Below are 144179 nucleotides of genomic sequence, written 5' to 3'. Positions count from 1 at the left end.
GTGGCAATGTTCAAAGTTGCTTTTATTAGGGAAACCTGTTATTCCTCTGTTTTCTCAAAGTATCTATATAATATGCCGGAGAAGGGATGGAGACCATGTTGAGAGCCAACCCAATAGCAGACATTGCTAAATGCATGTCCTCCCCACTGAAATCATGCCCCTATGGGATGGGGGTCTGGGGTGTCGGCCTTTATTTTTCTGTTTAGGTAAAACTCATGAGTGATCAGGCGATCTGTTTTTTTATTTTATTATTTATATTTGTTTTCATTGATTTTTCTGTTTATACTCCATGGTATATCCAGCAAATTCTAATTGCTCTTTATCTCTTTTAAAATCTATTCTCTAGGCGAGAGACCATTCCCTTGTAATTGGCAAGACTGCAACAAACGTTTTGCAAGATCTGACGAGCTGGCCCGACACTACCGAACACACACTGGAGAGAAGAGGTTTGCATGTCCACTGTGTGAGAAGAGGTTTATGAGGAGTGACCACTTGATGAAACATGCCAGAAGACATGCTGAGTTTCATCCGAGCATGATCAAGAGACCAGGTAGCGCAGCAAGTTCGTTAGCCAGTGAGGGAAGCCATTCCCCCTGCTCCAGTCCTGCACATTCCCCTTGAAGAACTCCAGCTCAAAGACACTAACGTGAGAAGCTCTTGAAGACATCCTGGAGACAACCATGGGGTGGTGTCCGGATCGACAGCTTTTAGATGCTGGGATCAGTATCTAAGGAGTCTTTGGATAAGAATTTCATCAGGGTAGACAGTCGTTTGTTGTGTGACCAAAGTCTTATCACCCTGCTGAGCCATACAAAAGGGACTTGATAAACCACAACATGCCAGCATGATACTTCTTTGATATGCAGTTGCTACAAGTTTTTGATAACTTTGATGAGTATGAAACATGTGATGTGTGGTCTATCTATTTATCTATGATATTATGATGCACACTAATATATATATATATTTATACATTTACTCATCCGTCGTAGTTTGTATTCTTATTTATGCTAGCCAGTAGCCAAGTCGATAACCTATACACATGATACAGATTTTGAATTCTAAACTTTGTTCAAATATTTGAACTGGTCAAGGATTTTATATTTGTACATTGTAGTTTGAGTACATGTACATGGTGCAAATAGTCTATTTGCAAGTAATATTGATATCATTTTGGGACATTCATCCCAGAACAAGAAATGCGATTTTACAATCTTCTGTAGTGGTGCTATCCTATTATACAAAGGAATGGGTTTCATGGGAAGAAGAATTATTTGCAATGCAGTATTCAAAGTTGACAGAATTAGCAAGGCAATAATTTAAGATTTTTTTTTTGTAAAGAGGCAGAGTTTTGAAATTATTCACAGAAGCTTGGTTGGCAGGACATTAATTCCTTCATTATGGCTTTTTTTTTTCGGTTTTTTTTTACACTTTAACGTAAAAAAAAATGGCTGCAAAATTGTTCACCTTAAAGTCAATGTAAGTCATCCAGACCTGGTCATCAAATTTATCTTTACCTATCGATGGTCCGTTTTTAGAGATATATGTTATGGCCTGTAATTCCTTATAATGTTATGTAAGGCTCTAAAAAGATGTATTCACAAAGTGATTTTTCGCAATTGAGGCACAGCAATGTATAACTTATGCCAAAGCAAAAAAAAAAAAACGAATTTAACGCTTGCACATGCTCCGATTGTATTGTTACTACATGTACTTATATACATCGCTTTTGGTTACAGGCCAGCACTTTTATGCGAATCCATCGAGAAATATTTTATGCAATTTTCCGAAATTTTTGAATTTTTTCTTTGTCGTTGTAGATAATCTTAGAGCTTGGATAGAAATCTATTATTATCATTTAAAACAAAATCATACAATAGTACTGAATAGTCATGAAATATGTTTACTTGCATATTATAACTTCATTTTTTATTGTTAGTAAATATTCTGTAGAGATATATATTGCTTATAGTGCCTAAGGGAACAGTGACTAGACAGAACAAAGTCATAAATGCATTTTATATTTACATGTACACTATTAGAAATGACAGTTGCTAATTTTGCAACGTTGCTTGAGGGATACCCGACATGTTTTGCACTTCTGACAAACACTGCTTGTTTTCCAACTTTCTTTCCAGTATTTTCTCTCTTTCTCCATGAAAGATCTTTCCAATATTGCTTGCTTCTTCCTTTATGATATACATAGAATCTTTTGTGATATATATCTATGCTCACCGTTTTGTGTTTTACTTTGACTTGTTAAACAATGCATTGAAGGGGTAGTGTGGTGGGTGTATTTATCTATTTAAATGTTTTTTGCCAGGACATTGTTCATAGTCATATTTATTGTTATGCATCGATCAGTATTTAGCCATTTTGATGAGAGATTTAGATAATGATCGCTGGAAAATAAGATGCCAAAAAGAGAAAGGGATGTGTTCCCTTTCCTTTTTTCAATCGCTCGGAGAATTATTTCATTTTCCTAGATTCAAACGGTTCATTATCAAGATGTTCAAAAGAAAATCGAGGCTGAAATCATATAACTAAGAAGACGTTTATTTCTGACTGGAAGTTTCATAAATGAAATCATTGATGTTATTTTTGTAATTAATTAAAGATGCATCCTGATTTACATTCATTTCTATTACATGGATTTTATTTATGTGGCAAATTGTCACAAAGAACGGCTATGAACTTAAATAATCTTATTTTCCAACGATACATATATTTTTTGTGCAAGTGAGATAATCATTAATCACTTTGTTTATACATGTGATATATATTTATTTTTTAAGTCGTATCTTGCAGTGACGTACATTTAACCGTTCGTTTTCTATTTTGTTTTGTTTTGCTTGCTTTAAAGGTCAAGTCCACCCCAGAAAAATTATGATTTGAATAAATAGAGAAAAATCAAACTAGCAAAACGCTAGAAATTTTCATCAAAATCGGATGTAAAATAAGAAAGTTATAACATTTAAAGTTTCTCTTATTTTTTTTACAAAACAGTTATACGCACGTCTCAGTGACATACAAATGAGACAGTCGATGATGTCCATCACTTACTATTTCTTTTTTTTTTATTGTTTGAATTATACAATATTTCATTTTTTACAGATCTGACAGTAAGGACCAACTTGACTGAACAATATAGTATTAAACAATGCTAATTCCACATGTTCAGGGAGGAATTAATCTGTGTTTCACTTGACAATGAGGAGAAAAAAATCGAATATTTCATATAATAAAATACAAAAGAAATAGTGAGTGGATGACGTCATTGGTCTCCTCATTTGCATACTTACCAGGATGTGCATATAACTGTTTTGTGAAATTAAGCGAAACTTTAAAATATCATACGAGTAACTTATTTTAACATCCGATTTTGATGAAATTTTCAGTGTTACGCTTGTTTGATTCTCTTTTTATTCAAATCAACTTAAGGTTGGGATGGACTTGTCCTTTAAATATTCTAGACAAAATCGCTGAGCGAGTTTTGGGCTAGAAAAGGGCATACTATCTTATGATGCCGTGTTTATTTGTTAAAGAGTAGTGGAAGTGGAGAATGTTTCATATTCGTGTTGTCTCGGAGAACGGGATATTGATTGGTGCCAAATATTTGAAACGGGATGCAAAATTGTTTTGCAAGTAGATGGAGCTGTAAGAAAAACTGCATATCACTATGAAAAGCTATTGCATAAGAAGAGGCGTAGGGAATTATTGATATCATAGTGATATTGAACAGTCTTTGCGTCTTTAAATTTCGCAGAATGTTACGTTCGTGTTTGTTTGTTTTTACAAATGGCTCACGCTTCACGAGAATTTCAGTGAAGAAAAGTTGCTTTCGGAGTTGAACAATCATTCAGGGATTTACGGGACGCGCGAGGTATCGGACTGGGTAGTTACCAACGACAGAGGGCAGTATTTGACCAAATACGTTTTTGTCATAAACATGTTTCTAAAATTTTAACTATATCGTGTCCGATTGTTGTCAAATTACAGAGCTTTAAAAAGTGATAGAAAACATGTTTAGTGGCCAGATTTGTACCAACCACACCTTATTGCTTTAATGTACAATATTTTGAAGTCTATTTTGTTTGAATGACAATTTTTTGTTTCTTTTTGTATTGTCATTCGATAATATACGATTAAGGCTTATAATAACAGTACTCAGTTTTCAAATAGATATATAATTTCAGATCTACGCGTTTATATCTCATCAATAGTAGAGTGTCATATATGAATTAAACAAATGAATTTTTAGTATTTGGTCTATAAACAGACCCTTGGTGTCTTGAACAATAAACCTTCATGTAACGAGTTGTGTTACAGCAAAATATGACATCTTGCTTGGTATAAAGAAAGGCAGTATGCAAGAGTCGGTCTTATGGTACACGAAATCAATTTGTTACAAATCGTATACCTTTATTTTGCTGTGCCAAAGTCCGAAAGGGTCAACGGTATGTTGTGACAAACACAATAATTAAGTTGGGTTGAGAGATGAACTGATCAGTTTTTGCGTGGTGGAAATAATGAGATGGATGTATGACATGTAAGACGAACTGTTATGCAACACCATTACAATAAATCCACACAAACCTTGTGAAACAAATACCTCATAAGATGCTATAAATAAATTTCAAATAGAGAGTTCTATGGACCTCGTATACTTGTAGTGGCTGGGATCAATAACTTTATGCGTTATTTGAAATCTTTAACTAGAATTGATTTTTTTGTAATAAAAAGATAAGCATGTATATGGATGGCGCAGGAAGCAGATTTTATGTATGCGAAAAGAGTGTTGTTATGCTGCACCGGTATTAGGAGGAAGTTTAAAGAAGATGAATAAACTTTGAAAAGTCGGTTTTACATTTCATAAGAAATACTTAATCTGTTCGTTTGGTTTATTTTGTGTGATATTTGGATGTGTAATTGTATGCCGGGGATGGATGTGATTCCGCGTGAGTGACGAGACGCCTGGGCAAATGTTGCAGGTGGCTAACTTCTGTATTTCATACCCGTTAGACTTGATATTATAGAGAGATTCAAGGAGAGTTTACTCTCCAGAAAAACAAATGAAAATTAGAGAAAAGGGGCACAATTGTGAGGAGGGGTGAATGAGGTGGTAACAAAACATGTGTTTTGATATACGCACCCCGAGAGATCATAGAGGGGGGGGGGGATGGGGGAATAAAGAAGAAAGTGAGAAGTAACAAAACATGTGTTTTGATATACGCACCCCGAGAGATCATAGAGGGGGGGGGATGGGGGAATAAAGAAGAAAGTGAGAAGTAACAAAACATGTGTTTTGATATACGCACCCGGAGAGATCATAGAGAGGGAGGGGGGGGGGTGGGAGATGGGGAAATACAGAAGAAAGTGAGAAGAGCTGCGAGGAAATGGGAGGATGTGAGTGGGAAACACGATGGGCCAACCCGGGTGAATGGAGCAATTATATTATGATTACTCATAATGGTAATTGAAACAACTTAATATATATTCTGACTCTATTTTGGCTGTTGCAAAAGTCGCACCAATGAATTCCACTGCAGACCGTTCAAAGCTAAATAGTATTTCCAATTATTATCATCGGTCGGTTTGGAGTTTGTGTTTGTTGGTATGACTGTTACATTAAAGGGGAAGTTCACACTGACAGCAGAAAATAATAATAAAAAATATGGCCTTATTGGTGAAGGTTTGAGGAAAATCCACCAAAGATTACGAAAGTTAGTAGAATTCTAATATTTTTAAATCTTTAAAGGATTTTCCTCAAACCTTCACCAATATTTTTTAATTATTTGTTTCTGCAATTTTTACAAGAAGCTTTCCGTCAGGGTGAACTTCCCCTTTAAAAGTTATTCGATTTTATTTGTGACGTCACATGTGAGCAGCTGATCTCATGTCTCGTGAATTTAAAATAATCAATGAAATGTCAATTTCTCAACCAAAAAAAATGAAAATGGGTTTTCTTGTTCCTTTCCTATATCAACAGACAAATTATTTCTCACCCGATCCTGAAAGAAGAACATTGTTTAGTCCATCATGAACCATTCAAAATAACATGGGGCAGCTGCTCGTATATCACGTCACAAGTTAACCCCCCAAAAAATCTTATAACTGTTAATCTTTTATTTTCCTCAAACCTTCAACAATATTTTTTTACTATTTTTTTTGCCATTTTTATAATAAACTTTTCGTCAGGGAGAAATTCCCCTTTAAGCATGATCTTATTACGGAGAACCAAATGGAAAATGAATCCCGCAAAATATGTTTGAATTATCAACATTTTTCAAATAAAAATCATATCGATATATTATTTTCAGTGAATTCAACTTTCACTGATAAATCTCATTCAAGAAGTAACTGTTAAACAAAATGAAATTCTGGATACAACAATTCAAACAGAAATCGGCTAAATTTGTTTATAATACATAATTTTTATATTTTCTTTATAATACATATATTTTGTTTATAATACATACATTTTGTTTATAATATTTATGTTTTATTCATTGATGCTGATTGAACAAGATGTCCTTTTTGTATTCACTTGTTTAACGGTTTCATGAAAAACATGTACACATATTGAGAAATTCTATTGCTTCTGATTATTTTACCCTCTTAAAAATGAATGGGGAAAACGCATACCTGTGAAACAGTGTATTACTGCAACCGACTGGTTGTCATGAATCTATTATCATGTTATGTCAGTTTATGTCACAACTTGTATATCAATCATCTCAAAGTTTCAAATATACAATAAGGCATGTACTTTTTATCCAATTGCTTTATTAAAAAAATATTGTTGAGCTGACACATAAAGCTGAGTTACTGGCATAAAACTGATTACTACAACTATAAATCGCCAACAGAATGCGATACAAATTTCTCGTCGTTCGCAAGATAAGCGGGGGTATAATGCGGTGGCATATAATATGCCCAAAAGCAAATATTGAAAATTGCAAATCCAATTGGGAAAAGCCATCTACAAAACAAATCGATCAGGTGCGTTTCTCCTGGGAGGGCGCGACAGTGGTCCAATATTGATGCCTCTTGACCCCGCTTGTCAGAGGTATCCTTCCCTTGCACCGACACATCTAAACGACTCGTCGGCCTCGATGTCGTCTGCAACGGGGTTTGTGGTTTGTTGTCGAGAGATGGCGCTGTTGCTATTGTTCGTAATTCACCGGTTGTTGCATCTCGCCGTATGAGCTGATTTTGTGAAGGTGTTGGATGAGACGACGAAATGTTATAGAGTGATCCATGGTTAACCTCCGATATATTCTCTTGAATTGGAGGATCCTGAAATGATAATCATGGTAACGATGATTATTAAAAAAATGGAATTGGATCGCAACTCAAATCATGAACAAACTGGTGGATTACGTCCACCATAACTTCAAGAATTAAGTTCCTATACAGTCATGGCAACGATAGCCCATCGAGATCATTTATTGATATGTTGGTTGATTGATTGATTGGTTGGTTGGTTGATTGATTGATTGATTGATTGATTGATTGATTGATGGATGGATTGATTGATTGATTGATTGATGGATGGATGGATGGAAGGATTGATTGATTGATTGATTGAGATTGATTGATTGATTGATTGATTGGTGGATAGATTGATGTATGGATAGATGGATGGATTGATCTGAATGATGGATTGATTAAAAGATGGATAGATAGCATTGGTCATGTTGGTAGAACGTTGATTGTAAATGGATTGAGAATATAATTCATAATTCATCTTCAAAAGATGTTCATAGAGGCTGGATAGACAGAGGAATCGACAGAATTAATATTGACAGACCAAAGAATGAAAGAATGAATTAATTCATTTACTGACTGACCAACTGATCAGCAGATTCGTCAACACAGTTAAAACAATGATCAATCAAACATGAATGACATTTGTTCATAAAGGCTGGATAGACAGATGAATCGATAAAATTAATTGACAGACCAAAGAATGAAAGAATGAATTAATTCATTTACTGACTGACCAACTGATCAGCAGATTCGTTAACACAGTTAAAACAATGATCAATCAAACATGAATGACGTTTGTTCATAAAGGCTGGATAGACAGATGAATCGATAAAATTAATTGACAGACCAAAGAATGAAAGAATGAATTAATTAATTTACTGACTGACCAATTGATCAGCAGATTCGTCAACACAGTTAAAACAATGATCAATCAAACATGAATGACGTTTGTTCATAAAGGGTGGATAGACAGATGAATCGATAAAATTAATTGACAGACCAAAGAATGAAAGAATGAATGAATTCATTTACTGACTGACCAATTGATCAGCAGATTCGTCAACACAGTTAAAACAATGATCAATCAAACATGAATGACGTTTGTTCATAAAGGCTGGACAGACAGATGAATCGATAAAATTAATTGACAGACCAAAGAATGAAAGAATGAATTAATTAATTTACTGACTGACCAATTGATCAGCAGATTCGTCAACACAGTTAAAACAATGATCAATCAAACATGAATGACGTTTGTTCATAAAGGCTGGATAGACAGATGAATCGACAGAATTAATATTGACAGACCAAAGAATTAATGAATTAATGAATGAATAAATACATTTATTAATTAATTTGCTGACTGACCAACTGATCAACAGATTCGTCAAACAGTTAAAAGTGTATTAATCAAACATCAAACACTTCATCCATCACCATCATTATTCATCAAAGTATTGATTGATTGATTGATTGACAACGAATTTATTCTGACCTGTTTTGGTATGATAGCTAGGACTCTCTGTTTGGTCTTCTTCGGAGAAAGAGAAAGATGATGAACCAAAGCGTATTCGAGGAGGGAACCGATGACGAAAAGAAGACACGATGTATACCATACATCAATCGCCTGTAGAATAAAATCAAGAATAATATAATAATTACAGGCAGGTAATAGTGCTGGAGCCCGTTTCATAAAGGACTTGCAACTGTTGTAACTTTGCCATTGTGGCATCTACCATGGTAACCCTGACGACCTTGACGACGTGCATAACTATTTTCACAAAATATTGCTAAACTTTGAAATTCAATAACTTTGTTATTTGTTATCCGATTTTGATGAAATTTTCATCATTTTGCTCCATGAAGTTTACTCTTTTTATTCAAATATAAATATACTCAGCCCGGAGCATCCCTTTAAGCTAGTGAGGGGATGCGTTTAAAAAGTCAAAAGTACTTGTACTCGTGAAACTGGTCTTAAACAGCAGTTAAATTAAGATGGTGTGGTGTCATTAAAATGGTCCCAACCTAACGTAACATTGTCTTCATGGTCTTGATAATGAATGGGGTCTAAGAATGGGTCTATTGATCCATGTTAAAACTTCAAACTTTGAATTCATAAATAATTATGATAGAGGTAGTCACTTCACTGTCAGTGATAGTGGGAGCCCCTCTCCTGTTTTCCTTTCAACCTGTTCCTCTTCCCTCCTACGTTTCTCCTCGTTTCACCCTACTGCTCCACATCCCCGTCCTCTTCTTTCTCCTGATCCTCCTCCATTCCTCTTCCACTTCTCTTTATCTTTGTATATCATTTATCTTAAGGCTTAACTGATTTTGATAAATTACATGCCGAACCGGGGGAAGGGGTAACAGTGTTTCTCCGATACAGTCCCCCTTTCCCTCTTCTCATTCCCGCCTACAAATGCTACATACCTTGAGATATGATACGGGCGGTATATCGAGCCTGACACCGTTGGTCTTGGAGATGACGGAGAGGATGATGGTGACACCGAGACCTACCCTAGCTGGAGAGGCTCGTACATCGATCCAGAAGGTTACCCATGATACCATTACCAAGGCGATACTCGGGATGAATGCTTGCAGCATGTAATAACCCAGGGTACGCTCCATGGTAAACTGGGCTCGGATACAGGAGAATATCCCTATCCGGTATTCAGAGAGAAAATGATTACAATAGAAAAAAGGCAGACCTGATGATGATGGAGATGATGGTGATGATGGTGATGATGATGATGATGATCATTATGATCATGATGATCATGATGATGATGATGAGGAAGGTAGTGGTGGTATGGAGGTGGTGATAATGACGACGGCGATGATGATGATTATGATGATGTTAAATACGATGATGATGATGATGGTGATGATGGTGATGATAGTGATGATGGTGATGATGGTGATGATGGTGATGATGGTGATGATGATGATCATGATGATCATGATGATCATGATGAGGAAGGTAGTGGTGGTATGGAGGTGGTGATAATGACGACGACGACGATGATGATGATGTTAAATACGATGATGATGATGGTGATGATAGTGATGATGGTGATGGTGATGACGATATAATGATGATGTTGACGTGATGATGAATATGTTGATGATGATGATGAGGGAGGTAGTGGTGATATGGAGGTGGTGATAATGACGACGACGATGATGATGATGATGATGGTGATGATGATGATGTTAAATACGATGATGATGATGGTAATGATGGTGATGATGATGATGGTGGTGATGATGATGATGATGATGGTGATGATGATGATGTTGTTCATGATGATTATGGTGGTGACGATATAATGATGATGTTGACGTGATGATGAATATGATGATGATGATGATGGTTACGGTGATACATCATTAGAATGTTGTTACAACGAAAGGCAAAGGGATTGTCACCTTATCAGTCCTGACGGAGACGATTATTGAAAAGGTAAGTCCATAATAAATTGTTATGAAGGCTTTGTTTGGTCCGGTGGTATTAGGTTTACATTGTGATAGAATCGAGTAAGTTGCCGAAAATCGATGAGCGCCATCTACCGTCTATTAAATTATAGTTGACAAAGACTGCCAAAAATCAAACAACACACGATAAGATTACTAACCATTATAATGCTGTTCAGTACAATCGAAGAAATCTACACCAGTCAAAACATACTGGGGTAATTTCAAATGGTCACTGTGAAATTCCATCTTCTGATCACCCCACATGAAGACCAAAAAATTCGTCGTTAGACCAACTGAAAGAAAGAAATATTCATCTTTTGTTGTAGAGTGGAAAATTGAAAACACATGGATATGAGACCAAACAATGCGCTATATAACACGCTCATGGGAGAAACATTTACCTTACAAATCGATAAATTATTCGTTAAAAATGTGTAAGATGATTGCGTATGCATGTTAGGCCCTATTTGGTTCAATTTAACAGATGGGCCGCAGAACGCGGGTTTGAATGGGGCCTGAGTCGAAATTGGGGGGTGTCCAAGAAAAAAAAAAAAAACAACAACACGACAATCAGATGGTAGTTTTTACATTTTTATACACTTTTTAATGTGAGGGCTGAAGCCCCAGCCCCCCTTGATTCAGCGGCCTCTAACACATTATCTGTTAACTTCACATACTGTATAGGTACATGTAGTAGGGAATAACTTTAAAAGAGTTTGTGGTAGGCCTATACTCACAGCTTTGTAGATCCAGGTTGCATTTTTGATAATCCATTGGAAAACGATGAAAATCCATATTGCATGATAACTTGAGAGATAATCTGTATATACAAAAAAATGTAAATAGGACCAAACGTGTTTTTTTTACTAGAACTACGATACTTCATTGTAAGCATGCATGTCATGTTAAACATTTCACATGTAATTTTTCCGAAATACGATATTTGTAGTGATAGCGTAAAGAGAAATGGTCAGCACAGTCGAGAAAAAAGGCAATATGAAAAGGCGGAAGATAATTCAAAGAACGTACGGTATACTATATATACAACACCCACGTTTTTTTTCATAATTCAAACTTACTTTTTGAGTCGCCATTCCCCTCTGTAGATACAGGCTCGAACTTAGAATGGGTGCCCCCAAGCCCCCAAATAAAAAAAAATAGGGTCCTGTGATATAATGTGACCTCTTTGGCACTGATAATTTGAGTAAGCCTTGACTAAGTGTCAGGGGCCGCGGAAATACTAGGGGGGGCTTCAGCCCCCCCCCCACTTTTTTCCAAAACCGTGTACAGAAACGTAAAAATTACCTTATGATTGTGATTTTTGCATGGTCAGCCCCCCCCCCCTTTGGCTCAGCCCCCTACTTTTGGCTCAGCCCCCCCCCCCCCCACTTTAAAAACTGTTCCGCGGTCCCTGAGTGAGGCAATAATTAATTTATTTTTACTATTTTTTTTTTGGGGGGGGGTGGCCTTAATGTTTCTTAAATGTCTTTTGTTATTTGACCTTAACAATACCTTTGTGAGAAAGTGATGTTCCCTTCCGGGTCAATTGTGACCAACTGGTTTTGGTGTGAGATGTGATGCAGAAGTGTTTCTTTAGCGTTACCGATGATGAGATTCGGATGCCATAGTTTGTCAACCAGATACGCCGAGGGGGGTAGGGTCAAAGTTCGATTGAAGGTCAACCGGGGGTCATACCATCTCTGGTGAATGGTTGCTGTGATCGTGTAGTCCTGACATAGGAAGACGATTGTAAAAATTAAAAGCCATGTCTAATCCAGCATCAACTTCATTTAAATATATAGACTAACAGCATAACCAATGATAACAATGAAAATGCTATCAAAATCGGATTTGAAATAAGAAAATCGTGTAATTTCAAACATTATTTTTGCCCTTGGTTTCACCTATGTATTTATTTATTCTGAAAATGTGTGTCCTTTATGCTACAATGTCACTGGTTTTGCTGCAACGTCTCATATCATAGAATCATAATTAAGCTTATAACGACTAATCATTTAAGTTTGTTAGACCATCGACCATGTCGACGTTCAAAATGCTGAATTGGTTAATGACACCTTTGCTTAATTATCGTTTGCTTTTTACCGAATACAATGAAATATCAATATGACCATGTAATCTTGTTATAGTTGTTGATTATAGTTTCATTTTACATGTATATACTTTCCAGGTGAGGAGGTTCGCGGTATATGTTTTCTTTTGTGTGCCTTACTTTATAGTATTAATGATTTGAAGTGCAATAAATTCTTTATCAATTTATCAATATTTGTACATTTCAACCACCAGGCATAAATGAGGAAGGCGGGAGGAAGGTCGGTTACTAGTCAAAAGCTTGTAAAAATTAAATCACTAGGCATACCCGTTGGGTCCAAATAAACTTGGGCTTTCTTCTCCCATGAGTGATAAACGTCAAATTCAGTATCCTGCTTAAAAAGTTTTACCTGTGGAATATTATACATGCCTGTGTGGGCGTGGTTTTGGGTGTGTATGTGTGTCCTTGTTGTACATTTTGTGACAGTGGATGTATTTCGTGGGCGTTGTGGATGATGTTGTGGATGATGTGGGTTCAATGGATGTGTAAGGTTGCGGGTATTTCAAAGGATATAGTCCTACTTGGCGAGGAGGAGGTGTACTGGTTACCCATCAACAAACCAAGCAGAATTCACGTAGGGTCCTATCCCGGGCGCGGGAAGGGCAGGGGGAGGGGGCTTGATCCCGAGGGGGGGGGGTATATGCTTTGTACACTCCTATCCTATGCCTCAGAGATTACTTAGTATATCCCGGAGTTTATCTCGATCTGCTTTTGATTGGCCTTCATTATTAACAACTCGTTAAAAGAAAGATGTTGATTGTCATGCTTATATTTCTATCGATGTGTAAATACGTCGGCCTTGTTTACGGAATTATTTGAAATAGTATAGAATGGTTCATTTTCCAATGCAAGATTATTTTTTTCCTCTTCTCGAAGTTCTAATATACCCCAACGGCCCAGAACGTCTCCTCATCGCACACATCGGAGGCCGAACGCGGTCTATCAGCCATCATCTCTTTACAAATCGTACGCGCGGATCCCCAGACAGCGTTATGAATGGGAGGGCTATTATCTCACGATCTAGAGGGTAAGATATATAATTTCATGTTTAATTTGATACCTTATGTACTAACCAAAATAGTGTTTCAAATCAGTAGCTAAGTTTATCCAGCTGGATGAAGATTGACCGAACGTCGCTGTATAGGGCCTACCACAATCATAGCTCGCGAGAACGTTTACCAGTCACGGTATACTACACAGCCAAGATATCTCGGTAGACGTATACAAAGAATTTTCCCCTGGACGTATACTACTGTACTGTGTGCTGGCTTCATGCCGCTGTAAACACGGGAGTATTGTAGCCATTTGGCCCATTTCGAGCTAGGAAGATTAGGGAAAGCAGGAAATTAGGTGTTTGGCATGCTGGTCACATAATATGGAAAAGTGTAGGAAAACTAAATGCTGTATTTACCAGTACGGTGTCTGCATAGCTCGTGAATGGTAATTCAGATGACTGTGAAGTGTGAGGACCCGCAATCAATGCAATATCATTCCGTAATAATAAACTTGCAAGGCAGTCTACCTAGATACCAGTCCTCTGCCTTATATCATGCCTCATATCTTCTTTATCGTGCGTGTCTTGATATTCCCTCCCAAAATATCTAAGACTATAACTATAAGCTCATAATCCCTCCTATATAAAATTTTGGATAGTTTTGATAGCATCTATTGATAACTAAATATGAAGATACATGAATTGCCATAATTATTATATGAATTGAACAGAGAAAAGAAAATCCGATTATATTGATTTGTTATCAGATTTTGATGAACTTAACAGCAAATTGCCTCGTGAATTTTACTTTTTTTTTATTAAGATTACTATATTCACCCCGGAGTACTCCTTTAGTTTCAGGGCCGTTGTGGAAAGCAGCTCTGAAACTGACATTAATCAATAATTTGAACATGACAATCCCTGATTCCTTATATTTTTCTAATTTGGATGATTGGCCCTTCACTTTTTCATCATGATACATTTCCTTTATTGTATATTATTTCGATTTTTCCTAATATAGGGCATTGATGTTTTATATCCATAAATATATATAGCCATATGCAATATTTACCAGTACATGCTTATGGTGTGTCGTTGCGTCTTTATATGAGAAAGTGATATACGATCCATGCATGAATTTTGTGAGCTCTTACATCATGCATATAGGTGAATATACTGTATATATTTTTCTGCGACGATCTGCGTTCTCTTATTATGCAGGTAGTTTTGTCACAATTACTGGTATAACAAATGTATCTCAAATGTTTCAGTAAAGGCGCTAGCCCCAGACCTAATTGATTCCAAGAAACGTGTATTCATAATTAATACACATTATAGCTCCACGAAGTGTCATCATGAAAATCAAAATATATCCCGAATTAGTATGTTTCCTTGAAAGATAAATTGGAAGGTTTTTGTATAATATTATTGTTTATGTTCATTCAAAATGTGATTTTGCGATATAGGATTAGGAATCATATTTGAATTTTCTCAATAAATGGGATACTCTTCTCGTTTTCCAAAATATGAACCTGTATTCCCATTACCCGATTATATTATAGTGATGAAAAATGTCAGGTCGCAGTTCCGAAATTCGCATAATATTTCGGAACATGCAACCATCAACATGCAATACTTAAAATCGCTGTAACTTTGAAGTTTTGTATTCATTTTTTTTTTATAAACGTTTTAATTTTGCTTGGTTGATAATCGTTTGAACTTTCAACTTAACTTCTATTTTGATAGAAGAAAGGGTGGGTAAGTACGAATCGAGGTTAATGTACAGTATTGACAAAATAAAAATTAAATGAAAATTTTTGTTTGCTGTTGCATTTAGTGGAATGAAAGGCGCCGGGAGGGGCTGCTTATGACAAACCTTTGTGAAGATTTCAGGGTTGGAAATTTCCAGGGAAATTCTCGCCCAGGCGGGCAATACTGGGCAAAACTTACAGAACCTGGACAGTATTTTAAGGGATGGTCCGGGCTGAAAATATTTATATCTTAATACATAGAGTAGAATTCACTGGGCAAAATGCAAAAAATTTCATCAAAATCGAATAATAAATAATAAAGTTATTAAAGTTTAAAATTTAGCAGTGTATTGTGAAAACAGTTGTCATGAATATTCATAAAGTGGGCTGATGATGTCACATCTCCACTTTCCGTTTTCTTATGTTATTACATAAAATCATAATTTTTTCATTATTTCATACTTGTGTGAATAATTTTTCTCCCTTATAATGAAATAAGTTGCAGCAATAAATATCTAGTGCACTAAATCAGTTGTCAATCCAATTTTTCTAGTTCTTGGAGGAAAAAAATCGAATAAACTTAATTTCACATAATAAAATACAAAAGAACAAGTGGAGATGTGACATCATCAGCCCACCTAATGAATATTCATGACGACTGTTTTCACAAAATATTGCTAAAATTTAAAATTCAATAACTTTGTTATTTGTTATCCGATTTTGATGAAATTTTTGGCATTTTGCTCAGTGAATTCTACTCTATTTATTAAGCTATACATACTTTCAGCCTGGACCATCCCTTTAAGATGTATAGGAAGGTACATAGGAATCTTCGAATACCCACGAGAAACACCTGTGCAATACCTGAAAATATTCCAGAAGTATATTCCTATATAGTATTTCCCTGCATTTCCAACTATTATTAAAATTTCCAACTATTATTAAAACTAAGTTCCAACTATTAAAAACATTATCGAGACGGTATTTACCGGCATACAGTATTTCCTTCTCCGACCAACCCTGCGATACATGCAAGGAATGAACGGGGTTCTTGGGCTGTTTCATATTCACTAATTTGTTGCAATTAAGCCTCGGACTATAGTTTTTGCGATGAACGTAAAGGCGTTTGAGTGGTTTCTTTAATAGGCCTTTACCATTTTGTTTAAGGGGGAATCCAGCCCCAATTAAAAACTTGTTTTTATAAGAAAAGGAAAAATCAGACAAGTTGATAGGTGAAAGTTTGAACAATATTGGACAAACAACAAGAAAGTTATGATTTTTTAAAAGTTGTAAATATTGGTAATCACTATACCCATGGAGACTTCGAAGTGGCTGCATATGGGATGTCATAGTGATGTAAGGCAAGGACTACTCTTCCATGTACTCCAATACATATTATGGCTAAATTGTCATTTTCCCCAAAAGTTTTATTTCAAATTATATTTTTCTTTCATGAGGACATAAAACAATACACTACCTGGATTATATTTAGATTACTGCCCCAGGGGAATGGGTACTTAGGAGAAAACCACAAATCTCTGATAATAAAGTACATGGCCTATGGGGAAGTTGGCCTTGCCCCTTGTCATAATTTACTTACCCAGTTGCCAATTTGAAATCTACATACTATTAGTGATTTCAATTTAAAAGCAGCTATAACTTTCTTATTGCTTGTCCGATTTCTTTCAAACTTTCGCCATTCTGTTTAATTTATTTTTGTCCTTCCCAACACAACATGTTATGGCTAAGGCTGGATTCCCCTTTAAGAACAACAGTGTAAAGATCAGAAAACAAATCATTGAAACGAGAGAACATGTAATCAAACTCGCTCGTCCTCATCCGTTGGTATACTAATGTCAATACGACATATTATGATTTTATTGCTTCCTACATTTACATTAATATGGACTTTGAAAATGATATAATTGGGACGATCTGTCACCAAAAAATACCGAATCACGTCCCTAATAATTTGATAATCAGAGTCAGACAATGATAAAGTAATGATACAAGGAGTCAAGGACCAAGGGTATATAACGATTATCAATTACTGGCCTTATGCTCTTGAGCAATAGGCATATCATCTTATAATTGCTCCACGCATATCCACTGAGATGATAATGAGAATAATAACAGCAATAATAATATAATTCTATATACATGTATAATACACATATATATAATCGGTCATATCTCATATTTTCGTCTAGTCTACTTTAGTCCTTACCAGATTTTTCTCATCGATGCCATCTAAGCTTGCTAGGAAAACGTCGATGTATATGTTAACTGGATCTCCTATATATCAAAACAAACAAAGCAACTTTTTATTTATCTATTGTTATCCAGCAAATATAGTCATGATGATAGAAGTCTGTCTAATAGCTCCATGATAGAAGTATAGTAAGTCAAATAATGACGATGATGATGAATAAATGATCGCAAGAATTGTACTATACTGTATATTGTTTGCTCTAATTAACTAGTTAGAACTATTTTTTGTGTAAATATTCTTTACATGTATATAATTCCTAACAATATTATTGAACTGGAAGTACCGAAATCGATTTCTTATGTGTTTATTGATTTTTTAAATTTGTTTTTTAACCTTGTTTTCTTGGGTTTTTTTTTCTCAACAAAATTCGCCGGCGACAATATTTCAGTCTTAAATAGCATTAACAGGGTTGCCAGTCATGGAAAATCCTTGAAAATTTGTGGTCATGGAAAATCAGGTAAAAGTCCGAGAATTTTGAAAATTTGTGAAAAGTCATGGAAAGGGGATTTTGGTCATGGAAAAGTCATGGAACTGCATTTACCTCTTGGCTATGGCAGCTTTCCAGTTTGTTGTGTCTCGCAACTCTCATACTCTGTGTGATCATACTCTGCTATTATAATTGGTGTTCATGAGGGGAGGTGGAGGGCGGAGGCCATCATAACGTTTCTGATTTTGGAAACCGTGCCAGAAAGGAAGTCATGGAAAGCAGCAATTTAGTCATGGAAAAGACACGGAAAAGTCATGGAATTCTGTTTTCAAATTTCTGTGGGAAACCCTGTGTTTAAGTGACTGTTGTCAGTAAAAAACAAAAATAATCACCCATTTATGAAATGTGTTGACATTAATTTTTGGTATGGCATACTCTTACATAATAATGATAATAAGGTAGCCACGACAGCTCTTATGAACTGTTCACCAAGCGGGTCCTGTAGAATGTTATTATTACCCTTCTCCATTCTAATACGCCGAATCCCATGACTCTGCCGGGGATCGAACCCACAACCTTCAGTTCTTGAGGCAGACTCTACCACTATCATAATTTTGCGTATATTTCATAACCGCAAATTTGGTAACAAAAGTTGCGCGAGGCTTGAAAGTAAAAAGTCAGCTACCGGCGCGGTAAAAAAAAAAAAAAAAAAAAACTCGCGGCGAATTTATCGCGAAAAATGTCGAGAGGGGGACCATAATAGTCCCAGTGACTATTATGGTTAAAGGACAATTCCATCAAACAAAAAGTTGATTTGAATAAAAGAGAAAAATCAAACAAGCATAACAATGAAAATTTCATCAAATCGGTTGTAAAATAAGAAATTTATGACATTTTTTCAAGTTTAAATTAATTTCACAAAAAAGTTATATGATGAACATGCAAATTAGGGGATTGATGACGTCATCTCCAGATCCACTCACTTAATTTTACTATATGAAATATTCTAATTTTCTCTTCATTGAATCATTGTCATGAAAAAAAAAAGTTTTATTCCTCCCTGAACATGTGGATTACCATTGTATTAACATTTTGTGGCTCAGTCAAGTTGGTCCTTAAATTGTTAAATCTGTAAAATTGAAATATTGTATAATTCAAAGAATAAAAACAAAAGAAATGGTGAGTGAGGGACATAATTTACTCTGTTATTTGCATATTCCTTTCATAATACTATTTTGTGAAAAATAAGCCAAACTTTGAAATAATTTTATTATTTTACATCCAATTTTGATGAAATTTCAGCATTATGTTTGTTCAATTTTTCTATATTGATTTACATCAACATTTAGATCAATATTTCCCGAGGTAGCCTTGATCTTTAATATAAATTACGAACATAGACAAATTGAACTTTTAAAGTCAAAGCCTTCAAAACATAACCACCAGATCATTTTGTAATCTTACACTCTATGTGATTTTAAACAAACGGAATCTATGGGGTGAAATTTATTCCCATTGATATTAAATTTGTCAGAATATACCACGTCACAAGAAAATAGTATTTTACTAAGTTTTTTTTTAAGGCGGTCCTGCCTCTTTTTCAAGAAAGATTAAAAAAATCATTAATAAACAAAATAAATAACAGCAAAAATCACCATTTGATCTGATTTGTCATGCCGTGTCATTATTTCCCCATTACCACATTTCCGATGCAAAATGTTTCGAAAAGGGGTGTTCATTTTTAATTCCTGGAAATGTAGACTTTTGTTCTATTTGTTTTATTTGAGTAATTTTGTTTGATATCTTTAAAACCACACTGTGCTATGTCTTCCGTTTTATGACGTTTATATGAGGATATCATAAAACTCGCTGCCTTGACAATTAAATAACATGCAAATCGAGAAATCAAAATAACATGGTGAGACAATATGATTATAGAAACATAGGTCTACATTTATAATTCAAAAGAGGAAAGATTGCAAAGTTTATTTGAAATATCAGAACTTGGGATGTGTGTAGTTCGTCAAATAATTTTGAAATACCAATTATCAGCCTATCAGGTAATCAGAACTCATCTAATATTAGGCCTACCAGCCAATTCAATTTTATGATGTTACTAATGTCAGTGATCTGCTATACCTCTTTTTTTCCAATAATGGGGGAGGGGCAATTCTCTTCTGCAGCGCTTGGAATCGTCCTCGCCATCTTTGTAATTTTGTTCTTAATGTGTTCTTTCTATCATTTTGGTCTTTGCCTATCTATGTCTGTTTTACACGCATTAAATGAGATCTTGAATTGGGTTTTGGATAAAATTTCTGATTGTTGATATTTATATTTTTTCAATTACTAGGGTGGATGGGGTCGTGTTTATATCAAATTGGTCTGTTTTTACCATTACGTATAGACACCGACTTCTAACATGAACATCCCTAGAATATCTTGCCCTCACATCTAGTTTCTCCAACCTGGGTCCACTGTGTTTCTCTTGTCAATGTCAATGTTTCCTATTTTTTAAATATGGATCCCACAAAAACATGATGTAAATACTAGCATCAAAATGTGATTCCAGAGTAGGCCAGATATCATTACATATCAGTATTGACACGATTGTTTAACACACAATGAAAATATGCTATCTAAATATAGCTGCAGTATGGACATTCTAGAGGGTGTAGAAGTTGCGAAATATTCTTATTGGGTATTAGAGAAGAAATAGTATTAATTATTGATTACGCCAATTTGATTGTACTTGATTTATTGTTTCATATTCCACGAAAATACATCGTTAGCAAATAGCAAATGAGAAAATAATACATTCACCTTTTTTTTAGTAATTCAGAATTACGTGAAATATGAGAAACCTATTAAAATGCATTGCTTGTAAATATAGGTTCCAAGAAAAAAAATTACTGATTAAAAATTCCTATTGCAATGAAGAAATACACCAATTCACCCTTTTGGTGTGTTCTCTGGTGCTGTATATTGTCTTTTTCCCTACAAGTTTCACTATCATAGTGAGACAGTGGGAGCTGTGAACTCATTTAGCAGGTCGTCTCGCCCCCCCCCAAAAAAAAAAATGGACCAAAAAGTCACGAAATCGTCGCCTATAGATTCAGTCAATGATCTGTATTCGAGCCCTGGACCACATCTTTTGGATGATTAATCGAAGAAATAATACTATACACACATTTCTTTTTTATTTTAGATGTCCGACTGTTATGGATGATCAGAAATTTTGTTGGTCATATTGTTGCCGTCGCGGGTAATCGCAAACTGACAATTACCAATCTGGGAATTCCCTTGGTCAATTCAAGATCATAGTTGCATTTGCATTTTGTTCAAAAGACAGGTCAATACCCAGTGGAGTAATGAGTTCTTTAAAAATAAAATAAAACAAATAATGATGGGCAGACCATAGCCTATACAAAAAAATCAAATTTTCATTATATCGTAAACTTTACATTTACGGACCTATGTCATTGTTGTTCTTGTTATACGAACACCATTCTTTCAACTGTTAATATGTTCATACTGCAATAATAATGATACCATTGCTGCCATAACGCATTAACTGCGTTTATTGAAATGTTTGCTCATGGGGAGGGGCGTTACCCCCTGGAGCCCTCTTTGTCGTATTTGCATGACATCATGTTGACAATATCGTGTTTGGGATTTGGTTAGGGGAAATCCCTTTTCTTTTCCCAGTCCGCTGGCTTTTTCAAAGTCGAACATAGCGGAAGATTTATTGTGAAAATCAAAATGCGTACCCTGGATGTTGATAGTCTTCAATAAGGCTCGGAATTTCCTATTTCAAGTTCATATTTGTTTTTATTTGTTGCAAAGAAAATCAAAGGTTGAGTTTTAGTAAATACTTGTCGTCCCCATGGCTATTATTGGTGCCCCTGTCCTTTCAATGTTCTTATATGTGTGCCACTCCATTTCGATGTGATACCGAGGGACATTGAATGATGACATCAAAGTTCACAAAGATTAATGAAAATTATTGCCTCTCTAAAGCTAAAATATAGAGAAAATGTAAAGGAAGATAGAAAAAATAGAAGACAAGAGCAATTATCAAATCAAAGTGCCTCACTTTTAATGTAATAAAAAGAATATTTCAATGTGTGATATAATTTTACGGTTATATATTTTCATTTCATTTTTTCATCCCTATAATATCTCACCGCCGTTTAAATCAAACATCTCCTCCCCCCTCTCTCCCTCTCGGAAAGGAGGTTGCAATCCCACATAGGGCCTATGCATATTCGACGTATCACTGAAAATGTGGGGAATAATTATGAGCGTGTGTACTTCAGTTGTATACTAGTATTCTCTATTACGATTTTGTTTATGTCCGATTCATGGATTTCAAATTATCAAGTAAACACAAATTGATAGCAACTCACGGTGCTGAATTGAACGTTAAATTGATATTTTTGCAGCAAATAACATCATCTATATTCCTAGTGCTTCCAGATATAGATTATCATTTGTTTTAATATTAATATCATTTATGTATTTGTATAAATATTATGAATATATATATATATATATATATCATATATCATATGTATTTTTATATATATCCCATTATGATAAATACAGTAAATACATCATTTTGTCATTGACTAGTTAGGCCCTTGATAATAACCAGGGAAATACATTTGATGAAAAATATTCTCAAACTACATGTTTCTTTCTACATTATGATGTAACGTACTGCTGCTGCGGTCCATAGGGAGGAAGGGGGGGGGGGGGACGTCCCTCTCACATAGGCTGCTGTACGAAATTTTATTTCGATGGGTCCCACCCCCACGGGATCGCGTCTACTCGTTTGCTATTATTGACTCATCGATCTTTCTTTTACATAATCTACCTTAAAAGAAAATGAAACCCTTGAAGCAAGATAGCTTGAGCAACAACAGAAAAATCAACGAAACAGATAAACGAAAGTTTGTGAAAAATTGAATAAATAATAAGAAAGTTATGAGAATTTGAAGTATAGATTATTATTGTAATGTAGATCCTCCCATTGGCAATGCGACAAAGATGTGTGATGTCACATGTGACCAATTTTCCCCTTACATATATTTCATTTAAACTGCCTCTTTTTATCAAATCTATCAGTAGATCATGTATTCTTTATATAGGAGGGCATGTAATGGAGATTTCAAAAAAATACATTATGGATAAAGTATTTGTATTACCTTAAGAAAGAGCAGAAATAGACATTTTCGGGGTATTTAATAGTCCATCAATGGGAAAGTTGTTCACATGTGACATCACAAATATTTGTCGCATTGGGAGGATCACCGTAGCGTTAGTGATCGCAATATTCAAATGCTCATAACTTTATCATTATTTGTCCGATTTTCCTCAAACTTGCTTTGATCTTATTCTTTGATTTGTCTGTTTCCACTAAAACCAACTTGTTCCAAAGGTTTCATTCCCCTTGTAGATATCGGATACCTATAATATCTGAATGATTTGAAAAATGTATAACACAAATTATTCCCGATCATAAATCATACTCGCAGTTACTGTCCATAGCTTTCTACAAAGACTATGCATCATAATAATGCACCATACATGCTCATATATCTATTCATTCCTGGAAGGCTGGGATTTCCAGTGCACGGGAAATTTTGCCGCCAGCTTTCAGCATTTCACATCGACAAATTGAAACAGATTCCATCCATGTAAAACTGATGGGTTATAGTGAGATTGTGCATGCAGGCGCAAACGAACCCGTCTAATTTGAAATCAGAGGGAGGTTGGGATTGGGGGCAATATGTGACAGGGGAACATGCTCCAAAGGGGTAACTTCCGCTATATACCGTCGTGTGTTACGATCTTATAAGCGAATCGTTCTTATCGTCCTGTTGCGGTCCCTCAGAGACACCTACTGGTGTTTCTAGATCTATGTTATATGCTGATTATTGTATTATATTCTAAGATGTGGCCTTTTTTCTTCTTTATAGTGAGTTATATTGCCCTGCATTTTCTCATTAAAGGGAAGTGTCCTGGGCCTATATTGTATTCCTTTAATGTGCAGATTTGCAAATAAAGTGATATATAACAAGAAAACGGTAGCAAAGGCTTACTGAAAACATCACATACCACCCTTTTCTCGAAACGATATGAACTATGTAATCAAATCTTCTTCTTTTTTCATAATAAAAGGCATTAATTGTTTTTATATGTTATTTAGCCAAGATTCCTTGTATAAAATAACCGCGAAGAGCAATTATTCCAACGAGAGAGGAGGCGCGCGCAATTGGTGAAGGTGCATGTGAATATAATTTTATACGTTACTCTCTGTCATTATTCTTGTTGATGACTTTAAAAAAAGGTTGACACGTCATCAAAACCGACATCTCTCTATAATCGATGTGACTTTCATTTCGAATGTGAAGAGGGACTTGGCACTGGCCCAGGGCTTGGGTTTTCCCAACTCCACTGCATTGGGAAACTTTGACCCCCGAGCGGAGTATCTTTCCTTTCTCTTCAGACGACTGAGTGTATCTCAAATTATTTTCCTTTTTTGGTGTTGGATGGGAGTGATGAAACGCTCCGCACAAAGATAGTAAATAAGATGTAAGATAGTGATTAAGAATGTTCGGCTTAGCATCGTTGTGTCTATAATCTAATCAATAAGTGGTCAAGTATAACCCGGATTCGCGTTTGAAACTGGAGAGTGAATAGAATATTGTGAACATTGTGAGCTCCAATCACTGGAATCCTGAGATTCATCATTTGATTTTTACTCTTGGAATTATTAAGAAACAGATGGATTTTCATGATGCATGCATCTTGTAAGATCGACTGAAGGTAGGGTGTATTTCTTTCCGAAAAACAGTAAATGTTGAATGAAATTCCTTTTTATTCAATCATTAATTTATTTTGTCTTATCACAATCATGGCCCTGGGAAGAGAGGGTGTTGGGGGTGCTGAAGCAGACCCCAATTTTTTTTTCTGAGACTGCTGCGTATGTTAAACATTGCATGCAGCACCCCCTGCATGAAATCAGATTGGTATGCTAACATGTATAGATATTCGACGCAAATCACCTTAATTTTGTAACGAAAATTTTATTCATTCGCTCCATTCGTATTATTAATCGGATTATATCTCGAGTCTTATTCGTGAGAAGAGGGGGTACATATTTCAGGAATCATCTTGAAAGGAATTAAATGAAAAATAGAAAAATGTTTAGTTTAATCTATTATCGAAAAGAAAAGAATACCTTCCCCCATCTATTTACTTTATTTTTTTTTCTTCTGAATTCATTTATTATTCTATATCTCCAATCACATCTTGGTATGATTATGAGGAGAAAGCCCAAAGAATGTTGAAGCTTTCTTACATCGGCATTATTAACCCCAAAACAATGCCTGTCGCCACTTATTAATTATTCTATTACCCTTTGAAACTTGAATTTTAACTGATTTTTGTAATCATTATTCATTTTTTGTGAATATCTGACACTTTCGAATTTAATCACTTGAATGTACATGCAACAAAGACTATAAAGTCTTGTTTGATTTTGAAATAAAAAAAGTACAAAATATTTGTTTACTCCTTGTAACTAGTGAATCCCTTATACTGTCCATGGGGGTTCGGGTCGGGAAGTTAAAGGAAAATAAATTGATATGATTTCAAACAATAGTTTTTTTTTCAATCTTCCTGGGTTTTTTTTAATGAGGCGGTTATTTCTGCTGAAATACATTTTCTATATACAAAGTCAACCACAATCTTATTGTAAATGGTGCTTGCTTTCAAACTTTGAAAATATTTTAAAATAGTTGCATTTTATCTTTTTTTTTTGTTCTCTGAGATATACTTGTTAACATTAGCATACAAGGCTGTGGTATAAGAGGATAGTAGGAAATCCAATCAAACGCTTGAATTTTTCAACACCATTATTTGGTTTGACATAACTTTTTGAAAGCGTATAACCTTTTTCTTCTAATTGAGCAGACCTCAAAATCCAATTAAGTATATTTCCAATGAATGTTTATATAGGCCTAAATAAATAAAATTGCAAAATCTGGAATCGGATAATACTTCTTACCATGCTTCGTTTGATATCATTCTTGAAAAGACAAAACAGCATGCAGTTTTATTTTATTGATGATATCAGTCTGAATATAATATGAATATGTTGTATTTGCGTGGATATATGCAGTATCGAACACTACTGAAGGGGTTTTATAAAGAACTATGATATATCAGATTTCATATTGACTGTTACTTTGATTTGAAAAAAAAAATGAAAAAAAATGTTAAAAATAATCTGGTCTCTTTGTATAATATCACTTTAATATTTGAAAACAGCATAATGCCCATGTTTACCAAAAAGCTCCTGGAATTTCAAAATGAACAGGTAACAAAGTGACGTTTTGTAGTTTTGAAATTTCGCCCATTTAACATTAGAATATCCACAATATTTTACTTTATTGTCCTCCATTATATCAGAAGTTGTCTTTTTGGTGCACTTCTGTTCAAATTTATTGATTCAGTTTAGCGATGGGGCTCCTCGTGTATTTATATTTGTTAAAAACTTTGGTAAATCGGAGCAATAAAATTCAATGAATGAATTCATTGGGCGTTCAGACAAAATATGTTTTCTCTTTATTTATTCGGGGGCATTCAACGAATAAAAGTAATGAAGCACTAGTTTTGACGTGTGGATAATTCAAAGTTGAATGACGTAACATGCGTGGGCAAATAATATGTTTCTCTTTCTGGTTGTGGTTTTAATCATTATTTCATTATATTTCAAAGTTATTATTATCAGAGGGCACTCCATGTAATGTACTGGATGTGTTCAATATGATATGCAATTTCTTAAATTCATTACATTACTATTTTTAACACTTATAAATATTTGTTTTGATATTTGTCAAACACGAGAGTTATCAACCCTCGGCCATCGGAATGTATATTGAAGATGAATAGATACCCCATTTAAAAGAAGTATTAAATGTCCAATTTAGGTAGATTTAGCATGGTTACTTGCAAGTTGACAAGATGTTTACTAGGTTGTTAACGAAAAGTAAAGAAAACACGGGTGTTTTATGCCAACATCATATTTTTTTTCATTATGCATGTGAAAGAGGCAATCAAAGAATATTTCAAATTTTCAGAAATCTCTTGTTCGATTTCAAATTTTTATTAAAGCTTAATACAACATGACATATATCAATGTTTTGGATTGATCGGGGATGTGGCAAAGTGAAAAAAATATCAAAAATTTTCGGCACCAAATTATAATACATAATTTTGAGCTCCGAAAAATTGACAATTTCGTTCGTATTTTGATGCCAAGTTTAATGATTTATAGGGTTTTGCAATGCTTTTTAAAACATTATATTTGCATTCTATTATTATAAATGATTAAAGTAGTAACAAAATTATGTGGGGGCTAACCGATGTGTTTGCCTTCCCCTAATATCTTCATTGGGGCGATCATCCCCCTACCCCCCCCCCTGATTCCATGCTAATACCGATAACCATTATTTAAAAAAAATCCTACAGCTTTTAGAGGTTCCCGTCATTAGGAATAATACATTTCAATTATGTACAAAATTGAAATAAAAATCAGTGGAGGGTAAAATAAAATAGCAAGTTGATATCATTGCGTTTTCTTTCATAAACGCCTTCACCATGCAGGCATGTCGATGCCATAACCATAATATGAAATTCAAAATCATATTAAGTGGGATTAATAATTAAGTCAATTCATACCTGAAAAAATACAATAATCTGTCCCGTTCAATTTTTGCAAACTGAATGTTGAACGTGGTTTCCTTTGCTGCCTATGTAAGATAACCATGACATAATCGTAACTATCCGTTTAATTAAAAAAAAAACTTTACCCTTTGCTATCAAAGAAATTGGATTTGGCAACGTGGTGAATAAAGCGTGATGTTTGTTTCAGCTTGATTTTGTGACGATGCTTCTTGTTACTCCAGGTAGCGTCATTGATGATAGTTTATTCCATAATTTTCGCAGTTTTCTTCAAGTTTGTTCAATAATTTTTCAAGTTTTTATTCCGATAATGTGGCCAGTATATAAGCATGATATTATTTTCATATTTTGCTACAAAAGGGCTCTATCCGAATTCTTATTACTGTTTATTTATATTTTGTTATTGCTTTTTTGCGAGCCTGACACGTCCGCGCTAATGAAAAAAAAAATGAATGTGATACATTCACTTTTGATAGCAATACCTCCAGTCCTAAATTGATCAAGATGTCCCATATTATTTACCCACCATGCTATAGGTTTGATCAAGGCTGCAGAGTTTATCTAGATGCCCACTATAAAAAGTCATCTGATGCTCTGTACCAGTGGCGTAATGGGCAAAAATGTTAATATATATATATATATATTATAGTATATTATACAAAATTTATATTAAAAAGAGTTGCGAGCAAGCGAGCAAAAAAATTGACATCTTTATTACAAAACTCCAACTTTGGGATAGATTTTAACATGATATTCAGAAAATATTATATTATTTCACCTTCTCTCTTTACTTTCCTCCCCCCCCCCTTGGTCGTGAAAATTGTAGGGGGATGGCAAGCACCCCAAGGCCCCACCCACCCCCAGTATGCCACTGCTCTTTACAACATTCGACAAAGATTAATTTTCAAAGAATACAAACAAAAATACTTTGAACCCTTCTGAACATTCTTGTTTCCTAAAGATTGAGTGTCAATCTTAAATATACAAAAATTTGCTCTGTCTTTTATCAATTACTGTAGTAGTAGTAAAAGATGAAGGGAGAGAAGAAGAAGAAGATACAAGAAGGCCAACTAGCCTCCTCCCCCTCCATTATAATACCAAGGGGCTGCCCCTCCTTAGTATAGGTATATACCAAGACAAACGATACAGCATAGAAGCTCGTGGAGCTCATGATATTAGAGTACCCAGGCTTGAGAATCACAGCCTACGCCACAACGAATCTTGCTGATACAATCAAGAAGTCGTGTTTCTGAAGTATAGACTGCTATTTTTCGATTATACCAGAGGAAATCCTGAGTTTGGTTTGACCCAATCACCCTTACTTTTCGTATATCATATACTGGTGTGGAGAATTGAAGGGGGGGGGGCTACTGCCCACATTAAAACACTCGTAGTGGTATTTTCATCAAGATCACGGTGCATTTAAACATTATTTTTCATTTGATTCCGACTGTTCAGATTGAACTTTTTACTCGTAAAAATTTCAATGAATGTTATGTCTTATTATTTCCTCGTTCGTTAATTTCCCAAAATAATGCACGTTTTGTAAACCTCGCCTAAAATGTATAACTGCTTATGCCACATACCATCTGTAATAAAGATACGTAGGTGATTATTTGCTCCCTTTATTGTGTCTATTGACTATTGGAAATTTGAAATGGTTGTTAGGATCTCTGTACTTTGTTATTCTTCGGTTCTTTATTTTGAAAGTCCTCGCGTCTAAAATCTAACCACTTTCTTCTTTCTTGTAAAAATAAAATATTCTTAATGAGTATGACTCATTAAGAATATTTTATTTTTACAAGAAAGTGGTTAGATTTTAGACGCGAGGAAGCGGAATGGGAAGCGGGGTGCTAGGGGTGCTGAAGCAACCCCTTGAAATCAGGTTGGTATGCTGAAATGTAAAAATTTGACCCAAATCTCCTTCATTTTGGGAACGAAAACCCTTTTCATTTTTTTTTGCTTGTCAAATATTTTTTTTGAACAAAATCTTCATTTGAAGTGAATGTTTTTAATTCTTGTATTTTTTTCGTTCAAAAATCACCTTCATTTTGGAGTGAACCCCCTTTTTTCGTTTACTTTTTAACAAATCAACACTCAGATGATATTTGAAGGTTTACATAATGGTGGTATAAGCAATCGCGGAAGAGTTTTACGGTACACCCAGTCCTGGAGGCACTAAGATAAGAAAAGTGGATAGAAATGAAGATGAAATGGAAAGGCGAAAAAGTGGAGATTTGAAAGAAGAGTATTCTTTTTAAAATGAGATTACTCCTTAAAAGGACTGTAAACCAGAAGGAGTGGAAAGCTGAGAAGTAGGCAGGCTTAGCATGCAGGAGAGTAGACTCGACGTTTCGGGCAGATTGACTGTCCATCTTCATTCCCCGTAAACCTCTTCTGCGAAACCAACACTTCCTCTTTAAAAATCATGCACTTACCCCTGCAATGAGGCCATTCGTAGAGTTACGAACGGCACACGATGTATTACGTCGACGTTACGAACGGCGGGAATACAGAAAGTCAGTGAGTGTTTCATATCAAAGCTGGCCGAAAGTCACGAACGAGTTTATGAGCGACTTGACGATGTATTGCCTGTGAGAGGAACGAATTTACTGTTTAAGAAACGATGAACTTCCTGCTAATAATAATCTCTACAAGATTGTGGAAAACATTGTACTGCGCATTTACAAAGTGTTTTTATTAATCAATTATAACTAAGCAAGTGTCAACCCGAAGTGGTGTGATATTAGGGTCGCGGTCGTAGTCATGCGTATAACTTTAATATCGTAGGCCTTCTGCTTCATGACCATAGGCCTACCCAAGCAAAATTGGTTTCTCATTATTTTTAGTTTCATTTGAAATAAGGAAACCTTGTAACCTTTTCTTACTATAAACGTGCAATTTAATTGCGAAAGTCCCCTTGGCCTTGGCCCAGGCTTATGTAATCTATCCTCAGACATTGGCACTTTAAATTCAGATCGTTTGGGACGTCGTTCGTAATTTTACGGTCGTATTATAATCACATAATTTTAGTGCCCAATTAACGCAATTATTATACACGTCTTTTCATACATACAGAAGCAACAGGATGCGTGGTAAATCGGTGGTGTGGGACCACTTCAACTGCGAGGATGAAGAGGGACAAGCAACCTCACCAACCGGTGGCAAGTGCCGTCCTGCTGCCTACTGCAGCTACTGCAATCTCAAGTACACCTTCCCGAATGCCACCAAGATGATGCGACACTTGCTGAAGTGTTCCCTTTGCCCGGATGCCACCAAGCGTGAGTTGGAGCAGAGCGGGTTTGGTGAATACCGGATCGATCACAACGGCAGCTCCATGAACAATTCACATGACGATGATCTGCATGCGGCACCTCCCTCTATGGTTCGACAGATGATTCATCCAGTCTATGTGGAGAACGAGAGTCCAACGCCAGGGACGTCGGCATTGTCGCCGCACACGGGACTCCTAGTCGTTCCCAATCCGCAACATCGGAACGACCACCATGAGATTAGGACTGGCCGTCTGAGCGGAGATTCTAATAGGATGGAAGACCAGGAGCAGGTGTCGCCGACAGACAGGGCTCTTGCAAGAGCGATATTCTCCTCAGACGTTTCGCTAGATATTGTAGAGAATGTTCATTGGCTAGAGCTGTTTCGCCATCTTCAACCGACCTATGCCTTACCGTCCAAAGAAGCTCTCACTGGGAGACTGCTCGATGATGAATACATGGTGACATTCGATAGGATATCAACCGAAATCAGCAAAGCAAGGTTCGCTGCTGTGTTGGTGCAAAGTAATCACGTTAATAGCACGGTTGACCACCACTCGGAAAGACAGAGCAGGCTTTACATAACCACACCAAAGCCTTTGTTTGTTGGATGCATGGAAGCTGAACAACAGCAGAACTCTTCTGTCATTGCCGAAGTAATTTCGGGCGTCATCGCCAAAACAGGCCCGGGCCAGGTGCTCCTTGTCACCACAGACTTAACCAAAAACTTCCGCGGTGCCTGGCCAATTATTACATCACAGTTTCCAATAATAACCACGGCAGGTTGCCCGATTGAAGGACTTCGAATGATACCCAAAACCATATTGGCGCAGGACACGATACGTGGTATGGTAAAGCGGTCCTTCAAATTGTATGAGCTCTGGAATCGGCTTGTGCAGAACAATGAAGCACTCAAATGCATTCAGTTACCTTATTCATCTCCGGACAAAAACGGAACCATGGATGTCAGAGAGATCATGAGTGCTCTAGAAAAGTTAAGAGGGTGCAGAGATAAACTGGAAGAAGGCGTTCGTTCAAAAACAGTGTCTACTGACTCAGAAACCAAAGACATACTTCTTGATGAGTCTTTCTGGGACATCGTAAATCTCAGTGTTCAGATGTGGGACATTATCCATGTCTGTATATCCAAACTGGAAGAAGAAACAGCGCGGCTGTCGGACGTTGTCGTGGAAACCATGAGGGCCGACAAATTGCTGGCAGAGGCTCTTGGGGACTCATGCTTAGAAGCTAAAGAGAAGGGACCCATTCTCCAGCAGTCATATGAAGTTCAACGGAACTGTTGGACCCACCTTCATTATGCCGCCTGCCTTGTAGATCCGAGATACTGTGGGAAATGCTTGCCCGAGACCGCCACCAACGATGCCATTCAGTACATTGTAGAGTTAGCCAAGAACCTTGGACAAGACGCTGGTCGCGTTCTTGCAAGCCTGGCTGAGTTCCGTGCAAAGGAAGGACGTCTTTGGTCGCAGGAGTACGTCTGGGAAGCTTCCTCGCATGTGGCCCCGGCGACATGGTGGAAGGGGATCTGCGATACGCAACCGCTCTCCCAGATCGCCTCAGGGATTCTCAGTCTAGCTGTGACCACGTCGACTACGGAGACATCTTCGTATCGCCGCGAGGAGAACTTAACATCTGATCAGGCGCAGAAAGTCATGTTTGTTCGCGCCAATAGTAAATTAGTGATGACGACCCCTAATAATCCCGATATGATCATGGTACCAGGTGGATATTAGATCTTGACCATCTTACAAATCTTCAAAGACGAGTTACCTTTTCGATTATTATACTGAATGGCATCGTTAGTTTTTCCGTCTTGATATTTTGCCCCTCTATCGTTATTTTATAGAGGTAGGGTTAGGGGCAGGTTTTTATGTCATTTGCCCACTTCTTCTTGTTTGAACTGTGCAAAGGATTGGATTTGTGGATAATTGAATTTCCTGGTACCTTTGTAGTTATTCTTTCAAGAGTCAATTATGAACTTATAAGCTATCGGTGATATTACACTGTGACCATTTCCACTGACACCAAAAAGACAAGCAACAAATTCCCAAATCCCATGTTGTCCGAAAATCAACGAATGTTCATAATCTCCTTACTCAAAACCGTTTGATACGGTCAACGAACCCCGTATGAAAGTTTTTATACAATTTATTGCTATACATAAAAATCGTTCGTACGGCGTTCGTAAAGGTATTTGTGACCATAGCATTAACTAGAAAAAAAAAATCAGCATTGTCAGAAATTTGTGTGAACTAAACTATACGCCAAACGATTTTTAAGAACAAACAGACTTGTGTTTCATACGAACACTTGCTAAATTTCATGTTGTAGGCGATGTTTTCTCCGTTACTGGTAGTTTTGTGGTTTCCTTTTTTTTTTTCGCTAAGTCTTACTTATTGTGGAAAATACTTTTACAATTTTCTGGTCACCCACCCCCGAAATGGACTTGTTTCGATAAGTTATTCACATATTTCCTGGGTGTATTTAAAATTGGTCAAAGTCGCACGCATCAATAAAATCCTAATTGGAATATAACAGATTTATGCTTCAACTTCAACTGGGTCATCTGAATTCTTGAATTATGTAACTAAATTTTAAAAGAAGACCATATTGCCTTTGTAACATGTCTGTTTACGAGGAATGTAGACAGTTAAGAAGTTTATCGAGGAAATGTTTTTCTGTTCTGCTTTGTGTTTTCCAGATATTTAACTACACTCTTATGTACTCAGAATTGTTTTCTTTATTTTCATTAAGAGAAAACTCCACAGAAACACCATTGTATTTGCAAACGTGAGATATATTTTACATAAGTAAATTATATTCCGGAAAAAATAATGTACCGTAATAAAAGAGGTATGACCGAGTGTGTTATTTCTCTTGCGCTTGAATTTGTTAAACAAGTTTACTGTTTAATCTACCTGTTTGTTTTTATTTGTGTGTGATAAAAAAAAACGATAATACATTTGAAAACAGTTAGATGACGATGACAGTCACGCAAATTTAGCATGGGTCCCGTCTCACAAAGAATTTGCAGTTGACTCAAATCGAAAAAATTAAGGGTGATTTTCAAATCATGTTTTGAAAGGGCTGGTACATTAATATTGATCTCAATTGGCGTTTGATTTTTTTATCCATCGAAACGATAGGCTACTCTGTTTTGCGATGTGACCCATATCAATTGGGTGCCCATACTGCCCAAATCATGGTGTGAAGAGTTTCTAAGATCACAATGTCACAAATAGTATGTAGATGTTATGATAGTGATGAATCATTTATATTCCAATGACCTGGATTGTGGTCAAAAGTTTGATCCGCCGATCAAGTCAAATTGGGTCTCAAGACTGGTCATTCTGAACGCAAACCCAATGCTGACTATACTGTGCAATTGGTTTTCCTAAGTCTGGTAATAGTAAGTCTGGACATCATTTGATTATGATGATTATGATAGATATGGGTGCTGCCACATCAGTCCAATGATTTTTTTTATCGAGCAGAGTTGAGGATACGTCTCTAATATTTTCCCTATTTAACATCTTCAAACCCTTTTCTTAACACTGTTTGCTTTCTCTCTATTATTGTATTGACTTGTCAATAGGGAATTTTTGCTCGGCGACGTCCGGCGGGTTCAGTGACACAGTAAATGTAGTGAAAATACCTGTCAAAATGACAAATAACAGCTGGGAGTTCGTTGTCGAAAATTGGCAAACCGGAACAGCAATTTCCTTCTAAAGTTTCGGAGCTGACGAATAATTGCAGATATGTCGTTTGTCCAAGATAAAACTGCTGTTTTGATTCATCAATGTTTGACAAAGACCTCTTGGTTGTTCTTTGTCGTGAAGGATGTTTGCCAATACATTTTCACTGTTCGTGAATCCTCCGTATGCTGTGGCGCGAAAATTCCCTAATGTCACGTGTGTTAGGCCCTGACAGAGAGATGAGTTTTCGGTATAATGCGTCGAACATAAATGAATGAAAAGGCGTCAGCTTCGTTTGCTGTACATGTATAGTTATGATGATTTTAATAAAATTTACTTCAATATGAATAATATGTGAGATATTTAGTATGTTTTCGCTGTCCCGTATATGTTTTTTTTATAATTCGCCTTTTCATTTTAAGAGAAAAACGAATCTTGATCTCTAACACTTACCTGTTGATCCAGCGGACAATTTCCGACCCTCCTAAATTTTTATGGAAAACTACCCAAATTGGAAAAAAAATATCTTCCCACATGTCTGTGTCCCCAAAGCGTAATTACGAAACAATTAAAAAATAATAATAAGCACATGTATTTTATATATATATTTTTTTTTTGGGGGGGGATGAGGAAAAAATAAAAACTTAAATTGAACTGAAAAGTTAATTCTATTGAACACGTCATTGATTTGAATAGAAATGATAGCAGGTGTTTTTTTAAGAGAAAATGTGTCTTTAAAAAAAATTTCCCTCATTTTTTGTTTGTTAATAAAATAAAGACAAAATAATCTGAAATTTCTTTCTGTAACATTTTTACATATCATAGATCAAAATATTGCCTACTGTCAACATATCATCATCTGCATCATCATCGTCGTCTTCTTCATCATAAAATACATGTATATCAGAAATGAAATAACTAGCGTAACATTTCTGCCCACATTTCAGTATAAATTCATGGATTTCGTCAAGGAAGTAAATGTGGATCGATAATTACAAACTCGTCCAGTAAGATATTCTTGTCATTCATTTCTCATGTACTTTCCTAATAAACGTTAATTTGAGAATAATACACGAAAAAGAAAAAGAAACCACAATCTGTCCCTGCCACGGACCATTCCATTGTGGTGATCTCTATTGATACAGAATTCATTTTAAAAATAGGGCTTATTTTCATTATTTTTTGGCGTGATTAAAGGCATTCGGAGAGGTGGCGAGTTATTTTGTAATTTCAGCGCTAAAGATATTATTTTTGGCCTAAACAACTCCTTGATTTCTAAAGTATTGAAAGATGATACGTGAACATAGATCCGGGAGAAGGAGGATTGTATTCATTTGATACTTGCTGAGCTCATATAGAACAGGACGAGGCCTATTTTTGAAACACAGTTAATGAATATTCTATAGCGCCTTTTCTACATACGATTATTTAATTGTATATTTTACCGAAAAAGGAAGACAAGTAGAAGGGGGGGGGGTAGGAAGTGCGAGAGACAGAGAGAAGGATTCGGGGGTATTGTAGTTGGCCCGTTTGAAGAAAAGATACTAAAAGCGCAAGTGGCTATACCGTGGGCGTTGTATATAGGTAAAACACTTTGACTATAATTAGTTCATGGTGTTATGCTGCTGCTGCTGATTATTACCACGAAATCTACATTTATTTTTATTATCATTATTGTTATTGTTATAATAATTTTTATCATTATTATTATAAGGATGATGATAATGATGTTATTGATGATGATAATGATGATGATGATGATAATAATAATTATTAATAATATTTTGTTTACCCAGTGTAGCCACTTCAGTTAGGAAACTGCTCTACCAGCGGCCCCTACATAACATAATAATGTTATTATCACCAAGGAGCTTCCAAAGCTCCATGTTATTACCCTTCTCCAAACTAAATGCTGGACGCCTAGCAAGAAGGCAGAAGAAAGTCTTTGGTATGACCCGGCCGAGGATCGAACCCACGCCCTCCCGTTCATGCGGCGGGCGCTCTACCACTGAGCTACCATGCCCGGTTATGATGATGATGATGATTTTTTTTTCTTTTCCTCTTCTTGAGGTATTTTATTTCATAATATCAAATAATGATGATGAAGATTATTATTATTATTTATGTTATTACTAATATCACTATCGTCATCATCTCTATCATTTATATTGTTTAATAACTTGCCGTTCACATATGGTGGAACTCTTGAATCGTATCCATCAATCAGCTCATCAAAAAGTAACGAGATTAGTCTCTCTTCGGAATCTTTAGGTGTGGAATCGGTGGATCTGTTTTAAAAAAAAAATCGGACAGGAAGATCTCTAGTATGCCAGCAGCTTGGCAAACTATTTCAAATGCATTGCATACATTGTTAGAATTAAAGCATTGAAGATTATAGAAGTTTTAAGTAACGTCTTTTTCTCAGCGGCAGTTTCAAGGATTGACCAAAGGGAGGGGGATCGGGTGCAAGAGAGCAGGATGCCCATTTTTTCTTCCCAAATTATGTGACATGTTACAAAAATGTCATTCCAATTACTTTTTTTTCCAAAAACGTTCTTCACGTAATAAAAGGACGAAAACTGTGGGTGGGTGCATGTTGGAGAAGAAAACCCACATACGAGTTTCGAGTATGAATAACATTATGTGGGGGTGGGGGGGGTAGACAATATTATATAAATTCAAAGAAAAAGGTTTGTTTGAACTTTGGAAGAAACATAGTTTGAATCCCAAAGCCGAATGGACATTTAATGTCCTAATTACAAAATAAAACGGTTACTTCTGATCATGAAAGGATAATTGAATGGAAACAACCTGAATATCAGAACGGATCTGGGCGTCTGGTCTATCTTCATCATTCTAATGAGGCGTTGTTCAATTCCAAACCAACCATAAGTCCCAAAATTAGGCATAAATCGATCTTTGATTTAACCCAAAATCTGCTGTTTGCAACAAAACCTTTAACAGGGGCTTCAGGCCGCAGCTCCCTATCCATTAACATGATTATTCTACGACTTACTCCGTTATCTTGGAGTGCAAAATCCCGATGATTAGAATAGTACAACCACGAAAGAGTGCATAGGCCATCATGGCGTCTCAGATCAGTGTAGGAGCAGTGATAGCCTTGGGCTGTGGGGGGGGGGGGGGTAGTACGAGAAAAAAGAGCCTAGTGTGTAATATGAGATTGACCATAGACACAATACGTTTGTCATAATGACTCTAAACAAATAATTGAAAAATAAGGATTAAAAGAACATCATGAGGTTCATGACCATAATTATTAGAAGTACTGGGGCAGGGGCCACCCAAATACTTTAATTTGTAGGGATAAATAGCTTGGAAATAGAGGACTGGCTTTTGAGTTTTTCCCCCCTTTTTTTAAATTCATAATACAAATAAATCACCCATGGGTACTTTTCCGTCTATAAAAACCTCCTGCATGCCACTATACCCTGGATAATGACAGCAAAGGGTGTCTTTTATGCCTCTTTCAGCAAGCAAATACGCTATCTTCCAAATGTAAAGAAAGAGTATTCATTTGCTATTCCCGTTTGCGTTATAGTAACAAGACCATCTTACTTGAATTTAATTATACTTTGGTTTTAATAGAGTATATTTTTGTAATACAAAGAAATTTCAGAAGAAAACTTAGAAAAATAAGAATACGATAAAAAAGTGATAACAAGACCTCATGAATTAAACTATATACAATTATATACAATGTACATCAATGTGCACAGTGTTATTGGTTTTGAAATCCGGTTAAAACAATATATACCTAGTACTACATGACACATCCGGGAGCAAAGACATTCTAAGTAACATTGCCATTATTGTCTACTTACTATATCAATCACGTCACTATGGCAACGACAACATTAATTTCATTCAAGGTTGAAGGACCCTAGTGCTTCAGCGTGTTCAATGTTCATGGAATAGAAAGTGTTCAGGTGAGTGGATGGAGGATCGATGCATGGAGCATCATTCTGTTGACCTGGGAAAATAAATCTAAACGTGATTCCTGATTTAAAAGGATACAATGAAAAAGATTCGGGTGAAATTGACGTAGAAAATACAACCAAAACACACTTTCATTCCTCTACGTTTCGTTTTGATTTCCAATAACGATGTCTAGATGTAAACCAGATAGGATCAAAATGCATTTCTTGGTAAGTAACTGCTAAATACCCTAATTTCAAGCTCAAATTCAAATCAAGTATATGTATACATGACAGGTGACGGGATACGTGACTATACCAAGAAAAACTACTTTTAGTCAAATTTTGTTCTTCACCAGCCCCCCCCCCCTCCCCTAGTCTGCTATGCAGACTCTGAATGGCTCGTATGGTGGGATCTCGCGCGCAGCGCGCTGCTGCAAACAAAAGGGCGAGCGAAGCCACAATCTGCAGCCAAAGTAGACCTAGTCTGCTATGCAGACTCGTTGAATTAGATGTGGTATACACACTGCAGATGTGGGTCTACATTTGTAGACTACCCCGCCCCCACCCCGACAAAAAATGAAACGTGGGCTTCTCGAGAGTGATATATAGGTGCCATGAGCCTAATTACATCAGGAGGGCTAAATATATTCGTTCGACCCAACCCATTCGAATTTTTAATTTGATATTGCTGATTGACAAAAGGGTATGAATATGATTCAAAATCTAACACTGATTCTAGAAATGGTAACTACTGAACTTCCTTTGCCCAAATTGGGAAGATATATCAATGATTTGGAACTATTTTTTGACTGGCGGAAGAATTTGGGCTATTTTACTGTTTCAGTTGATAAATTTGATCCCATCGTAGTTATCTTCATAAATGGCGATTTATTTTTAAAATGAGCTGGCTACGATACCCTTCTCTGGTCAGATATGGAATGTCAGATATTATATCCTATCAAAAGGTAGTAAACATTTGACCCTCTAATTTCACATTTATTTTTTATGCCATTTTTCTATAAGACCTCACTTGGTAACGTGATTATGCCATCTACGTCAAACTATTCAGTAACCAGCCAGATCCAAAGGCGATGAGCGGAGCGATTTTATTTCTTTTGATCGATATTGGTACAGAGTAACATTAAAAAAATTATATTCATTGTCAGTACTTGATGGATGTAAGTCTCCACTCTAAAGGATAATAATAAAGGACTAATAACCCTATTAGTATTGAGTATATTCCCCCATTTCCATAAGACCGTAGAATACTGGATAATATGAATTAATGACTTTGGTTTAAATTTATAATCATGTTCTCCTGCAACTGTACAGTATGAATATATTTATGTATATTTCATTCTGGGTTTTTATTTGAATAAAATATAATACAATTTACTCTATACTATTGGGCCCGTATTCTGAAGTCAGGTTTAACTAAGACCATTGTCTAACTCTGTGATAAAATTATGGGAAGCCAAAAGTGTCAACATTTTTATTAAGTTGTATGTTTCTTATGTTTACTATGCTCTTTCCTGATTCATCGATGGTAAAGACAATCATCTATTTATACTTCCTAGATAATTATGAATGATTTGAGAGCCAAATGAGCTGAAATATGATATCTCTACTGTTAGTGATTTATGTACCAATTGGCTATCCATACTTAAACCACAACTTTAAACCTAAGTTTAAATTAAACCCGACTTCAGAATACGGGCCTTGGTCTCTAGATCGAGGTGAGAAGAAAATGTTATTTTCTTCGAAGACGAATTTTATAGTACTTCGTAAATAATACATGCCATTGAAATCCACTTCTATTCTTTCCTTTCTACCCTGGCTTTTATTTTCCATCTTCAATGACGATAATGGTGGCGATGAAATTATGATGATATGGTGATGGCCGTGATGATGATAACTAACACGACGGCAAGGCCGTGCGCAAACTTGTAGGGGGCATGAGTGCGTAAAAGGTTTGAAAACATAAGCTTATAACATAGGTTTTTTTCTTCTTCTGAAGGGTGAAATGGAACGATATGGTAGAGTAATAGAATATTAATAAAAAGATGATGATAAAAATGGAGGAAACATCTTCTGAACAAGATATAAAAAAGACAATAGTCGAGAAGATGATAAGAGAAATAAAGAAGATGGGAGGAAAAGAAGTCAGAGATAGGAAACGAAGAGGAAAACGATGGGAGTAATTAATATATCAAATTGCCCTACCAAGCACTATAAAAACACAACTTGCGCTTCTTATAATATACATTAGGTTAAGCAAGTAGCTCGTCCAACACACACGAAAACAATGATGAGTAATGACTAATAATAATCTTCTCTTCCACATTTGCAATCTGGAAAAAGGCGATGTCAATATCGACCACTGCAGTTTCTTGGCCAAATTGATACCTTTTGTCTAGAGTAGATCGAAGCAATTACACGCGATCTCGTCTTACGTAAGACTTACGTATAACATTGGTGGTACAGTGAGTCTATAATTGATGTGGTTTCATACACCAATTAAACACTTAAAAGTAGTATATTTCATTTAGTTCATATCGATTGATTTGGCAAGTATGTCGTTCTACGACTCTCTGGTCACACCTTCCAGGGGCGGATCTCGGGGCGCATCTAGCTTTTTCCCCCTTTTTTACACTGGCCAAAAAAGGGTTTCACTACAAATACTACAAAATGAAGGTCAATTTGGCCCCGAAAATTTTTAAAAGCATAAAAATCCAAAATGTAGGTCATTACTTTTTTTTATTTTGCATCCCAAAGGGGAGGGTTTAAACCCCTAACCCCCCCCTCGTAGATCCGCCATTGACGTCCACTTCAATTCTTTCAATTTCTCTTGTGTTCCCATCTACCAATCTACCATTTCTGTTCCTTGCCAACCCCTCCAACTATCATCCATGCTAAAGCAAAATTAGATCTAATTGGCTTTAATAAATTTCAAAGGGAAAGTCCGCTCTGACATTCCTCATAGCAGCATTGAAATGAGATAAGAGATATTTCCGAAATAATCTAAAGCAAACTCCACCCAAACAAGGTATATTTTAGATTAGGGCCTATAAATCAGCAAATCACTGAAAATTTCCAAAAAACATCTGACGAAAATTAAGAAATTTCATATTGTGCTGATTTTACAAAACATTAAATGAATTTAGACTGCAAATTAAAAATACATCCGGGGGGGGGGGGGCACTCAGTATATAATTTTTGTCTCGCCCGCGGCACATGCCTACCACTTTTTTGGTTGAGTACCCCCCCCCCAATACATCAAATGAACTCAATGAAATGTGGCTGCAAGAAACGGTATCCCCCCGACACGCAAGATCTCAGCCATGACCAACTACCCGATATCATTACAGACCAGTTCGTAGTTACTTCATGGACAATTTTGGTCAAATGACCTTTCATTTCTTTCACTATGATAGGCAGATTTCAAAGCAAGATATTACTTAAGCTTGCCTTACATAGCAGGATGAAGAAATTGAATAGACCAGGTGACTAGAATAGCACACCAATGAACACTTTATGAAGGTATTTGTTGCATTCCCACTTTGAATGCATATCATAGCATGTTGCACAATGTACTTGGCAAACTATGAAATACCATGTCGTTCGTGGACGCATTGTTGTTTTTTTGTGGATGTAAATGAAAAGCACAATTCAAAAGAATATATGAATAATCAAGACATCAAAGTTGGTGCTTATCTCATTAGATTTTAAACCACCATGTCACTTCAGTACAAATGACCTTCCTCTGATCATGCGTAGAATCTTTTGATCATGCGCAGAAAGGAACTACGAACTGGCTTAATCGTAGATCGGCAACCTTAGATGTGTAGTTGTTATTACTTCATTGCAATTCGTTGTGTTGCTATGGTTACTACTTCTGTCTAAAAACCTTTTCCAAATTACGTTCTACCCGGCATGACTGCACGGTTTACATTTATTAGCATAGTATCATCGTAATAAAGCCACAGAAAAAAAACTATTCAAGATATCTGTATTTGGATAAAACTGGAGAAGAGGTAAAATTATACTGAAAGTGACAATCAACCTTTCCAGGGGTACTCCGGCTGAAAATATTTATATTTTAATAAATGAAATGAAATTCACAGAACAATGAGCTGAAATTTTCATTAAAATCTGATTAAAAATAGCGAAATTATTGAACTTCAGAGTTAAGCAATATATTGTGTAAACAGTTTTATGCACGTCGTCATGAATATTCATTAGGTCATGTAGGTGGGCTGATGATGTCACATCCCCACTTTCCTTTTCTTATGTTATTACATGAAAAATCATAAATTTTTCAAATCATGTTTGAATATGTCTCCGTTGTACTGAAATAAGTTGCAGCAATGACTATCTAAAGCACTCAATCAGTTGTCATTCCATTTCTTTTTTTTTGGGGGGGGGGGTTCTTGAAGGAAAAAATGTGAGTGAACGTAATTTCATATAATAAAATACAAAAGAACAAGTGGGGATATGACATCATCAGCTTGCTCATGGAATATTCATGAAGACATGTCTATAAGTGACCGGAATAACGCAAATATTTAAAATGCCATGACTTTTTATTCCTTGTCCAATTTCGATAACATGTTTATTGTTCTATTCGTCTGATTTTTCGTTATCTGTAATTCAAATAATATTTTTTCAATCTGGGGTACCCCTTTAATTCGTGGCGTCAGTTGGACAACATTGCATGTATTAAAAATATAACTCTTTGTTCTCAACGCCTTGGAAAATTTATACAGATATTTTTGAATATCATGCAGTGCTGCTTTTCTGACCAATTCTCTAACCATCTATCTATCTATCTATCGATCGATCTATCTATCTATATATCTATATTTCTTTTTATGATTTTAGAATAAAAATAAACAAACATCATATTATTTTATTTTGCTTCGATCCACATACATGTAAAGTTTCATTCCGCCTGTCATTTGCACTGAACACTCCTTGCAAACATTTCCCTGAAGCATGACAAGGCAATGTCATTGACATGTTTTCATGATCATCACCAACCACTCCAATCATTCTAATGTTCAATTCAATTCAATTCATTTATTTTCCATTAAAAACTCAATCAAAATAAATACATACAAAATTCATAAATAAAAATCGGAAGGACCCCAAGAAAAGCATAGCTTGCGAGGATGGGATATGTGAGATGCTGTTAACAGTAACATCAAATTACTCACTGTATCTGTGGAAATCACCAATCACCAATCGCCAATCACCAATCGCCCATCAGCATAGGAAATGGTACATGTAAGACACTCACATTCACATAATATTCTGACATAGATCCACATGAAAACAACTTTTTTTTTTTTTTTTTTTTTTTTTTTATGTTTTTATTGTTTTCATAAATAATCAATTACAGGAAATCACAATATTTACATAATTAGACATGATCGTAAACAAACAAACAAAAATAAAACAACAAAATTGATAAAGAAAAAAGAAAAAAAGTGACAAGTAACATAATCCAGAACAAACTAAAACAATTAGAGTCTGAACACATACGTACAATCATTATATCAGGTAATGAGCCGTGGCAAAATATAAACCTGTACTTACGGGGTATAAAAAAATGCAACGTGTTTTACAAGTGAACTTCTTCAAAGCTCAAATCTCCATTTTTTTAAATGTAAAGCGAGCTTGTTTTTTTTTTTGGCCATATAGTATTCAGTTTCCCTTTGAGATTTGATGAAATTCTTAAAGAATTCAACATTTGGAGTATCACCACTAAATTTACAAATATATATGTAATATTTCACAATCAATAAAATGTAAGTTACAAACTTATCAGTTATTATACCGAACAGTTTTTCAAAACAACTTGTCATTGCCCTTCTTATCTTCTCTTTCCATTACATGAAGACAGGCTTTACCACCCCCTCCCCCCGTTTCATTTCATCACTTTCATTATCCCTCTCTCTCTCTTTATCTATCTCTATCTGTCTGTCTGTCTGTCTGTCTATCTATCTATATATCCCCAATGTCCCCAATTAATATTCAAATTCACCGTGGAATCTTATGCAGACTTGACCATTATACCTCTATCATGATCATAGTTCATAATCTCAGAATGATTTCCTTTTCATTTCATCATACGCATACAAAACCAGTCGGGAGTGCGTTCATCAAATATAATTATTTGTCCGACAAGTTGACCCGGATAAGAGAACTTTCCTTGATTTTGATTGGTTGAGAAGCAAAGTTCCTATGGTTACTGTCGAATGAAACATCAGACAAGTTCTTCGTGAAACCCACCCCATGGTCAGCGTGATCATCAATATCATTTCAAAATAATGATATTGTCAATTAGACAAATTACAAGCCATTGTACTCAAACTATCAACCCTGTATATAGCCCATTAAAGTAATTGACACAGTACGTGTCCATTGTAAACAAGTGACACTATGGGCTACTTGGATGAATTAGAAACGCTGTCGTATCTTGGTTCCTATCTTATAATTTTTCATTTTGTATCATCACAGAAAGCAAGCTTGCTCGGGACTCTTCACATTTTACGAAATATTTTTGAAATATTGAAGAAGTGAACAGTGAAAGAGGACTTATTTTATGAATAAATATTTCTGGAAGAATTTGGATAGCCCAAATACGCCACAGGAAGAATTCGCTGAGTGATATATGAACAAGACATCAAGTCTTGGAATATACAATAATTATTACTGTGCATTCAAGTTCATAAAGTTTATTTCCACTCTTACATAAAATATATCAAAGACATCATTACAGTAGGCAATCACAAAACATCAGAATACAAAACAACATAGTACAATTAAAAGAAATATACACGAAAGAACATCAAAAGAATCACAAATGTGTATTCAACATGAAACCTCACCCCGTACAAAAGTATTATATCATTATTTATAGTATTATACATAGAATATAGCATCACTAGGAGTGATCACCGACACGATGATTTTTCAAGTAGTGGGAGAAAAGAGAGAGAAGAGTGAGAACAAGCTGAAGAAAAGTAAAAAAATAATAATAATAAATAAAAAAAGAAGAAGACAGAAAAATATGCAGCCCTACATGTACATTACCCTATAATTCAATCGAGTAAAAAATATCACGTGACTTGATCGTCGTCTTGAGCGCCCCCCCCCCCCCCCCCCCCATCAAACCAGCCTGACGTACACCGACCCTGGTTTACACGGTACTGAGGAAATCAACATACCTTCATATTAAGAAAGACTACATCTAAGCTGGATACATGTGAGATTTCATCCATTTCTTACATCTTTCACAAGAGGTTTCAGAACTGAGAATAAATGGAGTTTATTCCAATCTCTTGCTGCATGCAGCTCCTATATATGGTTGCATGCCCTATTGGGGCCAACATGGCTAATCGAAAGAGATCTTTACTTGAACGGCAAGTTTTCTCTTAGTCATGAGTCATGGTTATTCACCTTAAGCATGTTAAGTTCACCCTTAATATAGTACCAGTACATGATCATGAAATTAATACGTAAAACCAGAGAATCTTATATAATATCCTTTCTTTAACTGGTATAGTCGATGTAATAGAATAGCTCATCAGTGTGTACGGTCAACTCTATAACACGCTACTCGCTTTTGCAGACCTTCGCTGTAGCCTTCTGAATAATAATCTAACACTTCCTAAATCTAATCCTGATTGTATTTCATTGCCAGAACGTTTTCAAAATATCTTTGTGACTAAAGTAAAAGAAATTTCTGATGAATTGACTGATGTGTATGTTGAGCGGTTGCAACTCCTAAATACCCTTGCAGCAATTGCCCTGAGCAATTGTGGTTTCTCGTTGAAAGTATCAAACGACATCCACTCTTCCTTTAGATATAGGGATATATGAAACCATTCTTGTATACTGCTCGATTTTTCTTCAGCATTCGATACAATTAAACATGAAGTATTATTGCAGAGGTTGAAACTTAGGTTTGGCATTACGGGTCTTGCTTATAAGTGGTTTGAATCATATTTGACTCAAAGAAATCAGATAGTAGTAATAAACGGGTTAGAGTCTTCAGTTCACGAGCCTTATATAGGCGTACCCCAAGGTTCAATGGTAGGTCCGTTGTTATTTACCATGTTCTTATCTCCTCTATATTATGATGTGATTAGGTATAATGGATTATCTGGGATGTTTTATGCTGATGATACGTAAGTATTATGTTCAGACCAAGTTTTATGGAGAACGGTCCTTTGCCCACGCTGCCCCTTCACTTTGGAATACCACCCCATCATAATTATATAAAGAACTCTTCTCCTCCCAAGTTTAAATCCACTTTGAAAACATACTTATTAAAAAAAAACTTCTAAATTAGTTAGTGCCACGATTGCCAGCAAATTTATCATTTTTCTTTGCCTCTTCTGTCTCCTGCAAAAGCGCATAGGGACGCATTTGACAGTGATATGCGCGATATAAGCATGTTGGTATTATTATTATTATGATGATGATGATGCATTTGACAGTGATATGCGCGATATAAGCATGTTGGTATTATTATCATGATGATTATGATGATGATGATGATGATGATGCATTTGACAGTGATATGCGCTATTATCATGCTGGTATTATTATTATTATCATTATTATGATTATGATGATGATCATGATCATAATGGTAATAGTAATAAATATAATAACAATAGTAATAGAATATGCGACTTCTATGATCACTCTGCACTGCTGGATATATAAGACAATTAATATACCGATATATGATATTATTGATATGCCTCAAATAGTTTGAAGGGATCAAGTTTCATATTGATGACTGTGACCTTGGCCATGTTAACTAGCACATGACGGTGGATACAGGCGAAGCCCGGATTTGGACAAGATATGCTGAACATCATTATCCATATAGCTATTACAGTAATAGCTCTATGGTGTTAATAATGAAAATGGAATCGTGCTACGCTCACATTAGCCCATCATACATTCAAGCGAAGCGACAATCAGGGACGGGAAATACATTGTATGATCAAAGAGGCGTCACATATTGTACTGAAGAAGAGTCATATAGAGGAACAACATCATACAATAGCTACCATCATCTGTCATCTTGATGATGACAATGCAAAGTATACAGTTGGCAATCTTATCATGCCTAGCTTCAAAGTGATAAATAGGATTCGAACCTCGAGTTAAAAGATGAAATTGTTATGAAAACGTCACGAGATTTATAATTATAAAATCATGAGCATTATCGTCATCGCAACAATCCTTTTCGTCTTTTCCTTCTTCTCCCTCTTATCTTTTTTAACTCCTCTTCTTCTTCTTCTTCTTCCCCTCCTCCTCCTCCTTCTTCTTCTTCTCCTTCTTCTTCTTTTTCTTCTTCTTCTTCTTCTTCTCCTTCTTCTTCCCTTCCTCCTCCTCCTCCTCCTTCTTCTTCTTCTCCTTCTTCTTCTTTTTCTTCTTCTTCTTCTTCTTCTCCTTCTTCTTCCCTTCCTCCTCCTCCTCCTCCTTCTTCTTCTTCTCCTTCTTCTTCCCTTCCTCCTCCTCCTCCTCCTTCTTCTTCTTCTCCTCTTCCTTCTCTTACTCCTTCTGTTATTCCACACTCTATGTTCCATTTGTTTTTCCATAATCAAAATGTTTATTGAACACCATATTGAATGGATAATGTTGCGCTAAAATCCGATGTTATTATTCTTATTAAATTAATTTTATCACCCTGCATTACATTTCCCACCATAGTGAAAGTACCATCACAACCTGATCACAACCACCAGAGCAACACGCATACACCCTTCATCTAAATGACAGATACAATTAGAACTGATGTCAAATTAATTCACACACCTAAAATGTAGTATTATCTGATAATTGTAGTATATATGAATAAAAGTCTCAATAAAACTTTTGCAAGGTAGACTTCTGTGCGTTTGAGCAATATTAAATGAATGAATATCAACAAATTATATAAAGCATAGTACAGAAAATATAAAATATGAATTCACTCTAAATTTCAAGTATTTAGCATAAATCCATAGCGGCTGTGAACATGGTGAATAGTAAGTAGACGAATCTATTAGATCAAGATCCGTTAAATTTATTCACAGACGCAATTGGGTTAATCAAATCTTAAAAATATAGGACCTATAGGAGAAAATGTCGGTTTCAATACAATCAAGTGAAAACAAGAGAATGCACATTGTTCGATACCATGACGATAAAATACGTTTACACTTACCATATTACTGACTTCCAATTGAAAGTTTCAACACGACCACTTCACAAGCAGATGCACACCAACTATGCATTATTTTGATCATACTAACATGACTTTTATCATGTTTATCAGGTGAGCAATTATTGCTTCCATTTGACGGTGCATCATCGGCGGCGGATGGAGAATGCTTGCTCCTAGACAATATATCAGCCCAGTGGCGGATCAAGTTGGGGGCACGTCCAACCTGTGCCCCCTTTTGAGAGCCATAAAAATTAATTGCGATGGAAAATGTCATGCATACGCAAGTGGAGACCTTTTTTCTTCTTTGCTATATCCTCGTCAATTTTTTCGTGACAGAAACCACTTTAATTCGGGAGTGAAGACACTTTTTTTGGCTTGACAATTATTTTTTTGAACAAAAATGCCCTCCCCTTTTGACGAATTCTGGATCTGCCCCTGTACCAGCCAAAGATCATATATAATTTCGATTGTCCTTCAGGATCGGTAAGTCAATAGTAGCCGGGAAGATGGAGCAGAGCAATCGATAGCATAAAAATTGCAGATGTGATTTAATCATTATTTGCGATTGCTCTTAACGATCAAATGATATTGATTTTCATGTTTTGTTTGTTAATTTCAATGATACGGGTATATATCTCACTGACACCATTAACGTGATGGCTATGGATTTATTGAAGTTGCATGATATAATGTGAGAAAGTGGGTCACAGAATTGTTTCCCCTCCCTCCCCTTATTTCTGCGATTGTCTCCCTCTTTCTCATTCTTTTCTCTCTCTGTCTCTCCTTCTCCTGGCTGGCACCCCACGAACCGAACGGTCTCTTTCTCTGTTTTTTCCTCCCCTCCCCCACTTTCTCTCTCTCTTTATACCCTCTCCAATTCTCCCTCCCTTCCCATATATCTCACTGTATCTTACTCCAACTTTCTCTTCCACGTACTCTGTCCTTTACTCATTATTCCCGGCCGCCCCCCCCCCCCATCTTCCCGACTGCTTCCTCGCCAATATCACATGCAAATACACCTGATGTGAGATTACCATTCGATACCAGCATATCCAGGAGTTAACATCATCATTACCCATCATCATTTAGCCGAGGCATCATCTCCAATTAAAACAATGGGAGCACTTTATGATCATAGGGTAGTTCAAGAGGGCTCAAGAACACAGTGAATGTATTAAAAATACCCGTCAAATGACAAAGAACAGCTTAAAGATCTTTGTCGAAATTTGGTGAGACGAGTTTTCGGAGCTGACGAGCAATAATTTGTTAATACAGTACGTCGTTTGTCCAGAGTCAAGGACGAAACCGATGTTTTCATTCACCAATATATTCGACAAAGACTTGTCTTTGTCATGAAGGGCATTTGACAATACATTGTCTCTGTTCTTAAACCTTCCGTACGTTACGTATAGCGCAAACTCCGCACTGTAAAAACTGCGGTGTTAAAACTGACACCAGTTGGTGTTAATAGAGGACCACACCCTGAGGTGTTAAAATTACAACCTACAGATTAAACAGAACACCAAAGAGTGTAAATGTAACAACCAAAGGTGTTGTAATAACACCTATAGGTGTAAAACTAACACCACCAATTTAACACTGGTGTAAAATAACTGGTGTGGTCCTCCATGTACACCGGTTAACACCACAGTTTTTGCTGTGCGTAAGTACTTCCAAGACCACTACCTTGTTTATTACCAAGGCCATTTTGTAAAATCACTTAGGATAATCATAAAGGTAACCTTGCATTCTTGCAACTACCATTGGCCTAATTAAACCTTGATACTGATCGAGCTCCGTTTTCATGGAAATCACCAAGTTCGTTATATTAGACGGTTCCCACGTCCCCCATCGTCCCTGTCAGTGACCCTTTCACTTGATCAAACTGATTTTTTTATAAGGTATATTAATTATCGAGACTGCAAATGCAAAACTCTCAAAATTTACAGGTGATTAGCTAGATTCATATGGAGATTGATTTTCATGGCCCATTTATCTTACCTTCTCCCAGGTGATCTGCATCGGGGGGGGGGGGGTAAGATAATGTATAAATTATTGTAGACAGTGGACTTCTTTGTGCAAGCTCTTCGACTTATTCCAAACTTGAAATCATCTGACCATCACCATCACCCCGGGGGGGGGGGCACTCAGTATATAACGCATAGTGGGTATGTGCCGCGGAGGGGACCCCCATTTTTACACTCAAATTTCCGTTCCAAGGCATAGCATTTTTGTCATATTGAGACAGAGAACAAAGAAAGCCGCTCCAAAGCATACAGCCAACATCTCCTCCCCATCATCAGCTGCAGTAGCAGTACAGCAGTAACATCACTCTTCGCCATCAAAACCGACAAAAACTGCCATCGTCGTCATCATCATTCTCATCATCATCATCATCGATCATCATCATCATCATCAAAGAGAAGAAAAGAAATTAGCAATAAAGAGGGGCACTCTTACAATCCATTTCTCTAAATGGGAAAACTTAAATATTAGACCATTTATTGGAGCCCAGAGCCAGTTCTCCACCAGATAGGGGATGGGGGTGTTTTAGGGGGGGGGGGGGTAGGGTCCAGGGCTGAGTTTGTTGTTGAGATTGAATTTATTTGAGTGAAGAGGCCGAGGCGATGGGTTTAAAAAAATATGCTGATGGCTTCAATTCGTTTTTGTGTATTTGGAAAATCTCTTTTTTATGTTTTTATTTGACACTGAAAAAAATTCAATATGTTGAATTTATTGTAGAAGTTTATTCTTAATGCATATTATTATCATCAATGTTATTTATAATTATGTATTGAAAGATGTCTGACATTGTGTTTTATTGTAACATTCAAGAAAAAAAATGATGTTAAATTTATGAGTTGTCAAGGTATTTATCCATTTGTAAAGACATCAAACTTCTATTTGATATATATATTTTATTTTGTATATGAATGGAAGTTGTCAATAAAAACTACTTAATACAAAAAAATCATCATCATCACAAAAGCGTCAACAGAGCCATTATCATCAGAGATGATCATTCATGATGATCATCACCATCGTCAACTCCATTATAATTCATCACCATCTCCACCATCGCCATAGCAATCATCCACCATCCATCATCACTGTCACACCATCCTATTAGATGTCATTAAAGAATCGCTACCACTATTTACAAATTAATTACCTTTATAATCCCATCACGTTACCAACAAGAGATACTATGTTTAATCTACTATTCATGAACATAAAAAAGACAACCAAGCGTTGTCTCGCATGCATATTGCAGTCATGAAGAGACTGCATGTCAAAACTATGCTATATGACTTAGATGGACCTCTGTTACGAGTTTGGCGATCCCACCTCGAAGCTATAGAAAGTTATTGTGTGTACAACACAGCACAGTGCCAGTCATGGAAAGTTCATTGACCTTTGACCTTAATCAAATTCAACTCACATTCGAACTTGACCTGCACCTTCAAGAGATGGACCTCTTGTATGAATTTGGCAATCCTACCTCGAAGATATAAAAAGTTATTATGTGTACAACACAGCACAGTGCCAGTCATGGAAAGTTCATTGACCTTTGACCTTATTCAAATTCGGGTCACATTTGAACTTGACCTGCACCTTCAAGAGATGGACCTCTGTTATGAATTTGGCGATCTCACCTCGAAGCTATAGAAAGTTATTGTGTGTACAACACAGCACAGTGCCAATCATGGAAAGTTCATTGACCTTTGACCTTATTCAAATTCAACTAACATTTGAACTTGACCTGCACCTTCAAAAGATGGACCTCTTGTATGAATTTGGCAATCCTACCTCGAAGATATAGAAAGTTATTGTGTGCACAGCACAGCACAGTGCCAGTCATGGAAAGTTCATTGACCTTTGACCTTATTCAAATTCGGGTCACATTTGAACTTGACCTGCACCTTCAAGAGCTGGACCTGTTATGAATTTGGCGATCTCACCTCGAAGCTATAGAAAGTTATTGAGTGTACAACACAGCACAGTGCCAGTCATGGAAAGTTCATTGACCTTTGACCTTATTTAAATTCAACTCATATTCGAACTTGACCTGTACCTTCAAGAGATGGACCTCTGTTATGAATTTGGCGATCTCACCTCGAAGCTATAGAAAGTTATTGTGTGTACAACACAGCACAGTGCCAGTCATGGAAAGTTCATTGACCTTTGACCTTATTCAAATTCGACTCATATTCGAACTTGACCTGTGCCTTCAGGAGATGGACCTCCGGTATGAATTGGGTGATCCCACCTCAAAGATATAGAAAGTTATTATGTGTACAACACAGCACGGTGCCAGTCATGGAAAGTTCATTGACCTTTGACCTTATTCAAATTCGACTCATATTCGAACTTGACCTGTGCCTTCAGGAGATGGACCTCTGGTATGAATTTGGTTATCCCACCTCGAAGCTATAGAAAGTTATTGGGTGTACAACACAATTGTTGACGACGACAACGCCGGAAATAGTGTTACCTGTCTCGCTCCGCTACGCAGGCGAGACAAAAAAATCATGAGAAACCATGAAAATGTAGGAGCATTGTTATAAATTTATTGATATCAAATATTTTTGGATCTGGTTCATAAGACATTATTTCAATAACAGTTAATACTGGACATACAATCGGTTATAAAATCAATTAAATTAATGCTACAACATAATCAAGGGTTAGAGTTTTAACTATTGCATAGTGCCATGGATCAACATCTTTATTTTTTCAAACTTGGAAAAAAAATCTAAAAACATAATTCAATCTATTGTTTTAAGAAGCCATTCCCAAGATTCAACACAATTTTGGATACCTCTTTCATGAAATGAATTTATTCCTAACTAAATACTCATAATGCTATACAACCGTGGAAGAAATGGACACATTACATGGGAGAAGTATCAAAATCTGACCACAGCATTGATGCACACCACACATACTGGGATTTTTAAAGTGTAAGTCTGCTTCACTCTTAAAGCTTTGTGAAATGCCCCAAGTAAATACTACTTTCAGAGCAAAAACATCACAAATCCATCAAATAGTTGAGATAATTTGATATCTTCTTTTTCAGACAAGGGCTCATGTTTCTTATCTGAATTTAACATGAACCATCCAGGACTGAAGTATGGGTTACCAGATGTAAGCTCATATCTGTTGATGCCTGGTAAAATTATTATTTTAAAACTACTTAAAAACACCAAGTAATAATGCCTCAACCCAAGAGTGCAGTAAATGTAACAAGCTTTACAGCATAAATGTTTTTTTAAATAATAAAGGGTATATATCAATAAATTACCGATTTGAAATATAGGGTTTGACCTATGTTCACAACAATATTAATATCATTTTCATAAGCAGTTTCAATGTTATTCATTATGAAATTCGTAAAAGGATATACAATCACTAATATAGATAAGTAAAAATGAATTCTAGAAGTACAATATACATTATTTTGATTTATGACTCCTTTATACATCAAACATATAAGCATTTTGTTCAAAAATTCACATCAAATATTTACATAGACAACATACATGTACATTTATATCTAGCATTACATTGCACTTAACACTGCTTTAACACACTTGTTGTGTTCATAAATAGTTTTTATTTCTTAGAAGTATAACATCTTACAGGCACCGATAGAGAATACATTAAGCATGACATTCATATTACCTTGGGGAGGGGGGGGGGGGGGGTGGTCACACAGTCTCATCTGTATTTCTCAAGAGAAAGAAGGAGGTAACTTTCATCATTTATTTTTTGTGTGCGAATCAAATTGGATAACAGAGAAGAAAAGCATGATACGCAAGAATTTAAGCAATCATCAAAACTTACAAAGATCATTAAAGAATATTTAAAATGAAAGAATTTATATCCTCCTATACCTGTTATAAATAAAATGATGAAACACTCATTGATAACAAAAAGTAAAAAATAAAATTAGGGAATACCGCTTTCTTCTTTTTAGGTGGTACATGTTCCGTCATGAATAGTTAATATAACTACATCAGTGTGAAAATCTACTTCCAATGAAAACTTGTGAAAATAGCATAAGTACAAATAATATTTTGAAAAATATTTTGTACTCTAATAATAATAATAATCCACTTTTATATAGCGCTTAATACATCGGAACGACGTGCTTTACAGATATATCATTACCCCGGTCATCAGATTCAATCAGTCATTCCCTCACACAATGTGTGCACATCCTCCACTCCCTGGTGTGTATTCCAGTCAGTCGCCAGTGAGGCGCACACAGTACTGGACAAGCTGCAATGACTTTCACATCCTACTGGGTACCCATTTAGCACCTGGGTTGAGAGTGGCAAAGTGTGGATTAACGCCTTGCCAAAAGACGCCAGACCGCGGTGTGATTCAAACACACGACCCTCTGTTTACAAGGCGAGAGTCAGAACCACTGGCTCCTCCACAATAAATAAGTAGATAATAAATCGCAACAAAACAAAGGCTTAAATTGATTTTTTTTTATTAAACTAAAATGATTCATACTATGACTACCATTTCATCCCTACAACTATTCAATAAATTATGGTGGGTACAAAATAAACATAATGAATTATATTCAAAGTTTTAGAAAAATTCTTAGTATAAGTAAAAGAAAATATGTTATGATTAAATTTGGAAAGTAAAGTGACAAAAAACAATAAGCATTCCTGCTTATTTGATCATCAATTCAACTAAATTTTTGAATTTTTTTTTTTTTTGAAGTTAATTCTAAAGAGACACCTATTCGATTTACATCTAACTTGATATTGTGTAGAAAATAATTTAGCTTTCAAATCAGAGAGATGATTAAATGATGTTTTACTTTAATTTTGTATTAGTCAAGATAATAAAACAAAATAATTTTCCAGTTTACCTATACTGTACTTTATCGCTTAGCATTTAAATATCAGGATGAAGTGTTCAGATTAAGCATGTGATATAGAGTATAACATCTCCATGAAACATTTCAGTGATTCAACATTGTACACTGTACATCAGGCCATCTATCACAAATTTCTGAACACATTTAAAGGCACACAGACTATGTATGTAAATATGACATAGAAGATCCAACAGCTCTATGTAATTTAAGAAAATATTTGTGCATAATGTATATATTGAACAAAAGTGAAGAATTTACCACACCAAAAGTGATAAGGAATGGATAACTGATTAGTAAATTATTCTTCAAATACTCAATAACAAAACATGATTCCCTGAAAAGCTCCTATTAGAGTAATGGAATGAAAAGATGGAATAATGAGGAATAATCAACGAGATTGTCGCATATGACTGATTTCAAGTGGAAAAGAAAACATCATTGGAGAAACAGGATGTGGTCAAATTACAGAAGCAAATAGATCGATTTCATCTTGTTTTATCTTATATGTATGGGAGGGGATGGGGGGGGGGTTCACATAAGGTGGTGCTGCACCAGCCCGGGATTGCTCAATCTCAAGATTTTAGCCCCATCAGCCCTCTTTGCAATTAATCGCGAGATTCAAGAAATCCCAACTCCACCAGTGCAAGAAGGGCAATTCGTGCTCGAGCTAGGCATCGATGCATTGTGGTCTGACGCCGTGAATAAATAATCCAGAGTCGAAATCTTGAGTGCGTCTGCACCTGCGAATTAGCGGGATAATTTGTAAATAGCGGGATAATTTGTAAATAGCGCACTATTCTGCAAATAATCCTAAGTTGACTTAGGATTGCTATCTCGAGATTAATCAAGCGAACTATTGCGATGATTGCGTCTCCATTACAAATAATCTCGAGATTGTTCAGATCGGGATAATTTGCCGGATCACAAATAGCGGGATTATTTGAAAACTCGGGCTGGTGCAGACGGCCCTTTAATCAATTTGCATGGTCTCAAATATACATCGTTTACGTTTGTTAACATGAAGGGGGAAAAATGGCACAAACACGCTCTGGGAGCTCGAAGATATGTAAATTGACTATGAGTGAATATTAGAAAAACAATGCACGTAAGCGCGTGCATGCAGGGCCAAATAATGAACGATGTGCTAGAAGAGTCAATGGATATACCGCACTGAGGTCTGCAGGACCGAGTGCGGTATATCCATTTGGCGAGTCAAGCAGAGTTCATTATTTAGGTCCTCTATGCACAAGAATGCGTGCATTGTTTGTTTTATACAATCCCCCCTCCCCCATGTTTCTGAGTTGCCCCGAATGGTATATTTGATCTAAATTCTAGATAATTCCAGACCTCGCACTATCCTGCACTCTGACGCCAGAGTGCAGGATAGTGCATTTTGGATGCCATAGTGCAAATCGCTGAATATCATTTAATCGGATTTGGACCAATCAGATTACAGAACATTCTTGGGAGTTGTATAATACAGGTATATGACGACAAATGTTCACACTAATGGCGCAGGGGTGCCACATGTGTTTCTAAGAATCACTCCCAACACACTCTATCCTGCTTTGGACACACCCCCATACCTGTAGTGATGACGTCAGATTTAGCAATATTCCGCAATAGACAAATACTGCAATTTGTTAATTTTCCTTCACAAAATGAATCATGCAATACTTTATCAGTATCAAATTTCTGATTGTTTTCCCTAACATGAGGCTATCACTAAGGACTTAAACCAATTATAAAAAGGGCAGATATATACTTCATTCAACATAATATACACATAGTTATTTCATTCATGGAATCCTTTAAGTTCAAGAAAGAGACAGTTTGAAAATGAAATTTCGATTCAATCACCTCCACTTATATAAAGATGAAGCTTTAAAGAAAAATCATCTTATCATATTAAAAAGTATCAGTTCAAGCAGTTAACAATGGAAAATAAAAAGGAAAATTCCTTTCCAACACAATAGATTTTCAAAAAGCATATTATGTACAAGTATATAAACTATTATTTCATATAAATTACAAGATTTCTGCTATAACACAACAAGAAATTAAAAAAAGCAAACTATAATAAATCTATAAAAAATTCCAGATTGAGGTAAATGTATGAGAAATGAGTAAAAATATTCAAGTTGATATTCTACAGAAAAACAGACAGTAAATTTGGCAATAATATGAGGGAAATAGTTTGTATTATTGTGAAAGTGCTTGGTAACACACTTTGGTGTAGAATAGACATGTATATATAGCTGTCTACATAAAGAGAATGCCTGTTGGCTTCGAACAGGTGATATGGTAAAGCTAAGGGGAAAAACAAGAAATGACAAAATGGCAGCCAGCTGCTAGACAAACTCACACACAATCAAAACAAAACTAAAAATAAACAGCCAACAGCGAGAAAAAAAAAACCCCACATTTATGCAACAGATTTCCTGGCTTGTTCCATCAGTGACATATTTAAAGAGAGAAAGATATCATTATAAATCATGTCAAATAAACCTGCATGACATGATGCCAGATAATTCATGTACGTCAAAATAATAGAATGTTTGACCCTCATGAAAAATAAAGGGGAAAACTTCTATTTCTCCCCAATATTCACCTCTAAACTCTCCTCTCCTAATGAAACAGGACACACTTCAGTAGTCTCCTATTTCTTTTCAGATATCTTTTCAGATAAAGAAGATAGAACCACCCAAATACAATGAACACATGTGTAATCCATGGACCCTAAAAAAAAACAATAGTGAGCACTGTTTTATAGCAATGGAACACATAAAAATACTCAATGAATTTTCTTCTTCTTGTTAAAGACAACAGCCTCTCTTTAAAGGTAAATGCTAGTTTTGGTAACGATATCAAAATGAGTTCGTACAGAATCCAATGAAATGACCACCAAAGTGTCTGTTTGTATAAATAAAACGCATGTGCCAAAGGATTCTGGAAGAAATTGTGTAATTGCCGAGAAATCAGCAAATAAGCACAGGATTCGGGTAGAGCGTCGGGCCGGACGCTCAAAGCAATAATTATACACAGTCCCACGTGCGCTTATCTGTGTTGGGGAAGTTCAGTCTGAACATTTTTCAGCGTAGATTTCAAGATTTCACAAAGTTCAGTTTATGTAACTGTACCAGATCTAGATCCTCGATGATATACTGACAATTAAGCCTGGTTTTACAGACTTTCTCATGAAATCAGTGTTTACTGCAACTACTGGAATTTCTCTTTAATGACACAGCCACACAGTTATATTTTCATGATATTAAACATACTTTAGCAGCTTGACTTGTCACTATGCTCACATTTCAGTATGATGGATAGCTAGCTCTTCTTGATGCATTCAAAATTTAATTACAAAACTAAATTGGGTCACATCACCAGCATGTACCTAATTCCTAAAGCCTAACATTGATAGTAACATGCCCTTTTCATTTCAATTTCCTACACCGTTCAAAGAAACAAAATAAATATGTGTTGGATTTCTTCTGCATGTAAATGATATCTGTGGTCTTTCAGACATACCCACACAGTGATGGAGGTTTTCATGTTAATTCATATCACTACAGTGGAGTCAAGGACACATATCCATTAGTCACTAAAAGTGCAGATCTTTGCAATATTTCAACAAATCATTTAAGGATTACCATATTGACAAAAGCAATGTATTGTAATCTTTCCAATTCGTTTCATTGATTGTATTTGTATTGTCTCTTCCCCTTTTATCTTCCTACTTCAATACAACCCAACCTTGTCCAAAATTAAGATATTTGTATATGGAATACTAGCAGGTGGCATATACAGTATTTGTGATTTTGGACTTGTATAAATTTGTGGAATGACCTGAAAATTTTCAAGAAATCGAAACTGTTTCAGTCAATTTGGAATGTAGACTTCATCACATGAGGAACTTTCTTTGCAAAAAGGGATTAGATTCAAAAGTTTATCCATACTTCAGATCGATATTGACTGCTTGATTTCACAAGGCCTCTATGATGAAGAGAAATTTTATTTTTGTACTGCTCTCACAAATCCGACCAATGCTATAAATAAGGAAGGAAAACAGCCGAGAACCTGTTATTTCCAACAAACTACTTCATATCGTCAAAATGGGTCTATAGCCTTTTTGCCAATAACCACTTCAAACAAATTTTCACATGACGTTGACCACGCTTGAAAGATAAAGGTTATATGCATAGCAGTCTGGCAGAGATGGCTTGAATGAAGCCATTCAAGGTTATAAAACAAAGAAAGCATCTTTCAATTTTAAAGTTTTCAGGCAATTGTTTGCATTTGCTTATTATCTCCCCTTTTTAAGGAAAATTAATTTTCACTAGTTTGAGTACATGTAGAGCGATTTTATATTTTCATGTGTATGTAATTCATTCACAAAATATGTCATGTGTCTAGGTAGTGATTTTTAATACCCGGATATTCTTTGGTTATATTTGGATTAGAGAACAATTTATTCTTAGTGAAAACATGACAGTGTATGGCATTATTAATATAATAGCTTTTGTCTTCATAAACCACAGTGAAATATACCCCTTACCCCATGATGTGGAGGGGGGGGGGTGCATAATGTATCCCCCTCCCATCTCGCAAGGGAGAGGGCTCTCATAAAACAAATCTATTCAATTTATGATTCTCTTGAATACCTTAAAGGCTTTGGTTTGCAAGACTTGCCATTGATAATTATCTCTGTAAAACTTGTTGCATTTCTTCATTTGATCATATTCGTAAATATTGAAAAAAAAAGCTACATTATCTAAGCTTCACAATAAAATATTCATTACTACACAAACATTAAAAGCCTCTACATATCATTATGTAAAATATCTATGCAAATGGTAGCAATTTGCAAAAAAAAATAAATAAATAAAATTTTCTCAACAGCAAATATTTCTTACAAGCTTGACCTACATGTACAACGAGAAATTTTAGCTGACACTTCATCCACATACCTTTATCATAAAAACATTACAAGACTCTCATGTTAAAACAGAGCAAATATTTTGGTATTAAAGTTACATTACCTATGGTATTCAAATAGAGGATAAAAAGACATACACATGATCTTGATAAACTCATACTTGGTAAAAAGCCACACGAGCAAATTTGGTCCAGGAATACACAGAAATACATTTAAAACCTCTATAAAAGCAAAATGTAGTCAAACATTAATAGCAATGCAACTTGGCAAGTTTTCATGAACAATGTGATATAATGAAAGTGGAATGGTTTGTTGCAATAGCCATATACATTAATGTATCATAGATCTTGACCCGTCTGCCTTTTTCCTCTGCATCACTCTTCATATTTCGCAAGACCCTAACCCAGAAACCGAGACCAGAATGAGATCTTTCCCCATCCTTTCAAACTCTTGCAACATCCGCGTTTGGAAATTCCCTGAATTTAGCTCACACAGTTAAATTCCTGATGAGTTGTGCTCCCATTCTAAACTGACCGCCCATCTTTTTGAAAATCATGCCATGACTGATAAGTATGGTAAATGATGTTATGATTGGTTCAAATGATGCTTCATATATTTTCAACCATCATCATACTCTTCTTGACTGCAATTGGAGGCTTTCATGGTCAACATCCGGCTTTGGAAATTCTCAAGCTTTATTTCCTACAGCTACATGTTTATTTTGAAACCCAATCCACACTGACCATTCATCTTCTTTGAATAATGATGGTGAAAATTAATACATAGGATTAGATGATGTTATTCTCAGCTAAAACAATGCTACATACATTATCAGCCACCAGGAGACTCCCTAGACATTAAAAAAATCATGGGAAAATACAAGGGGACTAGGGGCACCCGAAATGCTCCAAATAGCCCTGGAAATTCGAATAAGGAGCCCTGAAAAAAAATCCATTCAATGCAATGTAAAGCTTATCCAATGTTGCAGATTCTGGCAGTAATTCATGAAAAGTAGCCCCAGCAAATAATTTTTTTTTTGTCTGATCAAAATACAACTTTAGGAAATCACCCATTAGTTTGTATGGTAATTTCTTGTTTCTGAACACCCCATCGAATCTTCTTTTAATTATAGCTGATCATGTAAAAATATTTATAGTAAATGATGTCATGCACAGCTAAGGTAATGCTCTATTGCTGCTAGACAATCATCAATCTCACCCTGACTGAGACTGGAAACTCTTTATGGTCGACGTCCACTTTTAGAAACTCCCCCGGTTATTCATAGAACAAACATGCACTTGTTTCAGAACACCCTTACCAAAACTGACCATCCATCTTTTATTCATGGCTAGTTATCATCCTGTATGTATGTTGAATATTAATAGCTTTAATGATACTTTGCAAGAAACACCAGCACCCTCTCGCCGACTGTGATTGGTGGCTATCATGGCCAACATCCGGCTTTGAAAATTTATTTATGGCTCAGTAATTGTTTCGAAACCCCATCAGTATTGACTACCCGTCTTCTCCTAATAATGATCGTGTACTATTTTAGTAGTGGACGTTAAGCTCTGTGCAAACAATGCTGCATGCTTTCCAAATTTCTGGCCAAAAGCAGTCTTTTCTCGACTATGATTGGTGGCTCTTACGGTCAACATCCGCCTCTGAATGGTAACATATTTGTCTAAACTGGCCGCAACCGCCCATCTTCTTCAAACCATAGCTGATTATCTACATTTAATTATAGTAAATGATGTCATACACAGCTCAAATTGTGCTCTAACTTTGCTACACATACATCATTCTTTCCTTGACTGAGATCGATGTCTCACCTAACGATCAACATCCGCTATTGGAAACTCCCCCGTTTCTCATACATCATCATACTTGTTTCGAAACACCCCCAACTAAACCGACCACCCATCTTTCAATCATGGCTGATTATCATTTTGTATGTAAGTATGTTATTCATAGCTCTAAAGATGCTGTATACATTGCAAGAAATTCACACCCTCTCTTTGTTTGCGATTGGCAGCTCTTAAGGTCAACATCCGCCTATGGTTACATCCCCACATTATTGCGTACAGCAACACACTTGTTTCGAAACACCCCCATCTAAACTCAACGCCCATCTCCGACTGACCAAGTAAAATTGTGTATAGTTGATGATGTCATTCACAGCTCAAATGATGCTCCATGAAATCAGCACTCTTCTTGACTGCGATTGGTGGCTGCCATGGCCAACATCCGGCTTTGGAAACTCCCTCTGCTTATTTCAATTCTCCAAGCAACATACTTGTAACAAATCAGCCGACTCTCAACTGACCGCCCATCTTTTTAATCTTCTGATGGTACATGTGACTATTGAAATCAACCCCTCGCTTCATTGGCTATACATCTCTGTATTTTGTATGTTGCATTATGCCAACGGCCAAACGCTATAATTAATAAATTTTGCTGTCAACATCCGCAATTGGAAATACCCACGTCTATCCGAAAGTCCGAGAATGAAAATGTTCTGCTTTCGTTCCCAAGCGATTGGAGATCCCTTATTGTTTTTTTGTTTCGAATAATTATGTGAACAAACAAGTTTCGCTGTCGACATCCGCTTTCAACATAGGCGGACATTACATACGTGCCTATTTTGAACATCTTGTATCATTCTGTGATACAGAAAATTCTGCATCAAGCGCAACCTCGTGATAATCATCTTGAATGTAATGAATATTCATATAATCATACCCTATCAATACTCTTGATGCTTGACTTATTAGCGATACTTGACTGAAAATATCTAAATTAATCCAACACTACATATTTTCATAGCAAAGCAATACATTGTAGGTCAAGGAATTCATTCGTTTTAATACCTTACTTGGTAATTTTGCAATAAACAGGATATAATATCTAGGCATGCGTGTTGCTTTGATTCATATAACTACCCCCCCCCCCCCAAGGTTCTACTCAACCATACTGTATATAATATCATGTGTATTTAATTCCTGAATGACGTGCGCATCAAAGTGACATATATAAACCAATCAAATGTATTGTTCACACGGTGATTTGCAGATCAAAGCGACACCTCTTTCCTTTTGTTTATTTGGTAAATTCCCCAATACCACACATATTAAAAAAATAATAATTGCTACATGATTTGTGTTCCATGCAGTCAACTCTATTTCTCCTTCTCCTAGTTTTAAGATGGAATTGTTTAAAAATTGTTTCATGAACAAGATTATGTATCTTTTATGATTATGCACATGTCACATGAATATGGTGTAACATTTATAATTGCACATGCCATGTGAACATGACTATGTACCATTACTGAAATGCATGTGCCAACTGCAGTGTGAACAGAACTATCTGTCACATGAATAGACTATGTGTATCATTCATGATTATATAATAGTCTCCATTTAATCTCTAATCAAATCTTGTCAATTGCTTATTTAATCAAAATATGCAAAATCCCTTCAACTCTGATGTATGAGGTATCATATACATAGATAATTAAATCTAATCTGATGAGTGTATAACTAAGGTATTAAAATCACTTGTATCATACTAATCCTACTTTATTCAAACACAAAGTATTGAAAAAAAATCTTGAAACAATTTTATGTCCGAGGGATGCAAATAAAAAAAGCAGAACATTCTGTACGTAGCATGAAATTGAAATAATTAATATCAATCTGGAGACAAATCAGCCAACTGTAAGTTATTGAATGCTCATAATAAAACAGACTTTTTTTCTACTTCCAAGATGCTTATTACCTGTGGTTATATGACACAATTGCATTTTTTGTGTTTTCTTTTGTCTTGGTTATTTCTCTGCAAGAAATCAACAGTTCCCTGGCATTAAAAAATAACCAAGTAAACGTGGTCATCCTTTCGCTGCAACCTCTGCAAGCAATGCTGTTTGCTTGCTGATTTTTAAATACCCTAGATATTACCCGATACATCACACATACCAAGATGAGACTGTAGAGCAAGACGTTAGGGGAATCAAGCATCTTAACACAATTTCAAGCTGGTAATTTGTAGGTGCTGCATCAGGCTTGTGTAAAGTGTCCACGTGTCATCAAAAGATGAACATCCTAAATGATTTTTTTAAAACTTTGGTAGGTCAATTGGCAGTGTAGACCTGACAATGCACCTACAAGGGACCTACTGCAGCCCCATTCGTGCAGGTATAGACCTTCACACCCCAATGAGACACATTACTGTTGAAAGTAGCATGATCACATTCGGACCAACAGGTATTTTGCAGTTGTCAGCTCAGCTAATCAACACACTATGTCTTCCACAAGTCAATCCATGATTAGTTTTTGAAACGTGTAATAATGGTGTCAACCTGCCGCGTCACGTATTGACTAGCAGGTGCAATAAAGGTGTCGGTAAAGTCATGCCATCTGTTCAAAGTCCACATCTTTAAAGGCTCGTACAACGTATACCTGACTTCCTCAATAAGCCAAAGGTCTTGGAGAGGCTGGACTAAGGGAAGGTCCGTTTCAAAGAGAACAAAGACAACCAGAATGCAGGTGATGAGAATAAGAAGGATGAGGAGGATTAGAGAGTATGTGTTGGACAGGGGAAGGTCAGCGTCCTTAGGAGAGGCTGTCTTTGTTGAAGATCCTGACGCCTCGGCAAGAATGCTCTCCATCCGGTGATTGCTTTCTACCTGAGACATTGGAGATGGTTTGGTCTCACAAACTCCTCCATTCCGCTCCTCCGCCACCACCTCCTCTTCCTCCACGACATTTGGTAGGGGGTCTCTCACGTGGCCATCGATGGCCGTTGGTGTGGTGATGGCCGGAGGCTGGGTGTCCGTACTACTAGTCTCATCCTCACCATCTGATGTTGCCAGGGTGAACATGGGAAGATGGTTGTCAGAGTCTCTCTGGGGCGTTGAGTGGTTCTGGCTTGCTAGGTGCGCAGAGAAACCTGGAGAAGGTTCAATATTTGAAAAATATTTCAAGGATTTCATCTAAATTATTCAGTTTTACAATTAATCATTTTATGTAACTTATGTCGTCTGTTTTAACCAATGGTCAGTCACTATCTTGTTTATCAAGGTAGTCACAATAAAATTCAAAGTGGGCCCACATACATGTAATTATATTTGTAATGCACCTTTTAACATAAATTTGACTATCAGTATTGCCATCTACAAATAAAAAAATAAAGAAGAAAATAAATTAAATAGAATTTGAAGGAAAGAGAGAATATCAGGAAATACCTTTTAGGACACACAGAGAGAAATAGGGGGGGGGGGATGTTATGTGAAGTAGAAATGCAAGGGACAGACAGGCAGACAAAGACAGAATGTGAATAGAGAAAGAGACAGACAAAAATGAAGAGAGATGATAAAAGAGCAAAAAATAGAAATAGAATCTAAATATACATCCAATAAAAGATACCAAAGAAGACAGTAATAAAATGATGTGTACAATGTGAGAGATGAAGGGAGGGAGAAAGAAAACAGGTTTTAGTTGTAGGAATTGTGTGGGTTTAAGAAATGAAGCAAACACATAATAATACCTTCAAATGTACTTGCATCACTGATAGGTCTAAGGCTGTTTATTTGCAGTGATCGCCTCGGTCTGATCAGAGGTGGACTCCTGTTTCGCAGAAAGACATTACAAAATAAATTGAATACTGTGAACATGTCAAAACCATGTACAGTAAGTAATTGATGATAAAAACTTGTAGACCTTATAAAATGAAAGGTGCACATAAGTAGCATATTGCCATATTCCTTTAATATGAACATTGCATGCATAAATCACAATATCATACAGCATTAGTTTTGCAATGAACATTTTGTTACATTCCTTAATATACAGATATATTTACTCCAGAGAAGCTGTCCTGACAAACCCCTTTTACACCTACACCTAATTTAATTCTATCATTGCTTTATGTTATGAAGAATATGTTATATTGTTCAATGATCATGAATTGAATTGAATTGATGTCCATCCTCCTAATCCCCATATGATGTTTTTTAAGTGGCTTTAAATATCAAGACTATGCAATCAAGCAATCAGGCAGAACTACATCAAAAATTTGATGAGGATTATAAGAAATTCATTCCACTTTGTTTAACACTATGAAAATTTGGGAATGAATTATCATCAGCACAAGAAGATACCATATTCCAGTCATTCATAGTCACAGGGGCCGCGGAACGGTTTTCAAAGTGGGGGGGGGGGGGCTGACCATGCAAAAAATCACAATCATATGGTCAATTTTACGTTTTTATACACGCTTTTGGAAAGCCCAGCCCCGCTTCCACGGCCCGATTCATGCTTGATGAATGTTGTGATTTTACAGGAAGATTTTGAATACGGTAAAAATAATTTTTTTTTTTAATAGATAGCACCCCTTCTGGAATGGGTTTTGAAAATTCACAATAAAATTATAAGCTTTGGAGATTTCTCACATGAAATCACAGAATTTGTGAGATGGATGTATAAAAAAACACTTTAAAAACAAAGCATTACTGACACAGTGGTATTAGATGTACTTTAGGTAAACTTCAGGTTTTCACAAGAAACCAAGGGATGTACACTTAAGATCTAAATGGGATAATGAACTTTTACCAAAGTTTTAGACTACTAGTAAATATTACACACACACGGACACACCATTATGGAACTGCCTCTTAGTAGACTTGTTAACTGCAAAAAAAGGGGTGAACGCTGCATTTTTTAGTACAAATGTCCCACTTGGCACAAATGTTCCTTGAGTCAAAAGAAAAAGATTCATCCAAAGAGACACGCTGTATCTATGCAAATAAGCAAGTAATTTGCATAAATTTGCATATTAGGTCGATATAGTGAAAACAAGTATTTAAGAATATATATTTAACCAGATCTGCCCTAAAATTGGAAATAAAGACTTAGGGCAAGAAAGGGAAGAAAATTGACATAAAATGATTGGGATATCCTTGTTTATTATTACCTAATTTACATGAATTATGCAAATTATAATTTAAAACAGAGTATTTTTTCATGAATCCTGAACTGTTTTATAAATAACAGCAACTAATACACAATGTCAACATTCTACATGAAAGAGAATATATTAGCGAAAACATCGATATGCTTCATGACAGTATTATTGTCTTAATTTGCTTTGAAAGAGGGCAAATATGTCAAAATGTATGACGTGATATTGCGCTAAAACGAGACCAAAACAACCTCTATGTCACAGTCACACTCACGAATCGGACAATAAAGCGACCAATGGTATGTCATTCGAGATAACACAATCTCAACACAATAGCTTCCATCGGCTTCTCGTATCGCTTTTGTTGGTGTGTCTGCCACACCATAATCTATGGTATGTACGGGCAAAATGCATTTCGGTATCGGTAAAACACTATTAATTTTGTTTTATTTGTTTCTAATTTGTTTCTCTTGGAAAATTTACAGGAGACATTGCTTTGCAGGTTACTGCTTTAATGAAGCTCTGGCACATGAATCATGACGAATGTACCCCACCTCAATCCATATTTTAACTTTGTTAAAATATATATCTTTTGGAGACCCCGAAGTGGCAAAACTGCATTCCCCGCGGCATTCCCGCAACTTTACAAAACCAGTTTGACTTGTATTATCGACTTGGAAAGACAGATGTATGAGACATCAGTTAACATGTTTCCTGAAGATAGTTTTTTTTTATTTAAGCCGACGTCCACGGGAGCCCTCCGAATTTACCCCATCCCCTCTCTGAATTTCGACACTAAATTAAAAAAATATCGTGTTTTAAAGCCACCGGCAAGGCAAATTGCGTTTTTGGTATAATAAAGTAACTTTTATATCTATATTTCATATTTATCTATATTAATATTATTATTATTATTATTGTTATTATTATTATTATTGTTCTGCAGTTTGTAATAATGCTCTAGCACAGTAAAGGCTATAACCCAACAAGAGCATGCCTAGGATACCATTTCCCATTTGGTTTTATGTATTCAAAAATAGTTTATTGTCTTTAGAACTCTTAAAAGATTACTTTTGTTTGTATTGATATCTTAAAATAGATTGAGGAGAAAATACTCTACAATTGACATGTAGAAGAGCTGTGGTACATTGAAGAAAAGCCACACGTAAGCTCTAAAATACTCAAACCCCTTTATTGATTCCACTCTATGTTAAATTTAAATATTTTTAGAGCCCATTCGGAAGAAAGATACATTTCTACTACACACAGTAAAGCCTCTTTACTTCTCCTCTTGAAAAAAAACATAGAAGGCATTGTTTTATATCGCATAAAATAAGTTCGTGTACATGACGGTGGCTTGTCGAAGTTGCCCTACCCTTTATTTTGTTTTGACAATATATATTTAGAATATCGTCTAAATGAAGCCCTCATCTGGAAAAGGGCACTTATTAAAGGCAGCATCTACATTATATTGAGGAGGCCCTGGTACTTGAAAGCGGGGGCTGAAGCACCCGCAAGATTTTCCGGAAGGGGGGGGTGTGCTGCGTGTGTTATTCTCCATAGACAGCACCCCCTGGAATTCCGGCAGATGTGACAAAACGAAAAAAAAGAAACGTTACCAAAAAAACTTCATTTTGTAGTGCAATCCTTTTTGTTTATTTGCTTGCTAAATTTCTTGATGTAAATTTGAAAAGCAAAAAAGGTTCAATGTAAAATTTTGGTCCCAAGAAATTTAACAAGCTTCAGCCCCCTCTTCCCAGTGCCAGGGCCTCCTCTATATAACGTAGATGCTGCCTTTGATAAGTGCCCTTTTCCAGATGAGGGCTTCATTTTGACGATATTCTAAATATATATTGTCAAAACAAAATAAACGTTTGGGCAACTTCGACAGGCCACCGTCACGTACACGAACTTATTTCATGAGATATAAAACAATGGCTTCTATGTTTGTTTTATTTTTTCAAGAGGAGAACGCAAAGAGGCTTTACTGTGTGTAGTAGAAATGCATCTTTCTTCCGATTGGGCTCTAAGAATACTTAAATTTACCATAGAGTGGAATCAATAAAGGGCTTAGTGGCTGTTCTTCAATGTACCACAGCTCCTCTACATGTCAGTTGTAGAGTATTTTCTCCTCAATCTATTCCAAGATATCAATACAAACAAAAGTAATCTTTTAAGAGTTCTAAAGACAATAAACTATTTTTTGATACATGAAACCAAAAAGGGAAAGGGTATTCTAGGCATGCTCCTGTTGGGTTATAGCCTTTAATTTGCTAGAGCACTATTACAAACGGCAGAAGAACAATAATAATAATAATAATAGTAATAATAATAATAATAACATTTATAATAATTATAATAATATCAATAATGATGAATGTAAATATAAAAATATAGATATAAAAGTTGCTTTATTATACAAAAAAACAACGCAATTTGCCTTGCCGATGGCTTTAAAACACGATATTTTTTATTTAAAGTCGAAATACGGAGAGGGGATGGGATAAATTCGGAGGGCTCCCGTGGACGTAGGCTTAAATAAACAAACAAACTTTCTTCAGGAAACATGTTGACTGATGTCTCATACATCTGTCTTTTCCAAGTTGATTATACAAGTCAAACTGGTTTTGTAAAGTGGCGGGAATGCCGGGGGTGAAGTTTTGCCACTTCGGGGTCTCCAAAAGATATATATTTTGATAAAGTTAAAATATGGATTGAGGTAGGATACATTCGTCATGATTCATGTGCCAGAGTTAAAGCAGTAACCTGCAAAGCAATCTCTCCTGTAAATTTTCCAAGAGAAACAAATTAGAAACAAATAAAACAAAATTTAATAGTGTTTTACCGATACCGAAATGCATTTGTCCGTATGTATCATAGATTACGGTGTGGCAGACACACCAACAAAAGCGACACGAGAAGCCTATGGAAGCTATTGTGTTGGGATTGTGTTATCTCGAATGACATACCATTGATCGCTTTATTGTCCGATTCGTGAGTGTGACTGTGACATAGAGGTTGTTTTGGTCTCGTTTTAGCGCAATATCACGTCATACATTTTGACATAATTTGCCCTCTTTCTAAGCAAATTAAGACACTAATACTGTCATGAAGCATGTCGATGTTTTCGCTAATATATTATCTTTCATGTAGAATGTTGACATTGTGTATTAGTTTCTGTTTTTTTTTTACAGTTCAGGATTCACGAAAAAATACACTGTTTTAAATGATAATTTGCATAATTTATGTAAATTAGGTAATAATAAACAAGGATATCCCAATTATTTTAAGACAATTTTCTTCCCTTTTTTTACCGTAAGTCTTTACTTCCAATTTTAGGGCAGTTCTGGTTAAATATATATTCTGAAATACTTGTTTTTACTATATCGACATAATATGCAAATTTATGCAAATTACTTGCTTATTTGCATAGATACAGCGTGTCTCTTTGGATGAATCTTTTTCTTTTGACTCAAGGAACATTTGTGCCAAGTGGGACATTTGTACTCAAAAATGCAGCGTTCAACCTCTTAACAAGTCTACTATCTTAAATGAATTAAAGTTGATGGTATGTACTACTCCATGAATGAGAGATAACCTGGCAATGCCAACAATATGACAAATTAGCATAATGTACCATACATACAATGCATCTTCACTGTATACTATGAATATAAAGTACATGTACATTCATAATAGGCAATCAAGTCTCACATTTGATAGGTAATAGGGGAATCCCCCATCTGAATATCTCTTTAGCTGTCATAAATGTAGGAAATACCCATACTGTACATTAAAAATCCAGGCACTCGTGTTTTCATTGATTACCGATACAATCTAAATAAGTCTTGACTGAAAGAGAGAGACATGTAAGTAAGAGGCAATTTGAAATTCCCAACGTAAACGTAGGGTCTGCATACATAAATAGATAGGCTTAAAAGTGGTTTACTTCCTTTGTAAATCATTTATTCATTGGTCTCCATTAATCATTGTGAAAAAATTTCAATTTCAGCTTCATATGATTCTACCATATAAAGTAACATAAAATTTAAAATTCCAGAGTAAAAATAATGTGGATCCAATAGAAAGGACAGCAGGCATGTGTGAGTGGCCCAGGTCATGTGCAGTAAATGTTATTAAGCAAAATAAAACTGTGAACATGAATAACAGTTTGAAAATTAATGGAGAGGTTGTTATAAAGAACACTACAGAGCCTTGATAATAAAAGAATGAATGATTTGAGTGTGTGACACAAAGGAGGGTAAAATCTCCCTCTTTGTAATATCATATTTAACAAATTACATGTCAAACTACCACATACATGCAAACCGAAACCCTTAAATTGAATACACCAAATTACACTGACACGGATACACAATCAAACATTACTTTTGAAAATTCACAAATTATACTTGCAAACCCTTCACTTGTTTGTACAAAAAAAAAATGACACAAAGTTTACAGGATGTCTTTTACCACATCTTTACTTCCGACAAAGAAAACAAGGAATAAGGGGTCATATTGCACTTTCACTTTAGGACTGAGTCAAACTTGGTTCAAGAACAGAATCGAAAAGTATTATCGATCATTATTTTAAGACTAATCTTCACAGTTCACGTGCAATAATCATAAGCATCATCCCCAATAAACACACACACAAAAGCAACTTCATTTTTCCCTACGTGTATTCAAAGTACAAATAAAAGGGGGGGGGGGAGAAAAATAAAATATGGATATAAAAGTGAAATTCAAATAATAAGTTCAAGGTGGTTTTCAAAAAAGATTGGAAAAGATTACGCTGCCACACATGCTGTATGTTTTTTTTTTTCAATTAAAAAATAAATTTAGAATTACTGAATTCTGTCTCGCAAGTCCTATAAATTGCACACAGAATTACTTGAAATAATCTTCACAAAACTTCAGCCTAGATATGCCATATATTTTTAGTAATATTGTTAATATGAGGGCATTCAAAAAGCATTCTTTTGCAAAAGACTTCTACATTTCAATGTTACTTCTACAATAACACTATTCCTTAATTGAGTTAATAAACATGAAAAACAGAATTAAAAGCTCATTATAGATTTTGCCTTCCAAGCAACCAAAATTTCCCTTTAAACATCCAAGATTGGCCTCTATACCACTCCTTTGAAAATTACATGAAGGCGCAAAAGGGACAATATTGTCAAAAGAGGGCGCTACTTTGCAATTTACTTCAGTTTACTTGAAGTACAAGCAAGGAACAAACTATTTTCATAGCTGTACATTAAAGCTTCAAGAGACAATGGAGTAGTGGTTACACTTTCAGCTTGCATCACATGACCATACATGTAGCTATGCTATACAGATGCCACAATTATACAACTGATGTGTATTTGTCTCTGACAAAATATGTACAAGTACAAATAAAGGAACAAGTGGAATGCCTCTGGCCGTCTCACCTGCATCACGCGATTCAATATAGCAGCAGTGCTGATTTTGAAAACTACTATAACTCGCACAAGATGTTCAGTGATACTTGGTTACTCTTATTTCCACGTTTTATGAACTAGACCAATACACTTATAGAGATATGATGGCAATTCAACAAATACCCCCAACGTGGCCAAAGTTCTTTGACCTTACATGACCTTTGACCTTGATCATGTGACCTGAAACTCGCACAGGATGTTCAGTGATACTTGATTACTATTATGTCCAAGTTTTATGAACTAGACCAACACACTTTCAAATTTATGGCTGTAATTCAACAAATACCCCAATTTGGCCAAAGTTCATTGACCTTAAATGACCTTTGACCTTGATCATGTGACCTGAAACTTGCACAGGATGTTCAGTAATACTTGATTACTATTATGTCCAAGTTTCATGAATCAGATCCATAAACTTTCAAAGTTATGATGGTAATTCAACAGATACCCCCAATTCGGCCAAAGTTCATTGACCCTAAATGACCTTTGACCTTGGTCATGTGACGTGAAACTCATGCAGGATGTTCAGTGATACTTGATTAACCTTATGTATAAGTTTCATGAACTAGGTCCATATATTTTCTAAGTTATGATGACATTTCAAAAACTTAACCTTAGGTTAAGATTTTGATGTTGATTCCCCCAACATGGTCTAAGTTCATTGACCCTAAATGACCTTTGACCTTGGTCATGTGACATGAAACTCAGGCAGGATGTTCAGTAATACTTGATTAACCTTATGGCCAAGTTTCATGAACTAGGTCCATATACTTTCTAAGTTATGCTGTCATTTCAAAAACTTAACCTCAGGTTAAGATTTGGTGTTGACGCCGCCGCCGCCGTCGCCGTCGGAAAAGCGGCGCCTATAGTCTCACTCTGCTATGCAGGTGAGACAAAAATGATTGGAAATTTCAAGTGTATCTCTTCAAGGAGACAGAAGTCATTGTTACTCCATATCTTACATCATAGATACAAATACACAAATACATTACTGAGTATACTACTTCATATCACTATAATGCATAGATCCAATCTGGGGGTGGGGATGAATGTGGCCCTTCCCCCCCCAAAAAAAAACAAACTAATATTTGGTTTTGCTTGCTGCTCATTTTTTTTTAATTTTAAAGTGCCCCCCCCCCCCTTCAGATCAATTCTGGACCTGCCCCTGTGTAGATCTCACAAACATTGAAGGCAGAGATGCACTACACACTATCGCGGCGTAATTTCCTTCAGCAAAAGAAATTAATCCACATTGTGCTGCACTCAACCCAGGTGAGGTGAATGGGTACCCGGTAGGAAGAAATTCCTTGAATGCTTAAGCGCCTAGGCAGCCCAGCTGAAGTCGGGGTAATAATAATAGCAGGGCCCGCTGGGAGAACAGTTTTCAGAACTGAAGTGGCTTATATTATTATCAGTATTCAGTTAATATGATTAGATGATCTAGAAATACGAAACGGGTAAAACTATGTAGATGACGGAACATTTACAGAATACCATCAGAAAACACAATGACAATTAGCACAACTACGCATTAGACCAAGTAATGATTGATTGAAGCAACTAACAATTGGGCCAATCAAATAACATTAACAAAGGGGTGGCTTAAATCATTCAGTATCAGAAATTTGAAACCATAAGTTGTAATCTAGTATTGGACCAAGTTGGTGTAAACCTGTACTGGCCGCACAGAAACGCTGTTAGCGCTAACAATGCGCTAACAGAGGCCCTGTCGCAACTGGTAATGTGGCAGCGATGTCTAATCTTACAACAATGCATTACTTGCACATTGAAATAAATATTTTTAACTTCACAATCCATAAGATGTGACTGGGCTTACTGTAAGCGCTATGCTAGGCTAACAACGTTTCTGTGTGGCCGGCACTGAATAATAGCAGAGCAAGTAGAGTAATCGATTTATCCTACCTGGCAACTGTTGGCTCTTTCCTCTCTAGGTGTGTACTGTTTTCCATTGCTTCTTTCTGGGTGGTACCACTACAATAAAAGAAATATTTTATAATGGGTAATAAACATCAAACTGAAGAAAAATATGTCAAAGTAAAGTCCACACCAACAAAACGTTGGTGTTAATAAAAAGAGAAAAATCCAACAAGCATAACACTGAAAATTTCATCAAAATCGGATGTAAAATAAGAAAGTTATTACATTTTAAAGGTTCGCTTAATTTCCCAAACAGTTATAATAACATCCTGGTCGGTAAGCAAATGAGGGGACTGATGACATCATCAACTCACTATTTCATTTGTATTTTATGGTATGATATATTCTAATTTTCTCCACATTGTCAAGTGAAACAACGATTAATTCCTCCCTGAACATGTGGAATTAGCATTGTTTAAATTATGGTTCAGTCAAGTACTCAAGTTGGTCCTTCTTGTCAAATATGTACAAAAATGTAATATTTCATAATTCAAATGATAAAAAACAAAAGAAAAAGTGAGTGAGGGACATCATTGACTGTCTCATTTGCATGTCACCGAGTTGTGCATATCACTGTTTTGTGAAAAATAAGCAAAACTTTAATAATTTTCAGTGTTATGCTAGTTTGATTTTTCTCAATTATTCAAATCAACACTTTAAACAACTGCTATGATTATAAATAAGCAACCACAAGACAGATGGCTTCAAGTCTTCTCAGAGGGGCCCTGGTAATGAGGATCAATATCTAAGCATAATGATACGCTGACTTGACCATAATAAATAATTTTTCCTATAAAAACTCTTAACATTGTGAAGAGAAGTGTGTTGACACCTGTAACTCATGTTTATTTCAAGTTTCTTTTTTTATGATTGTATTTAATTTTTCCTTTTATTTTATTGAACTGATGTTGGTTATTTTAATGAATGGGCACACCAAGTGATATTAAGTGTTTTTAGTGTTAATGAATATTGATTATCAAAATTGTTGTATTAAATTCCAATATAAATGCTACTTCTATGCATGAGACGCTCCTTAATTCCTACTTTCAAATGAAAAAAAAAACAGAAACAAGGAAAACACCAATTATTTACGAATAATCGAATGTCAAAGCTGTTTTGTATTTGTATAGTGTGGCTTTTTTTCATCGGAACAAATCCCATAGAAATGTATTCATAATGGGGTTTGGACTATTGCATCCTATCACATATGCTACAAATGAAATTAATGAAAAGTTCATTTCAATGCCCTACTTTTTTAATCCTTTCTGTTTCTGGGTTCAATGTCTTCCATCAAAATAATTCATTTCTTGTCAATTTCATCCTGGCATTTTAATAACAACTTTGTAGATTTCAGGATGTAATTAATTATGAATTGACAGGTTGTAGTGTACTTTCTCCAAAGACAAAAGAGAATGTTGTATATTTCATGACTGGTATGTCCTGTAATTAACTCATGTACATTTCGCTATGTTATGTAATGCACCTGTAGTTCCAAAAGTTCACTGTCCTTCTAGTGACCTTTATAGCTCAGTATTATGACAAGGTATTGATCTTCATAACTAGATCAAACCATAAACAATAAGATCAGTCAATAAATGTGGGAGAAAAGGCTTTTTGTTCAGATTTAAAACAAAATTTCTTATAAACTTCATTTATTGAACATGGATGAAGATTGCAATGAAAAAAGGGTAAAACAAAATAATGCAGATGTATATTGCTACATGTATTTCAAATAATTTGCATGATAAATCAACAAAATTTTAATTGACTTGCTTTCAAATGATTTGAATTGAATGGAATGGCATTGATTTGGATTGAAATGAACTGAACTGAATTGATATTGAATTGAAAGGAATTGAATAGAATTGCACTGAATGATAATGAATTCAAACAAATCTAATACCTACCTAAAACTGTATCTATTTCTCCTCAGGAAACTGTTTGTCCTCTTCAACCCCTTAGTTACTCTGCTTCTGTAAATATAAATAACAATTATGTTAATAGGTTGTTGTTATACATGCACATAATGTTAGTACTAGTAATTGCCAAACAAAGGGTCATTTATAATCTATTTTCTAGGGAAGAAAAGGTTTAAATGTGTGTTTCATCATAATTTTTCCAGATGATAAATACGAAGCAGTTTTGAATTTTGGGTTTAACAAATTTGTTTTTGAATTGTACAAATGTGTATGGTTTGAGACACATTCGAGCCAGATACATCTTTAAAACCAAACTCTAGAAAGCAAAGTGGGTGAAACATCAATTATGAGATTCTCTTTGAAATGAAATTTTAACACATATACACTTTTACTCACAAGTTAGTGAACCCCTTTACAAAATTCACTCCTTCATGCCGAGTGTTGAATGAAGACAACAAAACTACAATGTTCGCCAAGCCCAGAAAATACAAAGTTTTTTTCATGCAATATTTTATCACAATTCACAATTAAATAACTTTTGTGCACCACTGTATGAGTGTACTTGGTTAATTAAACAAGTGGAGTGCCTCTGGCAGTCTCGCCTGCATTACGCGATTCAATGTAGCAGCAGTGCTGACTTTGAAAATGACTATAAAATAAGCATTGAAAAAAACACTATTCATATAATAATATAATACTAGTTTCATTTACCCTAAATGACATTTGACCTTGATCAAGTGACCTACGACTTATGCAAGATGAGCAATGATACTGGATTACCCCCATGTCCACATTTCATTAACTATATATCCATAAACTTACAAAGTTATGATGGCAATTAAAGGGATGGTCCAGGCTGAAAGTATTTATAGCTTAATAAATAGAGTAGAATTCACAAAGCAAAATGCTGAAAATTTCATCTAAATCGGATAACAAATAACAGAGTTATTGAATTTTAAAATTTAGCAATATTTTGTGAAAACAGTCGTCATGAATATTCATTAGGTTGGCTGATGATGTCACATCTCCACTTGTTCTTTTGTATTTTATTATGTGAAATTAGGTTTATTCAAATTTTTTCCTCCAAGTTCTAGAAAAATTGTATTGACAATTGATTTAGTGCATTAGATATTTATTGCTGCAACTTATTTCATTATAATGGAGACATATTATTCACACAAGTATGAAATAATGACAAAATCATGATTTGATGTAATAACATAAGAAAACGGAAAGTGGAGATGTGACATCATCAGCCCACCTAATGAATATTCATGACGACTGTTTTCACAAAATATTGCTAAATTTTAAACTTCAATAACTTTATTATTTGTTATCCGATTTTGATGAAATTTTCGGCATTTTGCTCAGTGAATTCTACTCTATGTTTTAAGATATAAATATTTTCAGCCCGGACCATCCCTTTAAACAATTACCCATAACATGGACAAAGTTCATCGACCTTGGTCATGTGACTTGAAACTCGCACAGGATGCTCAGTGATATTTGATTACTTTTATGTCCTAGTTTCATGAACTAGATCCATAGAATTACAAAGTTATGATGGCAATTCAACAATTACCCACAACATGGACAAAGTTCATTGACCTTGGTCATGTGACTTGAAACTCACACAGGGCACTCAGTGATATTTGATTACTTTTATGTCCAAGTTTTATGAACGAGCTCCATAAACATTCAAAGTTACAATGGAAATTCAACATGCTAAAAGTTCATTGACCCTACATGACCTTTGACCTTGGTCATGTGACCTGAAACTTGGGCAGGATGCTCAGTAATACTTCATTACCCTTATGTGTATTAAGTTTCATGAACTAGGTCCATATACTTTCTAAGTTATGATGACATTTCAAAAACTTAAACTTAGTTTAAGATTTCGATATTGATTCCCCCAACATGGTCTAAGTTCACTGACCCTAAATGACCTTTGACCTTGGTCATGTGACCTGAAATTAAAGCAGGATGTTCAGTAATACTTGATTACCCTTATGTCCAAGTTTCATGATCTAGTTCCATATACTTTCTAAGTTATGATGTCATTTAAAAAATTAACCTTAGGTTAAGATTTGCTGTTGACAGCGACGCCATCGTCGTCGGAAAAGCAGCGCCTGTAGTCTTGCTCTGCTATGCACGCAAGACAAAAACCACCAAAATCAGGGATGAGGTCGAGGCTGGACTTGGCCTTGGGCGGAGTCTCGTGTACAAACTCTATGGGAGAAGGTTTCCTCCAGCAGCCTTCTGACTCACAAGTATCGGTCTCGACTACATCCCTGACCAAAATAGAGGTTACCAGATGAGTTGGGTTCTGGTTCCTGTCACTTACTGGTAGAATCCCTGGTTCTCTATTGCACATTTCCATAAATGTTCAGCTGCAGCGTCTGTACTCAAGAAGTAACGATGATTCACTTTCTTCTGCAAATATCAAATATTGAAAAAGTCAGATTAACAACATTGATAGCTCTCAATCTATTGCAAAATTTTTCAGGAATGAACTTGTGATAAGACGTGATGTAACATTAAAATATGGCTTAGTAATTCACTACAGAGGACTAACGAATGCTGTTTGCAGTGTATAAATTATCGTAAGCAGACAATCCTTTCCATTAGATAAATTGAATGGTTCTTAAGTACATGATTAGGTTTGAACAATTCGTCAGAATTTTTTAAGTAGATCATTCTGGCCCATTCCATCGCTTTTAAAAAAAGGGAAAGGGAGGGAAAGATGTTTTTCGTTTTGTAGTGAGTAAAGAAATAAGGATAAGAAAAGATGACAATAATGATTCTAATTCATGACATCAAAAGCAGAAGTCTTCTCCCACAAGTAAACTATCAGAATGCCTGGTAGGAAATTTGGGTCTGGGTGAATTATTGAATTACTCTAGGATTCCATCCAGTCAATTATATCTCACACACAAAAAAATCTTTACTACTAGATCTCCAAGCCCATATTAAGTGGACCCTGAAGCTAAACAAGGGACATTGTGCTTTGCACCCTTGGTGATGAGGGACAATGAATCGTTGTTCAGCTTTTATTCCACAAACTAGCAACATTAATATCTTTATTTCATTGCTACACTTTTCCTGTGAAAGTTATGAGTCAGAAGTAAAATGAATATGAATAGAGATTATTTATTGAAGATCTAAATTTGTCAATTTGAGTTGAAAGGCAGCAACTTGGATTACCTGTTAAGTGGCATTGATGATCTTCTCTTTGGCATTGGATATTTGTTGTGCCCTTCTTTATTTTTAATCTAGAAATTCACCCAATGGAAAATTGACCTTTCCCTAAATATATTAGAATTGAAGGCCTGAGCAAAGTTAGTTTTTTTCTGGTATAATTTTTAATGATTTTCTTGGGCTGTGTATCAAAAGATACTTCTCCAAATTACAGAATGTGGTCAATTTGTCAACGATTGATTACAGACTGACCTCATTGAAGACAGCATGGATGATAAGAGCCCGACCGTCTTGTGAGAACTTCCTGATGGTATCCCACTTGAATGTCTCTGCTAGCATGCTACCACGGAACAGAAGCACCCCACGGAATGTCAAGCCAAGGTATAATTGGGTTCCATACATGTCCTGTTCAATCAAATAAATCAATGTCAAATGTTAAATCAAATACATATAGCCTAAGGGTCATTCCATGCCAATTCACCCAATGAATGTGCAATTTTGCACCCGACCCTCTCGGAATTTGTTGTAAATTGGTACACATAAAATTCACCATTGCCCACGCACATAACAAAAAAATTAGTCCAATTGGTCCGTCGGTTCTCGCGCTACGGCCCGCCCTTTTTTCCTTGTTTTGACAAAAATGGGCGTGACCTTCAACTTTCAATGGCCACTGCGTCGTAACGTGTTGACCAATTTTCATGAAACTGGTACCATTTAGTAGGAAATTCAGAGAGGAATCCAAAACATGCATCAAATAATGTATTGAAGCGATTTATAAGGTCGTGACCTTTGACCTTCACTTTGACCTTGAGTTTGACTCCCAGACAAATAATTGTTTAACTTGATTTTCGTGTATGTTAATTATTAGTATGATATTGACAAAATATGTTAAAATCAATGATGATATTTCATTTCTTCACCTTTTAAAACTCTTCCAAAGATACCATTAAATTTCACTCTAGTCCTACATACTGATATTCATGTTAGTAAAGTGTTTACCAGTTACATGATTTCTTCCAATCTTAAGTTACAGTATGCATGCACATGAAAAGAAATTAAGCTCATCAGTTCACAAATGAAACATTAAACATTTATGCTCATGAATAGGTATCTGTTTAGGCAGTTTGATGTTCAGCAATATATATCATATATATATATATTCTTGTTAGTAAATAGGCATATACTCAACAATTTAATGATAAAAGTAAACACCTTACTAACAAGAATATATATATATATATGATCAGGGACGGATCCAGCTTTTTATAAAGGGGGGGGTTGGGGTGGTATGCGAGGGAGCGTAGCGACCGAGTCCAAGCGAGCGGAGCGAGCGAGGGGGGAGGGTGTGGGAGGGGGGTGTCCCCCCTCCCACAGTAGGGAAAATTTTTGAAAATCTGTGTGTGAAAATGGCGTTTTCTTGCATCTAAAAAAGATAAGATTTTAAAAAATGGTCCCCGGATTTTTTTTTTGGGGGGGGGGTTGCAACCCCCCCAACCCCCCCTCTAGATCCGCTTCTGATGATATATATTGCTGAACATTAAAATGCCTAAACAGATACCTATTCATGAGCATAAATGTTTAATGTTTCATTTGTGAACTGATGAGCTTAATTTTCTTTTCATGTGTTTGCATACTGTAACTTAAGATTGGAAGAAATCATGTAACTGGTAAACACTTTTACTAACATGAATATTAGTACGTGGGACTAGAGTGAAATTTCATGGTATCTTTGGAAGAGTTTTAAAAGGTGAAGAAATAAAATATCATCATTGGTTTTAACATATTTTGTCAATATCATACAAATAATTAACATACACGAAAATCAAGTTAAAAAATTATTTGTCCGGGGGTCAAACTCAAGGTCAAAGTAAAGGTCAAAGGTCACGACCTTATAAATCTCTCCAATACATTATTTGATGCATGTTTTGGATTCCTCTCTGAATTTCCTAATAAATGGTACCAGTTTCATGAAAATTGGTCAACACGTTACGACGCAGTGTCCATTGAAAGTTGAAGGTCACGCCCATTTTTGTCAAAACAAGGAGAAAATGGCGGGCCGTAGCGCGAGAACCGAAGGACCAATTGGACTTATTTTTTTGTTTTGTACGTGGGCCAAGGTGAATTTTCTGTGTACCAAATTACAACAAATTCTGAGACGGTCGGGTGCAACCACTGGGTGAATCCAGATGGAATGACCCCTAAGTCAGTGGGGAGGGGGTCAGCTTTGATGTGAATATACCTGACAAAAGCATGCTCTTCATATATTCACCTTCATAAGTCTAATAATTACCAAAGTCAAAGCACGTTTGCTTACCAAAATGTATATATTTGTTTTTAATAGAATTCTAATTAGATTTCTGTGGCCCCAGGAGATTTGACTTAGGCAGATACATCTGCACACCAAGTATAAAGAAAGAAAGACACCAATAATAAAATTTAATCACTCTTCAATGGATCTAAATGACTCCAAGATGAATTCATTATAACTTTCTCTGGAATGACAACTAGGGTGACCTCTGCATACATGTAGCTAGCTGAAAGCTTATTGTGGGATCACTATATACTGCACTACCTGTTTTGTTTTTATTGCATCAATACAAGGTCAAGTGATTATCAACTGCAGAAGAGTTAATAAGCGAGAGAAAATGTTTCAGGTGCGCACTTGCCAAAAGCTTGAGTCACCTACAAGTCACCAAAGAGTCACCAAGGGGGTGACCAGGGTGTCAGCTTGAGGTCGCCACGGCTGAGATCTCAGGGGGGGTTGAATCAAGCCCCCCGGCCACAGAACAGCCAAAAAAGCCCGGCCTAGTTAGGGTTAAGTTCTAATAAACTGACATTGTAATGTAACCTCACATTATCAACTGATTAAATAGTTCCTTCCTCTGCAGTGGCGTACCTAGGATTTTCCAAAGGGGGGGGGGGGGTAAATTCGTCCAAAAAAAAAAAAGGTCTCAAACCACAAATAAAGGACATTTCGCACCAGAAAAAAAATTGACAAGCAAAAAAAAAAAAAAGATCTTCAGCCACAAATAAAGGACATTTCGCACCAGAAAAAAAATTGACAAGCCAAAAAAAAAAAAAAAAGGTCTTCAAGTTCAAAGGAGGGGCCCACTTAGCTCGTCAGGGATCAGTTTTGACTCGTCAGGGGGGCAGAGATACGTCCCTTGCATGTGTTGTGTCTGTTGTACGCTAATGTTCCTCTGATATTGTCTAAATTTGGAGACTGAACTTTGCACAAAATGTATGTAACTTTTGGCAATTACATTTTAATTACTTTTTTTCTCTTCAGAATCTTGCCAATTATGGAAGTACTGTATAATTAAAAGTCCTTACCCTGACTAAATGTGGGTCTACTCCATAAGTGTCAAGCTTGTGTGCCGTTTCTATGAACTTGAATTCAGCTTGAGCTGGCATCATCCCACTGTTAATAAAAAACAATACCAAGTAAATAAAAAAGTTAAAAATCCATGAATCAAAAGCGCGTCACAAAAATGTTCTCATTAATTGGTCAGTTACATTGAAAATTAAACAACATTTTTTACTTATACAGAGATATGTGAGTAATTGAAAATACCCAGCACACCTTACATATATAAATGCATCCAATGTCCACAGATCATATGTGAATTATTTTATGCAGTTTTTGTCATCACATGTATAAGAAAATGTGACATTTTTAATGCAAGAAAATAAAAGAGAAAACTTTGATGGAAGAAATGTGAATATCAAATTTGTATTTCACATGAAATGTATACATACTGCTAATTTCATTCAATTGAAAAATAAAATGACAAATATATAATAGAACCAAAATGTGTTACCAGTGAATAATGCTGCCACTTACTTCATATTCATATGTAAATAATAGTTATGGAAACTCTATTATTGTGTCTAGTGGAAATTCATAGTTAATTGATTTATGGAATGATTGACGGTGACAGGACACAAAGGACTTCAATTACGTAAAGGCTATAATTCTGACTAGCCTAACGTTTTATCATAAATCATCTGAGAATTGCAGTCGAAGTACTATTTGCTCACTTAACTGAGCATTTGTAAAACTGCTAGTCAATAAAGTAAATGTACATATAGGGTGGCTTTACATTTTGTAATTTGAAATTTTGCACACATATATGAAAGAAAGTATTGAATCTATCAATAATATACACACAAAGCAGTGATGTACATGATATTATCCATATAACAGATCAGGGCAACACAACATATCAAGAAATTTCAGCATTTCAAATCCCATTTCAACTACTAATATTAGAAAACAGACTATCCCCAAGTTCTGGTGGGGTTTTTTCCTAGCCAAATGAAAATTGATATTTTAAAAAATTCAGGCTTAAATTGAACAAAGGCCATAGCCGTAGATGTCCTGTTGACTGACCTTGACGCCCATCCCATTGGCCTTGGAGAATTGTTGTACCCTAATTCATGTTTTCCCCATATGCTCTAATATCAAAATGTGTCTTTTAAAAAAAATAGTAATATTTTTTTTTTTAAAGAAAATTATGCATTTCAATTATTGTGAAATTTGCAAATTTATTGAAAAAAAAATCCTTACCCAAGGTCTGACTGATGTAGCTCCTCTATCCTGATCTGTCGTTTCTCAGAATGTTTAGGAAACATTGTGAAGTGAGACACATACCCTGGCAGGTGTTCTTCAGGATTGTAATCTTCAAGGTTAGCTGTAGCAGTAAGAGAGCGAGGGAGAGAGAGAGACAGACAAACAGAAGAGAGAGACAGACAGAAGTAGAGAGAGAGACAGACAGACAGAAGTAGAGAGAGACATTCAGAAGTAGAGAGAATGGCAGAGAAAGAAAGAGACAAACAGACAGAGAGGGACAGACGGACGGATGGAGGGGGGGGGGGGTAATGGAGATAATCAGAGGAAGCAGAGAGAATGAGGGGAAGTGGGAGAGAAGAGAGAGATTAAAAAAATGAGTGATAGGAAGGAGTGAAATTGAGAGAAAAAGATACAATGAATAGAGTAAAATATGGAATGTATTTATACTATAAAAAAGGCAGGCTAATCATTTTGAAACAAGCTTATTTAAAATGCACTATTCAGAAGAGAAACTTAACCTTTTTACAAGATACATACATGTACCAGTTTGTTAGCTGTGATTCAGGACAGGTGTCTACACTACATATACGGTATGTAGCTTAGTTATATCCGGCTCATTACTCAGTCTTCTTTTTTGCCGGGTTCTCTATTTATAGTATGCGCTTTTTACATATTATGTGTTCATTAGGACCTAAGGTCAAACTTACACTGATTTGAAGTTAAGAGATAAAATAGTTTTTAGGTTGTGCCACTGCACATATTGCCGCAATTGACAAAGTATGTATAGGCGTAAGGTTGAATATCATATCCTACATAGTGTACATGTACATGTAGTATTTAACTGTACCGGGACCATTCTTAACCATTGAAATAAAGTTTGTTTAAAAAAGAGCAAACATGTGTAAACTGTACAACCAAATATTATAGCAAACAGATCATATTAACTTTCATTTTGATATTGACAGTTTAGATATCAGTATTAGGGTGGAAATTGCTTGCTATGGGGGATTGATCTATAAAAAAAAAACTTATTAAACAATTCAACATTCATATATCTTTTAATTTGTATTTAATCATCTAATTTGTTCATTTATTCAATTATTAACTTTATTTTCTTACTTGATTTTACAGACCATTATTTTACATTCAGGGCTCTTTGATGCAAAGTATGCATTCGATTCATCCTCAAGAGATATATATTAAAAAACTTCGGTTTTGATCTTTAATAGCAACTGCAAACTTTTCTATGTACAAAGTGACACAGAATGGATACTAAAAGCAGGTTTCTACACGATCTGGGTCAATTGCAAATGTATCGCCTGCAAGATACATCCAGTCATCATGCTTACACTTACACTGCACTATGCAAGCACCTAGAAGAGCCTCATCTTGAAAAGCGCACACAATGCGGCCATGAAGAAGGTCTCGTTTGAGCTGCTGGAATAACTGAAAGCGAGTGATTTCCTCCTTTAATGAATAAGGGTCTACTGGATAGAACTTCACCCTGAATACCACCCTGTAAGGTGGGCCTGTCCCTGAAAGGAAAAAAAAATGTACTGAAAATGAAATAATGAATATACACTGTATCCTTTTTATAAAGCAATACAAAAAGAGCAGTACTTTTGAAATAAGTTACCCCCTCGCACTATCAGAAGTTAAATTAATACAACAGTTACTGGAGCTCTTTTTTTATAGCTCACCAAACAAAATTTGTTTACTGTTTAAAAAAAAAATCCAGCCAACTTTTCTGGCATTTCAGGGGTAAATTTGCTCTGCACCCCTTATACATGTAGTTTTTTTTTTCATTTTCAGTTGGAAACTACTTGCCTTGTACATTGTAAAAACAGTACAGAATATGTACATGTGTGCCTATAAAGGACTTTAAACCTACACTCCCACTTTTCTTATTCTGAAACTGGGCATGAGTCATAATGTGCTTCTAGGATTAAAGTAAAATATCCCTAATCTGTTCATTCATTACAGGATTAATGAGAGCTTTTAGAGCTTAATCTCACATCACTTTCATCCTTTAACAATCTCTCAGGAAGCTATCATAAAGAAGGAGATACCAATTCAAAGCTCAAGTTCATACCCTATATGTATGACATGGGTTGTACACTTTTTCTAGACTCCAAATATATCCAACAGACTAACATCAAACTAAAATCAAAATGTCGCACCATTGCCCGTATAAGAATATTCGTTATTCATGTTGTACAACGCCTCGGAAATTAGCGAAAATATAAACAATAATCCATGAAAATCAAAATTATTGAAAGCGAAAAGCAAACTCTCTCAAACGCGCATCTGATCTGCAGCAACAATGCGCAATTACATGTAGCCAGCAAACCCTATGCGCATTGCATCTGCATAAAGCGCAATGCATTGAATCCTAATGTTTATAGTGATGTCACCTTGTTCCTTCCGTGCAACGGTACATAATAGACGGCATATTTTGGACGGTACGTGTGCAATGGTACAAATGTTTGACATTCAGCCTACAGGGTAGCTCCCATTTACTCACGTTAAAAAAGCTATGCTTACTACCATCTACATGTACATGTACTTGATCTTGTTCTATTTAAACGCTTTAGCAAATGTTGCCCTCCCACAAGTTGATAAATAGTGTTTTACATGTGTGAATTGAACGAACCAAATAAAAATGACTTGTAGTGAAATCAATTTTAAAAAGATCTGAACATGACGTTTACCGCACTAGATCAGTCATTTAATTCATACTAACCTTTCAGTTGCTTCAGTGCATTCTTCTTACAGTCTAGCCAATGCTAAAAAGAAAAGAACATACCCATATTACATACTGAACATACATTGCATAATCATTCAATATATTATCATGTTCCAAAGACAATATCAGGAAACGAACAGATACTGACAATGAGCAAATAGCCAAATACCAGGGGCTAATTAACAATACACTACACATTAAAAAGTCAAAATGCCAACATTTATACATTAATATTATCATCATTTGTGCAGCCGTACTAAAGAGTTTCAGAAAGATTTAGGGGAAATTCACCCTGACATTATTTGGTTATGAAATAAAAGCAGAAAAATGTGAAAAAAGGGCCTTCTGCAGGTTTGATGAAAATCCAGAAAAGAATATGAGATGAGAATTTTCACAAATTTGATATTATGACTCAATCATACAGTACATACTGTATGTATTGTATACATTGTATGAACAGTTCCTCCACATGCCATGTGACATACTATTAAAAAAAAGGAAATTATCTTTAACCAATTCAAAGTTTAATACTGTGCAGTAGATATATCATCAGTCACATCATTTCATGTAATACACATGTATAGAAAAAAAATGTTCCATTAAAAAAGTGGAATTTATGGAATATTACATGATGTACATGTATGGGGAGCTGCTTGCTTACATATGACATCACAATTTTAAAACTTTAAAAATTCACAAAGTTCTCTCTTAATATTCTTTGATGGATCATGGATTTTCATCAAACCTAAGTTAATATTTTCTCTATTTTTCTGCTTTTATCTCCTTGCTTTTACTAATAAGCTAACTTGTCTTCCGAGTGAACTTCCCCCTTTTAACAATATACATGTAGGCCTACATCAATGTAATGCATCATTTCATATTGCACATAAAAACCTGTACCTCAGCTTAGAAATACTGTACTTTTTAATTTTATACAAGTAAGAACAAACATCCCCTTCTACTCTTTAATTTCTGACCAAACACTTTGAATGGGCTTCATAATACACCTTCCCTGACAGCTTCCAATGAGTCACAGTCAACATTATATCACACGTTCACGACTCTCTGTTTAAAAGGGTAAGTCAACCCTGATACTGTAAAAAAATAAAATAAATAATGCATGCTAAAATGCATAGAGATCTGTAAAATCATACAAGATCAGATTCATGAAAATCTTACAGCAATTGCGAATAAATAATTCAAAGTTAGTACTAATAGGGATTCATACTCAGTAAGAAGCTGACTCTTGCTGAGAAATCTCAACTTCTACATACATGTATGTTTTAAAGTGACCTGTATCACAAGTAAAACCGTTTCAGAGAAAACTCTTTACTTCTGAATTTATGCATGCAATTTACATGTAACTCAATCTTTACAAACTAAGCAGCAATGATACAATGTACATGTATGATCATGCGCATATATCTCCAACGTCATAAACAAGATGTACAATAGCCTACTATAAAAGTAAAAAACAATAGTAGTGACGTTGTATCTTATTTTGTAAGTGTAATTTGGATCGCGAATATTTACCAGGTTTGACCACCATGTTGACAGCTGGCCTACATACTGTACATGTATAACGTAATGATAAACCTCCCCTTTACATAGTACATAATATACATTCTAACTATTGTCCATGGTTTTACACACTCTACAATTCTAGCAGAAAAAACAAGGGGCAGCGGGAGAATCAGCCTCCAATAAGCCCACCAAAAAGAGCAAATAATCATCCTCTTTCCTCTTCTCAAATTTCAAAAGCAATAAAAGCCCTCCCCCCAAAAAAAAAATATTAATAATAATACATAATATAAATAAAAAAATTAATTAATGATTGCAGTTTTTCAGTCATCTTAAAAAGTGGCCCTCGTTTTTTTTATATTGTAATGTAAAGTCGTCATGAAGCATAAACTGACATTCAGATGTCAAGTTTCACCAAGTAAACCAAAGTCACATTGAGCTCTCAGCCATACATCCGGTGGTAAAGGATGGGCACACTATTAGAGTTGATGACAGTTTACAAATACTGTCTCTCAACTACTTATTTCACTTGGGAGGCCAAGTTTACTTCAACGATTCATTGGAAATTTGTTATAAAATCATGATAAGTAACATCAAAACTCTTAACAAATATAAAAAGAGGACCATTCACAGTTTAAGACTTTGGACTGTATAAATCACAACTTTTTGAGTTTCCCCTACACTCCATTAATTGTGACACCATTTTGTGCTATTGTGTGGTCCTTCTACTTTCTTTTCTTTCATTATCTCCCCCATTATTAATCTTAAAGTCTAAGTTGTTGGTAATTAATGATGATTCATACCAAAGTACAAAAACAACAACAAAAACACATTCTAAATATCAAAGAGAGTATCAACCACGCATCAGCACTAGAGGGTGTGCGGAGGCTCTTTAAAAATGTAGCGAAGTTCAAGGAGGTCACCTGATTCATTCCTCAACTCCAAGACGAATTTAAAGTGTACATTCAGATGATTCAGAATTAGCTAGTATGTTTATAAAAGTAGCACACATTATTAGAACTTGATAAAGGAATATTACTCTGACATACAATGTCACTGTCATCTGAAGAAATTCTACATCAATTCCTACATGCACTTGTATACAATCAAGCCCTTCCAACCACCACAACAAATACTCTTAAAGGGTTGGTCCAGGCTGAATATATTTAAATCTCAATAAATGAAGTAAAATTCACAAAGCAAAATGCTGAAAATTTGATCAAAATCGGATAACAAATGACAAAGTTATTGAATTTATAAGATTTGCATTATTCCAGTGAAACAGTTCTATGCATGTCTCCATGAGTATTTATTTGGTGGGCTGATGATGTCATATCCCCACTTACTGTATTCTTTTGAATTCTATTAAATGAAATAAGATTTATTCAAATATTTTCTACTAAGAACTAAAATAGTTGGATTGACAACTGATTAAGTGCATTAGTTATTTACGCTGCAACTTATTTTATCATAATGGAGACAAATCATTTACACATTTATGAAAAAAATGAAACAATTATGATTTTATGTAATAACATAAGAAAAAGGAAAGTGGGGATGTGACATCATCAGCCTAGTGAGCCTACCTCATGAATATTCATGAAGACATGCAGAGAAAGTTTGATCGGAATAATGCAAATCTTTAAAATTCAATGACTTTGTTTTATCCGATTTTCATCTGTGATTTTTACTCTATTTATTTAGATACATGTACATACTGTATAAATATCTTCAGCCCGGAGCATCCCGTTAATGATTTTCTCTCTGCTACGTAATAAAGTTTATTCAATGTAGGCTTGTATACAGGAATAACACAATCTCACAAAGAATCTTATGAATAAATATGGTACCGCATTGAACAGCATACAGAGCAACATGTATGTACTGTACATTGTAAGTTGAACTTCAATGATCAAACTGATCTTATGAAGTGAGTTTATAATTAATATAAAAAATACCAAATTTGAATATTCTGACAATATTAAGTTCTTTTCCTAAAAAAAAAATAAAAGGGGGTGTTAGGTTTTTATGTTTCTATTGTGTTCATACATGTATATGATATTAACTTTCAGAGATTTTTTGTTTCTGTTCCCCTACTTACCCTCTGTTTGTGTTGGTCAACATAGCGCAACCCAAAGTACTCACTTTCAGCAAGTCTCAATGCATCACATGCCTGGTCAAGTAAAAACTGTCCTTTGCTATCCCTCTGAAAATTAGAAAAATGAAAAACATGAATGTTACTATATATCAGGTAGAACAAATTTCTAGGGAAAAAAAACAATGGCAAAGGTGATTATTGTGCTTAAGTTGCTAACAAACCTAACAAACCAACTGAATATTTAGTAATGTTTCTCATTTTTAAATGTTGAAATCTTGGTTCGCTTCATATTTTAACCGAATAAATGTAATTGGTACAATTGCTATTTCATACAGTTATCAAGTCATGAAAATACATGTATGAACAGCCATGAAGGGGCCATTAGGTGGTTTCAAACCGCCTTGATCATAAGAATCGCCGTTAAATTACGAGAACTTTTTAAGGCTAAAAAATACCCATTAATTATTCCTACATTCACACCGCCCCGAAACATACCCTTCGGGATAAGTTCCTGAAGTTACGAGCATGCACAGTATGGTCTGATAAGCAAACAAGGCGCGAGATTCAAAACCACTAGCTCAGCAGCCACCCACGTCGCCCGCGCCCAACTACACACTGGGCTAAAAGTTCCCGTAAATTGCTTTCACATTGCTAAAATACCTGCGACCTTGGAAAAATCCCCGCGAAAGTTCTCGTAATTTTGACAAGTACCTACTATTTAGTGGGTATTTTCTTTTGGGGAAATTACATGTAACTTGCTTTCACATTGCCAATATTACCTGGTATTTTCTGATCGGGGTAAATTTGCCGATCAGAAAATTCCTGGAAATGACGAACTTCGAGGCGGTCTGAAACCACCTATTTTGAACCTGTACCACTATCAGTGCAGAATGTAAATTTATTGACCTGACACCTGCAACTATAAAACAAACTAGCAATCAGAAGCAGGGCTTTGAAGGATAGGCTATACCTCCACTTTGCTCTATATCTCTTTATAGAATTCTTGCCGAATTAAAGAGTGCTACATGTAGGTACATGTAATGGGCATATTGTAGCTATATCTCATACAAAAAAATAAATTTGAGCATTCAAATGTTTGGAAGGCCAGTGAATTTCATGCAAATATTAGCTTGTGATTCTTTAAACTTCCATGTTCAGAATGAGACTAGACGACATGTACACATGTATTTGCATTTTGTTTGCATAGTCTTTTGTTGACCGTCTGTAGTTTAATCAATGTTAAATATCACACTAATACACAAGCTGCACAAAAATTATTACTTTCAGGACTTTATGTTCACAAGAATTTTAGAATGAAAAAAAAAAATTAGAATTTGGACTGAGTGCCATATTTAGGGCATTTATTACAAGCATCTGGCTCTGCAGCAAAACATTAGCATAGTCTCCCGCTTTTGTGAAACTGAAAAAAAAGGCAGTCAATATCAGAGAGTCATTCAGAACACCTGGGATGGTATTCTGAAAACGTTCTTATCTCCATTCTTATCTTTTATCTTATCTCATTGAGATGCGAAAATCATTACAAATCAGTATTCTGAAAATCTTTTATGCATTCCTACATGTACATGTATCTCTTTAAAGACTGCCCCTTTCTCATACTTCAACACACTCGTTTTACCATTGCCAATCAAAATGCACTTTCCATTGGCAGTTTAACCAAAAGAAGCGTTCCTCATGTCAAGGGAATATCATGGGCACTGCTCGTACACTAGTTTCTGGCGCATTGCGTGAAATAGGTATTTTTATGCAATGACTGATTTTTATTTCTTGACACATGTAAAAAAGAAAGAAAGAAAGAAAGTAAAGAAAGGGAGTAAAAGAAGTGAACAAGCGAAATAATGAATGAACGAAAGAGAGAATAAAAAAGGAAGAAAGAACGAAATTAAATAAACAAGACATAAAAGGGTCAAAAAGCAGAAATAAAAAAGACAGTACAAAGGAAAAAGAAAAAAATGGGGAAAAAAAAAGAAAGAGAGGATTCTCAAAGAAATTAAAAGGATAATAGGAAGGAAGAAAGAAAGAAAAAGGGAAAAGAAAAAAGCAAAAATAAAGATTGATGGAAAGAAAGAAAGAAATAAAGAAAGAAAAAGGAAAGACCTAAAAATGGAAAAAAAAGTTAGAAGAGAATGAGTAAAAAAAGAAAGAAAAAAGAAAGAGAAGAAATAAAAAGATTTGAAAAGATGAAGTGAAGGAAAAAAAAAGGTAAAAAAAATGAAACAAAAAGAAGGAAGAAATAAAGATTAAAAAGATAAAGTGAAGGAAGGAAGAAAGAAAGAAGGTAAAACAGAAATATGAAGAAAGAAAGAAAGAAAAAAAAAAAGAAAAAAAAAATAAAAGGAAAAAGAAAACGAAAACGAAAAGGGAAAATAAAAAGGGAAGAAAGATGAAGAAAAAATGAATGAAAGCACAAGAAAAAATACGGAAGAAATAAAAATACAAATAAAAAATTAAGAGAATAAAAGAAAGGAGAAACACTATTCTCTGTTTCAAAAAGAGAATAGAACAGAAGGAAAGAAACAAACTAAAGATAGAAAAAATTAAGACAGACAAATTAAAGGGTGGACCAAAAACACATTACCATAGCGTCTTTGTTGCTACAAGTGGCCACGATTTTAAAGAATGTGGCCATCATGAGATGTGATAATCCTCTAGCTATTGTAAATATTATAAATATTTGGTAAAGATATTAAAGGACGATAAAATATAAGAACATTTTCAGAATACCATGCATTTATAATTATATGTACATGTATCTCATTCAACTTTTCAAGCTTTAGTGCGCTTATGGCATAAGCGCAAGTTATAATTTTCACAGGCAGCTCAGCATAGTTTGTAAATCCAGAAAAGATAAGAAAAAGATAAGTCACAAAAACCATTTTGATTTATTTCAGAAAACCAATTTGAGATTGTGACGTAGTCGTACTCGTAGACCTATAAAAAAAGGCTATTACTAATAAATAAGGACATATTTGATGTAAGCTCAGAGCCTACAAATTAATGAAAGTCAAAGAAGGGCAAACCCACTCTCATTCAGTCTAAGTAATTTAACTTTAAGCCCAAGGTGAGGATCGTAAATACTACTAGCCTCAAGTTAACCTCATTTATGTACAAGGCGATTTAGCTCCTCTAAATTTTGAATGGCTTTATCATGGAATCGTGATAACCCTATTATTAGGCAAGTGTGCTTAAAGATTGCATACATTACTACTACTACTACTAGCAATTCAATGGTATTATTTCTTCATTCACCGTTTATTCTTTCTTTTAGTACACTCACTTTGACTGTTTGACATATACTAATTCTCGAAAAAATATACCAAACCTCAATCCATAAGCAAACAAAATATACAAAAAATCTGTTCCATATTTTTGACGTTTGTGAGCATGTAAAGGGACTCAAGAGACGAACTTTGAGATGATAAAGTAAAACTAAAAATTAAAGAAAATCCGTGTTGACACATGCACTCACTTGAAATTCAACATTGATCGACTCCACCTGTTCGTCCAAAAGCTTGATAATACAATGAAATCGATGCTCCATACCGAAAGAGTATATCGACATGTTTATGCTTTTTTAAGATATAAACGTAATTTATTACATTTTCTAGACGGATGAGTAAAAAAAGCTGTTGGTTGTTTTGTCAGGACTGAGTCTCTGAGCTGAGACTGCACAACTAACTCCGCTCGAACCTATAGCATACAGGTGGTCGATCGCCACATGCACGCGCACCTTTCGTACTGATAAAAAAAGCTCAGGAATGCTCAGCTTGAACAGTATACACAATGTCATTTATACTTTTTTGCGCTACTGTATCTAGGAAACACGGCGAAACGATGACGCTCGCAGAGCTATAAATCCAGAGATACCAAATGCATCACTCTGGCACAGCACTCTCCCCGCGGTGTATGTAGCCCGAGAGATACAAGAGATCGCGCTTGCCTGATTAGCCGGACACTTTGGAGGGGGAGGGGCTGCATGGGCCGATCAGCTGTTTTAGAAGTCAGAAGATCAATTCATATTTCAACAGAAGGCTTTATTTTACGCAATCTCTCGATACACACAAGTCTTGCTGAATGAAAATGATTTTGATCGTAATGGGAGTGAGTGGAAGTGGAAAGTAAGTGAAGATCGAGTACGAGTCTGCATATTCCTTCTAATTCTATATTGAACTTATAAGACTATTACAGTATAACTATAACCATGATAACGTATAGACAGTTATAGGCTATTTGTATTTCGTTTTTTTTTAATAATTTCTCTTGACTTTCTGTTGATATTTTGTTGTGCCCATTCATTATAGATCCTATATACAGATAATGAGATATACATTCTTTAATATATGATATGGCATGGCCTGCATTCTGATAATTGTCTAAGTTAAAGACGGCCTATTATTAAGTTACAATATAATTATTTTACCTTTATATTTCAGGTCAACAGTTGGGCAAATGCTAGGAGGAAAGGTGTGTGTTTCTTCATATTCTAGTACTGATCTAGAGCTCTGTATTTGGTTTAAGTTTAAATATTTTGCCTTTTTGGCCTTTGGTATATTTGTTCTTATTAATATAAGCTATTTGGCGATCGATGCGAAGTAACCCTGTATCATGTCATTTTTCATATTTACCTTTATATTAGGCCTACATACCATATATCAGGAGTGAAAAAAATAATCGATGGGGGAACTCCCAGTGTAAACTGTGATTTTAATGCATCAATGTCTTTATTTAACTTACAATGCCAGTCAATGTTTCAGACAGCCTGGACTCGACTGTCGATCTGAAACATTGTTATTATTGTTATGTATATATTATTATAATTATAATACTACTTATTATTATTATCATCTTAATTTTAATTATCATCATTAATATTACTATCCTAAGTATAATTTATAGTCATAATTATCATCAGCAGCATCATTTGTATTATGTTGGAGAATGAAAGAATAAATTGAATTGAATTGAATTATCTTTATTATACCGGTAAATATTATTATTGTTGTTGTCATCATCATCAGTGCATGTAATCAATGTGCTTCTATTTCAGCTTCAGTGGTCCTTTGAAGATGGAGATGATTATCACCCACCAAGTAACAAAACAAAGATGTCTTCTGGCATTCCTCTTGATGATATGGTTGGTACAGTAATATAATTTTGGGAAGTTATTACAGGCCTATCTTTAGCTTTGGTAAATTCCCCCAAATATGTCTGATGTCTTTTCCAATTCATTATCTGCAATATTATATATATACCTAAAAACAGTTATAATGTGGAGGATATGAAATGAAAATGTGTTTTACAGGATAAATTTTGTGATTTTACATTAATATTTATTTATATCTGAGTTTTTTTTTTTTACTTCAGGACATATTATTTGTCTGTAGCTTGCTGATATCCAAACCATCAATTTGAAATGTTAATGCTCCCAGAGCTATTTAAACGGAAAAAAATCATCACCAAGAGAGGGCGCTAGAAATCTAAGGTGAACATTTAAATGTTAACGAGAAATATGCTGTCGAAAAACACTCAAACAGTTACTAATAACTTTGCAGTTCTGTAAGATTGGCATGTTTTATGATTCTTGAGTATAATTCACATTACTGAACCTTTTTAATACCAAAGGTAAAGATTGACTGTAGAAATTCTTAAATTTTAAATTAGAAAGAATAGTTAGTCATTTTACATGTTTATTGCTTTTTGAAAACTTTGTTCATACTTTTTTTTCTAATGATTTTTTTTTAAATAATAATTTGTCGTTATATTGTAATCTAGTGAATTTTTGGGTCATACAAAAATATGGTCCAATAGAGGGAAAATATACCCAAATGTAAAATATTAAGAAATTCTATAAACACACGCTTGTTCTTGATTTTTGGCAGAAACACTATTCAGATTTGTTTTCATTGTTGACACATGAACACTTCAGACTTTAATTGTCAGTATATCATCGAGGATCTAGATCTGGTACAGTTACATAAACTGAACTTTGTGAAATCTTGAAATCTACGCTGAAAAATGTTCACACTGAAGATCACCAACACAGATAGGCACACGTGGGACAGTGTATTATTATTACTGGAATAAAGACCCGACGGAAGTGACCGAATCCGCGCTTATTTTGCTTATTTCTCAGTAATTACACAATTTCTTCCAGAATCCTTTGGCACATATTTTTTATTCATACAAACAGACGCTTGGGTGGTCATTATATTAGATTCTGTAAAAAGTCATTTTGAGATCGTTACCAAAACTGGAATTTATCTTTAAAAAGAAATCCACATCTCAAAAGTTCTATATCGGGTCTTTGATATACCTCAGTCTAAGAAAATGATCAAGGGATAGGAAGTTTTGTTTGTTTAAAATACTGCTTTAATTTAAATGAAGATGTTTTACAAGCTTGCTATCAGGCTTATTCAGCACTCCATTTTGATGATAATCAGTCATGCATAAAATCTTTGGTTAAACCTTGTGATAGCTACGGTATGCAATCCATAGCTACAGTATGCAATCCATAAAGAAGCAACTGTTGAATGAAATTATGGAAATATTTATCCTGGGATGCACTGTATAGATCGTAATTCAACAATTTATGACGAAGTAGAGAATTTATATAGATACTGTACAAACAGCATTAAATTTTACCAAAGTGTAAAGATTAATGGTTTAATCACAATACTTGCCATTCATCTTTACAGATGGCAGAAAAGCAATCAGCATGGCATCATCGTGTGCTCAGCACTGAAGCGCAAATACAGACAGGTATTGTTGTTTGGAGCAAAGGCTAACTACTCTGATACTAATACTGAAGTGAGCTTGTCATCTGATTTGAAAAACAAACATACTCAAGATATAGGAACAGATTCTAAATCACACATTGAGTTTGAACAATTGCTAACAAGTACAGAGGATCGTCACCCCTACCAAAGTATGTCCACACCAACATCATGCATCGAAGATGTTCCTTCAACATCGCCCAGTCAACGGGAGGAACATCATCTCGTCCATAACGAGGACTCCTGCAGTCCCACAGGCCAGGAACAACACCTAGTCTTATTCATCCATCTCAGTGGAACCATGGAACTCATCTCATCTCGACTTGGTCAGAGGAAGGGACATTTCTTTAACCCTGGGCTCCTTCATTCTCAGTTTGATACCCTCGAGGAACTAGGTTCAGATGAAGGTGGTCTGGTGGTGGAAGTCAGCAAGTCGTTGGATTCAGTGGTCTCACAGATAGAGACTCATGTTCGTTCACTTTTATCTATGCCAAATTCATAGTTGACAGCAGGGGCTCATTCCATGAAGAATAATGATCATATCTTTGCCATTGTCTACCATAAAACAAACCTGGACTTGGCACCTGTAAATTATGTGATCATGGCTATGATGGTGGTGCAAGAAAATCCTGTTATTCCCAACAAAAGTGCATCAGCTTTGTATCTCAAATTCTTTGAAAGTCACTCTGCTATATTATGGAGATATTCAGTTAAGAGTTGTTTTACAATCAGGGTATATTATTATTGAAAAAAGAGAAAAATGCAGCAATTGTCAATATGGGTTTGAACCCCAATAAAAAATGATAAGTGGGTGACCTCATGCACAAATTTTAAAAGAAAATATATTGTGATTGTTTACAAGGTACACACACCCACACAAAAGAAATTGAGAAAAAAACAGAATGATTTCTTGTTTCAAATGAGACAGTTGGGTTTAACCTGATTGTAAAACAGCCCTCAAGTAAAGCTCTGTCCTTTAAGTAGCTTGAATTAAATATAGCCAAAACAGTGCTCTAAATGATATTACAATTGGTGCTCCATTATTCCTCCATATATATTATTTTAACAAAAGTATTACTTTTCAGATGTATGTAAATGATGCTCAAGACATAGTGCAATTAATATAATATCCTGCAATCGAGTATTTTATTCACATTATATAATTCTTTCCTGTAAAAAATAATGATTTTCTTTACAAATTCAAACTACCAGTTTACTCCAGCCAGAATTATGAGTTTATAAGAGGTAGTCCTTAATTTCTTCGTTATAAAAAAGTAATCATTACGTCTTACCCCCGTTTGGGAACGGACCGCAGTTCGGATTGCAAACTGCGGTATTTCACCCCATTTTGCGTTTGAAAATCTAAAACATCATTTCCAAGCCCTGGGGGTCGTTTCATAAAGCTGTTCATAAGTTAAGAGCGACTTTAACAACGACTGGTGATCATCGCCAATTGTACCATTTACCGCAAGACATGATCACCAGTCGCTCTTAACTTACGAACAGCTTTATGAAACACCCGCCTGATCAACCCCGCTTGGCCAGGTAATCCCCACAGGCCAGATTATGAGCGTTGAGCCAAGGACGAAATGATAACAACAGCTGTGCTATTACGTAAGTCTTCTCTGCCTGTGGAAGGACCTTCGGAATTAAATTATTGTATTCGATATTTAATCACGTTTTCAAAGGCATATTGTATTCAGAAATTCAATGCTAGCCCATTTTCAATTTCGAACAAAGAAAATCAACCTCGAAATAAGGAAAGTAAGTGAATAAAAAATGGCGACATGTTTTCCCGGACCGCACTCGGGCTGTTGTGTTATCTTCGGACCGAGGTCAAGAAACAGGTGTTTTGATACTTACATTGCATGCCTGGGGCAGTAGGGTTTTCGTACTTGGAGAAGAGGGGTATAGTGTTATCAAACGGAGCTCTTTCGTCATGAATATTCAATATTATTGATTTTCCATTTTTTATATAATGATACATGTATGTCGTGTTTTTAAGCATAGATTTTTACAATTACCAAGTCACATTTCTACTGGAAATCACATGAGAAATAAATGTTATATTTACCACAACTACAGTGTACCTTGATGGGGATACCTTTGGGGGGATGTGTAGTTGCATAAAATGGATTGAATTGTTTATGGTATAAAGGGGATGGGGTGGAGGGAAGATGACAGGAAGTGAAACAAGGAGAAGAGTATAAGGGGAGTCAGTGGCGTAACTACGGGGGGGGGGGCATGTGCCCCCCCAATTGGCTGGCCAAAAAAAAAAAAAAAAAAAAACGGAGAAAAAGAGGGAGAAAGTGAGAGAAACGTAGTGGGAAGGTAGAAATTATTGTTAGTTATGTAATATTATATCATGATTATGTTATGTTATATTACATAAAAATAAAATATAACTTTATGAAACATAATTTGCTCAGGGCCTATGTCTTCATTGTTCCTGATGCTCGCATTGTCTGTTTAACGAGACATGTAATCCTGTTGTACTAAAACCTCCCGTTTTCAAGTCAATATACACCAAATGTATTTCCTTCCACTTTCCACTTCGAATTATTATTGTTTTATGTAGTGACATATCATTTGAAGGTCTTAATATAAATCATTTCCCGTCCCTGCTTACGTTCGCATTAGTGGATTAGTGAGATATGTCTGCTCTTCATGAATTCCTAAAATCAGTCCTTAAAATGTCCTTTTTTCTGATCTGAATATCAAAAATTTCAGCTTGCGCTCGCATCATTTGGTTAGTGAAATACGCATGGTCTACGTGAATTCCTACAAACAAGCCTTAGAATGCCCCTCTTCAGGTGTGAATTTCCTAATTTTCGGCTCGCGCTTCGCGCTCGCAATATTTGACTTGTGAGATGCGTATGATAATCATGACTACAATGACTACAAAAAGTATGTATTTAGGTGTAATTCTAACAAAATCAGCATGTGCTTGGCACTCGCATTAGATAACTATGGTGAGATATGTGTACTCTTAATGGATTCTTTTAAAAAATAGTCCTTAAAATATCCATGTTTGGGGTCAATTTATACAAAAATTTCAGCACGCGCTTCGCGCTCGCTTCATTTGGTTAGTGAAATACGTATGGTCTTCGTGAATTCCTACAAACAAGCCTTAAAATGTCCCTCTTCAGGTCTGAATTTCCTACATTTTCAGCTCGCGCTTCGCGCTCGCAATATTTGATTAGTGAGATGCGCATGTTAATCATGATTACAATGACTACAAGTGCTTTATGTGTTTGGATGCATATATAATTCTAACAAAATCAGCAAGTGCTTGACACTCGCATTAGATTAATATGGTGAGATATGTATACTCTTAAAAGATTTCTAAAATATAGTCCTTAAAATGTCCGTTTGGGTTCAATATATACAAAAATTTCAGCTCGCGCTTCACACTCGCATTGTTTGTTTAGCGAGACAGGAATCATGATTACAAAAATTTTCTTATAATGTCTCTTTTTAGGTCTGAATATCAAAAATTTTCAGCTCGCGCAAAGCATTAGGTGATCAGTGACATACATCCGTTTAATGACACTGTCCTTAAATGTCTCTATTAGGTCAGCATACCTAGCAACTGAGCGCGCTTCGCGCGCTCACCAGGTGACTCAAAATTTTTGCTGGTGTCCCCCCAATGCCGTGACCCACGGTACGCCACTGAGGGGAGTAATGGAAGACAGGGAGTTAACTGGTTTCTTTATGAATATGAACATACTTCGCATTTTTCATATATATATATATAAATCAAAGAGTTATACAGTGTGTCTCACAAAAACCGAAACCGAGATTTAGCGATGATTTATCATAACTTAATCATAAATACAATAGACGAATGACCTACCAATGTAAAGCTTAGAATCTCCTCTTTCATCTGAAATAACTTAAGATTATTCCTCATTCACGCATGAGGGAGCAAAAACAATTTGAAGAAAGGATACCAAAAACTCATTTGGCTGGATGTATCTGAATTTCAAAAAGAAAATCACATGTCTAAAAAGTTCAATATCTGCTCTTTTATTTGATACCTTAATCACAGAAAATGGTTAAGAAGTAAAAAAAGTTCTGTTCCCTCGAAAGTAAATGCTTGTATTTCCATAATTTCATTAAATAAATGCGTTTTCACCGGTTTCCCACAGAAGCTATCGCATGGTTAACAAAAGACTTAATGCTTGGCTGATCGTCAACAAAACGGAGTGTCGAGCGAGTCTTGACGCTAGCCTGTAAAACCTCTTCATTTTATGAAATTCAAGCCTTATTTTAAATAACCAGAACTTTGTAATTTGCTGGTCATTTTCTGTAATTGAGGCATCAAATTAAGGAGCAGATATTGAAATTTTTTAAATGTGGTTTTCTTTTTGAAACCCAGATACAGCCCGCCAAGTGACTTTTTGGTATCCCCTCTTCAAAATATTTTTGCTCACTTATGCGTGAATGAGGAATAACGTAAGTAATTTCAGATGAAAGAGGATATTCTAAGCTTTACAATGATAGGTCATTTGTCTATTGTATTTGTAATTAAGTTATGATAAATCATCTATAATCTCAGTTTCGTTTTTTTGTGGGACGCACTGTATATATACATGTATATATATATATATATATATATATATACAGCGCGTCCCAAAAAAAATGTCCCTCTGACATAGGACTGAATTAATTCTAAAATGTGGTAGTATTCTCAAATGAATGTTCATGAGTAGAAAGCTCATTTCATGATCTAACTTCTATGAAAATTTAATTGGTCTCGCTTCAGCGGTTTTGAATACACACTCTGTTACGTAACAGTGGTGCATTTTAGCCCATTCCAAGTTTGCAGCATTGATGCATATCTGCATTGTCTATGGCATGTTAACCCCCATTTTTACATCCATCTGAACAGGGACATTTCCCTAATCATATCCAGGCTCATCAAATTATAAACTTGGGCATGTTCAGAAGAGCAAGAAATATAAAAAAATAAAGTTTTTTGATGATTGATACGGGGAATCAGTGCACCAACTTGAAAGAAAATGTGAATGATGGATGAGTAAAATAAGCTCAAAAATAAAGGGGAATCCGCAAGTTAAACACCCTTTACGAAAAAGGAACTTTACCAGAGAAAAATTTGACTTTTTTTCTTTTAAAAAGTTACATTGAATTAACTTGGCCACAGTAGCTTATTAACTAAAAAAAACATTAATAAAAACAAAAAAAATGCAGTATTAAGCATGAATTAGGCATGAAACAGACATGACCCGTTGTCTTAATCATTGTGCATCTCCCATTTTCAAACGTGAAATGAGCTGTCAAATATTGTTTTTGCCCTTCTAAACATGCTCAAAGTTGTGATTTGATGAGCCTGGTTAGATCATGGAGATTTCCCTGGTCAGATCAGGGAATTCCTTGGTCAGAATGGTCAAAGGGGGTTGATATGCTAGAAAGTGCAGAACACACAGTGGTGCTGCATGCATGCAAACTTGGAATGGGCTGAAAAGCACCACTTTTACATAATAGACTGTGTATTCAAAACCACTGAAGCGAGACCAATGAAATTTTTATAGAAGTTAGAACATGAGATGAGCATCCTAGTTAAATACATTTCATTGAGAATAATTTTTATTTTTTGAAGTAATTTAGCCCCATATAAGAGGGACATTTTTTTTGGGACGCGCTGTATACTACACATAAAATTCTTTGCTGGAAATCAATAAGATTCACTTTGACACCTCATGAAAATGTGACCAATGAAATCAATAAAAAGTAATTGCACATTATATTTCATATAAGAATTTTCTTCAGCCTAGTGCTTGAAATAATTAGTAATTGTGTTCTGAAAAGGAGGGTGTTTTTTCTTTGATGAAGATGACTTAGATTTATGCAAAGTCTGAGAAGACGTTGCCATCAAATATTCATCTTCTTTCTGCTTCTTTTCCCTTTTCCAGTTCGCAATTAGCTCCTCTTTCATGTTGCTAGGCAATGCATCAAACACAGACCTGTCAATGTCGGAAGGAACTTCTACTTCTTCCACACTCTGTTTACTAATTGTAGGTTTCGCGTCATAGTCCAAGTCATTCTTCAGTCTTTTAGACAAGTTATCTATATCGCCCTCCATCGTGTCATTTAGCGATGACTCCTCAAACGTCCTCTTGGAAGACTGGCGTAAGTGTGCAGTTCCTTCAAGAAGCAAGGAATGGTCATCAAATTCTCTGGAAGGTGAATCTCTGTTTGCATCTGCAGTCCAACTTGACTGATCTCTCTTTTCCCTATCAACTGATCCATGCTTTTCTGCAGCTCTAAACACTCCATCACATAATTTTGAGTTCTTGCTAGGAGAGCTACCCAACTTTTTGAAGAAAGATTGTGACCCTTTGGCATCTCTCTTGCCTGTTAAACTGACTGCTGTCCTCAAACTTGCGTCATCCCCTTTTTGGCTGGATTGCTCTTTGAAGAGCACGGTTACTTTTCTCTTTTCCTCCTTAAGTCCGCTTCCACTCAGGGTTCCACAATCCAGCTTGCCCTTGACCTCACCGTTGGCCGACATTCGATCTTCTAATGCTCTGGCACTGTTATCATCCTCTGGCGGTCGGACACCCATCTCTCTTGTCTTTCCTTCACAAGAACCTTGTGACTGTAATGACACTGTATCTTTTGCTTTCAAGGCTGGTTTGCTGAAGAAAGTGTCAATAGCACCTTTGGTGACCTTTGACCTCAGATTTGTGAAGCAGATGTTGATGAGTGTCAGGTGAAATGGCCGATCGGTGTTGATCAACTTCTGCAGGAGGCCAACTGCTACTTCCAGGAGTTTCTCAAGGAGGCAAGCATCATCTATGCAATAGAAAGCAGAAAAGTCTTTTGTATTTATTTGAAAAGCAGCCTCTCAGTACAGAAAGCTTACAATTACAGGTAACTTCCCAAGTCAAATCTCTTGGGACCAGATATATATTAGACTGTGCTAAAAATTAGAAGTGCCACATATTTTCACTTAGTCAACAAGCAGTCAGTCTACAAATCTGATAGTCCAATAACGCATGAGTTAGACCTACTGGGTCTGCTATCGCTTTCAAGTTGGCCTAATTCTGTTTGGTCTACTCTACGCTTGGCCTAATACTGCCCAGATAATCCAATTTCAACTTCATCTACTGATTATCTTGCACTTTACAAAATGAAAGTATAAATCATAAATAGTTTGTCTAATCATGTAGACTAGGCTTTGTAAGAATAAGAGGATGATGGATGAAATTAGTATAGCCTTCCTGGAAATTAGACAAAATGGTAAAGGAGCTCAATGCAATTAGACCAAGTAGTTTTAAAAAAAAGTTATAGACAAACTAAGATTAGACCATGTGGGATGACACCAAACAAAAGGTAGACATGAAGTGGGTGTATACCTAGTGGCAATTTCCCCATCGGACCATCATAAAAGGTTTTACCTACCTTGTTTATGGAAGAGGTTAGCCGAGATCCCCGTCTGTCGGCTCTCTCTGTGCCAAGATCCTGGCACATATTTCCTGACTGTTAGCCTCATAGTGGCTGGAATCCTACCATCTGAATGTAATCTGAAAGAATAAGGGAGGTAAAATAATAAGTTCTGACCATATCTGGATATCATAGGTAAATACATTCTACGGTGGTTTATTTTGTTAACCTGGGCAGTATTTCATGAAAGGAATCGTCAGACGTTTTATCCAACAAGTCTGGTTTTATCTGACAGTTTATACCAAATGAACTGTGCTTCTCAGCCAATCAAATCATGTAAAATTCAGATCTGGGGGTGTTTCACAAAGGAATTAAGTATGACTTAGAGTCGCACTTAAATGCCTAGTTGTGTACTTGCGGTATAAAAGGCATGACCACATTGGTCAGATCGGGCCAAGAGGACGCGCACTACTGCGTATTGATCAATAAGATTGTGCATTTCATATCGTGTACACGCCGGCATTTAAGCGCGACTCTAAGTCATACTTAAATCTTTGTCAAACACCCCCAGACCACTCGTCAGACAAAATGTTGATGAAATGCTCCCTGGGCTGCTAAGAATGCATGAATACAGTCATGAATGTAGCAAAGGATGGGAGAGGGGAGGGGCTTCCACCCAACCCCACTGAAGGGAAGTCAAATTTTGGGGGAAATGGGCCCGTGGTACCTGGGGAATAATCGCTCTCCAAATAAAAATGCTTGTGGATTTTTTTTTATTCATTTTTATTTTTTGCTTGCTTGTAGATTTCTGATACATCCTGGTTAAAAAAAGAAGATTCTGAAAACGTAAAGCTTTAATTTCCTTTTGCCCCTAGAGCAAATTAGCACCTTGCCAATAATAAATTGGCTTGCCAGAATATTATTTTCATGGTTAGTATTTAGGGTTTCTATTGGTCAACCCTTGATAAGTAAGAAAATAGGGGACCAAAGGCTCCATGTTCTTTCCAAGTGACATTGTACTGAAGATTAGTGTGTCTTGATGAGGATACAAGTATGATGACTTGGTTTTGAGCACAAGGCTCTGTAACTAAGAATTTGTGATCAATTAACCTAGAAATCTTGAACAATGACGATGATTGGATGATAGTTGTATGTTGAACTATATGCGCTAGGAAGAATGATCTTGATAAGTGAGAGCCATTTTGTAATTGATTGCGAATCTTTATGTAACAGAGCCCAGAGCATGTGCTCTTCTTCTGAGCCATGAGCTTCTTTATCAACTCTTGGGCACATATTTTGGGACTGTCTTGGATGACCAATAAATAAATAGATTCAACCGTGGGCTTTCTGTAAAGTGAATTCAACTTTTACATCTTTTACATTAAATGTTAACAAAAAAATTAGACCTTAACAAAATACTGATTTTTTTTTGGAGAAAAGATATATATAAGAATTGATAGAGAAAACCTGAATGAAGAAAAGTTGACAGTTCAGAAATACCTTTTGATGAGATTTTTAATGAGACCTGACATCATCTCCTTGGCTGCTGGCAGTGTGCCAACTTTCTTAAAAGAATCCTCATCACTCAAACTCTATTAAAAACAGAAGAGGCAAGGCAATAAAAGTCATTAATACAGCATACACCAACACATACAGAATCCAAGTTAGAGGGCATATATTCAAGGATTATAGAAGACTATCTTTTTAATTTGCCAGAATATGATCAACAATTCAATATATTTTTTTTAATAAACTTATGTGCAATATATTCATAGTTTATTACATCATGAGAAACTTTGGGGGCATATTCTGGCACATCATGATTTATAAATTCAGTGAGCTAACCAAACTAAGGTCCTTGAAGTAAAACAGGTATTCATCAGTAAACTCTACAGCTAGCCTTACAAATTGGACAAGAAAAGCAAGGAAGAAAATGGATCACAATGAAGAGATCTGAAATGTCAATTGTGAAAAGAAAATTATAAAGCCTGTTCAATTTGATTGACTTTGAAATCACAACTGATAGATACTTTATCAATGGTCACTTACTTGTGGAAGGCCTTTGCTGACCACTGGGGTATCATCCACCCCATGAGCTAGTCTTAGCATTGTCTCGGCTTGCTGTTTAGGGAATTGGTCAGTAAGCGTCAAAATCTGTGTTGCTCGGAGCTCCTCTAAATTCTGTATACCCATGTCTTTCAACTTCTTGCCAGAAGAATGACCGATCCCTGCATTAAGGGAAGAAAGATAAAAAAGCAATATGTATTAGGTTTACCCTTTCCAAAATCATACGGATAACACAACTTACACAAAAACAATTGATCTAATTCCTCTCCAATTTTAAGGAAAAAAAACATTAGAAATTTTTATAAGTTCACAGGTACGAATACAGTTTATCATACATTAACTATTATTTTTAAATTAAATCAGATTTAACATACAATATGTAGGGAGGACATGTTTTCATTTTTTTTAAAATAAAGAATGCACTCCAATGTATTCATATTGCAACAAGCTACAGAAGCTTAAATTTTACATTACCGGTAGTCATGTGATATGTATATACAGAGACATTTTCATATACACTTCTAGAAACTCAAGGTCAGTAACAGAATACTTTTCAAATAGAATTCATCCACCTTGCCCAACTTTTATTTTAGACGTATTGAATCAAAGGGAGCTCAAACAAATCTCCCTTGAGATCCAATATACAGTGGTGTGATATTGTGTTTTTAATTTTCATTTAAACACATGCAAATGTAGGTATACTGATAATGCCTAGATAGATCATTTATTTGTTATATATGATCAAATAGCAGTGGATAGAAATGCCTTGGACAGGGTGCCATGGACGAGAATCAACCCCCAGACTCTTGAGTGTCTAGTCAGGCACCTCAGACCAGGGATGTAGCCGACGCTGGTACTTCCGAGTCACAAGGCCACTGGAGAAAATCTTCTCCCATAGACTTTGTACACGTGACTCGGGCAGAGGCCAACGATGGCAAAATGTGGCCTTGACTACATCTCTGCCTCAGACCACTCAACTACAACACCTCCACTCAATAGATATAACAATTGATGTAATGTCTGTCACCATCTGTAGGTGCACTGTTCTTATGCATTTCTTCACTGCCATGTAGAATAACCAATAGAACGATCAACTCTGCTAGAATCGCCCATAGTAGTTCCTTCAACATTGCTTTGGTGGCAGCGGTGGGATATGAAATGGTTCATGACAATGTTGAAGGAAACACCAAAGGCTATTCAAAGAGAGTGTATGATTCCAATGGTGACTTTTAAGGTTAATTTAATAATAGCTCAATGACAACTGGCAGGAAATTGATTAAAATTTCTCTCATAATAGAGTTCATTCAAAATATAGTTCATTCAATATTACGCTCAATTTTTCTGGTAAATTTTCATTAAAATAATTCAAGTGAAAACTTATCACAATCACTGTCTATGCAACACTACTCTCATTCATGTCTGCAACTTCTTACATACATGAAGGCGAGATAACAGTGGATAATGAACATGGTTGCATGAAAGGAAATCTCATTGGTTCTACACCAGGGTGAGTTTTCAAAGTGCAAGAATGCCCTTATCATCACATTTTTGCACATCTCATGCATACAAAAATGCTCTTAGCAGCACCCCTAAGAGCATTAATTGCATTAGGGCATTTCTGCACTGAAGCAGTGCGTGGAAAGGTTTTGCTAAAGGCATTCTTGCACCGACATAAAGATATATCAACAGTACACAATAACATGGTCTATTGAGCTATTATATCATAACATGTATGGTGCTCACCAGGAATCTGCCTCAGTTTGGTGAATGTCTGCATGAAGGAGTCGGACCACTCAGAGAAGAGCACCGTCTGGTCATTGGGTTTGTGATGACCCCCAACAAGCTTGGCCAGAAGCTTGTTAGTAGCCACTCCTGCACAGCTGGTCAGCCCCAGCTTGGACTTGAGGGTGTCCCTCATCTCCTTTGCAATGTGAGAGCCTATGGTCAAGCGTTCTCTACACCCACATTGACACTGGGTGGCTATGAAAGAGATGGAGCAAATGTTATCGATTTGGTTTGTTTCTTTATATTATTAGGAATCTATTATTAGGAAGTGTTATAGATTTCAATTTTACTTTTATACTAATACGTGTTCAAATACAAAAAAAAATCAGAAACCGCTTTTTTACAATAAATCAATAAAACAAAATAAGTTTAGACAGACAAAACTTCACAAAGAAGTTTCTTTCAACCATCAAACTTTATGTTATTTTCAGGTATTAAAAAGGGTCTTGGTAGAATATACCACTGGGTTCAGGAATAGTAGCTTGTTATAACAAGAAAGTCTTTGTCTGAATTTTTTAACAATCTTAATTGTTTTGAAAAGGAGGATTAATACAACACATTCCATAAAAACATCCTCAATCTTAAGCAGTAGAGATTAGTGAGTGGCTATTAAAAAAAGGAATTCAAATTTTCATACAAAGGATAATATTATTATTTTTTTAATATAACATCACATTTAAACAAAACTTTAAAGTCATCTCAGTTACAAACAGCTTCAACCTATCATATTTATTGTGTCAACATGCCATTGTCATTACCTATTTTTGCATCACTCTCATAGCTATGACCAATATATGCTAGTTTCTCCTGGTCAGATGATATCAGTCGTGACTCTACAAGCTGGGTGACATCCATGAAGTTCTCATCAAAGCCAAGTCTTTCAACCAATGGACAGAACTTCTCAAGCAATTCTACAAATATAAAAATACAGAAACATTGTTGCAAATCCTCAAAGCTGAAAATTAAATTAAATGCAAACAACTTGAGTTGCCAGATTTTATATCAATTTGAATAAAAATAGGTCTGGGCTTGTTTTTTTTTTTAGCTTCTTACTATTCTTATTCATCCCCTGTATGCTTTAGAACAAAGTAAAATATTTACATTTTCAAGCAATGCTACAAAAATAAAAATACAGAAACATTGTGCAAATCCTCAAAGCTTAAAATTGAATGTACGTGTAGTTATCATCTGCTACACACACAACTTGAGTGGCCAGATTTTATATCAATAAAAATAGTTATGCCACTGGGTCTGGGATATTTTTTTTAGCTTCTTACTATTCATATTCATCCCCTGTATGCTTTTGAACAAGGTAAAATACTGAAACACATGATGATACTTCTTGGGACCTGCTGAACTTGCTACAATGTATTACAGTTTAAACTGGATCGTACAAAGAATTGTACATGAGAGCAGACTTTTGAACTGCCCAAAGGCTTCCAACATCTGACACCAAGACAAATATTTAAATCATGCCACATCTAACATCTGATGCAAAGTAATTATTTTGTTGTTCAACAGTTTCCAATTGTTTGCACCTCTCCCTCCTTGGACACAGAGGAGGAAATGTCTTTTCACTTCTCACCAGTCACTTTGGTAGATGTGTCTCTGTAGTTGGTGAGATCTTCACCGCTAACAAGGACAAGGTCTGGGCATTTGATGAGAGCATCCTTGATGTAGGAAAGCTTAGAAACCCCTCTGGCTCGAGCAACATAGTTTGTGGTCACGACAATATTTTTTTGTTGGATCCCTGTGTATGATTAAAAAGGCAAAACAGTAAGATAGAAAATGCAAAAAATATCAATTATTAGTACATGTACATGAGAAAACTTGTAAAAATGTGCCATATTTTACCATCAAATGGGAAACAAATAAAGTAAACTGAAGTCCTGAATATTTTTTTTAATAAATCAAAATTCACAAAAGATCAGTTGGAATTGAATGATTTCCCCCTGATTTTTTTATGCAATCATTTTTTATTTTTATTTACCCCATCCCTCTAGCTGTCTGTCCATCAATCTATGGTATCAAGCGAGCTAGCAATCCATCTATAAATTCTGTTCAGTCATTCATTCATTCTTTCTTTCATTCGTTGTCTAATGGGGGTTGGAGCTTTGTATGTACATACCTAATGGTTTATCTCTCAGTGCTGGATTCCGAAGCATCTCTACTTGGGCGTAGAAACAATCTAGATCAATGTGAACAATCGTCCTGGAATGACCAAGTTTGGACTGTAGACAAGGCTCATTTCTATGACCATCTATTGGGAAATTTTACCAGGTGGGTGTTTCATAAAGCTGTTCGTAAAGTTACTCAAAACTTTACGCACGACTGGAACATGTTCTTATGTCCTACATGAATGACATAGGGATGTATCATTTAGCACAAGAAGGGGTTACCAGTCGTGCGTAAAGTCATTCGTATCTTACGAACAGCTTTATGAAACACCCACCTGGTAGAGTCTTTACAACAATGTACATATAACCTCTACTCCTGCATACTAGTCATCAATTATTATTATGAATAATGAAATAATAATAACTTATATCTATAGAGTGCTCATTTACAGGGAAAGTCCACCTCAACAAATAGTTTACTTGAATAATAAGAGAAAATAAACTTCCTCTGCTCAATCTTCATAAAAATTGGATGTCAGTATTAAAGATAAAAGAGATATGAAATTTAAAAAAAATTGCTTAATTAAAAAAAAGGTAATATACACATCCTGGTCATTAAGCAAATGATGAAATTGATGACATCACCCACTCACTATTTCTTTTGTATTTTATCGTATAAAATATGAATATTTTAACTTTTTTTCTCCTTTGTAACTAAGTTTGATTTTCCCCTAAAATTACAAGTACTTTGATAAAGAGTTTCTTCAGTGTCAAATCTGCAAAAACTTAAATATTAGATAATTCATATAATAAAATAATAATTAGTGAGTGGGTGACATCATTTACTCTCTCATAAATATCACTATGTTGAGTATATAACTGTTTAGTGAAAAATGAATCGTAAAATTTCTTATCTTACATCCGATTTTGATGAAATTTTCTAAGAGTTGTTTTCTTCTACTTTATGCAAATCGACTCTTTTCATATAAATGAGTCTCAACAGGACAACTCTCCCAGGAAAGTTGCTACCTAAATCCTATGAAAAATCCTCTATTTTTATGGATCTTCTAGAGCAGAGCTCACAGGGGACCTGATTTTTGGTCCAATGTTTTCTCCTTTACAAAAAGTGAGAAAACATTATAAACACCTCAACACATAAATGTCATTTTGGTATTACTGTCTTGGTCTGTCTATAATAAAAAAAAATATCATAAATATATACAAGATAGTTCATTGTCCATGATGAATATGAGCAACACAGAAATTTTGCTCCCAGAGCCATTAAAGCATACGTTTACTTTAATAGTCTCATAGTAATTTTGTAAAGTGATAACAAGAGGTCAACTTGATAATACATTTTCTAATTCTATTTATTTGAAAACCATACCTAAGGAAAAAATGAAATCTGATGACTAGGAAGTAGTACTTTAAAAGCTACTGTTGATTAATTACCAGTTAAAGATGACAATTGTGTTTTCAAAGAAGAGGCTTTGGTGCTGGGTGAACCAATATCTGACGGCATCCTCCAATCAATGTCATCTTCCTCATTGAGTGCTTCATCTTCAGTGTCATCCTGTTCTTCCCATCTCCCTTCCATATTTGATCTATGTGACTGGGAAAAGAGAGATAATAAATAGCAACAGGTGGAATGCCCCTGGCAGTCTTTCTACCATTATTCAATTCAATAATAGACCACATAGCTGTAGATAATTGAGTCTTGAGAATACAGATAATTACCAGTATTTTTTTTTCAAATTAGGATTTCTATCATCACGGGAGAAAGTTCATTATTTATACCAAATGTCATACTAGTTAGTGTGAATGATATCACACAGGTAAATATGGTCTTCAACTCTATAATATTTTGAACCAATGTTTTTTTTACACAAAAAATTTGGCAATTTATTGAAATATTATTCATGCTAACAAAATATATTTGTTATGAATGACTTCATTTCCAAGAAGTTGCAATTTAGGAATATTGCAACAAGTAACATTTAAAGTAAAAATGAACCAGGACCAGAATCCAAATGAAATCTCCATCTTAATTGCTGCAATTGTTTTCACCTGATTTGAATCAGTTTAATTCAATAACCTTCCCTCCTCCTCATAATAATGTGCAAGCAATTTAAGTTCATTTCTTAGATCTAGACTCCAGAACCCTTAATACAGTAGAATAACTTTCATTTCCTTTTCAAACTTCTTGTAATGTAAAATGTAACTGGAAGAATTAAGTCACTTCAAGTACTGTAACCAAACTGGTTTTAGTCATAAGTTTTATCTTATACCCCTTTCATAAACCCAATAAAACCTATCCTCCATCAATTAGCCGCCTAAGAGTAATGCGGATAATTCAATAAAAATTGCGTTCACAAACTCCGAAAATTATCCGCATTATTTTTACGAGCGCCCGTCCTGAAAAAGGCGGATAATCGTCATGACAACTGGACACGCGCCCTCCGATGCGGTTGTGTTGGAAAAGGGTGACCTTGTGACCGCACCATGGCAATTATCCGCATTATTTGGAAATATGTTCATAAACTCAAAATCTTGTCCCGATGCCGCTATTATGCGGATAATAGCAGCATCAGAATAATGCGGATAACTCTTGTCCTCCTCGGATTTTACGACCAAATTATGCTGCTATTAGCAGCATAATTGGGTTTTATTGGGTTTATGAAAGGGGTATGAAATAAGTGAGATAAAAATTGGAGCAAACTGGAAATCAAAGATTACAAATTGAATTTAAATTTGAAACTTGAAAGTTATGAAAAAGAAGCCTTTTTTTTTTTACTTCAAATGTTAATTGTTTAGGAAAGAAAAGACATGACATAACCTTCAATCATTGTTGGTGACTCTTCATGCCCACTCCCCCCCCCCCCCCCATCAAAATATCTGCATTCCTGGGAACGATTTTTTAGAGGAGGTGCTACCGGAAGTTTAAATTTGACAAGCAATTAAAAGAAAAAGAAAAAGAAAAAAAGGTGGTCACTACAAGTACAAAATAAAGGTGATTGCATTTGAACATCCTCCGTAAAACGAACTAGTACTAGTAGATCTAACGTACCCATATCCAGGTCATTGAATGAGTGCATTAATCCAACATGTCCAAAGACCAAAGCCAGTTTTAACAGAATTAACAAGTCAATTGTCACATGAGCAAATGTCGCATTATTATTACTGAAATATGCTATCTTGCAAAAAGCTGTATGGCAGTGAGTCCAAAGACCAAACTTCGCGTGTGTCCATACTTCGTGAAGGTCATTATCTCAAAAACTAGCCAATATCCTTAAAATCTGAAATCAGCAACATGAAAAGCGACCTAAAAATAAAATTGCCCTTTGGCGTAAGTTTCTTCAGGGTGAGTTCAGTATTCATGAAAATATTGATAAAAGATTGGCAAATTTAATTCCAATGGATCAAACCAAAGTCAAATTTTCTTTCTCATTAGTACAATTACAACCACCATACCGTACATGATTGAATGGGCATGCATGTACTATGTCTTGTATTGTGTAAGATTAAGAATTTTTGAGATTTCATCATATTATTATTAAAGACAAAGTGAATATCCTTGCATAAATATCAATTTCAAGATGTTACCTATAACGACAATGATAAGGAGGACCGGGGCTCTTCAACGAACTTCACAGGTAATGTAAAATTACTGCAATTTTTTATGAATCCTGAGCGATGGTTGTGGACTTGTGGAGCGAGCGTGTGTTGTGTCATCTGCCTGCTGAGCTGGGCCGGGTGCCGTTCAAGCGCCCAGCGCAGCCGGGGCGTTGAGGCTAGTGGCGATGGCCAGTGCTAGCTACATGTAGCTGCTAAACAGCTCTACTCCTATAGGATGGGGGATCGGGTGTCCGGACACTTTATATTTTTGAAGCCTTCTTTTTTGTCTTAAGATTACACTAAAAATATGAATTCAATAGTTGTAATCATCTTCTATTTTGTTCTCTATAATATTTTCTAAATTTTTTTACTAAAATTTGATGAAACTTCGCTTGTAATTTTTTCCAAATGACTTTCTAAAATTGATCGTCCGGACACACAACCTGTCCGGACACACAACAACTGGGTATACTATAGCTATCGGCTCTCGCCCCGTGCGCGATTTTCATTGCAAGCTTTGCAAATAGTAGTAAATTTCACGATTTTTGTTTCAAACTTTTGTTTTGCCGCAATGTTTTTGGCAAAGTTTACAGTTATTTGCGAGGTTCATGATTTTCATCGCAAATTTTTATTTTACAATCGCAATTTTAGAATTTTTACTAGCTCGGTGAAACTTAAACTTAAAGTAAACTGTGAATACCGGTAAAAAGTTAGACCTCTACTAATTCTAAAATGACTCAAATTTCAAACCCAATGGCTAATGCTTGCATCAGGTTTTGTCCTTTAGCCTAGGGCCCGTATCATTTTATGAACATGATGAATGTTTTGTAATTATAAGTAACGTTAAATCTTTAAAGACAATTAAATTTGAAGAGAAAAAAAGTTGTCACTTGATATTCTTGACGTTGGATTTCTAATTTCAGTTAATTCCTCATTTCTAAATTCTAGTGAGAGATGAGATTAATCTGTGTAAATTTTTATGTCTTACATGTCTTAGGCATAAGTGGAAAATTTGAATCTTAACATTAATTTTTTCATTGACAGAGACTTCAGCAGTGTGTGATTACCCAACATGCAAGGTGCGTTTCAAGTGGTGCAGTGAACACAGTTATCCTGTTTGTACCTCAGCAGGAAGCATGGGTAGTGGAGAGGATGGGCAGGTTCTACAAAACTCTTCAACCTGTGAGTTATTGTTGCCTATTTGTATTAGTATCCAAATAATTACATTGAGAGGGGGTGGGAGTAGCCAGGAGGCTTCTAGTCTAGAGAGTAAAAATCATTTACTAATGTATGCTTACTCTTTACGAAGCCAGGAATTCCTTCCTATTCATCTGCACGCACCAACCAAAAACCTGAAACTTTCGCCCCCGAGATTTCTACTTCTAAAAGATCTAGCCCTAAATCATGTTCATGGGATACAACTTCATTTCCGACATTTCTACGCTTTAATTTTTAAACAAGAATTCATAAAAAAATGAGAAAAATACGAAAAGACGGAAGAGACTTGCCCGATGTTTACGCCGCCATCTTGTTTCCTATTGTTCTTCCCCAACGTGACGGACGCATGATGAATTCTTGTTTAAAAATTAAATTGATAGCGTAGAAATGTCGGAAATGAAGTTGTATCCCATGTACATGATTTAGGGCTAGATCTTTTAGAAGGAAAGTAGAAATCTTAGGGGCGAAAGTTTCAGGTTTTTGGTTGGTGCGTGCAGATGAATAGGTAGGAATTCCTGGCTTTGTGGAGAGTAAGCATACGTTAGTAAATGATTTTTACTCTCTAGAAGCCTCCTGGCTAGGTAGGAGAAGATAATGCAAGGAGAGGCGGGAAAAGAAGAAAACGAAAGAGAAGGAGGAAGTTGGGTGTTTGAGAGAGGTGGAGAAATGGGAAGGGGAAGAGGAGGATATGCTGATGGGAGGAGTAAGAGGAAGAGGAGAAGAAACAAGTTTTTAAGGCATTAGCTTATGGAGTTATGCACACATTTTTATAGTAAGTTGTTAGATGTGTATGTACTTCATATCCTGGGATAATTCTATTGTGAAATTTAAAAAAGAATGCTATTTTAAATCAAGAACACATTGCTGATGACACTAAGGGTTTGGTCAGGTGATAGATTGATCAGTGAAGTACATCAATTTTTTTTATTAAAACTTTTGGCCCAAGCTCTATATTTTGAACTGCAATTCCCATTGTGATTTATTGGCTGCTGAATGGTTCACTGGCAACATTTATTTACAAGAAATCATTTTAAGAATGTTTTTCTTTGCAGGGATTGAATCTACTGATTCCAGTGCTTGACAAGATCAAGTATGTTCAGAGTTTGAAAGAAATTGCTATTGACATTCCAGAGCAAAGTGCAGTGACTCATGGTAAGACTTATTGTTTTATCTTACTATATCATACAATAATTGGCAACTTGGTTGGATATATATGTTTTCAGGATCAAAGATTTCAAAATAAGAATAACAAGACAAGAGTTCTTGAAGATTATAGTTGCATGGAGTTGTAACAAATTTACAATCTACTTAAAAAGTGTGTATAATTGAACTTCTGATTTTTATCATTAACTGGGCGAAACGTTGATAGCTATTCAAAAAGCGAACACTTAATCCTATTTTATTTATTTCCCTTTTATTTTATATAAAGATAATGTGACACTAAGGATAGATGGAGTTCTGTATCTAAGAGTCATGGATGCGTACAAGGTAATATCTTACTTATTGAAAATATTGATGATTAAAAGATTGGGGTATTTTACTTACGTATTGACAAGTCATTTTGATCTCTTGATCTGTATGGTGACTGTAGATTACAAATAAATTCCAGTTGTGTTAATGATTACAAAATTAATTCTGTTAGTATGTAATGAAATTAGTGCTTATTTGTACATGTATAAGAAAGTAAGCATGGCGTTCTATCAAAATATGACTTTTTCCCAAGTTTGCTTCTGTGTCGCAGATTTTTGCTATATTTCTTTCCAGATAACTTTTTTTTTTAATGGCGTGCTTGCAAAATTATTTTTTATTTCACAGTCACTCTCTCAAAATTATCAATCACACCCTATTTAAATCTTTTTTTTTTTTTCACAGCTTTGCAAAAATACAGCATTACTACAATGCGTATTATACACTAAGAAATAAAATGAATGTCCGGAAATATAAATAGTGACATTGATAAAATTGTAATTTTATTGATATTGTATTGTGAATTGTGTTATTCTTTTAAAATTCCTTGAAAATAAACTTGTCATTCTAGGCCAGCTATGGTGTTGAGGATCCTGAGTATGCCGTCACACAGCTAGCACAGACAACAATGAGATCAGAGATTGGTAAAATATCTCTTGATCATGTCTTTAAGGAAAGAGAATCTTTAAACATCAATATAGTGGGTAAGTCATGAGAACCCCTTTACACAACACTTTTTATTATTTATCACGTCACCTGCTACTGTTACATTTGTAAGCTACTGAGAAGAGCCAATTTGATTTGTCCTGAGAATCCCTCTTCATAATACTGTTTTAAGTTATTCAAATTGTTTAATTTGATTTTTCAGTAGCAAATTATCATTGAATGTTGTGTAACATATGTAAATAGACATGTTCCCAGAAGAGATCCTGTACACGTATTGAACGAGTGAGACTCCCACTTATGCATGAGAGGGCACAAAATGTGATGATTACTAATATTTTGCCCATTTTAACAGCATATTTGATATCACGGATGCGTTCATCGACACTTGTCAACTGACACTTAACAAATCTGACATTTTCCTTGTTTTTGATAGGCTGAGGATCCCAGCTGTTTTAATTGTTGTTACTATGGTAACTATCAGATAATAACAACTTGTTGGTACTGGCAACAGTCATGAATTGGTCCTAAAATATGACTATTGAATATATATGAAATATTGAATATATATGAAACTATTGAGTAAATTCAGACTACCTTTTGTCAGTTTGATACCAGTCTTCTGTTTGCTATCAGATATTAAGTCTGCACATGAACTAAATGTATCATTTGACCTGCAAGGCTATACACAATATAGAGCTCTACAGAACAATTTGGAAATCTTTTGGGAAAGTTGAGTGTCTTCGGTGCAAAGTCAACGACATCAAGGGGAATATGAAATAATCTCACAAAAGTCTCTTTAATGCAAATTAGACAAATTGAGACTACATTTCATCAGTTTCAGTTCAATCAAAGAGACGCTCTTTGGTTTCTTTTGTTAAACATTCCATTTGCTTTCAAACCTGTATATGAGCTTCATACCATCTCATATTATCTGACTTGCAGAGGCTATAAACAATGCAGCCATGGAACCATGGGGGATCAAGTGTCTTAGGTATGAAATCAAGGACATTGAACTGCCTTCCAAAGTCAAGGAAGCTATGCAGATGCAGGTTGAAGCAGAAAGACGCAAGAGAGCTGTGGTATTAGAATCAGAAGGTAAGTAGTGATCTCTTGAAATTGGAAGGTTAGAGAGACATTTGTTTATCAAATAACATGTAGTCCATGGGGAAGAACCATAACAAATAAATCACAGGTTCTATGAAGCGTTTCATATTTGGAAACCGCAATTTTTATTATCAAGAAAAATAGACATGGTGAGGGGTGTTTTGAGGCCACTTCTCTTAACCCAACATTCCCTGGAATGCCAATCATCTCTGAACAACATGTAATTTTAGCTATCTCTCTGATCTAATATCACCAAAATTTCACTCCTGCATCTGGCTGTTGCTCCCAATAAACACAATAATGAAATGTGTTAAATATATCCAACATTGTAAAATTCTTTACCGATTATTTGCTTATAAAGCCTTATCCAGTGTTATGGTCTTGCATAGTTCAGGAAATGCATGTATGTTTGTGAGCAGTGAACAAATTGGCAGTAATATCATTTTGACAAGGTTAATCTATATTTGGTGCTCCTCACCCAGGGGTAAAATGGCAACATAATGTGATTTGAAAGTCAGTGTAATTTACTAAGCATTGTGGGTATCTTACATGATAAATGACTGGATTACTACCCTGTGATTGGAGAATGCATAAACTGTGAGCAACAATGTGTAATTGAATTCATTCATACTGAAGCCTGTAAAATGTTTTATTTTTACACTTTACAATCAATTTTAAAATACATTGTCTTTAAAGTGCTTTATCATAACCACAATGTTTTTTTTCATTTTGATGATATTTCTTCTTGACTTTCAGGTATACGAGAGTACGAGATCAATGTAGCAGAGGGCAAGAAGAATGCCACCATTCTAGCTTCAGAAGCCATTAAGAGAGAAGAGATTAACAGAGCTGACGGAGAGGCAGCAGCTGTTATAGCCAAGGCCAAAGCTAGAGCAGAAGCCCTCACAAAGATATCACAAGCCATGAGTGCAAAGGTCAGTCAGTGAAAGATATTTCATAGCTTAATCACTACTTCCCTTCCTTAAATTGGCAACTTGTCTGTTATTACTACCAGTGACCTGGGGAATGTCTCTTAAAGCATCTTGTCAATGAGTTCAACAGATGAATTAGCTCTTCTGATGCAAGGATTTCAGAAGCTTATGACAAATAGTGAAAATCACTAACTGTTTGCATATTCATCATGAAATGATCACTGGGCCTTCTACTCCTGTGTTACAAAAATCTTGTACAAGTCTTGATTCAATTCACTGCAGTTAAATCAGTATTCTCATCAGTGATTTTTACAGACAAATTTGCTCTGACCCAATCAGATGAAAGGATTTCAGTAGCTATAGTTTTGATAGCATTTTAAGAGCCTGTCTGTATTGGATAGTTGATTTTTTTTTTCAAACATGATGCCAATTTGACGATCTGTACTTAAAACAAAATGTTCATCACTGTTGTTAGGAAATGGGAAGTGCATAATATTTTTAAAGGGAAAGTCCACCCTGACATCAAGTTCATATCAATAAAAGCAGGGAAATAAAAGAAATATTGGTGAAGTTTTAGGGAAATCCATCAACGGTTGAAGTTTTTTAATTTTTACAGTTCTAATTTTTTAATGTAATGTGCAAGCAGCTATACTGTATTTCATTTCATCTAAGCACCATCATCATAATCATCATCATCATTATCACCATCATCAACATTATCATCATCACCATCATCATATCACCATCATCATCATCATTATCATTACCATCATCATCAACACCATCATCATATTCATTGGCATAATCATCATCATCTTTGGCATCATTGTCATCTTTGGAATCATCATCATCATCTTTATTTTTGACCAGGTCCAATGCTTAAGATTCACCACAATCCTCACTGCCTGAGGAAGCCAATTGATCATAAGTTAAACATTCCTATTATATGAGTTACCATTATAAGAAGTAAAGTTAACCTCAAATTTGCAATTCAATGAATTTCGACATTGTCATGCCCTCTTTTAGGATGGTCCAAATGCAGCAAATCTAGTGGTAGCAGAGCAGTATGTAGCAGCCTTTAGTAAACTAGCCAAGACCTCCAATACCATAGTTCTTCCATCAAATACTGGTGACATCAGCAGCATGGTCGGCCAGGTGAGTTGCAGATATTCTCCTTCATTTAAAGACTTCTACAACATTGAAGGGTTGATAAATCGGTGGTAAAAGGGACAAAGCACACAGATTTACCTCAACACAAAGTGTGAGGGTTTTTTCGAATAATCCGTTCAGATGGATCGTACATGATTTGCATTGAAATGTCTGTCAACAAGTGAGCCTCCATTTTCAGAGATGCCCACTCTTACCTTTTTGTAGTATCTGTTTTTTAACCCCCTCCACACACACACACAAAAATACTCTATGATTTTTTTTTTACACATGTGTATTGTAGAATAGTTGACAATATCGTTTCCACTCAAAACTTTATGTCTTCCCTCGCAATACTGCAATTTTAAGAATAGTGTTAATTCATATTTAATAAGCTTGTACTTTTAATTCAATTATGGTTTTTACTTGGCAGTCATGGGCCACTTTTCACCATATTATCATGGCAACATCAGGCCCAAAGACAAATATAATCTATTTATGAAATTAGCATCACTTCCATTGGTTTGCAACATACACATTATTCGCCTAGTGTCACATTCAGCTCTGTGAACATTTCTGTTTATCTATTTGCAGATACACAATTATTGGGCCACTATCAATCATATCGGGCTGTAATTCATAAGCCAAATGTTTGTGCAGTCTCCATTATTTTGCCTTAATGCCTTTTGTACTTCTCAAGCCTATGATTTCCAATATTTATAGGTTTCATTGCTTTACCAAGTACTATGAATAACCAAGTCTTTTATTTTGTTGGAAATGAAAATTCAACATTATTATATCATCTTTCTTTGTTGTTATGGTCAACAGGCAATGGCCATCTACGGCAATCTAGCCAACCACCAGAAGCAGCTTGATGCCGCCGAACCGGAGGATCCCGACTCCACCACCCCCACGGAGGAGATCCACCCCACCCAGGAAATTGACAGATTCCTGTTGACAGGGAAGAAAACATCAGTTGCCGGGGACGACACCCTAAAATCGCGACTCAGTCTGGGAAACCTCACTGAGGAAGATAAAAAGTCATAGCAGCGGTTGAGTGAAGATTGACAATGAATGGACTTGAACTTTTGTCAAGATTGTTTTTCAACCTCTGAGAAATGTCAGAAGATGGAAATGAAGATAGTATGACTGCCTGTCACAAACCCATGATGCGATTGTAGTCATAAAAAAGAAGGAGGAACATATAAGATGATGATATAGATTTGAATGAATGACTGGTTTTGCACACATGACTGGGAATTTCTTTCGCTCTAATGGTTGGTAATTGTTAGTCATAAATAAAGTATTGTGACCAGTCATTATTTTGAGATATGGGTAATTTATCAAACATGGTTTCACATCAGAATTTTATTTAAATTAAGCGATGCACCTCATGTTGTCAAGGTATTAGTATAATTACCCATAATTAGTCCCTGTGGACAGTCCAAACACCCTCATCTATTGCATCAAATGTCTGAGAACCTGTAAAGTACATTGTGTGGGAAATTCTTACTAAATGCCCTTATTGATGTGTACTTCAATAAGCCTGGAGTGCTTCATATTCTTGTTGCAAGTATCAAATTCAGATAATTCTACCTTGTCTAAAGTTTGGTAAATTTTCAAGGATTTGAATTTGACAGTCCAATAAAATTTGGCACCTTCTCTTGGTAATGTTAATATTTTTCCCTCTTAAAAGCCCTTCATATACCAGTCTTGAAGATTGAGTTGTATATCTGGAAGCTGCAAAAAATTATTGGATCCTTCAAAGTTTCAATGCTCTTCATACATACATGAGAAGTGGTTTTAAATGGATAAAGGGCAAATTAAGGGGGACCCAATTTTCTACTTCAGACAATTTAATTTGAACTTATTTGTTATGCATATTTCACACAAATTATAGGGCAAAGAGAGATCTAAATTTGAGACTATTTGATGTATGTTTTCTAACACATTACCCAATTATATTTTGAAATTTGAATTGTAGTTTGACCAATAATATTATAAATGCAGAATAGTGCTTTGGCAAAATACCCTTTTCAACGTGGAATACCAGCTTGAAGCATGGGGCTTCAAAGCCAAGTGGAATTTTAGAACTCTTGCATTTTCATAATTTATCCCCTTTCTATCACTTCCCTGCTCTGGTTTTGGGTTATCCAGTCGGCTATTTAATCCTGGTTAATCAAGGGTGGTGTGTATTTTTACATGTTTCCTTCAGAGGTACCCATGTTTGACCTTTGCTAAAAGCATCGGTGCAAAATGAACGAATATGGCCTCATTTTTTTGTGCAGATATATATATGGAGAAAACATGGAAGAGGGCAATATGGTAAATGATGCCCTCTCCCTGATTTGGATGCAGGGTAATGTGTCACATTTGGATTTTTATTTTGCAGCTAAAATGCATCCTGTATTTGATAATAAATTGATATACACAATGTCCACGTTTTCTTTTGTAGGAAATTCTCATGGAATGAGAAACAAAGACATACAATGGCATACATGTATCTGCATGAATGTATTTTGTACCGTTAACACTTTCAACTAACTGTCATATTTGATGAGATAATAGATTTGATTTTTTTCTTTGTTGGATATTAATATTTGTGCTCTCTGATAACCTTCTTTGCTTATTTTTTTTCAGTTATGTTATGCTTTCAATAAAGCTCTGGAATCCAATGTATGTTCAATAGTATACAAATAATGAATGTTTATGAGTGCAATGGACAGAATACTTCATGAGATGAAAGACGAAATGATCCATTCAACGACGCGTAGCCGAGTTGAATGGATCAATATTTCATCTTTCACCGAATGAAGTATTTTGTCCATTGCACGAATGAAAAAAACATTCATTATTTGGTTTATACGACACCTAAAAATTTTTTTTTTTTTTTGGTCATATGAAATTTATGAATTTCGATGCAAAATATGCTCATGCAGTGCGAGTTCGGTCTGTTGATTGTCAGGTCATTACAACACGTGCACTGCTGGTGCCTGCAGCTGCAGTCTGGGTGCGCGAGTGCAATGGACAAAATCGTATGGATCCAAAATTGCACGGTTGATGACGTCATTGCAAAATGGGCTGAATGAATGATATCAAACAACCAATCAAATCACAAGGATCTATCTAGGTGTCATATTATAGAATATATTGAGCATACTGTTCATTCTATTACCAGTACCTTACCCAATACCAAAGTTTTACCCACCATTTTCTCTACTCAATTTCCTGATTTTTTTTTCTCCCATTGCCTTTGGCATATTACAATTCTATTTAATCTGAGGAAGAGGAGTTAGATCAAATGGTTATTAAACTATGAAGTTGTAGTCAAAATATTTAATAAAGTACATCGGAAGAGACCAAATTGGGTAAGACCTGGGCCCGTCTTACAAAGAGTTGTGATCAATCCGATCAAACTCTGCTGAATGGAAATCCATTGATGTCATAATTTTTTCTATGTAGTTTGCATAATGTCCTTTGTAAGCAAAGAGAAGCACACTGAATTTTCAAGAAATCAATGAATGTATGAACATAAATCAGATTTAGAAAATATTTTGAAATACGTGCATTTTAGATGTTGATGTTGCTGGCTTTCCATAGTTGTGGATGATCAGATCAATCGCAAGTCATTGTAAGATGGGGCCAGGTGGCTAATGAAAGTGGGCCTTATTGCCTTGGTTAAAATAAGTGTTTTCGGTTTGTTCAAAATATTTTGAACAAACATGCATTTTAGATGTTGATGTTGCTGGCTTTCCATAGTTGTGGATGATCAGATCAATCACAAGTCATTGTAAGATGGGGCCAGGTGGCTAATGAAAGTGGGCCTTATTGCCTTGGTTAAAATAAGCGTTTTCGGTTTGTTCAAAATATTTTGAACAAACATGCATTTTAGATGTTGATGTTGCTGGCTTTCCATAGTTGTGGATGATCAGATCAATCACAAGTCATTGTAAGATGGGGCCAGGTGGCTAATGAAAGTGGGCCTTATTGCCTTGGTTAAAATAAGTGTTTTCGGTTTGTTCAAAATATTTTGAACAAACATGCATTTTAGATGTTGATGGCTTTCGATAGTTTTCATTGATCGATCAATCGCAACATTTTGAAAGAAGTGGGCCTTAATGCCTTGGTTAAAATAGTATTGGGTTGTCTCCATGCAGATGGAGAGGTTGATTTGTCATGTATGTCGAAACATGTGCGATCATGTCGTATTTAAACCAATTTTCTTAATATTTTAGTATATATCAAAGGTTTAACACATTTTAAGAGTTGAAGGAGAAACCTTTCAACATGGAAAGAAAATAAGGTGCAGTGCTGTTTTGTCTCTTTCAGGCAAGAGTATGAACTCTTTTTGCAGAAATAAAGAGATAATGGAGTAGTGGTCAAAGTAAAGCATGCATTTCAGATTGTTTCAATTTCTGTCAGTGGTAATTATTTCTCAAATGAGTAGCTCAGTCACAGATGTCTTTAAAGTTTCTGCACAAATATGATTGCTTTCTCTCCTTTTATCATCCATTTAAATAAAAATAAATACATATTTCATGGTCTGTTTTATAATATCCTTTGTAATGATAACCAATAGGGCATTTGAGCAATCACTTCGCAGATGCTTTCATTACATCTGTATTTTTTTGCAGGATTTGCAGGATTTTCTGCATTTATTGGAATAAAATACAAAACAAATTTACAATGCGTGAGACATAATCATAATATAGCATAAAGTACATAACCAAGTGACAATCTTATATATAGTGACTGGAGAAAGACATAAATACAATATAGAAAAAATATTTATATAATGAGTAAAATGCAGAGGCAAACTATATAAGCAAATATATGCTTGAAGCATAGCAGCCAAAAAAGGGAAGGGCTACAGCGAAACCTAAGAAATTAATTGTGTCTGTAAGAAAAAAAATTTAATGTCACGAATCAACAAAGAACTGGAAAAAAAGTAGAAATTGAAAAATGAAGTGTGTGCAAGTTGTGAGAGATTTATGAATATCTGGATAAAAGGTATTTTTCAATGAAGCTTTAAAAGAAAAGACAGATGCAGTGAGTTTAATATGATTGGGTATGTCGTTCCATATATCTGGGCCATGGTGTCTAATTGTTTCATGTGCTAAAATTATTTTCGGGTTTGTCAAATGAAAGTCTGATGAGTGACGTGTAGGATATGAATGAATGTCCCTATTGTAAGTAAAAATGTTTTGAAAGGATTTAGGTATAGCATCGGTTGAGAATTTTTACATAAAAATGGCAGATTGTAAAGTATGGATATTGTTTATTTTCAACGTTTTGAGTTTCCGAAAAATTGGATCAGAGTGAGCTAAATATTGCGAATGGGAGCAAATACGGAGTGCCTTTTTTTGAAGGCGTATTGATTTGATAAAAATTACTTCTTTATGAGAACATGAAATAATGAATACCTATTTGAGATTTGGGGGGATAAATATGACGTAACGTGATATTTAACCCCCCCCCCCGAAAGTTGAGTCATGGGATATGAGGCAATCAAAAACAAACAATTCTCTATTGGGGGGGTGCCTAACTGCAAATATAGTGTGATAAGTTTCTTTTGAGAAAGGGATATTCATATGGTAGTTGTTAATATTTAATCTTCAGTTAATACCAATAAATTCACAATTAGACTTGATATGATGGTTGGTATCATTTTATTCAACAAAATACCAGTATATCATGCAGCATGATTATTTGACATACATTGTCCAAGGTATTAATGACAATTCATTTCATTGAAATAATATAAACTCATCAGGCATATATTATAACAAGAACAAAGAATTTGACTAATAATAAAAAAATGCTTCATAAAGCAGTCAAAGTACCAATTACTCACATATCCTTATTAAGGAAAAACACAATATGATGCTGTATTCGTACCTTTCCGAGATGCACATGAAAGAATTTGCAAAGGATCCGAATGTCAAAAATGGCAAGGACAACACTCGCATTTCATGCTCTAAAAGTTTGTTGAAGGTGAATGGGGGTTCAGAAATGTCGGAAATTAATTGTAATTAATTTCAAAAAGTTTGGGATTTTGGTCAACTGAGCCCCATCCTTTCAACAAATATTTCAGGATATAATATGCTTTTAAACTCACTAACTTAGGCATATTTTCTGGGTGTACAGTGTTAAGGGATATTCATATCCTTCTCTAAACATTCCTGAATCTGTGAAAACTGCACTTAATTAAATCAAGAAGCATGTTTTACAGAAGATATCAACAGAACTATGTTCCAATAGTGCATCTAAAAGAAAATAACTTGAAGATAAGTATTTCAGTCCAATAGAAGACAATAATTTAAAGACTGTCCAATAATACAAAATAACATTATACCATCCTTCTAACATTCTAATTCTACAAATGTGCAACAAAAATGTTATCCTCTCCTTTGATTTCATCTATTGATTCTTTATCAAAATGTGTATTTGATCACTCTACAGAATAAGTGCACTCGGGCAGTCCATTGTAAATCTTGTATATTAAGATGCTTCCCCAATACTCATGAGACTTTGATTACACATGGCAGACCTGCCAACCTCTGGGAATGAAAAACTGTATTCTGTGATACAAAAAACTGTATTTTCCCCAAAAAAAGTGTATTTCATAATAAAATGCTTGGCGCACTCGCCCATCACGGCGCTCAAGCTGCATGCAAGCTAAAATGCGCACTGCTCTTGCAGATGAAAAAAAAAACCATTGAAACTTGTGTATTTTTACAAAATGATTGGAAAAAAAAACAAGATACCTGAAATTACATTGATCTAATAACCATATTTGTGTACGTTTTATGAAATAGAGATGATTTTTCTCAATGAATTACGATTTTTTTAAATACAAAAAACGTATTTTTTAAAGAAAAAACGTACTGCCGTATTTTGGTTGCAAAAGCGTACTAAATACGGCTTAAACGTACTGGTTGGCAGGTCTGACATGGTCTTCGAGAAAAGAATTACAAGACATATTTTTCATCATGTATGGAATTGCAATTGTAACCTCATATTAAGGTAATATATCAGAAAAACTTTGTGGAGCCAACTACTCTTTCAGTTTTTCCTCAGTGCTCAAGGCCTTCAATCCGCAAGATCTTCTGGTATATTGCCATATGTCGTTACCATAGCAATGCACCACTATCTGATACATTGGGAGCAAAATGAGGAAATAATTTGCTACATACACTGAGCCCTCTACCCCAGGGAAATGGCAAAGATAGTTAGGTCAAAATATATTGTACTAAACTTGACTATAATAAGTGCCATTTTAAATCTCAAACATCCTAAAAATAAAATTCTGCAGTCTTTTCTTATCAAACTTGATTGTGATTACAGAACTCGTCAGAAAGCGCCATACATGGTGTGCCAGGCAATGAGCCCATACCAATCAGGAGAAAATATTCATAGGGTTACAAACCGTGGGCGCGTCTTGGTCTAGTGGTTCTGACTCTCGCCTTTCAAACGGGGTCGTGGGTTCGAATCCTAGCCGTGGCGTGTTTTCCTTCAGCAAGAAATTTATCCACACTGTGCTGCACTCAACCCAGGTGAGGTAAATGGGTACCGGCAGGAAATAATTCCTCAAAAAGCTGTGTGCACCTGAATTGGTAGCCTAGCTTTAATAACCGGGTAATAATAATAGCAGGGCACGCTGGGAGAACAGTTTTCGGAACTGAAATGGCTACCCTGGGTAAATATGCCGTTATTATTATTATAATGATTTTCCCCCTGACATATCTAAAATGGTCCCTAAAGGTATAAAAGAGGCCCGGGATTCAATATAAAGTCAGGCCTACCAACCTGTAAACATACAAAATAGGAGAGATTCATTTAAAAAATAGGAGTCAGAGCATATTTCCCATAGATGACTGTACATAATATCTGGACAAAAAAGGGAGTTTTCTTTCCCTATATGATATAATGTATATTAAAAATTTCCAACAAAGGAGTAATTGCTTGTAAAGAGGAGTAGCTGGCAGGCATGCAAAGTTTAAAAACTGAAATTTAGCATGAAAATAAAAAATGGTGTGGAGAAAGCGGCAAGCTTTAATTAGAGAAATATTTTTAAGTGAAAATACTTAATAATTTGAGATTTCAAGACAGAATGGAGCTGGTGACTCAAGAAAAGCCAATAATCTCAATAATGATGTAATTTTTACAAGCCCATTCAGTTTTCAAGATCGGCTGATTCTGCATCATGCTATCAATACTAACACCACTCTGATGTTTGGTGAAAATCCATCAATGGATTTAAGTTTTAATTTGTGACATCACATAATCTTAACATGATGCAAGCATCTCTCCCATGTATGTCATGTTGACCCCTCATACCACTTCCATAATTAACATCTTCTAAAGGTTCATGATGATTAATTTCTTTTCTCTTTTTTGGAGCTTCAAGCTTCATATAAATAATGTTTCAATCTTTTCTTAAAATGCACAGGTAAGATCCCAGCATCCTTTACCAACACTTTAAGAAATTATATGAATTCACTTTAAAAAAAAAAACTTCTTAGCTTTGAATTTCTAGAATCGTTCATATAGATGAGTGTGAATTGTTGAATATTTTCCTCTTGATGTGTTTGATATTCTCCTGTTGATCCCTGTTCTTCATCATCTGAGACCACTCCTGGAATGGAACCTGTTGGGTCAAAGGTCATATATTTAAAGATATATATTTTACTTATCTATGCAATTTTCAAAAACAACATTGCTAAAAAGAAGGGTAAACTTTCTGTTCATTTTCTTAAATGGAGGTGTAATTTTTAAACATTCTCTGTCTATACTCATTATGCACTATAATTAGGTTCATTTATATGTATGGTCATAATTCTCTTTATTTATTTGTAATTTTGTGTTGATTATGTTGTTATATTCTTAATACTTAATAATAATTAATAATAAAAAAATTAAGAGAAAAGCTGAGTGTAGGTCAAACGATTATATTTTCTTTTTGATTTGGAAATTTCGATTACAATGCATTTAAAATTAATGTTCCAAATGCTGTACTATTTGGAATCACCAAAATGGTCAGTGCTTGATTTTTACTCTTGCCCTGCTCACGGAAAGGGACTATAAATAACAAAGAGAAGGGCCCCATCTTACAAAGAGTTACGATTGATCCAATCAATCGTAACTCTATGGAAATCCATCAGTGTCATAATTTTTTCTACAGGAAATTTGCACAATGTCCTTTTTAAACAAAGCAGAACACACCAAATTGTCAAGAAATCAAGAATTTATGGATATACATTCATAACTATAAAAATCTTTTTAACAAATTTGCATTTTATATGTTGACTTTGCTGGCTTCCCATAGTTGCGATTGATCGGATCAATCACAACTCTTTGTAAGACGGGACCCAGATCAGCTGTTTTCAGTGGTAGGACGTCTACTGAGCAATCGTCTGTTTTCATTAGCATTGTTCATGAATAACCTAAAAAGAATTCAATGTGAACTATCACTAGACAACTTCATAGAATGAAGGCCCTTTAGCCTGAGCATAAAGCAACACCATAATCGCAATATCATCTGTGACCTGCCACCCAAAAAACCAACAACAAGTCGCCCCAGATGAATTCTTAGATTTTGAACAAACTTGAAAAAGGACATCCTATGCTTTAAAACGATATATAATTTGTCAAAACTGATCACCCACACAAGTACTTGATTGAATGCAGAAGAAATATTCAGTGAGAGCTTCAAAACGGAAGGCTAATACCAAGGTTTGAAGTTCAGGGTTCACTCAAGCATGAGATGTGCATATTGTGCAGTCTCAATGAATTTCAAAGCAGTCTGGAAACATATGGTGTTAAAGAAATTCTTGTACCTTGTATTTTATTCAACTTTACAACTTAATTTGCGCTAAGCATGTAGAAGATGAACTGCTCTTTCAGATAAGCTAATTTTCTAATTTTCATTTTTCGAAGACCACATTATTACCATACAACCTTGAAACTTATTGTTGGTTTACAGTCAGTCCGCAAGCCCTGAAAAAGTAGCTTCTTTTATCCAAGTGATATTCATGACAAGAGGGTTTTTGCATAGTTAATGAGCTTGGTGCGAACCAAAACACCTCTTTTTATTCGGCCATTGCTGCTCTAAATATTGACCAAATTTCATGTTTTTGGTATCTTTGTAAAGAAGAAGAATCATTCTTTTAGGTCATGTGTTTGGATTTTTAAAAGAATGTTGTAATATAGGAAAAACGTTTGATCTAAAACATGAAACAAAATATTTTTTTTCATGCAACAAAAGTTGTTGTTTTCACACTTAATTTCTGTTTGGGCACAAATGATTTTTAAATCATGATAAAGCTGAAGATCTAAGCTTTAATATGATATAATTTGTATAAGAAGATGTATTTTAGATGGGTCAGCAGCCAGCTTTTTATAGGCCAAGTACATTTTGCAGCTCAAAAACAAGAATACTGCGCTCTGATTGGTCATACAGACCACACACCCACGCAAATTCCAATGTTCCCCACACTGGGCCTCTGCAAGGTCACACTCACCATGTGGTAATCTCTTCAAATTACCCGCGCCTGTTTGTTTTGAAAACAGTATTCAGCCAATCAGAACTCTGGATTTTATGTTACTCAGAAATTTCAGAAATCTCGTCTTGCATCTTGATGGAAATAACTGGCTGCTGACCCATCTAAAAGATGCCACATATCAAGAGTGACATTGTAAGAAAGTATAGAGTTTGAGCTTTTTGATGATATAAATAATGTTGGTGCCTAAAACACAAAATGTTGCACAATTTGCAAGTGAAAACAGAGGAAGAAAATTCTGTTTGATGCATCTTTTCAGGTAAAAAATTCACTTACTTAACAAAATATTTCATTCAAAAGAAATGACCAATATAAAAGGGTAACATTTATTCTTGCCCATGGTACAAAAATAATCAATATTACTCAAGGAGAAAGTGGTTAAATTCTTTGAGAAAGAAAGTCTCACAATTCACGAGATTTTGCAGGGACATGAATTCAGCCACGAGAGGACTTGGATAAATCTTGCTCATTTGCTCATTAACACAGGGGCTTGCGGACTGACTGGTTTAAGGTAGCTGTTCATATTATCACCTTCATACTCCATGGCTTCCCAGCTCCTGATTTATTTTGTAATTTGCATAGGAACTAAGAAAAAACATTGGGATTGCATTTTGGCACTTTGCAGTCCTTCATTGATTCACATGTAATGTTAGAAACCACTTTAAGAGCACAATCATTTCTCACTTATGGCTGAAAAGTCTGAAGGTGATTATACGAACTGAAGAGACAGGGGAGAAACTCACATCAAGAACTTGGTAACCGAGCAGTTCTAGCTGTCTTCTCTTCATAGCATGTTGACCGAGGAGCTTGTGTCCTCCATAATGACTATGGTTCCTGGCCCAGACAACAATGGCAAGCCTGCAAAGATGCAAGGAGAATACACATCATATAAAGCAGTGCATCATTTTATGCTGTTTGTAAGTACCCCGAAATTGCCAAATTGACAAGTTTTCGCGAAATCCTTGGTTCTTAATATCAATTGGGGGACACAGTGCACTGTGGTGATGGTGACACAACTTCGTGCAAGTATCATTGTAAGGTTGTTCTATGTACTGTGGAAATGCTGGTAATACCATGAGTGTAAAAATTCATGGGATAAGCAATCTAAATTCATTCCATGTTCATATAAATTATCAATATGCACCCAAGCAACTCCATGAAATGATCAACCTTTTTGTACGCCTGACAAACATTTTTCTTATTTTTAACTTTACTTGTCATAATCTGTTCAAGCTGAAAATCTAAGAGATTTACAACTTTAGAACTTGGAAGATCATAGTCTGACATACATACTTTCAAGAATTACCCACCTATCATTTCGCTTTTGTAAAAGGACTGAAGTGTTTGTAGAGAAATCTGAAGAAAAAAAATCTTAGCTTCTAACAATAATTGACTTTACCATTTTTCTTTTGATTGACTGGGGGCTAGAACAGGTTTCTGCAGAATCCGCTTCACATTCCTCCTCTTATCTTTAACCCTTCTAGGACCATCTTGAACATCCTTCAATTCTGGCGGGGTCTCAGCTCTGGTCGCACTGGGATCCTCGGGGGCATCGCCCCCTTTCGTCATGTTAGCAATCAGATTGGATGAGAGCGTAACAGCATTCTTGCACTTCTGGTTTGAAGATTGCTTCCTGTCATTGAACATGCTATTGGAATCATCATCGGCACCCTGGATGAAGGCACCGGAAATCGGATCACTGGGTTCAAAGGGGATCGGCTGGTTGTGCTCATTGAGACGAACCTCAATATCTGTATGACCATAAGTAGCAAAAGAGCCAAAGAAGCATTAAACAAAATGGTAGTAGAATCTTGTATGTCCACATGGTCAGAACCACAAACTTTCCTATTATGGTGGTCAGTAATTATTAAATTGACTGCTTTGTTTTGTTAACATAAATAAAAATAATATATCTGCTGGGGCATCTAAACCTCATACATCAAAAACATTATTGTTCAGTGCAGTAAAAAAAAACCACACTAATCATTTGATGAGGTGGTGCAAGAAACTTACATCCCAAATCAATTGAAGGTTCCAAAATAAAGCCTAAGTCCTTCAATTAAATACAAATTTTACTTGCTTTGCATTCATCTGCAACTCAACTTTCTTGCAACACCCAATGATGCATGATTTTTAAACATTTACTTGATTTGCAATTGAACATTAGTTTCTTGCAATGCCCCATTAGGCTATCATTTGACCCATGGAAGGTTGATTTACACACCATCCTGAACAACATTTTTATATTTTAACATAAAAGATACAAATTATCTAAAATAATTACCCAAGGTGTTGAAATGAGGTAGAATAGAATGGATCTTATAGTTTTCCTTCCTGCCCACAGCAGCTCTGACCAGTCCAGCGATGAAGCGTACATCAGGTCTATTAGCCATCTGCTGACCGACGGTCGGTGCTATGCTAGAGTGAATCTCAGATCTTAACATGATAGACTGTTACCAGAGGAAGAAATATCAATGAATTATATTCTCATACAAAATATATGGCAATCACATTTATACAGGCATTTCGATTCTTGTCATTGTCTTCAAATACAATGTAGTGTATATTTGCTGGATCCTTTAAAATTTTGCCAAAATTGACTGTATATAAATCCAAATACAAATAGAGCCCAATTAATACCATTTTATTAATAGCCAAGTTTACATGAAGGGATTTCATATTTTCAAAAATTTTATCATGGATTCCATTCGATTAAACATAGAGTACCAGTAATTATTTCCCAATTAAATATTTCACTATTTCAACAAATCAAACATGTATCAATATTATCAGCAATGCTGGAGTAGAAAAAGACAATGGACTGTTTGTTTTTCAGCAAAAAAAAAGATAGATGATCAAAAGGTAACCTTGCCAAGTCTCCACAATTCTTACCTCATCAAGCCTGTTCCCGTTGTACTGTGGACATTCGATCTCCAAAGCTCTGTCTAGAAGAAGCATGTCCCTCCTCAAGTCAATACCTGTTTTGTCCATAAATGCTGAAGGGAGGAGAATAGAAACATCTATTTGGTAAACTGCCGATTCGTCTATTGCCAACTCGTCTACTCATCACATGGTCTACCTTCATTTAGTCTAACAGCAAATTGGTCCAATAACTATTTGGTCTAATAATCACTACGTTTAATCACCAGTTCGTCTATAACTATTTTGGCTCATGACCACTTGGTCTAATTCTCATTTTCTTTTCATTCATTTTGCCCAATTAACACTTGGTCAAATTAGACCAAATGGTATATGGACTAAATGGCTATTGGACGAAATGGTGAGTGGACGAAATGGTAATTAGACCATGTGGATAGTGGACGAACTGATGGTAGACCAAATAGTAGACGAGTTGGTAATTGGACGAATTGGCATTAGACCAAGTGGAAATAAACTCATATATTTTACCAATATCTTACCCTGTAATAAATATAGAGACAAATGTCAGTACATTCTTGACCCCCTGATTTCTAAAAGCCTGGCATGAATCTAAATGGCTTTTTCCTCTTCACTGGTGGAAAGAATTATCACAAGTCATTTGAATAAAATTGATTGGAATTATGGGCAGAGATAATGTTCATTTCTCTTGCAATAAAAGATAACTGTGGAAATCTATTATAAAATGAACTCATTTCAAGTGATGAATAAATGATCATCGGTAAAACATGAAATGATAATTCATATAGAAAATTTATCAATGCCAATATGTTACCATTCTATCTTGTCAAACAACTTCATCAATATTTCTAACTATAACTAGACTCTTTGATGGAATTACGACAATGTCCAAATATTGAAATAGATTGCACCACTACATGAATGGAATACAGGATATTACCAGTGACTGTCTGCAAGAAGTCTTTGCTGAACAATCTGTTGATAAGTTCCCAAGGATAACGCTGAAGATATGCCAAGGACAAGAGACTGGAGACCAGGTTTAGAGGGTATTCCTCCATCTCGCCCTGTAGGTCAACCAGCTGCTCCAAGACTGTTGGCAAGAAGTATGGCTTGTCTGGTAGATACTGCAGAGTTCCAAAGGACCAAAGGATTTTGGTTGCATCCTTCGACCGCCATTCATCGGCCCGTTGCGTGATCTCATTTGCCAAGTTGTCACAGAGTTGAGGATGGTAGATGTGCATGGTTGCATAGGTCAGTAAGATTTGCATACAGGACATGAGTGGATAAAGGTGCAGGAAAGGAGCTACAGCATTTGCCACATACTGGAAGAAATGTTGGTAGCCTGCGTATTGCCTCCTGAAGTGCTTGAGGATACCCACTATGAAAAAACTATGTACACTCTGGATATCACTGCTGCAAACATGGTCGGAGATCTCTAGCATCAGGTCTGATGTTTGAGGAGAAGAATGGGACTTGAAAAGACCTGTACAAACTGTACCAAGTTCTGTGAGAGATAGAGAAGTCAAGTGGTCTGGTAATTGTTTGACAAGACTTTCTTCAAGTCCATCGGGTGCTCCACGATTCTCCCCGATCAGGTAAATAAGTTGAAGTAGTTCTGCAGTACTCATCTTTGGCACATCGACCCTGCAAGCAGCAAAAGCTTCCTCACAAAAACGTGGCACAGGATACCCAATCATTCTCCAAGAGTCCAAGACAAGGAGCCGTGTCCTGAGATCCATGCTTCCTACCCTGTTGCAACACTCCTCATACAGGGTTGGAAGAACATAGTTTCTTGTCCTTATCTGTGCACGAGCAAGAAGAGTTAAAACTTCTGCTAGCTCATCTGTCGTCATGGAGTTACAAACAGCTTTGATAATGATGCAAAGTCTAAGAAATCTTACATCATTATTCAAATCTATCAGCCATTCATCAGAATTCAAACCAAGTGACTTGATACAATCCATGATATCAGAAATAGGAAAGCGAGCATGTTTATCCACCATGATTTTGTCAAGGAATTCCTTGTGAGACATATCAACTGATGCAAGATCTTCCCTTGGCAGGCACACTGCTGTTGACGTATACTGCTCCCTCTCGAGGTAGAACAATCGCGGGGTGTACTTGGAATGAAACGACTCCATACGGGACCTTGGTTCAGACATCAACTTTTCCCTCTCTCTTCGCATATACTGGCTGGCACTAATCATTTCCTTGTTATATAGATATTGCACTTCACTCTCTCTTACATTTGGTTTACCAATATAGGTGTTTCCCGCAACAGATTCTGAGGAACTTTTGCCTTCATCTAGGTCGGGCATTTTCACATGGAATAAGCCTTGCTGGGCAGGCAATTGAACATAATGTCTAACACTGCTGTGGGATAGTCCTGCAAGAATGTGCTTGTGATGAGTAAGTGATTTCCTACCAAAATTGTGAAGGTTAAAACTTGGACTAAAAGAGGATGTCATGTGAGATGAGTTTGGTTCCACAATCCATAGTAATCTCCATATATTCTTCTGTTTTCCTAACCAATGCAAGCATATCTGACGTGCCATTTTTAGTAGCTATATTTGTTTGTATTTTTCTTCAAATGTGATAGGATAGCGCTGAGGTGAACTGGAACTGGCTTCACACAAAGAATCAGTAGACCATTCATCTGATGTGCGGATCTGTAAAATGGAATAAAAGAATGAAATTCAATTAAGAGTTGAGAAAAAACAAAACAATTATATTTTTGTAGCTGCCAGTATCGACATGACCCCTAAATAAACAGTATTGGCCTTTTGTCAGAGAGTGCACATAGATTTCATCGGTGGATAATTTTTTTATACTGCATATATTCAGAACTTGACAGTCATATTAAAGGGAAAGCCATATGGGCAGTGATAGATTTTTTGAGCCATTTTTTGGGGCCCATTTTAGCAAATCAATTTCAGCTCAATATTTGCCCAGAATTACTCTCCAATACCTAGTTTAATCACCGAAGCAATTATCATGGAACCAAATAAACATGCAACCACATCAAGCATCGGAGCCACCCTCAATATCAATATCATCTTCAACTCTCAGTTGGACTCTGCATATGCTTAAGTTTCCACATGAACTGAAGTTACCAATCGAAATTCATGCAAATATGCAGCTAAATAAACAGTGACACATTTGCTCCAGCGACATTTGCTCCGGTCTTAATAAGAAAATATTTCAGAAGGCATAGGGTTAGAGTTAGGGTTGTAATAGAGTGTTTGGTTCAGAATATTGAAAAGATAAGGATTAGGGTTTACTTAGTGTTGGAGGTTATATTTTATGTTTTTCTTAATAACGTGCAGATTATCCATCGGTGCAACTGTCAGCGAAGCAATTATCATGGAACCAAATAAACATGCAACCACAGTCGCATGTTGGCAGGAATTTGGGTCGCTAGATTTTTAATAGCTTCAGTGAATTCAGTCAATAAAAAAATAAATAGAAGACAAGGTCTGACTTTGAAAGAAGACATAAAGATCCAAGCCCAAAAGAGCTGTTCCCGATGCCCGATATGGCTGGCATTCAGGTGATCAATGCACTATAGATATTGGATAGTATGTCTGAACAAAATTAAGTTGAAATGGACAAAACTGAGCTACAAATTAGTTTGCTTAAATGGGCATTTTGGCTGAATATGTAAGTATACAGCATCACCATATCTACACAGTGCTGAAAAAAAAATGGTTTCTCTGCTTTTGTTTCTGACCTAGGGTCTACCCTGACAAGACTTGACCCAACCCACTTCCACATTTGAAACTGATAAAGCTGTATTCAGACTCGCTACTCAATGATGTAGTTGAAAATTTGGCCATGCTCCAGCCTCCGGGGCCTGGAAGACGCAGTAGGTAGCTGTGTATGCAATGGCAGCTTGCAAGCTGTCGTCACAATTCACCGCAGGGAATGAAGATATTTTCTTGTCTTGATCAGCTTTATTATCTACCTGAGATCAGTGTTTTTACCCCGGGGGGGCCACTTCCATTGACGAGTGGATACCATGCACAACCATGGGGTCTCGAAAAGCACCCTAAACACGTAATTTCCATATTCTGAAAATGCACCCCTTAACAAGTATTAGCGTGTGAAACCCTACCCTTAACAAGTATTGGAAAAAAAAACGATACTCTTGGCTAATATTTCCTGAAATGAACCCCTAAACAAGTAGGCCTACAGGAATGTTTTATTGTTATGTCACGGGCCCTTCGGTCGTCGGTCTTACCTTTTATATACACATCATTTGGTTTAGTACGGCCCCACATTCTACACCTCGTGCAAATCGGACTCTAAACACGTAGTGTTGGGGCAAAAAGGACATCCTTTATAAAACATTTTAATTTTGTTTTATCATCCCCGCAAATTTGACCCTAAACACGTAATTTTCATAGCGAAATAGATACCCTTTTTTCATTATTTTTGTGTTTTTGACACCCTTATCACGTTACGTACGTAACGTGCCCTATCTTGAAAAAGACATCCTTTTTACGTGTTTTTTTGGTCGTGCATGGTATCCACTCGTCAATGTAAGTGCCCCCCCCCCCCCGGGGTTTTTACCCACATTTTTCTCTGGAGAATAGGATTCACTTCATCGATTTGTTTGCCTTGGATATTTTTTAATTTACCACCGCCACTTTCTGCATATTTTCTATACTGCATGCCCTGCCATTACATCAACTGACTTTGAAATCATGTCAACATTGCCCTTATTCACCAAAGAATATTTCAAGATCACGCTTTATATAGTATTTTTTAATCATTTCTGGAAACAAATATGTTTTTTCGTGGATTAATAGTCATTTCACAGAACTGTCATCGTTTCTACAGTGCTGTGTAAGGACAGTGACCCTGTGTAATGTTCATGATATTAGCTTTGTCTGTGTGAGTGTGACTGCACCTCACATTAGCATAGCAATGACTGGAACAAATGTTGCGAGTAAACTTCAGTTAGATTTCTAGATCAGTTTCAATAAAAGAAAAGCAAGAACTTGTCCAATTGTAATTGTTGCAAGTATTGGTGGAAATCTGTTTTCAAAACTAGATCAAGAGTTTGGATTTCGTATTTTTTTTTATACATGCTAACCTCCACTCACTGCCCCACAAGACCAAAACCATGTTAAACTTCTTCTGAATAGCGCATGAACTGTGAATGTAAATTATCCAAATTACATGTAAAAACAACATCTGATGTAAAAACAAATAGGAAAAGGGTACTGGCAGAAGTTTTGTGATGCATACAAAGAGAAAAAATACTTATGATGTTATCTACAAATTTGCAATTTGCTGCATACATACCGGTATGCAGAAGTTGCACATGGAGGAATAGTTAACAGCAAAACTTATCCAAAATAAAGAAGCTGAGTAGAAAAACAACTCTTAAAGGGATGGTCCAGGCTGGAAATATTTATATCTCAATAAATATAGTAAAGTTCACAAAGCAAAATGCTGAACATTTGATCAAAATCGGATACCAAATAACGAAGTTATTGAATTTTAAAGATTTGCATTATTCCGGTGAAACCGTTCTAGGCATGTCTTTATGAATATTCATTAGGTGGGCTGATGATGTCATATCCCCAATTGTTATTTTTATTTCATTATATGAAATTAGGTTTATTCAAAATTTTTCTACCAACAACTAAAACAATTGGATTGACAACTGATTAAGTGCATTAGTTATTTATTGCCGCAACTATTTTCATCATACTGTAGACACACCATTACACATGTATGAAAAAATGAAACATGTATGATTTCATAAAATAGCATTAGAAAAAGGAAAGTGGGGATGTGACATCAGCCCACCTAATGAATAATCATGATGATGTGCATATAACTGTTTTCACAAAATATTGATAAACTTTCAAATTCAGTAACTTCGTTATATATTTTATCCGATTTTGATGAAATTTTCAGCATTTTGCTCTGTGAATTTTACTCTAAATACATGATTCAAGGTTTCCAATTAATGACGCTGTTTTCCAGCAAGCAGAGGTTTCGGACATTGGAAAAAAAGAACCCAAGTCAAATTCCTTTCAGTGGAGTTGTTTGCAATGAAGTGCCACCTTGTCAGCGCAATATATGGCAGGGCTTGACATTAGCAGATGGGCCACCAAATATTGTGTAAAAGCCCACAATTGGTGGCCCGGTTGGGAAACCAAAATTTTGATAAATTATAATGTTTTCTATTGATTTCGGGCCAACAATTTGCTTTGCAGGCTACCAAAAATAATATATTGATGATTTTGGTGGACTGATCATGCCACTGAGAAAACAAGTTAGCGTGGAGCCTTTGATATAGACAAACTTGAACACGAATTTAGTCTGTATCAAATAGATCAAAATGTCAATGATTCTGTTGCAAGAAGTTCAAATACACAGAGAATTGATGGGAAATAGCACAAGATACATGTAGGAGCTATCAAAGATCTCACAAAGTCACAAGGCACTCAGAGAACTACTCCCTCCTATGCAGAGTCATAAGAGCATTACTTCTCATCTTCCATAGCAACAGTATGATTGTGAGACTCTTTCATCATCTAAAAAAATAAAACCAAGCAGAGAACAAGCCTTGAATTGCAATGGAAACCCACAAAGCACATACTCGAGTTACATATTGTGAAATTCCCAGAAATATGTTATTTTATTTGGGGAAAAAAAATCAACTTGAAATGTAGCCCCCTTGTAGCACTCAAAAGGGCATTGCTTCTGAGTTGACTCTTTCCATTAGCATTGCGAATTGCATGAAGCTTGTGTGCGATTAGGACTGGGTTTTTTATGATTTTCAAACGTTGGTAAGCCTGGAGATTGTCCCAGATTGCGCAATTTACATAAGATGAATTACATGTGTACATGAACTGCGATTATTGACCCCTTTTTTAATTGTCTAAACAAAGGGTATGCAGATAAGACCATGGGCTACAGTAGATTGAAAGGATGAAAGACAATTATACTAGAAACTCTAGATCAAAATTGGCTTGGAGACAATAAAGCAATTTAATCTAATTGTTTTATAATGAATTAATCCCGTCATTATGTCCTTCATTTGTTCATCTTTCACAACCAGAATTATTTCATTTTAATCCTCATATCTGTAGTGCATAATTTATAGCCCCCTCCCCACTTTATATTGTTTGTACGGTTCCATGGTATTTGCTCAAGTGACAATTGCTCTGAAGAAAAATCTGCACATTAAGGCAAACATAACCTAAACTCCTGAACTAAATAAACCCTAACCTTTATCTTTACATTATCCTGAACCCCCAAATCAAGGTACTTTTAAATAACTTGTTTTTATGACTTCGAAATGGAAAAAATATATTTATATATTGAGTGAAAACTGATTCTATTTTTGATATTTAAAAGAGAAAAATGGTTGTTTTATAATTTGTTTCAGGAATGAAATATGTAAAAACGGGAAAACGGTTTGTTTTTCTGTTTTACTGCTTTTTCATATTTTGACTTTTAGTTCTTGCTTTGACAAAACAGAAAATTGAATGAAATTTCTTATTTCCTTTTTCTGTTTTTTCGTTTTCGCTTTGACGAAACAAAAAATTGATTTTGTCTTGTTTCCTTTTTTTCTGTTTCGAAATCAGAAAAAGGAATTATCTGAATACCGCTGTCATGGTAAGATGAGATAATTTGATTTGTTTTGACAAAACAGGATATTGAAACTATGTGCGTGCATGCTGACATTGCATAGGGCAGCTATAATCATGGCCGACCAAAAAGCAGAAATAAGAAGAGAAAAGGAAGAACAGGAAGAAGAAAAAGCTGAAGAATGAAAAAGAAAAAGAATAACGAAGAAGAAAAAGAAAAAGAGAACTAATAAAAAGAAAGAAAAGGAGAAGAACATGAACTTAAGCAGAAAAATGCAGTTATATATATGTTTTTGCCAATTTGAGGATTTTAACATCAAAATCAAGGTTGGCAAACAGCAAATTTGGACTCAGCGCCCTCAAATTATGCTAAAACACTTCTCAATTCAGCATTAACACGATTTGCCTAAGGCAGTCTACTTTTCTCAAATCTGGACCTGACTACAACAAAGACGGTTTAATGTGTGGGGGGTGATAAAATATTCCTCTCCGCTCCAAACTCGCATTGCTCGACTGTTGGCTGTTTATGAGAAATGTGGTGCTGAGTGTAGATTGCTGATCACAGATCACCTTTATTCTTCTTTGTTCTTCTTCTTCTTCGTTCTTTTACTTCATTCTTTTTCTTTGTTCTTTTTCTTCCTCGTTCTTCTTCATATTCTTTATTCTTCTACTTTTTCTTCTTCAAGATTCTTCTTTGTGTTATTCTTCGTTCTTCTTCTATTTTTTCTTCTTTGTTTTTATCGTTGTTGTTGTTCTTCTTCCTATTCTTCCTTTTCTCCTCTTATTTCTACTTTTTGTTCAGCCATGATTAATTGCTGCCCTATGCAATATTTTTTTTTCAATTTTAGTGGGGGAACATATGGAACTCTTCCCTAAAAATGTAAAACGCAAACTTGAAGGGCTACTCTGGGCTGAAAATAATTATATTGAAATCAATTAATATTCATCTAGCAAAATTTCATTAAAATCTGATAACTAAAATATTGAATTTTAAAGTTTAGCAATATTTCATGAAAATTTACATGCACTTTGTCATATTTTTTGTTTAATAGGTGGGCTGATGTCATGTCCTCACTTCCCTTTATCTCATGCAATTAAATGAAATCATAATTATTTCATATTTTCATACATGTGTTTATGTCTCAAAACTAAAAATAAGTTGCAGCTATGAAAATCTAATGCATTCAATCTTTGTCAAACCATATTTTTTTTATAATTAAATTGGGCGACAAAATTTGAAATGAATCTAACATGTCATATAATATACAAAAGAAAATGTGGGTAGACCTCGTTACCTGTATATGA

General features: G+C 35.5%; 7 protein-coding genes and 1 long non-coding RNA gene across 13 annotated transcripts; 3 read left to right on the top strand and 5 right to left on the bottom strand.

The window, feature by feature from the left end:
* Window positions 1–6622: 6622 nt before the first annotated feature.
* Window positions 6623–17906, bottom strand: LOC129261673 (glycine receptor subunit alpha-4-like; the record flags this gene model as incomplete). The annotated part of the gene is made up of 7 exons (XM_054899723.2): window positions 6623–7299; window positions 8768–8899; window positions 9703–9932; window positions 10908–11042; window positions 11487–11569; window positions 12262–12479; window positions 17832–17906. Coding segments are annotated over 7 exons (1320 nt in total), but the record flags the coding sequence as incomplete, so codon positions are not given.
* A 6857-nt stretch (window positions 17907–24763) lies between these two features.
* On the top strand, window positions 24764–35395 carry LOC129262294 (uncharacterized). The gene is made up of 2 exons (XM_054900389.2): window positions 24764–25134; window positions 31135–35395. Exon 2 carries the CDS (start codon window positions 31145–31147, stop codon window positions 33080–33082), a length of 1938 nt encoding a protein of 645 aa, XP_054756364.2. The 5' UTR covers window positions 24764–25134; window positions 31135–31144; the 3' UTR covers window positions 33083–35395.
* Window positions 35396–37233: 1838 nt separating this feature from the next.
* On the bottom strand, window positions 37234–46377 carry LOC135154127 (uncharacterized). Its single transcript, XR_010293546.1, has 4 exons — window positions 46215–46377; window positions 38887–39035; window positions 38061–38170; window positions 37234–37332 (listed from the first exon to the last, which is right to left on the bottom strand). It is a non-coding gene; the product is annotated as an uncharacterized LOC135154127 (long non-coding RNA).
* An 18803-nt stretch (window positions 46378–65180) lies between these two features.
* On the bottom strand, window positions 65181–95411 carry LOC129261674 (FERM domain-containing protein 5-like). The gene is made up of 12 exons (XM_064099999.1): window positions 94971–95411; window positions 91487–91591; window positions 87862–87904; window positions 86474–86653; window positions 85116–85239; window positions 83879–83966; window positions 80798–80950; window positions 79692–79780; window positions 77336–77401; window positions 75414–75482; window positions 66607–66686; window positions 65181–66009 (listed from the first exon to the last, which is right to left on the bottom strand). Exons 1-12 carry the CDS (start codon window positions 95061–95063, stop codon window positions 65387–65389), a joined length of 1713 nt encoding a protein of 570 aa, XP_063956069.1. The 5' UTR covers window positions 95064–95411; the 3' UTR covers window positions 65181–65386.
* On the top strand, window positions 95347–100353 carry LOC129260406 (probable gluconokinase). The gene is made up of 5 exons (XM_064100001.1): window positions 95347–95619; window positions 95935–95965; window positions 96549–96632; window positions 97541–97564; window positions 98156–100353. The coding sequence occupies exons 1-5, from the start codon at window positions 95576–95578 to the stop codon at window positions 98774–98776; spliced, it is 804 nt and encodes a 267-aa protein (XP_063956071.1). The 5' UTR covers window positions 95347–95575; the 3' UTR covers window positions 98777–100353.
* A 3510-nt stretch (window positions 100354–103863) lies between these two features.
* LOC129262296 (DNA polymerase iota-like) lies at window positions 103864–115498 on the bottom strand. 5 transcript variants are annotated; one of them, XM_064099995.1, is made up of 10 exons: window positions 115257–115498; window positions 113106–113265; window positions 111665–111796; window positions 111122–111286; window positions 110295–110447; window positions 109495–109731; window positions 107734–107912; window positions 107185–107276; window positions 105703–105824; window positions 103864–105093 (listed from the first exon to the last, which is right to left on the bottom strand). In XM_064099995.1, the coding sequence occupies exons 2-10, from the start codon at window positions 113248–113250 to the stop codon at window positions 104069–104071; spliced, it is 2250 nt and encodes a 749-aa protein (XP_063956065.1). In that variant the 5' UTR covers window positions 113251–113265; window positions 115257–115498; the 3' UTR covers window positions 103864–104068. The 5 variants fall into 5 exon arrangements, with proteins under 5 accessions (XP_063956065.1, XP_063956067.1, XP_063956068.1 ...); XM_064099997.1 differs by having other exon boundaries at window positions 103894–105093; window positions 111665–111724; window positions 115257–115415; XM_064099998.1 differs by having other exon boundaries at window positions 103894–105093; window positions 111665–111747; window positions 115257–115400.
* Window positions 115121–126190, top strand: LOC129260408 (stomatin-like protein stl-1). Of its 2 annotated transcripts, XR_010293692.1 has the most exons (10): window positions 115126–115306; window positions 116313–116450; window positions 117539–117638; window positions 117916–117974; window positions 118525–118657; window positions 119562–119714; window positions 120480–120658; window positions 121682–121810; window positions 122630–124403; window positions 124618–126190. XR_010293692.1 is itself a non-coding variant. In XM_054898390.2 (9 exons), the coding sequence occupies exons 1-9, from the start codon at window positions 115250–115252 to the stop codon at window positions 122846–122848; spliced, it is 1167 nt and encodes a 388-aa protein (XP_054754365.1). In that variant the 5' UTR covers window positions 115121–115249; the 3' UTR covers window positions 122849–126190. The 2 variants fall into 2 exon arrangements, 1 of the variants encoding a protein (XP_054754365.1); XM_054898390.2 differs by having other exon boundaries at window positions 115121–115306; window positions 122630–126190.
* A 1263-nt stretch (window positions 126191–127453) lies between these two features.
* LOC129283672 (FAST kinase domain-containing protein 5, mitochondrial-like) lies at window positions 127454–137933 on the bottom strand. The gene is made up of 6 exons (XM_054919376.2): window positions 136202–137933; window positions 135256–135359; window positions 134648–134813; window positions 133763–134114; window positions 133107–133221; window positions 127454–130451 (listed from the first exon to the last, which is right to left on the bottom strand). The coding sequence occupies exons 1-6, from the start codon at window positions 137814–137816 to the stop codon at window positions 130347–130349; spliced, it is 2457 nt and encodes an 818-aa protein (XP_054775351.2). The 5' UTR covers window positions 137817–137933; the 3' UTR covers window positions 127454–130346.
* Window positions 137934–144179: the final 6246 nt, after the last annotated feature.

This window comes from Lytechinus pictus, chromosome 5, assembly GCF_037042905.1.
Source record: "Lytechinus pictus isolate F3 Inbred chromosome 5, Lp3.0, whole genome shotgun sequence".
In the NCBI taxonomy this organism is placed as follows: Eukaryota; Metazoa; Echinodermata; class Echinoidea; order Temnopleuroida; family Toxopneustidae; genus Lytechinus; species Lytechinus pictus.
Note: the sequence above shows the minus strand (reverse complement) of the source record. Positions and strands in the feature narration are given on the sequence as shown.

Bases quoted from the DNA above. Each gene is read 5' to 3' on its own strand.
- LOC129262294 (XM_054900389.2), top strand. From the start codon at position 31,145: ATGCGTGGTAAATCGGTGGTGTGGGACCACTTCAACTGCGAGGATGAA.
- LOC129261674 (XM_064099999.1), bottom strand. From the start codon at position 95,063: ATGTCGATATACTCTTTCGGTATGGAGCATCGATTTCATTGTATTATC. The intron at 80,951-83,878 runs GTAAGGACTTTT...TTGATTGAACAG, and splicing joins TAGACCCACATTTAGTCAGG to GACATGTATGGAACCCAATT. The intron at 79,781-80,797 runs GTCAGTCTGTAA...TGATATTTGCAG, and splicing joins TCCATGCTGTCTTCAATGAG to AAGAAAGTGAATCATCGTTA.
- LOC129260406 (XM_064100001.1), top strand. From the start codon at position 95,576: ATGAAAATGATTTTGATCGTAATGGGAGTGAGTGGAAGTGGAAA. The intron at 95,620-95,934 runs GTAAGTGAAGAT...TTTATATTTCAG, and splicing joins GGAGTGAGTGGAAGTGGAAA to GTCAACAGTTGGGCAAATGC. The intron at 97,565-98,155 runs GTATTATTATTA...CAAAGTGTAAAG, and splicing joins ATAGGCACACGTGGGACAGT to ATTAATGGTTTAATCACAAT.
- LOC129262296 (XM_064099994.1), bottom strand. The intron at 107,913-109,494 runs GTGAGCACCATA...CCCTTAATGCAG, and splicing joins CAAACTGAGGCAGATTCCTG to GGATCGGTCATTCTTCTGGC. The intron at 105,094-105,702 runs GTAGGTAAAACC...TCTATTGCATAG, and splicing joins TAACCTCTTCCATAAACAAG to ATGATGCTTGCCTCCTTGAG.
- LOC129260408 (XM_054898390.2), top strand. From the start codon at position 115,250: ATGTTACCTATAACGACAATGATAAGGAGGACCGGGGCTCTTCAACGA. The intron at 115,307-116,312 runs GTAATGTAAAAT...TTTCATTGACAG, and splicing joins CTCTTCAACGAACTTCACAG to AGACTTCAGCAGTGTGTGAT. The intron at 117,639-117,915 runs GTAAGACTTATT...TTTTATATAAAG, and splicing joins GCAAAGTGCAGTGACTCATG to ATAATGTGACACTAAGGATA.
- LOC129283672 (XM_054919376.2), bottom strand. From the start codon at position 137,816: ATGGCACGTCAGATATGCTTGCATTGGTTAGGAAAACAGAAGAATATA. The intron at 134,115-134,647 runs GTAATTATTTTA...ATGGTCATACAG, and splicing joins ACCTCATTTCAACACCTTGG to ATATTGAGGTTCGTCTCAAT. The intron at 133,222-133,762 runs GTAAAGTCAATT...GCATCTTTGCAG, and splicing joins AGTCAATCAAAAGAAAAATG to GCTTGCCATTGTTGTCTGGG.